This window comes from Myzus persicae, unplaced genomic scaffold, assembly GCF_001856785.1.
Source record: "Myzus persicae strain clone G006 unplaced genomic scaffold, MPER_G0061.0, whole genome shotgun sequence".
NCBI classification, from domain to species: Eukaryota; Metazoa; Arthropoda; class Insecta; order Hemiptera; family Aphididae; genus Myzus; species Myzus persicae.
The window spans coordinates 134,993-279,171 of NW_019103326.1; the positions used below are offsets into that span (position 1 = coordinate 134,993).

The 144,179-nt window shown below is 28.8% G+C and overlaps 6 protein-coding genes and 1 long non-coding RNA gene across 15 annotated transcripts; 4 read left to right on the forward strand and 3 right to left on the reverse strand.

The window, feature by feature from the left end:
• Positions 1 to 3,591: 3,591 nt before the first annotated feature.
• Positions 3,592 to 6,781, forward strand: LOC111034299. The gene is made up of 2 exons (XM_022315446.1): positions 3,592 to 5,071; positions 5,307 to 6,781. Exons 1-2 carry the CDS (start codon positions 4,631 to 4,633, stop codon positions 5,577 to 5,579), a joined length of 714 nt encoding a protein of 237 aa, XP_022171138.1. The 5' UTR covers positions 3,592 to 4,630; the 3' UTR covers positions 5,580 to 6,781.
• Positions 6,782 to 10,347: 3,566 nt separating this feature from the next.
• LOC111034297 lies at positions 10,348 to 13,957 on the reverse strand. 4 transcript variants are annotated; one of them, XR_002604513.1, is made up of 4 exons: positions 13,854 to 13,957; positions 11,790 to 11,872; positions 11,619 to 11,726; positions 10,348 to 10,722 (listed from the first exon to the last, which is right to left on the reverse strand). It is a non-coding gene; the product is annotated as an uncharacterized LOC111034297 (long non-coding RNA). The 4 variants fall into 4 exon arrangements; XR_002604512.1 differs by having other exon boundaries at positions 13,829 to 13,935; XR_002604515.1 differs by lacking the exon at positions 13,854 to 13,957 and adding an exon at positions 12,586 to 12,613.
• A 26-nt stretch (positions 13,958 to 13,983) lies between these two features.
• Positions 13,984 to 20,040, forward strand: LOC111034296. 3 transcript variants are annotated; one of them, XM_022315439.1, is made up of 4 exons: positions 13,984 to 14,277; positions 15,507 to 15,718; positions 17,853 to 18,741; positions 19,413 to 20,040. In XM_022315439.1, exons 2-4 carry the CDS (start codon positions 15,558 to 15,560, stop codon positions 19,959 to 19,961), a joined length of 1,599 nt encoding a protein of 532 aa, XP_022171131.1. In that variant the 5' UTR covers positions 13,984 to 14,277; positions 15,507 to 15,557; the 3' UTR covers positions 19,962 to 20,040. The 3 variants fall into 3 exon arrangements, with proteins under 3 accessions (XP_022171131.1, XP_022171130.1, XP_022171129.1); XM_022315438.1 differs by lacking the exon at positions 13,984 to 14,277 and adding an exon at positions 14,294 to 14,648; XM_022315437.1 differs by lacking the exon at positions 13,984 to 14,277 and adding an exon at positions 14,659 to 14,998.
• Positions 20,041 to 20,812: 772 nt separating this feature from the next.
• Positions 20,813 to 84,866, reverse strand: LOC111034303 (nose resistant to fluoxetine protein 6-like). Of its 2 annotated transcripts, none has more exons than XM_022315453.1 (13): positions 84,146 to 84,866; positions 50,012 to 50,170; positions 46,379 to 46,605; positions 39,816 to 40,027; positions 39,218 to 39,297; positions 38,934 to 39,127; positions 36,862 to 37,022; positions 34,773 to 34,941; positions 31,001 to 31,194; positions 30,437 to 30,566; positions 29,056 to 29,245; positions 25,656 to 25,798; positions 20,813 to 21,737 (listed from the first exon to the last, which is right to left on the reverse strand). In XM_022315453.1, exons 1-13 carry the CDS (start codon positions 84,411 to 84,413, stop codon positions 21,558 to 21,560), a joined length of 2,307 nt encoding a protein of 768 aa, XP_022171145.1. In that variant the 5' UTR covers positions 84,414 to 84,866; the 3' UTR covers positions 20,813 to 21,557. The 2 variants fall into 2 exon arrangements, with proteins under 2 accessions (XP_022171145.1, XP_022171146.1); XM_022315454.1 differs by lacking the exon at positions 84,146 to 84,866 and adding an exon at positions 62,647 to 62,834.
• Positions 84,867 to 89,502: 4,636 nt separating this feature from the next.
• Positions 89,503 to 114,959, forward strand: LOC111034293. The gene is made up of 3 exons (XM_022315433.1): positions 89,503 to 89,508; positions 89,660 to 89,859; positions 114,491 to 114,959. Exons 1-3 carry the CDS (start codon positions 89,503 to 89,505, stop codon positions 114,957 to 114,959), a joined length of 675 nt encoding a protein of 224 aa, XP_022171125.1.
• Positions 114,960 to 120,118: 5,159 nt separating this feature from the next.
• Positions 120,119 to 134,067, forward strand: LOC111034298 (piwi-like protein Ago3). Of its 3 annotated transcripts, none has more exons than XM_022315445.1 (18): positions 120,119 to 120,430; positions 124,167 to 124,384; positions 125,532 to 125,635; positions 126,071 to 126,235; positions 126,436 to 126,631; positions 126,696 to 126,892; positions 126,964 to 127,077; positions 127,896 to 128,067; positions 128,130 to 128,243; positions 128,305 to 128,464; positions 129,964 to 130,145; positions 130,285 to 130,575; positions 130,644 to 130,760; positions 131,022 to 131,219; positions 131,292 to 131,477; positions 132,591 to 132,698; positions 132,790 to 132,930; positions 133,705 to 133,791. In XM_022315445.1, exons 2-18 carry the CDS (start codon positions 124,169 to 124,171, stop codon positions 133,789 to 133,791), a joined length of 2,748 nt encoding a protein of 915 aa, XP_022171137.1. In that variant the 5' UTR covers positions 120,119 to 120,430; positions 124,167 to 124,168. The 3 variants fall into 3 exon arrangements, with proteins under 3 accessions (XP_022171137.1, XP_022171136.1, XP_022171132.1); XM_022315444.1 differs by lacking the exon at positions 120,119 to 120,430 and adding an exon at positions 123,535 to 123,832; XM_022315440.1 differs by lacking the exon at positions 120,119 to 120,430 and having other exon boundaries at positions 124,169 to 124,384; positions 133,705 to 134,067.
• Positions 134,068 to 136,584: 2,517 nt separating this feature from the next.
• Positions 136,585 to 140,190, reverse strand: LOC111034300 (pyruvate kinase-like). The gene is made up of 8 exons (XM_022315447.1): positions 140,062 to 140,190; positions 139,865 to 139,994; positions 139,377 to 139,793; positions 139,106 to 139,315; positions 138,767 to 138,948; positions 138,435 to 138,683; positions 137,694 to 137,925; positions 136,585 to 136,992 (listed from the first exon to the last, which is right to left on the reverse strand). The coding sequence occupies exons 1-8, from the start codon at positions 140,188 to 140,190 to the stop codon at positions 136,841 to 136,843; spliced, it is 1,701 nt and encodes a 566-aa protein (XP_022171139.1). The 3' UTR covers positions 136,585 to 136,840.
• Between the last annotated feature and the right edge of the window lie 3,989 nt (positions 140,191 to 144,179).

Below are 144,179 nucleotides of genomic sequence, written 5' to 3' on the forward strand. Positions count from 1 at the left end.
GTTGCCGGCAGTGGTTCATCGGACAGATCAGGTATATGATTGCATACAATTGAATTTTCGCACATTGCCTACCAAGCACCAAGGTGGGTGAGTTGCACTTATAGCTGCTCATCCGCGTGTCCGCAATCAAAATCAAAATAAAACATATTATTTATATAAAGTACTCGTCAAGCGGGGTCCGCAATCCACAGCAGGTAAGCATAATATACTGCTCGGATTATCACCATCGAGTCTCATATTATAGAGTTGGCATTTTTAACGGGCAACAAAGTGCCAGGGATCAGCTAGTTAGGTATATATAAATGCAAAAGTAACATAATATTATAAAAGTCATAATATAAAGTTAATTTTTTTATTGTTTAAGTGATTTTACTGCTTAGGTATTAAAAAATTATTGTTTATAACTTCTTTAATAATATGAGATATTTAGACTTTTAAGGTGTCTTGTTGTAATTTAAAAATATTATTCGTGAGTAAATGAAACTTTTAGAGTATATTATTATATTTTATATACACAATGACATTTGCAAACATATTTTTTCGGCAAAAATGAATTTAACCAAGGGCTTCAAAACGTTATATATAACATTATAATGGAAATTAATGAAAAAATTCGGGTAAGTGGATGTCGCTCTGCTGTACTAATAACAGTAGGTTACAAGTGCGTCACAGTAATGGTGTTAAAATGTTAAATTTGAATTCAATGATATAAAACGAAAAACGATTCTGAGCGAAGACGGTCTGTCAACCCATAATAATATTTAGTAATTTAATATATTTGATGATGCTATTGTGATTAAAGAAATTTATTACATTACTAAGCATTAGTATTACAGTAGGTTAAATTCATTTATGCGAAAAAATTACATTTAAAAAGTCATTTTGTATATAAAATATAATAGTACACTTTAAAAGTTTCAAGTACCCATAAATAATATTTTTAAGCTACAACAAAATAACTTAAATCATTATTCTTGGTTAATAAATATGTAATTTTGTCCACATTTAAACACAAAACTACTATAGAAAAAAACTGTGCTTATACATTTTTAGATTTTTTGGTTACAGAATAACCTACCTACGAGGAACATTATTTAAATGTTTAACCCTTCAACAACTAATCTTGTATGAAACTTTTAAATCTTAAAAAAGAAAAAAAAATGTATATGCATTTATAATTCAAAATAATTTTCTAATTGTCGTGATTTTTAATTATTTTTTCAAAATTCTAAATTTAAGCGCTCATAAAAAATTATTGTGGATTTACACTCAACTTTTTTTATAATTTCCACGAGCAAAAAAACTTATGTGAAACTTTGTATAACATTTTCAAGTTTTTTGGTTGAGTGAAGAATTTTTTATCGACATTAGTAAAAAAAAACAAATAGTAATAGAAAATTGCATATGCCTATAAATGGCTCAACATGAGTCAAAATATTTGAAAATGTTACCTAACCTTTGACAATTGTAAGTTATATAGAACATGCAGATACAAACGATCAGTGAAAATTTCATGTATCTTCGATATATTTTTTTAGAATTACATCAAAAACCAAAATTATTTTGGTCGAAAACCTAGTTTCCGTAAAAATTCCGGTTTTTTTCTTAATTTTTGGTTTGTTTTTCCTGCCGCTTTTGAAAACTATAGAGGATTTTTTACTTTATACCCTCCAAAGTACCAACTAGATTCTTTTTCCCTCCAGAAAAGATGCTGTTGAAGAAAATCGAAGCACTTTTAGTCCCAAAAGGTGATGACAGGCACAAAAAAAAATTGAAGGTAACCTAACCTCTGAGGCTCGTGGTTTTATGTCATTCAATTCAAATTTAACACATCCATTACAGTGACCTCTCTAGACATCTAATGTACAACCGAGCATTTCCCACTTGGCCTCATTTTTAGATTTTTTAGATGAATGATACTATAAATAAATATAAACAAAATACAATAAATTTAAGGTGAAATCAAAATTAAAACCGTATATCTATACTTGAGATAAGTAGTTTTCTGTCATAAACCATCGAAAATATGTTACAAACTGTGGACGACTTTTATGAATGTAGCCAATCGAGGTCCTAGAACAAAAGAAAATAAAACATAAATTAATAAATTATTTTATAACGAATAAAAATATATTAATAATTTTCTAAGCAAACAGTTTTACTTATTCACTATTGAGATTTATTTATATAAATGCATTTTAAATCACCCTTAGTATAGTATTTATTTTTTATGAATAATAAATTAATTTTTTTTATTAAACTTTTTGTTTCAGAATACTTTATCCAAGCTGTATAATATAATGTATCTATATTCTATACCCATTTCAACTAGGAAATTGTATATTTTTGTTACCTTCTGATACTTTTTTAACCTTTTATTTTATGTATTTCATACTTTTTAGTTTTTTACGTACAAAGAAATCTACCAACAAATAAATTAAAAACGGTAAAACGAAGATTTCATCCAATTGGAGTTTTGTTATTTTTTCGTTGTTCTAAAATGAACGATTCTTAAAAATCCTGCAAGTCACGCCTACAGCCTACTATGAAATTCACTAGGTTATTAACTGATTTTAATGGATATTTTATCAAATTATTATTTGCAATTTTGGGTGATTCATATTTTATAAACATTTTAGATTCGGAGATTTTTAAGTTTTAAACTAGCTAATTTTGGATTTTTTGACCTATATTCTAAAAAATATGAAATTGAAATTTTTTAATACTAAAAAAAATATTTTTTAACGTTAAGACTTAGAAACTATAGGTCAATATGCCTAGTATTTTAATCTACCTAATTAATGAAATGTATTTTATTTACTTTATTTACTAAAAAGTAAAATGTACTATCTTAATCTATATGACTATATGTAAATAAATTGATACACAATAATAAGTATCTAGATGCGACCTAAGTTATTCATTCTCAGCAGCCGTCAAACCAAATTCCTTCAGTTTTGTCTAACCATTTTGGTCAGAATGCCACTTTTTTGAATTGAATAAAAATGTATCTAATGTAATATCATTGCCAAAGTCTGCACCTACTTAAGTTAATTGACGATTAATTTAAATAACGACCGACCTAATGGGTGGTATTATGTGGGCTTTTATAATTCAGGAAATTTCTAGGAAGTATTGACCGAAAACGATTACAGATTACAGACTCACGCTCACTTATTTCGCTTAATGCCCTTAAAAGTCACTTTAATGTTATCATGTTAAATTGCCCATATTCATTTCCTTAAAACACGACCGACTCTAGCCCCCTTAATTTAAATTCTTACCTTGAATAATGGTTGATTTAGTTACCTAATAAGTAATAAATAATTATAAAATGTATCAACAGTTTTGAAACAAAGTAGAAAAAAATTGCCATTTACATGTTGCAGACTTATAAAAACTCTTTTTGTTTGTCGAAGGTGCAACATGTATGTTCCACTCACGTGTGTCATATTTATGTGTAACGCTTATTATAAATATTAAATATACATGATCAAAAAATGTAATTTACTTATAAGTTATAATGTAGGAGTTTCAAGTGCTTTAACATAAATAAATTAGGTCACATTAGATTGGTGGCCATGACCGTCATTTTGCAACGGATCCGACGACCAACGCTCATACGGTGGAGCTAAAGCTCAAAACAAATTCTAGTTGACGAAGAAATATTGTGATATGAATACAAAACGAACTTACATTTATGATAAAATTACAAGCGAGTACTACACAACTACAAAGTCAATCATTGGACCTTCGAAAGAGTAATATAATAATAATAGTAATGACAATGAAAATGAAAACTTATTCAAAAACGTGGGTTCTAGCTCACAGCTCAGGATCTAGTTTAAGCACAACAAAATCGTGAAAAAGATAGATATAATACTTCCAGAACAAAGAATTAAGTATAAAAGCCACCACCAATCACAGCCTATGGTGTTAATGATAGACAAAACTAAGTTTGCAATTTAACTCGTGACCATGAACCTTACTGAAAACTATCACTAATGCGGTGATATACAAATTCTCAAAAACAACCAAATTGACATTACATGTACACATGTACCAATTCAAAGCAGAAAAAAATGTCATGTCGTAATTCACGAATGGCATCCCGAAACTACAATAACTAGCTAAATTAAAAGAAACTTAGCTGACAATGGTCATTTCGCTTGTGACTCTTCAACCATCTAAATAGAAAAATTAATCAGATTCAAATGATTTAAAAGACAAAAAGATATGTCATTGTGTAAAAGCTGTAAGTCACTTTGGCATACTCAAAATCACTATTACAAAAATCTCTGTGTGAAATTTCATAAGACAAAAACTACCAAAATCCGAAAAAAATAAAAACCAAAATAATCAATAATTTTTCTGAGCCTATACCGCGTATTGAATTATGCTGTATACAGAAAACCATAGCAATAAGGATTTTATATAGGTACCTACGTGGCGTTTTTATCACTATGTGCGTTGCTATGCCATGCGCCCAAGTGCTTAAACGATGGAAATATTCCATTTTTACTTACCGAACGATTGTAATATAGACTAACTAAATAGTTATTTATGTCGTCGTGGATCGTCGTTTATAATTTTGTAATAGGTCGCAAAGAACGATATTATTCTTGTTATTATGCTGGTGGAAATATTATTGTTTATCATGGTGTTTTCCGGGATCTTAGTGCTATTCCTATTGAACGTGGATCCCGCCGAACGTGAAAGCGTTGGCGGAATTCGTCCGAAGATGAGGCCTACCGAACTCAGTACGCGATGGTCGAGACTGCAATTGTATAAGGACGAGGGGGACGCTGCGAAAAATTCAAAAATAGTGACCGTGTCCAAAGACACAATTTATGCCATGATGCAGAGGGGCGTTTACGCCCTAAACGCACAGGACGTCAAGAAGGACGACGAAGGCAACGCGATCGACGACGGCGAGGACGACAGGTGGGCCCGAGAGCTTATGGAACGCACTTGCGCCGAACTGGACTTACACCAACCGAATGTAATATCGTTGATCCGGCTCGTTAACGATTATTGTGATGAGTTGGAAAAGATGATGAACCAATTCGAAGTCAGTTCAGATTATTATTATTGTTATAATTAAATATTAATATACGTGGGAGAGTGTTATGCACCCTTTTGGCTTATTTTTGTCATAACGAATATATGAATAAGTTATGAATGTTATATATAATGTGGTTTGAGAATAATCAAAAATTCTTATTCCTCCCCCCCCCCCCCCTTCAAAAAAGCTGAGCTCGCCATTGTAGACAGCCTGTTAATTGTAATATCATTTCTGTATACAGGAGTCACTATGTTGTTACAATAACACTTTGGCTCAACTCGTCGAAAATCGTACGGCTGTTGAGGCAGAGATCAAAAAACAGTCTATCCAATGTAAGCAACCAAGCGCTGACGAGAGCGTTGTGGCTATGGCAAACGACGAAAGTAGTCATCGCCACTGGAAACCGCTTCCCTTGTCCATTAGAGACACAATCGTCGTGGCCAGCCGGGCCGATGACGACTTTCTAACAATAATCGAACAATTCGAAAAGGCGCTTGAGGAACATCATAAATAATGATGATTTAAAAATATTTATAAAATGTACACACCTAAATTTTAGTTATTTAAATAGATTTTAATACTATTTTGATCTATATTTTAATAATTTAGTTGAAATAAACGTTTACAAAAACTCTATAATCCTAATTACCATAGCCGGACAATTATTGGAAATGTATTTAATTTATCACTAAATTAATATTAGTCGAATTGTGACCCTTACGTACACATTTTATTTTTATCATCCACATTATTTTATCTTTATAATTTTTTTTGTAAAAAGTGTCGTACTTACCTAAAAATGTTAACGGAAATTCCGTTTCTCCCGTTCCTAACTCAACTACACAATTAAATCGTTCTCCACAAGGCAACAATACTTCGAAATGACATACCTATATTCCATAAATATTTCACCTTAATAGTATTACTGTATAGAAGTGTAAGCCGTAGTAAATAGTGGTGTATTATAGAAGTGCCACAATAGGTAATTGCGGTCTGCGTGCGACGACGATGACGTAGATTTCTTTAGCTGAAAGATCATGATTTTTTGCTTTCCATTTTCCACGTTTGTTTGTTCACTTTTAAGCACTAGTGTTAAACAAATTTTTTACATGAAAATAGATATTAAAGTTCAAGAATACAATTTCTTTTGTTTTTAGTTGAACTGAAATTTGAAACATTTAAAATTTGACTTTTTAAGATAGAGAGTTTAATACATTTTATTGGGTACAAATATATACTAGGTAGTGAATTATGACCTATTTCGAGTATTTCTCAATATTTGAAGAATTTAAAATGGTAAAATAGTTTAAATTCATTGCAAAATTTCAATAGTAGAATTCTTATAACCTACCTATAAATTGTAATAATAGTTTGACAATAGATGGGTAGATACTAGATATCCATAATTAAAAATGATTGTGTTAACCACTGTTAGGATTCGATATTTGTCAATTATGCCATTATTGGGTGATTTATTTTTAGTTAGGTACTTAGGTACACCCATAGTGAACTTAGAAATTCTACACTATACCTCTATTATTACATAATACATCTATTAAATATGAAAAATATCTTTTATTTATAAACTATATTACTTAGCTAGCAATAAAATAAATCGATGTGATACATTTGACTGGATATTTTGGTTGCTACTAAGTAACATTGATTGCAACTTATAATACATTTACCGAGATGTTTAATATGTAATTTAATCCAGGCAATATAATTATTATTATAAACAAAAATTTGTTTGAATTTAATGAAAATATGGTTTTAATCAAAACAATTATTATAAGAAATAATAATAGGTACCTATATAATTATTATTTTATTACTTGTTACAAGGACATATTCTTAGATAAGTTTCTAAATGTAAGTTGTAGCTTAACAATATATTACTGAACACTGAAGTTAATATTGTATTTTCAAATAAATCAAAAAAGTATTTATTGAAAATGTTGTTCAATTAACAATTTATTTACTGCTCTTTTTATTATAAAAACATATTTATAATATAAATATGTATTTAAGAAAAAATATTTTCTAAATGTGCACTTAATTTATACAACAGAAAATAGCTAAATACTTATTAGGTATAAGTTTATCAATATTCTTTGGTGAAATAGGTACCTGCATAGTACAGTTTTATATAAATGGTTTAATATTAGTTTTGCTATATATTTCTGTTAAAATTTTAATTTGAAGAAAAAAACCTATAATTTTAACATGCAATATTTTGCACACATACAAATAAAAGCTATTTGTTATATTTCTTCCTGTATAAGTGAAATATGTGTTGATGTGTTGTATTTTTAGAATTATTGTTCTTTACTATAAAATTGCATATTATAATTGCCTTATATTTATGATTGTGAATACAAATATTTATGGATACGGATCATTTATGGACATAAAGTCCCTAAAAGGGCATTTTATTTATATTTGCTTATGTTTAAGAATTATCTCACAATATACAATAATTTAAGCTAGGTCTTCTTATATTAAAATTGTTTGGAGGAAATAAGATATTAAAAGCAATAACTTATATTTTGATGATATCTTCTCAATTTAAAATAATATAAAAACATGTATAATTTTAATTAATAATAATTTATAAATATATTATAATTGAGTTGAATTAAATTCTTAATCAAACATATTTCCAAGCTCATATTAAAGAAAAAAAAACGAATAGTTTAGATACTAGTATTCCTATAACATGACTACAATAATTGTTTTTAATAAATAGCATAATATAGGGTGGACTATATGGCAAAATATATTAGATATGCATATGGCAATAAATAAAAAAATGTGAAACAAATATTTAGTAACTAATTTATTGCAATATTATTGTCTCTCATTATAACATTAAATATGTAATTACATATAATTATAAAATTTTTCCAAGACTATTCTGATGCTATTTTGGACGTTTCAGTTAAAAAAAATACCATTTAAACAAATACCCGATGAATGATGACGTATTGTGGTGAAGTCAGGTAGTTTGTATGCTATGAACTAGAGGGAATTTCGTCTTTAAATACATCCCTATTATTTTTTATTATTTGTGTTCAACCCACTGATGTTTTTATAAAATAAGAATAATAATACATATTTATATAGAATATACTATTACCACCCATCAATTGTTAAATTTTAGCATTGTCATTCTCTACTACCAGTGAGGTGTAGAATAATAAAAATTACATCAATGTTGTCTGATTTATTTTATCTACCCTTTATAAAAAATATGGTATTCTTTTTTTAAAAAGTTTCAGATTTTTACTATGTTAGGAATTTGCATAAACCATAATATTCATATAAAATTTACAATAAAATAATGAGCAAGTTATTTTTAATAGATTTAATTAATACTTTAAATATGAGGGTAACTAATATATTGTTTCTGAAGACTAAGCAAATCATGAATTTGAGATTTAATTTGGAATCAAATACACATTTTTCAAATTATTAATATTTATTTTTGCTAATAATTAATGTATTTATATTTTTGACTGTATACTTAGTATATTTTATGAATTTATGATTATTACATTTTATTTAGTATACACTAAAATACTTTATTTTCAGTAAAACATTTGGATTTAATTATTTGTTCTTTAAAATTAAATATTTGGTATTTGATGTTATTGCCCTGCTGTGTAGTTGTATTAGTGTGTTGTTATTGTCCATACACTTATCATGTTTAGCTTGTGATAGATGATGTATTTTAAGAAATATTTTAGGAAATTCTATACTTTATATCATAAGTAGGTTAATTATTATATCATTTGTATGTTGCTAGGTTTTGTCATTACATTACCTACTTAGTTCAAACCAATATAAAAAATTTAATTTAATACGATAAAAGGAATTTTAGTGAATTTTAGTTATTTTCAACAATGATACTGGAATTACATTTTTATATCAAAAATAATCTAATTCAAGTTAGTGAAATATGTGAAGATGGCCATACAATGTTTATTAAAGAACCGTGATGGTGGTGTCACAAAAGAAGTTCCCGTAAGAAAAAGGGTTCAAGAGTTAATAATTGGCTAACTTGTTCTAGACTACCAATACATACAATTGTTCATTTCATATACTAGTGGGTCTGATAAATGTCTTCTCAAAATATATTATTATAATACATTTTTTTAATTCAAGTTTTATATTTAAAATAATAAATAATGAAACATTTTTTTAAAATTTATAAGTACAATATATATATTTTTTTATTTTTTATCTATTTTATTATATATATTTTAATTAAGGAGGAGGAACAATAAAAAATTAGTACCAAATATTTTACAACGGTTTATAACAAATAGGCCTACTTTTAACTAGCTAGATCTTTGTTTATTTGACTATGGCATTTAAGTTACGACAATTTGATGTGATTTTTAAGATTTTTTCAGTTATAATGAACTTGTTTTGGCTGATTTTTATAGATACTTTAAGTTAATGATCCATTATTGTATTTAATTTAACAACATTGTCACAAAGACAAAATACTGGTTTATCGATAATTTGAGAAGTTAGTATTTTTTATAATACTAAAATACCTATTTTCCTACTCATTTTTTTTATAAACTTTAAATTATACAATATTAAATTACAATAGGTGCCTAAGAATTTATCAAACAAGTTATACCTTCAACGCCCAATAAATTGGTTAATACTTTAAAATAGCAAGCACTAACATATTTTAATAAACCAACTATAAGGGGACATTACACAGATATTTGTTGTCTCCGTCTTACAAGTGTGTAACATACCTATTTGTACTCTCAGAAGATCATGTTTAGTACTGTTAGTTTAACAATTGGAGTGAATTGAACTCTTACAAAATTAAAATGTAAGATTATTATCTACGGCATCTCATATGCTTTTTATTATATTTTAATTTTAAGGTGAGTTATAAGTAATTTAAAATTGTAAATTGTTTGTACTTTTTAAAATACTCATAACTCGCTTTAAAATTAAAATATAACAAAAAGCCTATGAGACTCCCTGAATAATAATATTACCAATTAATTTTATAAGTAGTCAATTCATTCTAATTTTCAAACTTACTAAGCTAAACATGATCTGCCGAGTGTAATAATTAATTTGTTAAGCATTTGGAAGACGAAGACAACAAATGTCTGTGTAACGTCCTCTTAAAAGAATGTTTCACATTCATTAATTTTTTATAAAAGCGGTATTAAGCATAATTTAGTGATAAAAAAGACCAATTTATATATAATATAGATGATGAATTACAAATTCTAAACACAATATTTAAATGGTCGTAGAGGTTTAATTTTTTTTATTATTACTAACACAAAAAATTAGTATCTTATAATCTGTAATTTTTATGTTTTCAAGGCTGAATTTTATACATATATGAACGTGATAGTTATTTTGAAAAACACATTAATGAACATTTGTCTTATGTTTAAATATACCTAAGAATAATTTTAGTTTGATTCTGTTAGGTTATACAAATCAGGAGTTATTATAAAAACATAACTAAAAATTATGAAATCAAAATAAACCAAATGAATTTTTGATTTTTGCTGAACTATATTAAACCTAAATTTGATTCTTCACTGATGTTGAAAGTAAGTGTAATCAGTTCATCATTTCATCTTCATCCATTTTGAGTAATGCATCTGAAAATAAAATTATTTTGAAATATTTCATAATGAATAAGTAATTAACATTTATAACCACACTAAATTATAATCAACAGTGCTTTAAACATAGTCTTGAATGTTGTTACTTTAGCATTTTTCATTTTTAAAAATGTAATGTTATCTGCTATTTAAATTATATTATGTTTACACACATGTAATAATAAATGTATTAAGATCAAACAGTAAAGAAATTATTTGTTATTTTCTTTACTTTTATTTTATATACAATTGCAATCAAAAATGTATTAGTTTTACAATGAACATATTTACTATTACTATAAATGTGTAAAAGAGCTCAAAAAGTTTCTAAGTGAGTTTTTAAAATAAGTAATATGTGGCTTAAATTTATCTCTATTCAGAATTGTTATACTATTTTTTAAGCATGATACATTTATTAAACATCTACATTGGAAATCTTTTAGAATTTAAATACCCCATCCATCTTGCGGTCAGTTATGTACAGATGGATAAACGTCCCAAACCAGGTGTATGTATGTATTTTGGCATTTTTTATATAGCATTTTTTAATAAGTTTTTTTCAAGGTACACCGAATCCAAAATTTAAATGATTGTGAAGTAAATAAAAACATTTAATTTATATTATTTTTTTAGTACTTGTTAGGTACTTGAGTTATGGTTATTTATATAATTTTTTTTTTTTTAAAGGTTTTATTTTTTAACACTATTATAATTCAGTTGTTTATAGTTTACATATCATTCTAATAACCTCAAAATATTAATTTCATATTAGTTCAACTTTGCAATTATTATGTATAATAGCATTCAAGTATTTCAGTATTAGTTACTACTCAATATTATATATTTATATGATCAGTTTATTGAGCAAATGTAAATTTAATTTAATTTAATACCTCTGTAGTTAAATTTGAAGTGTATTCATTGTTCATACTCAATACTCCTGAGAACCAACCGGCTGTATGTCTGTATCAATATTTAACTTGGGTCCTTGTAGCTTGGACCTATAATAGAAAAATACATTTTAACTATTTAAATAATTCATCAAAATGAAAAATATTATTTACTAAGATTATTGTATCAAAAAGCTTAGATTTCCACTGAACTCTTTCTATTATGTTCTTCATTTTTCTCTAAGACTTCAAAGTTTCTAAACAGAAAGTATAAATATTTGTTGTAAAATGTTATGAATATTCTCTTATCTGTTAGACTTATTTGTATAATACATATTTTTGTTATTTGTCAAGTTTGGTATTTATTTAAAGATCAAAGGTATATAGGTTTAGTAAGTGCATCGGAAAACGGTAACGCGGTGGTTACCTTACAAAGATAATATAATACTTATATGTGTAACATCATTGAATATTTTTTTTATATTGATATCATGCATAATATAATTTGACAAGCATTGTTATAAAAAAAAAATAATAATATATGTAAAACAGATAACACAAATGTCCATAATATATCCATATTGTGAATAATATTTTATTTTCTAGGACGCTTACAGCTTAATTTAAATAAAACAAGAGAAAGAAAAACTGTATATATTACCAAAATTGAAAACTTAAGTACTTACTACTTTACCATAATCAGAAAAAATATAATATAAGTTTTAAATTGTTTTAGTAGTATCTGATTAAGACCTGATCAAAGATTAAGATAGAAAAATTATAATTAAACTCTGCAGTAATTAATTGACTTATTTGAAATCAAGAGTTTGAATTAAAGTTTTAAAATAAATAGCATCAGAGAGAATTAAAGTAATTAAACAAATTAAAATATGCAGTCATGTAACTACAGATAAGTAAAAACAACATATTATGCCAATTTGTACTTTAGTGTATAGCAGTGGTTCCCAACCTTTTTGGTACTACGGACCAATATGAGAACTTTCAATACGTCACGGACCACCACAATTGTATACCTTATTTTTCTTACAAATAAGAATCAATTTTTTTTCACATATTTTAGAATTTTGATTATTATTACATGAATAAGAAGCTTTTAATAATATGGGTTTCACTATGTAATATAAATTTATAAATAAACGACGTACTATACACGATTGTCAATAATTAGTGTTATGCCTCTAAGGAAAATGAAACTATTAAAATATTTTTACATTTTGTAAGTATGGCTCGCGGACCACCTGAAAATGTCTCGCGGACCATAGGTTGGGAACCTATGGTGTATAGCATAAAAAGGCAAAATAGTTCTGAAATCTGTTTATGTACCATAGCAAATAATATAGATAAATTATACAAAAATTAAAATCATAATGAAGTTATTGACATTTATGCTATAATTACTATACACAATTATATTTAAAATAACACTTAATTAAATTTATCTTTAAATTGGTCAATTATTGGGACAATTTAATTAAATAAGTAATTAATAAAAAGTGAAATATTTGTTGATTAAAATTGTTTATATATATTTAACAATACCAAATAGGAAATTAATAATAACCATTTTTAGTATAATCCCAATAACCGATACAAAATTAAAAATGCAAGAACCGCATTTGTAAAATGAGAACTTGTCACAAATAGGTACGAGTGAAAGTTTATAAAAAAATTTAATGCTGACATATTGTATATTTTAACTAATCCTTAATAATTAAGAGGACGTTGTACCCGAAACGTGTTGTCTTACACACATACAACATTTATACAAATTTTGTGGGTGGGTTTCCTATCACCAGATGCTCAAATAACAGTCACCTAGCTTTGACCATCCAACTTCACACCCGTTAATATCCACATGAAAAACATGGCTAATACATAATAATTTTAATGTGAATGCTAGTCATAATAATTTGCCAGGGCCAGCTTAATGTTTAGCCAAGCTAGACACCGGCTTAGAGTGGCACTTAAGAAGGGAAGCAACATATAAAAAAAAAAACTTAAATATTATTTAAGAGGCAGCGACATTAGATTTAATGCACTATTTCCACTTGAGCCGGCCCTGCAATTTATACGAATCGCTAAGATCTGAATGTTATATTTATTTTGCAATGCATAATATAATTGGTCCAATAAATTTTAGTAAATTATTAATTAATTAAACTAATCATTTGTTTATGCAACCCAGTACCCACCATAAATATATTAACATTAACACACTATTCAATGGACGTCCGGTGGTCGGTCGTTCGGTTCGCCATGTCGTCGTCGTCGTCGTCGTCGTCGTTGTCCCGGAGTATGAAAAAGAAAAACATCATCGAAAACACGTAAATCGTTTATCATATTTTCGTAGCTGACCGTGTTTCGTGTTTTAGACTTAATCACAATATCACATTAATCGTTTATTTTGTTTTAGACGATTTCGTAAGCGCGTAAAAAACCAATCGAAGTCCCGATAACGTCGCGGCCCATACCCACCGGTAGCGCTTCCGTCGTACACGACCGAATGTCTACGTCGAAATTTCGATTGCGTGTGAAAATATCACATCGACGCAAACGTCACGCAACCCGTTTGTAATCCGCGTTGCTCCTCTGACAAATTAATGTTGTCGAATTCCACACCGCGACCGCGGCCCGATAACGTGTAATTTTTACATATTATTATTATTATTATTGCCCCTCTCCCACCACGATAATAACTTTTACCGTTCGTTGTCGTCGAGCGGAGTGAGTTCGTGCCAGTGTTGTCATTGTGTGTGTGTTGTTTATAACAACAATAATAACAATAATAATACGTGCTATTCTACTATTCTAGGTAGTGTTCGATTATATTCTTTTCTTCTCGGTCAGGCCACAAACACCACTCACAGCAATCGTCCTTATTATTATTACTATTATTATTATTTTTTTTTTTTTTTCGTTGTTCTGTCCGTCGTCGTTCGCGCTCAATCCGCAATCGCCGTCGTTGTTTGACCGCGATTACACTCTCGCACACATACACACGCACGCTCAGACGTAAGTACGTAACCTCGCGAGTCGCGACACAATCGTCGTACACACACCTATTGTCGTCGTCGCCGTCGCTGTCGCTGTTGTTGTTGTTATTGTTGTTGTTGTTGTTGTTGACTGTATATTTGTTGTCATTACTCATCGTTTATTATCATCATCGTCTCCGTACGCCGTTCAACAAGTCGTCGGACTTGTTATTAATCGTTTCGTCGAATTTTTTCTTATCGACCGCTGATGTAACACAATTATAGGTACCTATTGAGCCCGGTCGATACCCGTGTGCTCGATGTGCATAATATCATTCTGACGGTGATGTGTGACCGGATTGTGTTTTTTTATTTCTGTTAACACCTCAGGTAATATAATACGGTTCCGATCGATGTTGTCATAGGATTTTTGTTAGTTTTGCCCCGTAGGCGATACCGTGAACAACGTCGGAGCTCTGTCAAAAAGCTGCTGGCTTTGGACACGATGTTTTTGCAGATTGCCCTTCATTGATTTTTTCGATCGTAAATGCATAATAATGTCACATATACTTCTGATGTTATTTTAAAGTTTTTTTTTTTTTTTAACATATAGGTATTCTTTTTTGTCCACATTTATAATTCATAGTCTCTGCTAGTCTTGAATGTAGCAAAATTAATAAACCATTTAACATTTTTCCTTAAGAGTATTTTAAGTATTTGTGGAGCATTTCATCAAAACTTTTCTATGACTAATATTTTTGTGATTTTGCTTCAGTCTTATCCTATAAATTGTTCATTGTAATTAGATTTAATTTGATGGATTAACTATCAAATATTAATTATACCTAGCCATAAGGTATAAAAAATGAGTAACTCCTATTTCGTATTTTTTTTTCAGGTCTATTAATTTTATTCTAGATGTCAATGATTAAAAACATAATCAAACGATATGAATATTGATAGCGTTCCAAAAAAATTAGACAACATGAATATTGATTGTGGGAAAACCAAATCAGACAATATGAATATTGATTGTACAATAACTGAATCGGCCAATATGAATTTTTATGGTGTTGAAACAGAAAGCATGTCACCCAGTGAATTAAAGAAGTAAGTTGATTTTCCATTCATTAATAATTAATAATTACCTTCATATTTTCCATTAATTAGCTTTGTCAAATGAATATATTGTTTTTAATTTTTTGAATTGAATTAATTCCATATTACCTACTATAAGTTAATAGCTAGGTACCTATGTATTACTTAAAATCAATTTGATGAATGCAACAAAAAAATATGATTTTTAATTTACCATAGTTTTAAAATGTTTTATCAGAAATTATAGGTATCTATAGGTACTTCTTTATAAACACCAGAACATCATGGTTACTGACAGAATAATTTTAAAATTATTTATATAGAAACCTATACCTAAGATAATTATTTTTGAAATTTCTTTAATACATTTTTTTTTAATTTGATTTTAAATAAAAGTATTTCATACTAACTGGTTTTTGATTTGGCGTGGAATTAAATTCAAGAAATTATTTAAACTTTATTTTGTCTTACAACACTGAACAATTATTAATACTTAGTAGCCAGTTGTTGTGTAATGGTGGATATCCAGAATATATCCATTAATATGAAATTCTAAAATACTTATTAATATGAAGATACATTATACCTATATGATAGTATTGATGTTTGTTTTGTTTATTTTATAAGTCAATTTCTTAACAAACCGAAGTAGAAAAGTTGATTTAATGATATTTTTTAACTATTATGATAAAAATATTTTACTAATTATATATTATGGGTAAATATCCATCTGGTATGTTGATATATTTTAAATTATAATTTTTATCAATTACTTACCAACTGCACAAACCATATTATGGTTTAAAAAAGTAACTACTTGTATGTATAAACATTTTAATTTATTATACTTATATTTATTGAGATTTAAATGATGTATCAAATAAATTAATATTCTTGTGATGTCATCAAACAAAAAAAAAAATTTAAAAAAATACCTTTTCTTGGATACTATTAAATATATGGCAAACAAAAACAAATAGGTAGTTCTGAAAAATGTACTAAAAAGTGGTGTTAATATTGAAAATATAACCTAGTCTTTAAAATTTTTTGTTCAATTTCCTAATAGGAATTAATAAAAAAAAAACTTGAAGACTTCTACAGGTAATTATTCTAGTATCACTTTATTTATTTTATACTAAAATTTCAAGTTCTGTTAGAACAATAATTTTAAATTGCATTGTTAATTTGTGAATCACACAATCAATGTGGGGGGGAGCTCAACATTTTAAATATGGTGGAATATTTAGGTGTATCCATAACTAACAACTATACCTCTGACCTATGTCTTATTGTTTTCCATTAGATTTAAAATTATGTATAAATGTCATTAAAAATACTGCTTTACCTATATACCTAAAAATAATTTTTAGCCTCCCACATCGTGAGGCACTAAATGTAAGTCTTAATTGATTATTGATAATATATTAGGTGTTTTACAGTTCATATTTATTATTCATAAATTAGTTTGCTTAAAAGATGAATATAATATATACATTTCACAAGACTACTAATTTCACTGATATTTCAAACAAATTGAAGAATCTCACTAGATATCTTTGTTCTGTTTAAATGATGGCCGGCAAGGGTGTCTAGTAATATTACTTTACAGCAATTTCAGGGTTTTCTCTTACTTGCATGTATTTTTTATGCATGCAAGCTAATTCACAATTTTGTTGAGAAATTATTGACTCATCTTATTTAATTTCTACTGTAATCAGATGATTGTGTTTATACAGATAATTCTAGTACTAACTTGTCAAAAAATGAATAATTTCTTTAAAAATTAACTTGTTTATATTAAATTAGTGTAAATTCACTACTAAACATAATTACTTTCCCATATTTTTTCACACAATATTATAAACTTGTTTACCTATTAGGTAATTGAACACTTAACATACTCTAATGTTTAGTAATACTAGCAATATGAACACCTGTGGAAAAACTAATTTTAATGTTGTACCAGATTATTACGTCCATTTAGTAAATTAATTTAAAGTTCTTATTTAATAATAACAGTTAGGTAGATAGATCATATTTTTTATTATTGATAATACTGTGTCTATGTCTGATAATCCAAATAAACAATTATTATGCAACTACCTACTAATTGTATTAATAATGCAATAAAAAATTTTTTTTTTAGATCTGAACCGTATGATATTTTTAAACAACTACCACTTGAAATCATAAATAAAATTGTCTTACATTTGGACTTCAATGATGTTCTGAACTTGAAATTAGTTAATAAGATGTGGCGATGTGTATATGTAAACCAAAATGAGATATGGGCAAGGATTTGTGAAGATATGAATGTACGAGTCATTGATTATAGCCGGTGTATAAATGATAGGTCAAGACATGATTCAGAATGCATAGGATATGCTGATGTGGCTTCAGAAAAATTATTCGGGCCTTTATGTGATTATTGGCTAACTTTTAATCATTATATAATGATTGTAAAGAATATAAAAAACAACGACTTTCCAACCATTTATATACCTCGTCAGCGTGTAGAACAATCATATTGTACTGATGATTATATAGTCAATATAGATTGCCGCAACAAACAACCAATTCATATAATTATTTTAAATGGGGCAAACAGACCCATAAAAAAAAAATTTTTGCCGATATTTAATGAATTTGAAAAATTAATTAAATTAAGAAAATATCCACTCAAAGTAATTGGTAACAAAAGGTACTTGGTATTTGAAATTTGTTCAATTATATTTGTATATTCAATTTGGAAAACTGAATTTACCAAAAGATTTTTTAAAGTGATTCAGAAATCTGTTGATTATGGCTTGAATAAGGATGATTTCAACGAAGAGTTCTTAAATAATCATTGTGACACAAAAATTGATTTATATGATCATAAACTAGCAATAGTGCACCCAGCTATTAGTACAATATTTGTAACTGATTTAAGTACAGGAAAAATATATAAAGAACTGAAATTTAGTTCAAGAGGATGTATTGTTGATAGCATGAAGTGCTCTGATTATAGACTCATGATTGGAATTACAAAAACAGTAAATATAATACTTATATTATTTATTAGTAATAAAATATTAAACTTTTTCAAAATGCTGAATTCGACAATTGTACTATTTGTCTGCAAGTAATTTTTAAACTTAAAATTTAATAATATTTTTGCCGTCAAACTCATTACACAAAAATATGTTACCTAACTCTATACAAAATGTCTTGCATATAAAATCCATAACTAATTTCAATAAAAAATATTGTATTGGAGGAAATTTGCATGATTTAATTTAACTTTACAACTGTAAGTAACTTAAATGTATATTGTTGTAAGTGATAGTTTAGGTTGAAAACAGTATAAAAATTATTTACTATTTAAACACTAAAGTAAATACCAATTAGTAAAAATTACTCTATTATTTAAGCTAAATAAAAAGAATTTACAGTGTTCAAAGTGAAATGTAATTTAAATATGAATTTTTATTTTTTATCACAATATACTTTTCTATTTTTTTATTTATTTATTGTTAAATAACCATTTAAAATTATGTTAACATAAATCCGTTCTTATAAACGTTTTAGTATTTAAATTGAACTATTTCAGTGCTATTTTATGATTATAAATACTAGCTATTTGATTACTCCCTTATTTATTTTATCATATCCTATTTGGCTTCTAAAAGAAACAAATGTACATTTGGTATGTTTTAATTTTCAGAAAAAAAAAGACTTGAAAACAGAACATTTGGCAATTGTTTATCACATGAAAGGATGTACACAAAACAACAGATTAAAGATACCCTTGTTGGGGCCTGTTACTCAGTTCAAGGTGACTAGCAATTGTATTGGAGTAGAAAACACAGGTTCTGCAACTCCATTTATCACAAAGCAAAATAATTCATACTTAAACGTGTTTTGGCTTGAATGCGATACATTTTCATTTGACTGTACTAGAAAGTATATTTATTATAATGTTAATCAAAGTATATTTCAGTATGACCTCTTAAAGTCCATGTTGTCCAAATTTGAAGTGGTACAAAAAATAGCTATTGATGCTATATCAAATCTCTTACCTCTAACACCTATAAACGATAGATATTTGTTAGTTCGATCGACTTATCCAAATTCATATGACATATTTGATGTCAAAGAACACATTTGTGTTAGGTCTATACAATTAACTGCAGGGTATTCATTAGTTCATGTGGGTAAACTATCTATAATGTTCTCTAATTCCAGGGGATTTATGGTAATTGCATTTAATTAATTATGTAATTTTTTTGTACAACAGTTTTTATATATATATATATTATTATTTTAAACTCCATTACAATGCGATGTTTATTGCAAACAATTATTTGTTTATTAATTATGAATTTAAAAAAAAAAGTATTTTTGAAATTATAAACTAACTGAAGGCTATTTGTTAAGATAATTGGGTTAACTTACTATGATTGTGTTCAAGAGGATAATATATTCATTTGTAGCATAATATTTGTACAACATTTTTTTTATTATTTGATTTATTTTGATTTGATTTTTCTTATATTTTGTGTTAGATTTAGTATTACATTTTTAATTGGAATGTAATTTTTTTTCAATAATACTGCTTTTTTCATTTTTTCATTAGGAAAAAAATGCATTTTATTAACATTAAATTTACTCTACAAATTAATTAAAACAATTACCTACTGTTTGTCATAAAAAAAATGTATTTATTACAAAAATACTTAATTGTTGTCTAAGGTTTATTTGAAAATGATTGTTTGAATATATAATTTAAGTTTATATATATTTTAATAATTAGATATAATATTATATTAGTATAAAGTTGTTAAGTAATTAATTTAAACTTATCTTTAAATATGAATAAATGTTTTAATTTCTCATCTAATATCTTGATTATATTATTATTTTTGAATCATTTAACAAAGTCCTCGCATATTATTAAGTATTGCTGAAAAATATTATATTATGACATATAAATAATAGATATTGCTTTTGCGTTCAATATTTAACATGTAATCACTAGTTGTTATAAAATATCAAACTTGTTTCCAAGCGATTAAAAAATTAAAACAACTTAAAGTAAGAACCATACAATTGTTCAACGGTACATATTTTTAATTTTTTTTTTATTATTAAAAATTACAAACATAATATAATAATAATATAGTACATGATATATCAATAGGTTTAATGTATAATTGGTTTTATTTCTATAACACCCAAAATTAATATGACAAATAAATATGCATTTAGAACTTCATTGTTATGAGTTCATTAATTATTTAGTATGTTGATGACAATGATAATAATAATAATGATAAATAACTAATTCTATACTGAATTGTATGTACATGTAATAGTATAACCTATAAGTAGTACACCAGTTTGTTGAAATGGCAAGTACAATATTTAAAAAAAAATGATTGAGCTTAATTTTTTTGTACGTTTTATAAACTATACATCAATACTAAAATTGACTACGACGGCGCAGGGTAAGTCGATTGCATTGCGCATGATCTCAGTCTAATACGTTGAAACAATTGGCAAATTTGTGAATCGACGTGCAAGTGCGTCGATTGTTTATATGAGAATGTTGAAATGAAATAAAATGTATGAAAAAAATCTATAGATGCGTAGGTCTCTAAAAACACCTGTGTGAATTATGTCTTATCCATTACGGTAGCGGCCATGTAAAGTGAGAGTGAACCGATTTAAAACCTAAACTCTAAATGGAAATTTTGATCGTGACTGTGTGCGTGTGTGATGAACAATGTGATCGATGATCGAGATGACAGATAATAATGATTAATAATATAACATTGAGCCCTCGGGCACGTGAGTATGATGAAATCTCTCATCGGTTACGACGCGACTCAGTATCTCCTCCCACGCTTGGTACGGGGGTGGGCGCTTCCATCTCGCGTCTGGACGACTTCTTCACGAACGCCGTTTTGATGTTGTTGAATGGCATCTCAACGGCTACTGTCAGCAGCACGGACACCATGACGATGGCCAGCATCTCCTTGATGTTTATCTGCGGCAAAAACACACATAATATGGTGAATAAATATTATGATCGAACTATTCATCGAGATGCGTGAGTACACTTACTACGGCCTATTGGTGCCTATTTGGGGATTTTACGAGAAAGATCATACGCTGTAATAGCTTTTACTGGTCGATTTTATCAGTTGGGGGGAAAGGGACTAAAACAACAATATTTTGTAAAAGATTTAAAATAAAATAATTTAACTGACAATAAACGCGGTTAATAATAAGTAAAATTGAAACTAATATTGGTGATTTGTTGTTTCAATTTGTAAAAACAATATTCAACGATTTTCAACGTTATTATAATTTATAGTTACCTATATATTTATAAATATAACGATATCTATTGTTATATTATAAATTACCTATCAAATAGTATCAATATAGCCTGGAGGGAGGGGTGGTGTAATGTGTAAACAAGTCTGCTCTGCAGTTACAGTGATAATTAATAAACAAGTAAGTATTAGGCATGACTCGCACCTCTAAAATCACAATTATAATGTGTAGTTTTGAGAAAAAGAGATTTGAAGTTTAAAACTTAGCTTTCCTTACCTAAGAAACTAAAAACTTAAATACTCACAAACATACTTTATAATATGATTTCTTCCAATACATACTAAATGAAATACTCTCATAAACCCAAACAGTTGATCGTATGGTATTTTACAATGTTGTAGGTGAATGGAAGACTGCCATATTTTAAAATGTGGTAGTAAAACATTTTTATATTTTTATTTCTAAATACAAGATTGACGTATTTTATATTACGGCTGCAAATTGCTGTCACAGACTTCCTGTCCACTACCTCCACAACTCTAAATATTGCTGTTTTCAGTTCAACATATCAGTTAAAAATAAGTTTTTTTTAGCGAAAAATTGCTACAAATTTAAATAAGGCAATCTTGAATTTTAACTTTAATGATTAATTAGACACCTACATTAAAACTTATTTTTGACTGTAGTGTCATAAGTAAACATACTCCGAAAAATTGAAGAAGTCAATACTGGCACATCTTTTTGGTGTCAAAATGAAAAACTATAGGTATTAAACGTGATGTTCCTGCTTTAAAAAGTGATTGTTATTTTGTAGAAGTTGAACCAGTTAGTTTTATTATTTTTCTACTAATTTTAATATGCTATTAGTTTTGTAACATTATAAAATTATCATATTTTCCTAAACACCAAAGTCTAAACTCTAAAGTAAGTTTTTTTCTAAATGTTATCAACGAAACTATTTAAAAAAATAACCATAATTATGTGTCTGAAATTACATCACTCATACGACAAGAGTTACCTACCTAGGTACTTTGGATTATTTAGATCACAAAAGTTTCACTTTTTTTATTATAATATTAATATAACATATTACTATATGACTTTTTGCAGTTGTCTATCTAAGTACCAAATAGCATCGATGAAGTATATGATATAATATGTGATAATCTATTTAATCTATGTAAATAGGGGCTATAGGCAGTGGCAGTTTGATTACAAAATTTAAATTGTATTTGAAATTCAAATCCAAGGATTTTAAGACACACCTATATGAACTATGTTTTATTAGAAAAATAAACTCCTAGGTTAACACCTACCTAAAATTTAATAGCTATGTACAACATTTCTGAAATAGCGGTCTAAAGCCAATTTTTCTTCCTTGAATCCTTGACTACAAAGTTTACATTTCTACTGTGTGTAGGTACCTATGTTCTCCACCAAGTACCAACCGTTATGAGTAGGTATAAGTATTTAGGTAAATGTGTGCAAAGTGGTTGTAGCCATATGGCGTATAGACCAGCCAGGGGTATGCTCACGGGGGAGGAGGGGGAGTGTCATATCCCCTACCCCTTTGGCTTATTTTCGTCATTTAAAATGTATGATGAAGCAATGAATCATGAATGTGCATATAACGTGGTCTGAGAATAGGGCTTTCAATATGGTCTTTCAAAAAAGCTCAAAACGCCACTGATACGTATATCCAGTATGTACCTGCAAGTAGATTAGTAGACACGCCATACACTTATATGGAGATTTCAGGGACCTTGCGAATAAATTGTTATAACTTATTACTTCGTTCTAACCGATATTGGTATAAACGATTCTGTTACTGCATATAAATACATATACCTATGTAAATATTAGCATACCATATACATTATGGATATCACTAAATTTTACGAATAATAGGTACCCACCCATAACCATAAAGGTTTAACTGTGCCCGCAGGTCTGTACATTTTGATCGATTTTGCACAACGATTGACTTTATATTCAGAAATCATAATAATATAATTATAGTGTCCAGACGGCAATCTGACATTCAAGTCGCGCCCGTTATAAGACGTATAATATTATAAAATTATCTTTGCATATTATATCATGGAGTAGACGCCGCGCCACCGTTTCGCACAAAACTTTTATTATTATTATTATTATTATCATTGTTGTTTTTTGTTCTTTCCACAAATACATAAATATATAATGCCATTGTCAATGAAAATTTTGAAATAAATCACAAAATAATTTGTTCTTCCATTCAAAATTAAATTATTGATGTAGATATTAGGTGCCCATAATATTAAGAGCAATTTATGCGAATATATAATATTCTCGCAATGATCGAATATGCAAAATGAGTTATTGTCAATTTAAAATATTCAAGCTTGGCGGATCGAAATAGATGTCTGCAGGTTTAGTAGGTACGAATGTTGATATCGTAAAAAAACGAGCAAAGTCATGACCGTCAAATTCTACAACATGGGGTCGTTTTCAACTTGAAACTGTCATAACTTTTTAACTGCTTTACTGTTACAGATATACCTACAGATATGACTTAGATGTCACAAGTTAACTATCTAATCGTAATAAAATACCTAATATATTTAAAAATATTTCTGTTTTGCTTAAGTGACTTTATTATTTCTATTTTTCCCTAATTATAAAAGTTAAGTATAAAATACTTTAAAATATTTATTTTGTGATATTTTATTTTAAAATAGATAAGCTAAAGAAACGCCGAAATACCTATACTGGTTCTTTGATTCAACGGACATTTGTTGTTGTTAATTTGCATTAACTTTTTTATTTAAAAAAAATATTTTATTATGATAGGTGTATAAAATTATTTGTACCTACAATTATTGTCCCTAAACAAGGCTAAACCAAAAAATAACTTAAACAAATTCCAGCACGAAAAGCTTTGACCGATAAATAATTAGGTACCTATTCAAAAGTATTTGATGAATATTTTTATAGTGTGTTTAAATTTGTATTTACAAATTATTTTTTACTCGACTATGTGTAGACACGCCCAAAGCTATTGACTGTCTTAAATAAATGTTTAAAGCATTTTCAACAAGTATGAGTAGGAATAGTATGCTATCTTAATTTGTTGTAGTTGGAGTAATGGACTTATTTCTTTCTATTATTTTTGGCTAGCTTAAGATTTTGGAATAAATTAACAACATTTGACTACTTTTGGGGGATGAGATTATGTGATGTAGCTGATTCCACTACACGATTACCTCATACATTCAAATAATGTCCCTTTTTAGCTTGGCTTATATTTTTCAATTTACAATTTAATTAGGTACCTACGTAGAATAAAAATAGCTATTTAAAATTTATAATAGTCGAAAGCATATAATATTTTTATATAATATTTTAGTTTTTTATGTGACTTATACTCAACGAAAAATTCAAATATATTGAATTTACTATGTATTCAAATACTTACAAATTTTAAATAATTTTTAAATTAAGTTCCTGTATCTGTATATACTATACATAAATACTTTTAAAAAGTATATTTTATACGAGTGAGTGGGTTTAAATGTGTAGGATACGTCATTCGTATTAGGCTAGTAGGCTACACATAATAGGTAAACTATACATTTATACTTACAATCAATCCAAAACTGTATTCCAACGCAGATCTATGACTTCCCACGTTGTAGAAAAATACCGGAAATTGTGTCAAGTAGAACGTGTAAGACAGACGTGTGCACACGATAAATCCTTTCCAAGAAAACAACGACGATACGAATCCTAAAAAAAATAAACATTATAATAATGAAATATAAGTAAAATCCGATAAAATGATTATATATCTATTTACAAAATATGTAAACTAAACACCTAAACGTGTATCTATATGTACAGGAAAAAATTAAATACGAATCTGTGAATAAAATATAAGCTTAATAACAGGCTTTCGGGGGGTTTCATCGATTCCGCCAGACCATTTTATACTTGGGTATAAGGCTTATCGATTCCGCCAGCATCGATTCCCATAATGCAGATATAGTTTAAAAACGACCTATCGATTCCGCCAGGGAAAAAATAATTTTTTATTAATTTATATTAAAATTCAATATTGACTTATTTTGTAGATACCTATATTATTATTATTATACAATTTTATTTATTTAACTATATTTTATTATTTTATGTATATATTAATTCACATTGCATTAGTTTGGCATCCATCATACCATAAAAATATCATTGTATAACTTAAAACCATATTTGACTAATTTAATTGTATTATTATATATATATATTGTATTGTATTAATTATTAAACTGATTATTAATTTTATTTTTAATATTTAAATTAATTATTGAATTATTTTTTAGATATATTATTATTATTATAACAGAAATAGGTTGACAGCAGCAGTTGCCAGGTCGAGGTAGAAATTGGTAGGTGGCGGAATCGATAGGTTGTTTTTAGACTACCTGAACTGGCGGAGTCGATACTGGCGGAATCGATGCTAAATTGGCGGAATCGATAAGTCCCCGCTTTCGGACTGTACCACTACATGTGTAAATGCCAAACGTAAAATGCATAATAATTATTACTAACCATAACTATTACAATATAAATAAATACCTACTTTGGACACAAGTCCATCGGAGTAACCAGAGGGTCAGGGGTCTATGCGGTTCATTTAATTATTTTTAACTTGTATATTACATGGTTTCTCTTGTCCCTGTGACTATTTAACTCATCTGACACACCTACACTCATAATAGGGTCGTGCAACCCGCGGGTTCTTTTGAACCTTGGTCTCTTAGGATTCTACCATTCTAGCCACTAGTCGATGCGACTAGTCACAATTTTAGTTGATTTTATGTGGACGAATATTGAGATAAATGTTTTAGATAGACATCGTGCCTATTACTAATCAAGACAAACTCCTCGTCATATGCTGTAGGTCATTTATGTCAAGTTGTCACCATCAATTTCACATTGCAAAAGCATTTATTTTATGAGAAGAACATTTTTAACTGTTACTTCATTATAATTTATTAAGACGTATGATCACGTATTGTTCTATATTATATTTATTTATTTTATAGGTATGTACCTAACAAGTAACAGTTGGTAATCAGTATTTCAATATATTGTGATCTACATTGAAAAAATAAAACTATAGTATTCAGTATTAAAAGAAGATACAAGTAGGAAAGAGACAATCATAATTTATAAAATGATAACCATCTATTTTTTAATAAAAGTATTTACAACGTATAATATTATGCATATAAAAGCAGTTATTAATTATCAATTACAATAACAACAACAATTTTATCAATTTTATTTGTTTGTAGGGGTAACTTTAAGTTTTAATTCCAACTTCCAAGGTTAGGTACATACTTCAAAAACTCAAAGTAGTGTCTATTGTAATATTTGATAATGACATGGAGTAACAGGTCGATTTGTACAGGTTCACTGGTAAAATAATTGTACGTATTGGCCACTGTTCTCTGCATTCACGGAAAACGTCGAAAACTCATAAAAGTAAATATAGGTACCAAGTTGGAACGTATGCAGTATTTGAGTATTTTTATTGCTGTTAACTAACTACATATTGAATATATTTTTCAAACGGATCTTCCATGTAGGTACCTTCTAGGAATACAACAAACTATCATTGTCAACATTATATTCGCCAACCAAGACAATAAAATCCAAAAATGATTCATATATTCATGATATTATACTTAGGTAAATATGAAATGTGATAGGTATTAATATGGGTAAATAGGTTATTAAAACTATCATGGTATCACGCTAACTCGATATATTAAACAATCAAGGAAACCAAACCTAATATTTATTATGTTAATATTTTACTATCCAAGCAGAAATGTATAAATAAAGTTTTGCATAAAACTTATTAGTGCGTAAATTATTAGTACCATAAACACAGTATGGTGATTTCGTTAAAATGGAAATTATACTGTCGAAAAAAACGAATTCAATAGTACTAATTTGAAACGGAATTATAATGTACTAGGCCATTCTGGTAACGTATTTTTGTACACCCACAACCGAATCGAATTTAATACTTCGGTCGATTAAAACAAGTACAACATACGTGGAAAAAAATAGCACAAGGTAGTTCGGTTACGATTTACGAATATATTTTTTTTTATTACTCATTACGACCCACGGGATGTTATACAATCGAGCGCCGAGCAATAAGCATGATGCTCAAATAAAGACACATAAACGATCCATTTACACTGATCTATCTACATTAACTGTCCAAATCGACAAGTCGATATTCATTTTTTCAGAACATATAGTAAATAAATATAAATATATATATAATATTATGTTTATGCATTAAATAACTTGTCATTACTAACTGTTTCATCATCTTCTTGTCAGAACCTCTCTGAGTATAAAATTTGGACAGTAATTTTGTTTTATGATTTAGAGACCCACTAGGAAAGGATTTTCCAAAATTCGAATTTTAAAAAGGTCTACAGGAAGGTGGAAATCGACATTTTTTTCATTTATAAATGGTTGCCATCGGTTGCAGATTTAATAGTAATACTAGAATTTGTATATAAATGGTTGTCATTGATTACTCGGGCAGATGATGTAAAATCCGACGTCCTGCTTCATAACGTATTAGAAGAGTTACATAATATGTGAACTGTGATGTATTTTTAATTTCATAATCTGATTAAAATTATCATTTTGACGTATTTTTTAATTACACCTCATAATATTATAAATGATATAACTCTGAAGTATAGGTACCAATCAAAGCCACTCCAAGTATTATGGGTTTATTTGTTATATTAACAACTATATTATTTGTCTTACATGTTATGTTTCATTAACATTTCTGAAAGACTTGGGCGATTACACCTGGGGCCGATTTATAGACCCAGTCCACCTCTAGGTGGATAAAGGCTGGATAAGACAGGCTTCGCCATGCTTTACACCCAGTCGCAGTATCATAATATTTTTTTTATTTATGTAAACAAAAGTAACGTAGATACCTCCATTTCCCGTGTATGAGACGAAGATAATCCAACTGAAAAAAATGCACCAATAGATGGGAGCGAAAGCCGCATAGTTGGCTGCATCGCTGGCGTTGTACACATAATCGATGTCGCCCATTTTAGCAGGGTGTATAAAAGCTTCGTAAAAGAATGCAATTGCGACGATCCATCCCAACTTCAAGTGTACCTAAACGACATAACATTTATATTATTATTAATGGTGTTTTGTTACTAATAATAGGTAACAATAATCTTCTCAATCTCTGGGTTTCTAGAATGTGAACTACAAGTATGGGTAAATACACACCATATAAAGACTATAATATTTGAACTTTTAATAGTGACCAATATCTAAGTTCAATAAAAAAAAATATCTATGCATATGGTCGTTTAGACGTGGCAAAACGTTTATCTAAAATCTAATTGCAATTCGCTGTGTTCTGTAAGACTACATCTACTTGAGTAGAATATTTCGTATTAGATTTAGGTGATATATAAATATATAATGGTAATTAGAAGTATTCTATTATATAATTGAATGCAATTTTGCCGCACGTTCACATTCACACACATAAACACATTTTATCATTTATACACATCATTGTAATATACGAAATCAAAATCAAAAACAAAAATATAGTAATATCACCGATTTACTATGTCATTGCAATAGATTTATAGTACCGCCATAATTACAATAGTCATACGACTATACGAGTGTTACTTTGTTAGTCATTGCTAATTGTATCCAATAAAAATAATTACCATTTGTATAATGTCATACCATATGGACCTATATTTTTAATCATATTATACACATTGTCAAGAATAATACTATAATAGAAATTTGATTTATAAAATCGCAGTAAATACCGTAACGTCCGTAACACATCGATAAAAATAGTTTTCTTATACATTTAACGCGGATACCTATATTATTACAGAAACCATGGTTTTGGTACTTCGTCAATTTGTTATAGATACTTAAAATCACAGTCTTATTAAAGTTGTACATAATCTATTTCATTAGTTACTGGTCACTCAGAATCTATGAGTGGAATATTCTGTGTCTTTAGCTTCTCATATTTCAATACATTATACCCTAATGTCGAAACGTGTACGTTGGTAGGTAGGTACTATCGAAAGAATAATCGATTTGAATTTCAGTGCAAATTACAATTGCTATTTATTTCTACCTGATGTGATGAAAATTACAAATCTTTAGTTTGGTGCAAATTAAAAACGCAGCTTAAAAATTTTGGAGCAAATGGCACTTGGTGTATATTTAGGGTCGATTTAGGTGCAAGTTGAGTACCTCTCGCATCCATCGACATGAATATACATATTATAATTTATAAAAAATGATAAACAGACTTACGCTTTTCAATGGGTAGTTTCTTCCTACGTATCTCAGGCAATAACCCAGTAGAATACCCATAATGTACACGGTCAGCCTGTGAGTTGGCAAAATGTACGAATAATCTGCAGTGTCATACATTTGTGAAACCCTGTAGACGTGACAACAAAAAAGTAGCATAAATCACTAAAAGTTCCGTAATATGTATAACTACACTAAGCTGTAAAAAAATTATGAAAAAAAAATCGGGACAATCAATTTTCTGAGTTGAAAGATGTACACAGTTACAACGGTACCTCAGATGGTAATTAAGAATAATCAATTCAATAACTTTTTCTTAAATAAGTGATGTTAATATTTTTTTAACGTAAAGTTTTTATAGATAGTTGAATACATTAATTTTTAGCCTATTTATATAAAACCTAAACTTATCATAACGTTTATTATAGTTTTAGCTAACTAACTCAAGTTAATTTGATTTCATTAAATTTCCACCATCTTTTATGCCCGGAACTATACCTAATAGTATAATAATAGCGAGAACGTATACTATATCAATAAATAAGTATAAAACGTATGATTTACGAGCTTCCAAAATTGATGAACAAGTTCAATTTTTTCGTTAGCGTCACGCCGTATCTAAGTCCGGTCGATACGGCTGCCAGCCCCACGAGAGCTGCCATGCTCCTCCTAGGCCACTTCCACAAGGTCCACACGAGCAGCGGTGACACCATAAACAGCTGTGAGTCGATTCCGATGTGATGCGTATGTGACAAACACTGCAAAATACCAGTTAAATGTGTTACATTAGTATATACGCACATGTAAATATTGTAATTCGTATAATATTAATAATATTAGGCGTTTATTGCATCCTGCATCCTGCAGTACTACAAACACACATGGGGTGAGGGGGGTTGATCATACTCTAAAATTTGCACGAGTCCCTTCCCCCATACAAAAAAATTATAATCTTCCCATGATGACACTTGTATACAATATTATCTATATTCCGTGTTTGTGATGTGCTTCACCAAAATAAAATGTTCAACAAATATTTTTGGATTTTAATGTTGTTCTTTAGTCTTAATTATTTAAGTGTGGCATCGTGTATTTGGTTAGGTGTTGTGGGGTGTTGTGGTGGAAAATTGTTGAGAACTATGTCGGGTCCATAGTTCTCACACTAATAGACGGAGCATGTCTGGTCGGTGGGACAATCTTTGTAACATATGCGTATAAGATCCTATTATTAGTATGAGGTCTATGACTGGGTTTGACTATGTGATATTCCCTACTGTCGAAGTGGTTAACTTTTAATTTTTAACCACTACTGTCCCGCCAACTTTTTAGTTTATATTTTTTGTATCCTACCATTGATTTTTTATAACATTCATATCTAGTTGTAAGTACGAAACAAAACAATTTTCAGCGTATGTAATTACACATATAGCACTATAAATTATATTAGATAGGTATAGAAGTTTTGATAAACATGACATTTCGACCAAGCTGCTTCCAAGGGGCCACGTAAGGTTAATTTCCGCGGTACCCAGACTTTGAAATTGCATGATTATTTAAACGTCATATCGGGAGCTATATTAATATATTATTATAAACTTAACCACCTTAGGGTTTTAAAAAAAATTTGAACTTTCACGATTTTAAGTAAGTATACAAAATAAAAACAATAAAAACAAATACAATTAATTTAATGTAAGTATCACATAACAATGAGGTTTTTTTTAATGTTATTGGATGCATTTCAACCACTATCTAAAGTTATAGGTATAATTATATTATACCTATAATCTGATAAACTATAATCGTTCGCAATCGTGTCAATAAAAAGGTCGCCCCGATAAGAACCGTCCGCAGTCGTGTATCACCGATATTATAGACCATCTACACTGCAAACGATTATTGTTGTGTCGGACTCCAAGTGTCAAATGCAAAGTACAAACGTATAGAGATGACAGTTATTCGTAAATTACAATACGTTTGTGAATTTTGATGATAATATTATCGTGTACACATTTTCGATTAACAGTACACGTGCATATTTATATTGATTCAACAACATCTGGTATAAGAATAAAACATAAAATAAGTCTGATACTTGTAAATAATTAGAGCGCAGAAAAGCCATTGCGCTAAAATATAATTTAATTTGATTACGTCATTATTCATTATACAAAATATACTCAATTTGAGGTGCTCAAATTACAAGGAAAAAACATGAATTATTTATAACGTTTTATTTTTTAAAAAGTACCTACATAAATGAAATATTGTTTTCCAATATAAAATAAGCATATCAATTAGTTAATTATGAAACGTATTTAATTAATAGATTTATCATCTATGTACGTAAATAATATGTAATATATAACCATGTTATTTAATAACTAAATTCACCAAAATTAAAAAAATTAAAAAAACTAATGATTACCAAATTCTGCAACATAAAATTAACATTCTTTAATATTTACTATAATCTTTGCATAAATCTTATTATTTATTTTTATTTTTTAAAGACGTATTACGTTATTTTCGTAAGATTTTATTACACAATATAATATTTTCAATAAAATAATTTATTTTAGTCTAATGGTTAAATTAATAAAACTTTGTAGCTAATGTCAGGAATATAATATCATCAAAATGTTCTGAAAAATAGTTTAAATGGAAGAGTTATAATATACAGAGTAAGGTGTTTGAGTGTGTTTTTCTCTTATCATTTTTATCGACAATTTTGGTATGTTACTCCGAGCTTCTAAATCAAGTGACAAACACATAACTTATTATCTACTAGTTTGATGTTCAATTTTTAAGCAAAAATTTTTTTAAGAAAAATATTCTGCTCCAGAATACGAGAGGAAAAATGTATACTGTAATTTAAAAAGTAAAAATTTTTACAATGATAGAAATAAAAGATAGTGAAAAATAGATTAGAAACCTAGTAATAATTCCAAATATTAATAACATGTTTTCTGAGACAAAAACATTTGCTGAAGGAAGATGCTGTGAAAAAGTTAACATTTTTCCAAAAATAAAATAAAATGTTCAAACTGCAAAAAAAATAAATATAAAACTTTCATAAATATCAACATTATATATAGTAACTGATATGGTTTGTATCAATCAATAGTCATACATTTGGAAATGTTGCTGATACCAAATTTAAAATATCGCCGTTACTGTACTTCAAACATTTGATCATTTTAGTGTTCGATGCAGTTAAAAGAAGAACATAATGTTCTATGGACATGTCAGTAAATCAAAAGTTTCTCTGTGTTTAAAACCAAAAATAAAATTCAAAGTTTTGTTAAATCGTTTTATTTAATATTAAATTCACATTGATGTTTAGCCAGAAAGATAAACAACGATTACCATTAAGTAATTTAAAATTTAAAATCCATTATGAAACAAAAAAGTTGTTTATTACCAAACAAACATGTTCTCATAAGAAGTGTAAAGAAAAATTGGGTTGTACATAAATTGAAATAATATTTTACGAAAAAAAACATCTTCTTGGTACATATTACTACACATAACCGTGAACCAGATTCTACAATTGAATTTCAAACCGTAAGAAATATTATTAAACGAAAAATGTCTGAAAACCGCATTAATAATGAACTACCATGTAAAATAATATTTCGTAATAACTTTTAATTTACTATGTAGTTATAGGTAGGTACTTGCATTATGATCGTAAAATAAATTTTTACTACACATTACTAATCATTTCTTTCTTTTAAACAAATTGTCACGGATGCCCAGATTGTATAATATTATAATGTCTACCTATCAAAAATGATCGCAGCCAGTATAATGTACCATATCAGGTTTATCGCAGTTTGTATAACATTTTTTTTTTTTTTTGTCGCAGTTTACAGTTTCACACGTTGACTTTTAAAAAAAGTTTATTTTGTCACAACAAGAAGACATTTTTTCGATTAAATAAAGTTGATAATCATCATGTACTTATCTGACCTGCTTATATAACTATATGTAGGTACTGTGCAATCTATACGGTAAATACCTGAACAAATCATATTGACTTATTGTAATATAATGTATCCAAGGGAAGTTTGTAAAGTACCCAGTAATCTAAACGAATTATATTTTAATTCCCATGAAGTTACATCACCGAGAACATAAGATGTTTAACAAGTCAATGATATATTTTATGGTTGTACAAAATGGTCGCACTAATAATCATATCTACAAATCTACAAAATATAGTTATAATATGTATAATGTATATCATTATGAATTATATAATTCAATATCGATTTATTTAATGTACATAATATATTGCTATATTATATCCTCATTCCTCATTTAGTATTACCATATTTTTGAATCCAAAGTAATTGTGGATGAACAGGAAGTTTCTCCACCATGTCTTTTCACAAATGTCAGCGTGGTGTTTGACCACTAGATTCCATTGCGGACCGGAACCCAAATTCGGTAAAATCAGAGTGCAGAACAATATGATAGCGCCCATCGTCGGCACTAGTCTGCAATATTAATTAATTATAATTAATACAAAATTAATATATATTACCTAACGGTTTACATAAGATTCACGTTTTATTGTACAAGAGAAATAAATATTATTAGTAATACTAGTCAAACGCTTAGTGTTAGTGACGGCTCGCTGGAAGAGGCAAGTGATGCTGTGCGCCTCACCTCTGTAGAAAGTCAGGAAGAAAGAAAATTATAAATGTTTTTCATTTTAATACTTCTTTGCATTTGAATAATTATTTATTACTTAAAACTGTCTACAGATAATGAAATGTCTTAGTTTTTTTTTTTAAGTTTTTAATTATTCCAAAAAATTATAAACACGATGACTGCTGTTCACATCCCACCACTGTCCACTGTAGTGAGGGGAACAATTGCATTTTTCTCAACTTTTAATTGGTATAAATAAAAATACAATATAAAGGAGAGCCAAAAATATAAAATAAAATGAGAAAGAAAAAATACCATACTCTAAAATGTTCAATAATAATAATTATTATTATTGTTAGTAATTCTAAAATATGACAACATTTTACTTTAAAAAAATCGGTATAATGTAGCAATTTGAATAATTCTTATCACATTGATCTTTTTCATAATCGAAATGTAGTAATCTCAATGTATAATTAAAAAATTATGTAATTTAGTAGCACGATTAATGATTATAATAAATATAATATCTTCCTAGTATCTATACGTTCTTTATAATCGTGTATGCGTAGGTGATAGTTATGAGAACATAATTTTCTCCAAGGAATTTTGAAAATATCTGCCTTGCCACTTACGTTTTAAATTTACGAGCCACTGACAACGAATCAGTGTAGCTAGAGCTCGGAACTAAATGCTCTAAAAATCAATGGTATATGTAGTGTGAAATACATATGTATTTGTTTATAAAGTATGATGTATTTATAATTTATATTCAAAATCATTTTAAAGTAGAAAGTTGGTAAATATTTTTACATTTTATTCAGGAAAACCGTGGTGCAACTAGAGGTGAGCCCGGTTTTAGGATTTGTGACCCCCCCCCTCCCCTCGTTGTGACGTCGTTACGAATTCTACGTAACCTGACTATGCCTACGTTGTACGTAGTTGTATAATTTCTACGCACCAATTTTAAACATAATGTTGTAATATCATGACATCGTGTACGTATTGCTTTACTGGATAGACAAGTGAGAATATTATAATAATTATTAAACTTCTTATGAGTTATGAATAAAGTATATTGAAATATTTTATACGAGCCTAAATTGTTTTCCAACATGGATTATCTATATAGGTGTAGAAAATAACTTGACCTGACTGATTATCATTGCCCTGCAGACAGAACCACCGAACCTATGAATATGAAATTTGGTCAGTTGTTATGTTTTATGATGCAGTGACCGACTAAGAAAGAATTTTTCAAAATTTATATTTCAAAGAGGTAAAACTCAACAAGGGTTTTGATATTCACGGGTTAAATCGAAAGTTTTTTTTTATTAATGGTCATTATATAGCTTGTTATAATTATATTAAAAATCATTTTTTTTTTGTGCATATAAATTGTTTCCATTGGTTACTCCGCTGGCAGATGAGGTAAAAGCATGCATCAAACTGTCTCATTTACATAATAGCATCAATTGAAGAAACTATACCTTCAAATATGGCAAATAAGTTGTAGGTACCTAACTAACCCACAAATTTTTTTTTAATTACATCATAAAATTTTTTTTTAAACTTATAACATGCCTAAAATATATGATTAATTAATCTCAGTAACGATTATTCAGTTCAAAAAATTTGTTCGGTATAGACATAATATTATTGTTGATATAGTTACTTGTGAATTAATTATCTTCCTAATCAAATCAGGCGTTAATTATATGTGCTGTAACCTATACTTATTATACTGGTTATAGCGTACGTACCTGGCAAATCTAGAAATGAATTCTTTTGGCAAATCAATCCTGCCATTTCGATCTAAATGTCTCAAGAACGATATCGTAGTCAATAATCCACTCATGAATATGAAAGGATCCGTGTAGAGACTCGCAGCCCGAGCAATAACAGTCCACTGCTTTCCAAGATGCTAGAACATAATATTTCAGAAAATGGTATACTGGTGTCGGTATGAGACGAACTATGATTATTTTTTTTCCATTTTATATTGATCGGTATTATATTATTATATTACATGTAGGAAATAGATTATAGGCATATATATTGACAGTAAATTTTTATACCTACCAAAAAAATATTAACTCGACTTTTTTGTCAAGCCATGTCGGTATTAACGGTAGGTAATAGGTATAGTTAATGGTTTAGCGGTAAATCATCTCAAATTACACACTAGATTCTAGTTACTAGATGTATAGATCAATGATTCATTTTCCCCCTTTCCAAATTTCCTAATTTCCTCTTCAGATTTTCTATACGGAGAGTGATGAATGTATTGATTGATGATTTTACAATGATGTGTGTTTTGTTGTGTTTATCATCACGTTTTGGGACAGTAAAAGTGCTTCGATTTTCTTCAACAGCATTCTTTTCTGGTAAGAAAGTGAATTTTGTTGGTACCTCGAGGGGTAAAGGTAAAAAAAACCAATAGTTTTCAAAAACGGCAGGAAAAACAAACAAAAAATTAAAGGAAACGTACATTTTTACGCAAACCAGGTTTTTGACAACATCGATTTTGGTTTTTGGTGGAACTTAAAAAAAAATATCGTATAGATACATGACATTTTCACTGAATGTTTATATCCACGGTTTTTATACAATATTCAAAATATTTTGACTAGTGTTAAACAATTTATAATCACATGAAAATTTCGATTGTCTTTTCTAAACTAAAGTCGACAAAAATTTTTCGCTTGGTCGAAAAACTTGAAAATGTAATACAAGATTTTTGTAAGTTTTTGTTGGTGGATAATTTTTAAAAAAAAATGAGAGTAAATCCACAATAAATTGTTATGAGCTTTTGAATTTTGAATTTTGACAAAATCGTAAGAATCACGAAAATTTGCAAATTATTTTGAATTATAATGATATTTATAAAAATTTTGAAAATGTGAGAGAAATTGGTACATTCGGTTGAGGTCAATTTTATTTATTTATATAGTAATAATAATGACAAGATTCGAACCACAATAATTGTTTGGGGTTTTTCATTTTAAAAGTTAGGTGTAGGTACGCGTCAAACGACGCGAAACGCAGAACGACGGGCCAAGGTGAAATCGTCAAACCGTCGTGATCGCAATTAAAAAAAAAGCGTTTTTCCTGGTGATTCATTATTCCGATGCAAACATACATATAATATATTGAAGTGGAATTGTTTAGGTCACTTCCCGGTGCGTCGGTCTCACGTTTGAATTCGCAAACAACAGCATTAATGCACAGTCATCGCTGGCGGATGCTATTGGAAAATATCGTGACAATATAGAAATAAAGGCAAATACCTACGCAGAATAAGTATAAAATACACTATATTATTCGTGCGTATAGGTGTATTTTGTTTTGTTTTTTTTTTAATAATAATCAATAAATTGTTATCTATAAACCCGTCTCATCGCGGGGAAAAAACTATTTTTTTCGTTTACACAGTATTGAATAAGTTTACCAGTTTTTACTTTTAGGCTGTTATATAGACATATTTTGCTCAATTATTTTTAACTGCAGTATACTTAATATGTTTTATGCAAACTATTTCACTCACAATTGGCAGTAATTAATAAGTAGTTGTATTAAAATGCACAAAAATATTAAACAGTTGATAGGAAGTCGTCCAGACTCTGAATAGCTGCTCTTTCAAGTGTACAGTAAATGTTCACTTGAAAAATTGCAGTAGCAACCGAAAAAAAAATCGAAAAAATTGTTATCAGTAAATAACGAATAATCTCGCACTAAAAAATGATCGTCACTTACTCATCATTAATCATAATTTATAGTTTATAAATATTATATATTTATAATTTATTTATGCAATATAATACATAAGCGTTACCTCCGTCATGGCGGTCCTGTTCGAATAAGGGTTGAAAAACATCGCCATGGACTTATGAGAGGCCAGCAGCATGAGAGCGTTTAGGGCACGGATTCCGTGAACCGACCTGATGTCTTCAGGTGACTCATTAACGCTCAACAGCTGTCGAAAGTTCCTCTTCAACGAAAACGAGTAAAGTACCTTCGACACGGTGCCTGGAAAAATCGCATAAAAATCCAGTTGATATCAATATAAACGACAATAATCGTTTGTTACGTGGACCACATCATCCGTGGTGCACTCACTTTCCACACTCTGGAACATGTTGTACTTGTCCATAACGGTTGACAATATTATGACCAGGAACAGAATTCCAAAGACCGACCTGTAATTTAATAGATATATTATTATACATTGGCACACGTCCGTTGTTGTTAAATGGCTATGTCTACCCATAACACGTACATAGCCTAACCGAATTGGGTGCATGTTTTTAAAAGTAATGTTTTAAAATGCCAAGATTCAGAAAACTATAAAATTCGGAAAACATTTATATTTTAGAATGAGTACCTACAACATTTTTCGAAAATGAATGTTTTCGGATAAATATATAATACAGATCATTTTAGATCATTTGTATTTTGTCTTTTATAATCTACATAAATCACTCGATTATCAAAACTAGAAGTACGTAATAAATAAAATAGGTAATTATAATTAATTTGTATGGTTTGTTGAAAGTTTTTTTTGTATTCGTTTTTTTGTACTTAATAATTTGGACTAGGGAACAAAACGCTATGGTCACATCATCTGAGAACCACTATAGTTCATACTTTTATCCAGTGCATGATTATGTAGGTACCTAAGTTCGTCATATACGTGACTTTCATCTTTTGGACTTACACTGCGATCAACGAACCCGTTGTTGGCACGACAGAAGGCCTGTACGTTTGACACATGTCCGGATCAACTTTAAGACGCAAATTGATTTCAGTTGTGTCGACGTACTTTGACAGCAATAAATACATTTCATGTTCGATGTCGGCTGGAGAACAACTCGCCGGCGTGCAAACAGCCCAGTTCATGGTGGAAAACCTCGGGACGCGATGGCCGGGCTGAAAGACGAAATCATGTTCAACAGTTGCAGTAGGTACATTGAAAAATTAAAACAAATTATGTATTATCGATGCCCCTCCAGTGTAAAGACTGAGGCAAATGTACTTAGCTTTACAATATCCTCATAGATATATCGCTTATTAGTTATTATCAAATCATCAAGTGACAGAAATTTTACAGAGCAAGGGATTTGAGATCTCTATATATAATTTTCATAATTTCATTACTAATAACTAATAAGGAATCCATGTATACAAAATGTATTTCTAATTACAACAAATACTTGTTTTGATTACATTTAATGTATTTTTTGGAGTTTTTAAGGTCATAAACATCCGAACTCTAATAAATAATGATACACACATATTATATATTATGTTGATAAAATCAAAATTACCAACCTATAGCCTTGAGCACTAGCTATATGTATGTAATGTACTTCACGTGGAAAATTAAGAACTAATCCCCTGTAATGAGACCGGATACTGGAAAATGTGTAACTGATTTGAATTGCCTTGAGGTCGTTTTTATTTTTAAACAAAACTTCTATTAGAGTTCGAATCACAGGTAGTTAAATTGTAGGAAGTGACAGTGATAAATTGCTATTTGGCTAAAAGTGTTTTAACTTTCCGAAAAGGTTAGGTCATATCATTATATTATAATATATATACTTATTGTTAAGCAACAACAATAAAAACTTTTTCAAATAATACACGATGCTTGACCTCAAAAAATCTCAAATTAATTATAATTCCTCAATAGATTAAATTTTGTTTGGACGAAATCGTTAACTACATTATGAACTTATGATTAGGTATCCCTAAACTTCTTATTACTCAGCAGTTCTGAAGGTCATATAGTCTAATTTCTGGATTATAAATAATGCATCGAAATAATAGAGTACCACGATATTTGTGACGTATTTTATTTGCAGTCTTCAGAAAGCTAATAAGGCAGATAAATGCTTTTTTCTGAACATTTTTAGTTTTCAACAATTTTTTTTTCGCGCCTATCTAACATGCAATTTATTCAGGAAAGCTAAATTCAGACTCAAAACGCATTTTTTTGACATTTGAATATAATTAACTATTTTTTTTTTTAATAAATTGAAGTTATATTTAAAAAAGAAGGTATCTGATGTACCTAAGAAAAAAATACCTAAGAATTTTCAAACAATTTTAAGAGTTTTGGTCGAGTTATTATTGTTTTTCTTCATAATATTTATACTTACGAAGTGAGTCATAAAACAAAATTAATTTTTATTTCAAAAACGTATAAGATATAACAATTATTCAGTTGTTTTTTTCAAAACAGTATTTCAAAACTTTTTTCTTTATCTTTGCCGTATCAGTCATATTTATCTACTGGATTGATGCGTTTCTAGCTTCAAATTAATGTCATTGTTTACAATTTAATTTTATTATTAATAAATTGATCGTTTTCATGTGTAAGGCTGGAGTAACGTTGGGCCAGCCCCACACATTATTTTTTGATATTTTGGTAAATACGTTTTCTGAAAATTCTAAAATTACTGTTCAAATCAGAATACTTATACGGCATAACACGTATTGTTTTACTGGATAAATAAGTGAGAATATTATTATTATTACACTTTGACTTCTCATGAGTTACGAATGAAGTATATATTAAAATATTTAACATGAGCCTAAATTATTTTCCAACATGCATTTGCATTATCTATGTATGTAAAAGAACTTGTCCCGACTGATTCATCATCGCCTAGCCGGAATCGTCGAAGCTATGAGTATGAAATTTGAGCACTGGTCATGAACGTATCGATAAGTTTTGTTTAATAAACCAAACGCAAGCTATGGTCGGTGTGTTACGTCCGTAGTTCCGTGCTACATTCTGTGAAACAGTTTGCCATATCTTATAGGGCAAGAACTCAGTTCATTTTGGAGTACTCTGTAATTCGATGGAGGATGTTTCGGAGACGACAGAGTCGTGATCGAAAATAGTATTCCCGGCCCGAGCCGGAAGGCAATTTCGGTCTTGGGTGCAATGTATCCCTCGTCTGCGACTCGTGCGCACACGTCACCCGTGACTGAAATAGCTCACTTTCCGCCCTTGCCAAACAACATACTATTTCGGTAGAGCCCCCTCTCTCCCTTGTACTCCAGTTGGCACTTTGGCAGTTCCAATAAGGCGGCCGTCACTCGTATAGTCTATTCGACGTCCGCTTTAACCGTTAAATTACTATTAAAACCATAATGTTATTGTAGTAGGCATACCAATTAAAAATAACGGCCGTATTAGCATAAATAATATTAAGAATAAATTAATATGGCTGTTGTGGTAAAAGATTTTTATCTTTAAAAACGTGACAACGGCAGACAAACAAAGCTATACATCATACCGTGGTGACTTCATTATTTTTAAAATATTCAATTATGCTCGATAAACATCTGATATTGGCCATATTTCAGTATACGATGACAGTATCTGGTAAGTACGTCATGTTTGTCTAATATCACACTATGTTTTATTTTAGTGATATTTGTAAAAGACTATGATGTATTTACTATGTACTATATTATGGTATATACCTATACAAGTTAAATAACGTTTTATGATGGCAAGCGTTACTATATAGACATACAGTTCGGTATTATGTATTACACAATCATATCAAGATAAACGATTTTTTTTTTTATGGTAAATACGTTCCGCACAGACAAACGGCGTTTTTACAAAACAATAAAAGTACATAGACACAGGCAGTCGACTTCCTGGTGTCTGTAAAACACACGCTGCACACGTCATATGTACACATAAACTACGTAATTTATGTGTCTAAACTCTAAAACGCATTAAAATGACATATTGCCCAAACAAATGGAATACATTAGGTATTAAAATGTATAGATTATAGATACGTTCGAATCGCGTAGGAGCATACTACGGACATCGGAAACATTGTAAACACGTCAAAAAATAATAATAGAAAAACAAGTGATAAATAAATAAAGTACAATACCTACACACAAATGCGGATAGCCAGGTCGTACCTGTACACTTCGAATGCCTACTGATTACCTATTATAGAATACGAGGTGTTGAGTGATATTATATTGTATAATATGAAAAAATAATTTGACAATACGAAATACTAGTAAAATGGATAAAATAAGTTAAAAATTGTTAAAGGCTTGGGGGAGGTATACCAACTACAGAGAGACCAAATACGTCCAAATGCCGCCTATGTTTGGCTCATGGAAAAAATCCTGACTCTGTGCCTATGCGACTGTGCTTACAGTAAAAGTGTGCCAGCACCTAACGTTAAATATTAATCTGTTTTTAAGGTGGGTCAATGGGTCATACGTGATATATGACGTCTAAATTAAATGACATAAATTATACAATATACAGCCAATGCTATACGGGCTAAAAACAGCAATCCCTGTTGGGTATTTTTTTTTATCTTAAAATAAGTTGGCCGTACGGCAACCACTAAGCCGATCTCGTCTAATTTTAGAGTCTGAGCGGGGACCCAGTATTTATCATAATAACCAGGAAAACAAAAACAAAAATAACGAAAAATGTCAATTTTTAGCAGTTTTGAGCTAAAGAGATTTTGGTTTTTCTTGTAATTGGAAAGTATAGACTTGAAATTTTCAACAAATAATCTTCATATTTTTATTTAATATTAATGATATCAATTTCAAAATATTTCTCCTTTTTTGTGATGTTTATAGATATTTAAAATAATCTATTTTTTTAAATTTATATTTCTGTATGATAAAAATTATGTTTTCAGTGAAAAAGCTTGAAAGTTAAGTCTAAGCGTTTTAAGTTTAAATCTTACGAAATTCATCAAAATCATGAAAATTTGCAAATTATTTTGTAGTCAAACATTTATAAAATTTCAAATCTGAACACCTAATTAATCACCTACTCAATAGTCAATACACATTACACATCTTCGGTTTATTATAATTTATAAACAATTTAAATTTTAATAAACTGTCAAATATATAACATTTAGAATGACAAAAAAAATGTATATTTATTTCGATTTATAATATTAATTATACTTGTTAAACTTGTACCAAGTTGCAAGTGCGTAAGTACAGACAACAGACTGGCAGACGAAAGCTTTTTTTTCATAGATATAAACAAATAATAAGGTACTCAGTAGTCTGTAAGTTTAAAATTTTTAATTATAAAGTTAGATCAATGGTCTATCATCATCGGGGAAGACCGTGTGTAATGTCCCTGACCCGTATGATAATAAATTGTTCATATTTGAGAACAACACGATATGTTGGGAATTTATTTTTATAAACTAATGACAATAATAATAATAATAATAATAATATCAGGATAGGATTTGAAATAAAATAGTCTCTCGATAAATCTATGGGTAATATCGGCACAATCGCAATAACAGGTTTGACATTCATGGTACATTGACTTCTTATAATCATCAAACTTCGGACCTAATATCATTGTGCCTACAACGTATTATTTATAAGAACGTCCATAGGATATATTATTTTATTTTCGTATTGTTTTTCACGGTCGTTTGTCCATGTCGAACTGTTCGATGCTACGCGCGTTTACCTACGATTACGCAGGCATACTATATACGTACCTACCTATCCAGTACCCATCATAATGTTATTACAATTTACCATTATTGTTTAATCCGTATACTTGACACACTAAACTATGGTCGTGTTCATGAGCATATTTATGGCACTATATAGTATTATTCATTACGTATTAATTGTTTACAGTAACCGGAATACCGTGTGCACTATGTAGAGACGGTGACACGATGCTTGATGGATGTACAATATCTTGTTCTGACAGCGCCAAGCCACTTTTTCATTGTTGTAATAGGATAGTAGTGTGCTCTAAATAAACTTTCTGTCTTCATTTGCAATTACTCGCAAGTGCTCAAAAAAAAATACGCGTAGGACAAAACATTACACAGGTCTTAAAACGCTGAATATCACATTACCTCACACAAATGTAGTCGTATGTTTTTCACATGGAAAAAAAAAGTTTGGATACGGAGAGATTCTTTAAGACTAATAAAACTGTTGGACACTTTTTTTATGCTTAAGAAATAATCTTTCAATGGTACATTAACTACAAGTCTACAAAACTCTATCGATAACAGCCCGTCAATTTCTGGTAGGTACCTACAAGGTTTCAGCTGCCTCGGAAATTCTTATTTTTACTGTCTTTGATTCTCGGTCTTCTTTCTGAAAACCGGACATTTTAGTGACCGAAGATTACACAGGGGACAACGGAATAAAGACACAGAGGTACGAAAAACGGGACGTAAGATCGCCCCATTATATACATCTACTATAATAGCGTTATGGATGCTATTTTTAATTATTTTGATGTAACCCACACATTTTCGACTTTTTAACTTGGAGTGTGTTTTTTGATTTTATGGAATTTGAATTAAATTCTGCGTAATATTTGTATTGGTTTTAAATTTTTAGTACCTACATTTGTGAGGTATCGTTCTATTTTTATGAGCGACATTAGGCTATATATTTTTATAAATCTGTGCGGTATTGGGTCATGTTTGTGCGGTGATGGAAAGTACCGGGGGAAGGACTGCTTATCCCTAAAGCATGTAATGCTATAGTTAGATAAACCGGAAATAAATAAAATTATAAAACATACACATATTATGTAAGGACTAGGAACATAAGTAGTGCCAGTAGTGGTCTAATACAACCCAAAACAGAAAATGTACAAAAATCATCAATTTACGTTTTTCGTTACAAAAAATGAATATTTTTTTCTTTAATTTCTTTATACTATCGAACCACGTCGCCCGACAATAATATCTTTGTTTAAACTTTGTTTGATTTTACGGTGTAGGTAATAGACTAATAAAGGTATACCAGTTCGATAATTTAAAAACTAGTAGTCATTACGTTAAATTACTGGGTGGTATTAACAAATAATAATTAAATCACATCCGTTTCATATTATAATTGGCACAATCGTGTGAAAATAACAATAAAAATATAGGTACATATTTCTCATTATCGTTCGATAAAGTACCTTTACCATTAAGCATTAACGCTCGGAAGAACCCATTAAAAAATACGCTCAACAATTCGTACCATATTACGTAATGATAAATATAATAAAAACAATTTATACGAGCATAAATATTATCACGAGACTTTCAACTCGAATGTACAACTCGAATACCTATCATTAATAAATAATAATTACCTATGATATTATTATGAATAATGATCGATACTCGTACAGAAATATAAAAATATTGAACAGAGACCAAAATAATGAAATTTAATCACTGTACACAATAAACAATTATCTATACTTACGTCTTCCAACCGACTACGGAAGGCTGAGTGTGAATGCATGAGATCGATTATGTATTTTAATTTTTCGTTGGCATTTGATGGCAACGTCATTTCTGCGTATGTTAAACAATACTGTCCCTGAATGCCCAAGTTTTCATCGTTTACTCTTAGACACTGATCGAAGTCCCCAAACTGGTTTATATTTCCGTTCAGGATGCCCGATGGTATTTTTGCTGAAGAATCGTACACTGCAATCAAAATTAAGATATTAACACTCACTCAACTATCGAACGTGACAAATACAGCAACGCAATGTCTTGACAAAATGCCTTGGATGAAATTATTGGTCTGTGGTGCCGAGTGACATGTATAAGTGTATAAATTGTATGAGTTATGAGTAAAATGGTATTCAAATTGTAAATGATGGACTTAAAAAACTGTAGGAGGCAGTTGGTCAATAAATTAGTTAGAGATCCAAGATGAACAATATTAAAAATAAGATATAATATATTACTATCTTACATGGTGTAAAATAAAAAAAGAATTCAAGCAGAGGTGATATTTTAATACACTACTGAGTGTACACTAGAAGTTCCAGATCAATGGGTCATATAAACAATCTCGAGCACAATCTTTTCAACGTCGGCTTGACTTGTGGAGGACTCAAGGGGCCAACTCATTTTTCGAAATAGCGTAAACAATTTTTAGAGTAGTTGTACCTCTGACACTTTTTTTTGGTGGAAGACGAAGTAACTTAATATGGCCACCCTTATCATCGAATACCTACCACGGTATGTCAACACGTCATTGTTAAATCCGTTTCCATGCATAGTTTTTTATATTATTGACTAATGACTGCTGAATGTTAAATAATATGGCAGGAATTATCGTTTGACGTCAACATCTTCGATAAGAACGGAACATGATAGGCGATAACGTAAATCATGTTTAATAATACACATAACTATAATTTTAATTGCTAGGATCTATTTTTATTTTATTTTTTGTTCACTTCAGTGGAAAAATTATGCATAACAATATTTATAAATTATTATTGTATTAATAATCTTAGCATAATGTATGTTTTCAATGTATGAGACGATTATTATATAATTTTTAATTTATTTTTTTAAACCGTGACACGCGGGTAGTGTTCCATGGATACTATTCATAGATTATTATTTATTATAAAAAATTGGCAATTTTCATTTTTAATTATGCGTTTAGGTATAATAATAGTAATTTGTCCATGGTCCACCATATTAAGCGTAATTTTGCAAATGATAGGTGATTCATATAGTACGTCAATACGTCTCTTGCGCACATTGGAACATGAACTATACATTCGGTTAAAATCTGTGAACGAAACTATCGGCTTTATGAACAAAATATATAACTTAGGTATCGTATGATTATTGGGTTGGACAGGTTGGTCATTGTTTTGCATTATAAATGTTGAAATTACGTCAGTGTGCAGTATACCTTTATATCATATTAGGCATAATTTGCAAAACACTCAGAAAAAGCGTGAAGGTTTTTTTAATATTGTATATGCGGCGTACGTAAACATGCTACACCGCTTAACGTCAATTGAATATTAATAGCTGCCAGCTAGTCGGAACAGGTGGAACTATATAGGCAGGTACACGACGTATAATATGGACACAGGTGTGCATTGTACAAGGAGTATTGTGTGGTATTGTATTTGGTATATAGGTATTAAGCCGAACTTGAAAAATAACCTCCAGTATATTATAGAACGCACGTCGACACTCTCCAATATACCGAGTGGCGTCGCAAATTCCGTCCGATATAATATAATAAAAAAGTACCAGGACACAGCTTCTACAAATTGTAGTTAGCTGTGGGTACCTACTTATATCAAAATAATTTGCAAGACGACCACTCGACGTATTCCTAAAAGGAATATGCAAATGCGTGCATGCCGCATGCGTTTTTATTTTATGCACTTTTCGTCATCAACATAATGTTATCCAAATAACTCTAAACTAAAATGTTTCCGCCTACTTAAATTAAAAACAATTCTGTTTAAAAAATATTTAAGCAAAATTAACTAAACATAAGTATTTAAAAAATGTGCACTGTATTTTCACATTGAATTCCTACGATTCATAATATAAAACACCTTGGAAGTAGTGAATATTTTGGAATGTTATTGTAAATAAATTTTTTTGATTCACACGTCTTAAAAAATGGGTTGGAACAAAAATTAATTTTTTAAATAAACTTATTAAATATGTACTAGGTATTTATAATATTTTGTATTTGTTATCTCAGAGAGATTTTATTTTACAGTTGACAATTAATGGGCAGTTGGGTATAAAATGTTTTAAAAAAAACCCATTTTTTCAATGTATGGATTTTATTATCAAACAATGTAAATAATGTGTTATATGTTATAACTAAAATGTTACAATCATTGAAAAACATGAAAAATAGAATTTTGCAAATAGAATCAGAAGAATTGGAATAAAGTGTGTGGCTTATCTAGCTGCATTTTAAACTAATTATAAAATGCGAATGCATACGGTTCAAAAACCTTTTATTACGAGAATAATAAAGTTTTGATTATTTGATTATAATGAAAGACTAACAAAAAAAAGTGTATTTATTTTTTCTTATTTGCATGGATTTGCACGTGAATGTTATTTTCTTGATTTACAATATTTTTTTTATTCAACGATTCAGACATTATTTAGATTTTAAACTTACAAGGAACGACGAAACCATTTTGGTTCGAGTGTATTTGGTTGTAAAAACTAGTATTGTTATAATATGGTTATAGTCTATGCCCTACGGGTACATTCATAATATGCTATAAAGTTATTAGGCGTTTTAAAAAAATTCACATTCTAATCAGTAATCACGTTTAAGAGGAAAAAATTGTGAACACTTAAGTGTGTAGGACAATTTATTTATTTATAGTTTTTAAGCTATTAAAATATTTGTATGCTTAAAAATTATTCAAATACTTCTATTTCTATATGACTGCACAGAGTATCGTATACAAGTGTTAACTTTCAATGGCGCTCTAGAATTGGTTATGAAAATACAATTTATCTTATTTCTAGTGTTCCCATTTAACACTTTATAAAACTGTATTGATCGAGTTACAAAGCCTATATACGTAGGTACCTACTTACCTACGCTAAACTGAGATATTATAGTAATCGACGTGTTTAAAACAACAACCGCATTCGCAACAATAGAAAACGTGATTGTTCCTCGCCCCGTGCTGCGACGCTACATCAGTGAATTAATTACCTAACAAAACAACATTTAAATAATTTCGATCGTATCGTCGATATTTACTAAAATAACACAATACTGATTGTCCGAAAACACCACAAAATGATATTATCATAAAAATATCAAAGAAACCTAAAATTTGAATTATTTATATTCACTCATATGTATATTATTATGTAGGTGTTTCAAAAGTATTTTTCCAACACCCAGCACCGAATTCCTATTTCCTACAATATTATACCCATGTTAATGATTACCTAGATTCTAAATAAACATTATAATATATATTATATATACATTATAACTCGATTATTCAACCAACATTTTAGTTAAAATACTTTTCATCCGACAAACCATTTTTATTATAAAAACAATTTCATTTACTTCTTAATGCCCATATTGTTAATTTTTCTAATTCTCTTAAATAAATTTGACTGTGGTTCTTGCATAGTTCGTTTGAACTGCTTAACACAGCCATCGGAGGACTTGCGAAAAACAATCCTTGAATCGTGTTTGACAACAATATGTCGTTTTGTTTAACACCTAAAACACACAAGAAAAGAATAATTAAAATGTATTTAGGTAAACAGAAAATATAATTTTGTAATAATATGTATATAATATATAAAACACATATAACATTTCCAGAGTTTTTTTTTTTAGGACCATTTTTCATAAATTCTCATTCGTACACAATCTAAATGTAAAACGAAAACAAACCTAGTCCACGACAAATTTAATATTCATACCTATACTATACATTACAATTACATCTACGTTGCAATATGATAATAATAATAATAGTTTATAAAGGGGACGCAAGTTTGAAGTTAGCTATATAATTGTATTATTATGTGTGTTAGCATATCACTAACATATGTTTATATAACAATATTGTATTATTTGTATAGTCCTATTTATTTAAAACTGAATAGCTCACACCAGTACCTTACTACACGAGTACACGAAGATTTGTTTTCATTTTATTATCAAAACAATTTTATTATTGTATAATAAAATATTTTATACTGTACTCATACCTTTTCAATCGTTGTCCTTTGTACGACGAAGTCGTCGATACAATATACATATATTGTAAAATATGAGTGATAAGAACATACAATTAAATAGTATTTATGTATTGTATTAAAGTGTTCGAGAACCCAAATAATGTTATCATTTGATAATTTCAAACATTTTATTAAATCAAAGTAAAAACATATTTTGGTATAGGTAGTGCATTTGTATTCAACTCATATAATGTGATACAATACTTCATCTGATAATAGTGATAATACCTACCCCTTCTTTTTTTCCGATTGTCACATAACTGCCTGTCACTATGTTTGTACCCAACAATAATCGACTGAATTAAAGCATTCAAAAATATATGTAGCAATTCCAACTTAGTCTTGTTATCGTTCTTATGGTGTATTTGTGTGTAAAATACAATTTCACTCTGGAAATTGTTGGGATCGTTCGTATATAATGATCCAAAAATATTTATATTTCCTCCTAAAAAATTTACAATACTGGGAGAGGGGTTAATGTAAATTTAAAGTTGAGGAATATATAAAAAATATTTTTCTTTATTTAGGATTCGTTATTATATTAATATATAAGGTCAAGTAAATAAATGAGCCTACAAGGTTCATTAAAAATGATTAGAAATAATTGTTATTTACAATTATTGACCTATTGGCTATAGTGGCCCAATGAAATGGAGCAATTGTAAAGTCGTTAATAATTCACACTTGAAACTATTAACTTTATTAGGAATCGATTATATTTGATAGAATAATTAGAATATTCAAAATTTCTCCAGGTACAATTTTTGCATGCTATTTACAGGAACATATGACTCACAAACTACCTACCTCACCAAAATAATTTTCTATCGGTCAATTTTGTTGTAAACATTGAATTTTATTTTTGTATATTCGCTGTGAGTCGTTATTTTTGAAGGAGCCATTAATTGATTGCACAGAAACAAAATAAAGTAAAATAATACAGACAATATTCAATTACCTTTATGAATATTGCATTATCTATTTATAATTACCTCACTTCACCTTATGCTTCTGTGGTAAAAATATTTTGTTAATGAACAAACATAATTGTGAATTACACAAGATCGTATAAAAAGAGAAAATTGTGTGAACTTAATACCTATATCTATATTTTTTACCGTCAATAATCAGTACTGAGTAAGTGTATCTAAAGATAATTTGGAAAATAAACAACACAGACTGAAGTGATCCTTTCTGAACAGTCAAATTGTATTATAAAACGATAAAAATATTCCTATTGAGTATTAATATTAAGCTTTCGATAAATAAGAATCAACATCATCATTATTACAAAAATATTAACTAATTATTTATATAAAACTGTATTCATAAAATATTACAATATTATTTGTTGAGCTATAAACCAAAATGTAATAATTGATGAATAAAATGTTTGTTTTTCATATACAATAATTTAATACATAATTATATTTTGATTCAAATACAATTTGCTATAAATATTCTATTCATATAATAAATATTATTTTATAATATTAATATTTCGGGTCTTAATTTTTAAGTATAATTAGGTAGGCAAATAACTCAACTATTAACTAATCACTAATGATGTATACACTTAAATAAATATTTTAATTACTCTTATAACTATTGATAGTATAGACAGATTAGGTTAGGTTCAGGTTAGGAAATTTGGTAGAGGGAGGAGTCTTGCCTTCTTTATCTTTACCAATAAGATTAAAGATTGGTACCACTCACAAAAAATTAAAAAGAAAACAAAATTGTGTTTTATTAGGTAAAAAAAATAAAAAATTTTCCTGGTTAATTAAAAATTGTAATAATTTAAAATTTCCACTTGAGACAAAAAGTAAATGTGGCCCTGATAATGACCAATTATTTGTGCCGTGTACATTTCAGAGAAGTTTATCTGTCATGCGCCTTTTTAATTTTTCAATGACTCAACCCAAGTATATTTTACTTATATAGATAAGCAGTTATGTACTTATGTGTAAGTCTAAAATGTTAGTTTACGGTCAAATAGGCGAGCAATGAGTAAATCGATCAAATAGACATAAATGGAAATAAAATATTGTTCAGTGATTTGTGATGATCTGAAGGCTATGACATGAAAACACGAGAAGCAGAGTTATAAGTGTAACTGTTGTCCCGAAATTTGGAAAAAATTTACCACTGCTGTGATCGATTTTGTCACGTAATTTAACTATACAGAATGAGCCTGCACCTAGCAAGATTCTAGCTAGCTTCTTAATTAATTAATTTAGTTTCTGATTTTTGAAATGTTTATTTCACTTAAGGACCATAATATAATATAATATATTTAGATTCTTTTAACGACCTTTAGTAATAGACTTGAGTAACAAAAACACTTTTGTTGAAAAATCATCAATTAATTTTCAATGAAAACTAGTAAACAAGTATAATATACATCATATTCACAAGTAAACAATTTAGAACGTTTCGTCTACGGAGATACTATGGATACGTCATGCATTTATTATACCATTTGTTCTATTTTTATGTACCTAATTGTGTAGTCTAAGCTAAGGCCAAAGCTCGGATTACGTGCGTACAATATAATATGTCCAACATATTTTGGTTTAGTTTTTGGCTAGGAACAGAAAATACTAGTTTTACATGATGAAGTTAAGTGACATATTATATAGCAACGACGTTAATATTATACAATTTACAGTTACTTTTTTTTTTATTAGTTGTATAATACAGAAATCACATAACATATTTTTAATTGGATTCAAATTTAATAGTATAATATTATAAAATGTAATCTGTATACTGCGACAAGTTCTTGTCAAAACTCAAAATACAGCGACATCGCATAGGTAAACTCAGTAAAACCGAATAATATTTTTAGACTCGTTTGATCGTTTTCGAAGCGGGGGTCCCCTGCTAGCTGTAAATATTATTTCTGTACGGTCTTTTCTTTTCAAAAATTTTTTATCGCAAGAATCGAAAACTTAAACTTTTTCTCTGTGTCATAAAAGTGACAATTTCATTGTTGGTACTTCGAACCTAGTGTGTGGTATACAAGTATACAATATTCGTGTAGCTTCCACTGATCACACCTCTCCAGCTCGGACACATTTATGAGTGAATAATATTTGATATAATATTTGGGGCATTCGAGAGTAGTGGAGTGTGGACGTACAAGTTGAACTTGAAAATCGTTATGAAATCTGTTACATCACAGTCAAATTTAACTCAAACACAGAATACGATTAAAGTGTTAAAAGTCGTTTATCTGTAATTAGCATTTAGCACTTTTGATGGTTATGGCTATCACTAGTTAATTATTACTGTCACATAGTATGGGCGCATACGAAATACGAATAAAACAAAAATACTATACCTACACAAATGCAATAAATAAAATAACGATGGACAGTAAATAAACAAAATATTTAAATAGCCATCAGCCATATATAAAAAAGCAATAAAAATGTTTTGGATGCATTACCTAGTTGCAATGTTATTGCCTATTAGTAATAGGCTGTATTGCTATCATGCTCATGAATAATAAATTTGCTGAAAACAAATTGTTATAATCGTTGTTATAATAGCATATTAAGTTAATCATATTTCATAAAAATTAATTAATCGGGCCAAGGTTTTTAAGGCTATAATTATAGTTTTAATAAAAGTTAATAATTTATTGTTGGTTTATTTATTGCTGATATTTGTTTTCTTGTTAACACTAAAATGTATTTTATACAAGAGTATTATCATTACGTCATTCTAGTAATCCATCTACCCGTGTCTAGTATAACTTTATCTACCCATACGAGTTCTGATAGTAATAATTACACATACAATATCTTGTGTATAAAATTGAAAATATTTACACATTATTTATTTTAGAGTATCTTTTCCTAAATTATAAAATATTAGAATGTCAAGAAGGCACGACCCCCCCCCCTCTTTGCCACTAGTTTGGTCTATTTTTTTTATGAACCATGGAACCGATAGGGTAGTGACTTAGGTATTACCTATTTTCCATTAAATGTCCTCCTAAATTCTTCCATTATTATTAATTATTATTTATTAATTTTGAATTGATATTATACAAGTTCTAAGATTAATCTTGAGGACTCTAAGCTCCTAGCTCCTACCCCACAAGTTGCGCTTAAGAGTCTTACAGTCTCTTAATTCAGGTAAAAACACCTTCATATATCATATACCTATTATAAATGAAACAACCTATTAACCTTTATATTTGGTATACCCAATGTATAGATGTATGGATGAATAATATTTATTTTCGTAACACTAAATTATGTAACAGATGTATGAATAATAGTATAAGCTGTTGTCAAGCAAATTTTAAAGTAATATTAGATCATGTAGGTAGTTATCGTTGGAATAAGACTTTATTTCAAATTTAAACAAAACATTTTGACTTTTAAAGTATACTTCTAAAAGCTAAAATTATATGATATGAGTATATGACCATATTCTTACATACCTAACACCACTAAATGGTTATATCATTAAATCAGGGATACAACATATAGGATCACATACGCAAAAAAGTTAAGTACGTTTGTTTATACAAACCTTTAAAGTATAAAATAATTTTAGTTATAATTTATTGATTGGTCATTAAATATTTTTTTTATAAATAACGGCTTATTTACTTATTAGTTATTACTTACCTATTAGTTATTACGGTAAACACTAAACGCATAAATAATAATGGGTATCTGGTACGTAAGAAGGACATCTATAAAAATATAAAAACAAGTTAATCACGATTTATAATCGTGTAAAATAATAAAGATGTTTAACGGGCCTACCTAAGCGTTTTTATGGGAAACAATAGAACAGTATAACAGCAACAAGCAAAATTTTGTAATTTGTAAACTGTAAAACTGATATTACGTTTTACTTAGATATCTAAATAATAATAATGATATGTATTTCAGTGTTTGTAATTTAAATGTATAATATACGGTAGTATAATCAATATTTATTATTATTATTCAGAATAACAACAATAACAATATAGTAAAATGTTGATGTAATAACTCTAAAACATATTAAATATACAAACAATATTACGTACAAAGGTCTTAGATTTATAAAAGTATTTATAATAAAGTATACATGGGTTCAAGTAATTCTACGCATTCGAATATTCGACGATAATTTGTTATTTGAATTGAATTTTATGCGGACTATAATATTTTAATCGGCAAGTTTTTATGTAAATAATATAATACGCAAACGAATCGATACAATATTCTGAAGTACGTTTTTAATAGAATGGAAGTGTAGTGTGTCGGCACCCATAAAATATATCACCGCGGACAAATATTAATAGATATTACAGCTATAATTATGTTCTAGATGACTAATGTCGTTTATAGGTTTTTTCTCATAGAATTAATTAATGTTATCAGCATTGTTATATTTAGTATTAAACCATTTTTATCTACAACTGTATGTTGTTAATTGTTAGTTATTACGATGTTGCGTCTAAATTATTCACAATAATAAATAATAATCGTTTTAGAATAACATTATGACATTATAATATGATATTTTGTCCCATTGACGATGTGTGTCTATGCCAAATATAATATTTTTTTGGTGTAATCATATCAATATTATCGTTGTATACAGAACACACTATCCTCGGTGAACCTCGGTTAAAAATACAGAAAATATAAATGAAGAACAATTTGTGCATTATATTTCAATCCAAACTTATAACATTAACATAGATAGAAAAAAGAAGAACGACTACAGAGAGTAGATACCCTTGTAGATATCGCACACTCGTATTGAAGTATTCATTTTTTAATTCGTAAGCAATAATAGGTATTTTTTTTTATATAATAATTATGGATCATTGTTATTCGTTCGTATCATCCGAAAAAATAGTTCGCGGTATTCTACAGAACACTTTTAATTTACACTCGGAAATCGGAATACCTATCTACCTACGTAATCGAAGCTTTTAACTTTAAAAATGTAAAAATATTCGAATAGGTACTTGAAAAAGTATTAAAATATTGGTATAAGGCATAATAATATGATTTTTGAAACATTTGGAATGCGTTTGTCTTACGCATAACTGCATAACCGCACAAGTACATAACATAAAAAACATATTATGAAACAATATTATAATATAATGTACAACTGCTGAGCTGTATGCGTGTATGTATGAGTGGCTTGAGTTCTCAATTAATTGCGAACCCGAACCTTAACTGAATGTGTCACGAGGTCAACGCGATTGTTAACGATCCAGATCAATCGAGTCGTGTCGGCTGCGATGCTGCTCATATCGATATAATCAAAAGTAAGCATAGTCGGTCCTTAGTGATTATTATTGTCATCGGTAAGCTATAAATACATAATATAGTTTACATAGGCGTACTACTAGGCTATTAAATTAGGGGGAGGGGTGGCTGGAATTTTGATATTTGTATGGAAAAATAGGTAATTAATATGGTACGAGGCAACGAAGACAGACTCACCCTCATAAAGTGTCATGAGCTACAACACTATTCATCAGTACGAACTACATTAAATATTCGCAAAAAATTGCATTTGATGTGTATAATTAGAGGTGATTAGGTGAAATCTATAATATTATGGAGGAACCAATCCGACTAAACACACAATCACATACCATAAATTCAAATTATGTTATTATGACTAATAACTATTTTTGAGAGGTTTTTTTTCACGGACTCCGTGTTCTGTTCCGTAATGATTCTATTCGTGAAAAACCCGTTAATAAATATAAAATCTACCGAGAAAATCGACATGTTTTGCGAGACGTTTTTTGCAACGAGGACACACGTCTGTAAATTGCAGCCTACAACAGGTATCGAATAAAGCAATAAAATCGCAAATTGAGAAAATTATAATAATTTTATAATTATCTTTTTATTATAGGTATGGAAATGTTAAATAGCCAATAAAATATTAATTCTATTAAATCTTCTTCTATGCTAAAACTATTACAATTGAAAATCATATAATTACATTTTTGCATTATGCACAATATTGGTACCTACTACTTGTTTTTATTCGTCATGAAGAAAAAAACGATCATCAATAATTACAATGACGTGTTGCTGTAAATTATGATAATTTTTAAATTTGTTGTGATTATAGGCATTATAGTTGCCTATTGTTTTGGATTCCACGCACGATTCTAAAAATATGATCCTGTCTTAGGATTTACTTTTATATCATAGTTTACAGCCAAGGCTGTTACATTCGACCAATTTTTTTCTTAGAAGATTAAAGTTTGATTTATAATTGAAATATTACATTGATAACAATTATATTATGAACAATAAAAAAACGCATCTAGTGCAGATATGGCATACACCTAACTTAACCTTCACTGTGCTCCTCTTTGTTACAAGGTATAGGATGTAGGTATTCATAAGCGGTTAGAAGATAGTAGCTAATATTAAAAACTTTTTTTATTGTTATTAATTTCATTAGTTTTTCAACTATTTAATTAATGGTTATAATTATTTGCATGATAATAACGATACAAATAATATTTACATATTTTATTAAATCTTACTTCGAACATCGAGTTCGAACACACACTCTCTTTTTTACCTATTTTGAACACCAAATGTGGTGCAACAATTTAAGCTATTCAGTTTTATTCCATTTCAGGGTACGGTTTATTTTGTCCGTTTTAAGCTCCACACACTATCTGTGTATATTGTCCGAACTATATACACCGATCATTGTTCACGGATAAATAAAACCGTAGTGTGTGATAAAGCCAAGAACCGAAATTGTGTTAATTTTACGATAGTAAGATACCACAATCGCTATCGCACACACCAAGTTATAAATACAATTGAAACATTTAGGAAGACATTCAGGACATTTATCACTGCTTAGGGATAAAATTCACTTGCAGAAAATATCATTTTTCCGTGTACATAATTAGACACAAATTAATTAAATTCTCTATTTTGTATTATCAAATAATTGCATTTAGTATTTTAAATTATGCTTTATGAACTAACTACTTACGTCTTACATAATATTATATTTTATTAATAATAATAGCTGTATAATATTATGTTATTTTGTTTTATAACGCTGGAAGTAGGCCTACACGGATATTATGAAAAAGAAACGCATTTTTATTTTTATCAATGAAATGCATGCACTATGCAGGTGGCAGTAGTATTTTAGTTATTTTTAAATTTAGGTTCGCACGGTTTTCGGTGTTAACGTTGTTGCCATCGTGCTCGTGGTGCTTACGAACTTGAACAAAGAAAATTGAAAAACGAACATAATATTATGATACGTACAGCACAATACTGTTTGTGTAATCGACTGTGAAACGGCTTGGGCCAGCTTATGTTTAATAAATTAATTTAATTTAGAACCAAAAAAAAAAGTGCCTGTTAAGATAACAAGTTTCACGGGAGAATATTTATCGATTTTCATTAACATTTTTCATGTGAAGCATTTTTTATACATCATGTTCGTGAATTTCTCGTAAGTTTTTACGAAATGTTATTGCTTCATTCGCCTATAATTATTTAAAAGAAGGCCTTGATCGAGCGGTTATTATGATAAATTGGTTATAGAATAGTTTTGAACATTTCTGATTGTGATAACGTCATAATATGGTGATATAATTATTATTACATAAATAATAACTTGAAAATTGTGATCTGATATCTGAACTCGTTGTATACAAGAACATGATATTATAATATGTAGGTATACAAAGACTTTTTGTGTTAGTTTATATTTACGTCAGTCGAGGGTATTGTTCATAATATTAACATTTTAATGATATCGTTAGTTCACGGTATTTTATATGTTTTTTTTCCATTCATTTGCCTCGCTCTATAACTGTGCAATATAATATAATATAATGTTTTGATTTTTAAACATATCAAGAGAGTGTCTCTGCAGGTTTGTCCTAGCACTAGCTAAAGCTACGGCCCACAGGTTATAGCTTGTTGGCAACTATACTATTTTAGGTTTACGTATGACTTCTTCTGTATGTCTGCCTCCCGTAACTTTTTAGTTTACATTTTTAAACTACCTATTAAATGAATTTAAAAATTCTACTCAAAAATCAAAATCTTATCACCGATGAAAAAAAATCATACAGATTTAGAAAAAAAAATAGATTAATGATAAATGATAATAACTCACGCTATAATGGCTTTATATTATTATTAAAAACGTTATAATAAAAATACTTTTTTAGGATAAATTTAGACTATAAATTTAACTTTAAAATCTCAATGTTATTCATGTATTCAGTGCATCAAATGTTTGTTTTATATAATTGACCTTTTTATTAAAAAATTTAAATGACGTAAAAATGATTGATAATAATAGTACCTATCGAAATATTTCTTATGACTTTAAACTGTGTTATTTTTGTTTAGAAAATGAGTTATAATAATTATTGTTTTCAGGAACAATTCATTTTTAATATTCCAAAAATATCAATGAAACTATTTTATAGTCTTTTCTTTGTTTGCATAATAAAAATTAATTTTCGAGAAAACTATTGGTACATAAATGTTTAAAAAAAGGTGACTGAAACAATGCACAAAAGAACTATGCAAACTTTATTACCTATCCATTTTGGATCATTTTTTGTCAGCATTTAATTCGAGCAGGGCTCACCATTATTACAATTTGAGATGAAATCAATGAGCACCCAATAAATAAATAAAAATCCTATTTTAGGTGTATTTACACATTCGTCTAAACTCTAAAGAATATACTGAATATAGTATATAAATAAACACGAAATATACAAAAATATATACTATCGTTACAACAAACCAAGTTGAATCGGGGTCGGTTCGTCGCCGATCGTGTCAAAAGCGCATTTACCTAAATTTTTTTGCAAGTTAGTGCCAGGTAACAGTTAATATTTTATGATATTATATAATAATATTATGTTGAAATTTGATCAATAAAGATAACAAATTTTTATAATTAAGGGAACGTCGATTTTCATAATATGTTGGTGCGATATCGATCGATACGTCATCGTCTTGAGAAAAACAACTACAGCAGGAACTATAAGAACTATCTGAACAAGCTTGGCCGAGAGACGATCACTCTTCATACAGTTTGGGCGCAAGACTTTCGCTCTTAGTACACGAGACATACGTGATCTATAGTAAAATTGACGATAATAATATTAATTCGGATAGCGGCGGTTGTGCCATAATGAACAGGGTATCAACAAGGGCAAGGCACCCATCAATCAGAACCAGAAGGGTGGATATATCATAAAAAATAAACTAAGAACCAAAAAAACCAATAAAATTTCTTTTATTAAATGACAGAAAATAGATATACAACATAGACTGTGTAAACTACATAAACTAAGTACCTATGTAATAATATGTCTTGTAGTATAATGTCATCATTAAAAATAATTTATTATTTTATATGTGTTGATAAAATTACTATCATTTCACATTTGTCTAGGTGGGTGATATTTCGTCCTCTTGCCCCCAACCCCCCTAATGGGCACCCTTGCCAGGGTAAGCGCGTTGGTATAATAACCTAGGCACTATTATTTATTTTATTTTCGTTTAAATTTACGTTTCTGCACAACTATACTAGTACAGCAGCTATAGTGATCCGCGGTGTATTATATTATTTAAGTTCAACGGTCAGAAATAAGGATATAAAAAGTTATTTAACTGTGTACGTGTTTTACAGAGCCGTTGCTGTGTCCTTGGCGTCGTTGTGAATTTGTGATGTAACGTTTGTAGTTTTGTACAACCAGACAAAGCTGAACGTCGAAGTAACGAACCAACAAAAAATATCAAACGATTTTTTTGAGCCCATGTCGTCCTACGATCATTGTGGTGGGAGGGGTTATTCGGGTTATACCCCCCCCCCCCCCAACAATAGACACCCTACTGACGGCCAAATGTCTCCGAATGCTTCTCTCTCACTCTCTCGCTCTATCTCTTTCTCTCTGAACCCGCTGACTCGAGTCGGGATTTTTAATTGTATCTACTGTGTTGTAATGTTAATACGGATTTAAGCCGACTTAAAATCGTCATATATGAGTATATATATATATAGGTGGTAGTAAACGATTAAATATTTATACTTTTTATTCAAACAGTTAATCACGGTCCAAAATGACATATTATATTTTTATTATTCTACATATTATTATAATAGATAATTTGATAAAATATTAAATTAATTATTTGTAAGATATTAAAGCATCGTATAGTTCAGTTTATAATTGCATTAGTGTTATTAAATTCAAAACATTATACGTTGTACTGTTGTAGGAAGCTCATAAATCATAATTCATAACCAATATACTATTATATATTAATCTGGCCCTCGTTGTCTGTGACGTTTTTTCGTTGCCCAACTACGATAATTAATGTATAAATTGCTTCATTATCCACATCGTTCTGCCATTGAAAAATAATTATTAATTAATCAAAATAAATCATAATTTTGTTATTTATAAAGAAGTTGATTTTTTGCTTAGGGTTACCCTCCACCTTTTATAACTGTATTTTTTGGTCGGATATTTTATTTGTATTGATTAAAAAGAATTGAAAAAAATTCTAGAGGTCAACCGTTGCATGGCGGTGAGGTTTAACGTGTAGATTGTGGCTACCTATTGCCAATATAGACATCACTAATTCCGAAATAGCTCTCTTAGAAAAACAGAGATATGACATTATCGAAGTACATAATAATAATGAAAAAAAAAAAAAACGTAAGAAAAACCAGATATATTTTTGACCGAGTTACGTAATTGAAACTACGACCGAGTCCATTCGATTAGCAGTTAGCATTTGAGGAGTGTGCTACGATAAGGTAAAATGCGCGTGGCATGATGAGAATCCAACTGTCGATGTATCGTTAATTGCTATTAATTATAGAGGAACATAATATTATGAATGTTGTTTTCATTTTAAGGGGATGTCTTACCCGAAAGACGTGTTGTCTCAGTTTTAAAACCATTCTACATGGCCAATTTGAAGCATAACCAATTTTGTGTTCTTCGGTTTTAACTACAGTATTGCAGCGAATTGACATTTAACCACATATTATTTATCAAACTTAAACAGTTAAACGTAACAATATTGTCTGTGTTCTTCGTCGGTTACGCACGATGTTTTAACATTTTAACGAATTATAAGTAATAAGTACCTATTTTTTAAATTTCAATATTTTACATACTCATAACTCGTTCAAAAAATGTAAATATCGTAAAAGCTGACTTACAAACCACAGATAATGTTTTTGAAATTAATACTTCATAGGTGATAGCGGGTGATTTAACACTTTAAAAAGTTCAACGTCAATAAATTAATTTAAAACAGTACTATTATTTTTGTTTATACTAGATTTATACATATCAAACATACGAACATTTACCTACTGGCTATTACCCTATACATTCTTATTATTTATTATTTAAGTAAAATATTTTAATTTCAATAAAAGTTAAATATTAATTTAAGCATTTACTTCTGTCGTGAGTACTAACACACACACGTGAGTGTTTTTTATCTTAAGTTTAATAGTAGGTCCACTGACTGTCCGACTCTATTATTGTTAAAGCTATGACAACAACAAATTGGTACTTTAAAACAATTTAATACGTTTGTACAGACGGAGACAACACTCACGGAATGTTGATCTGACGTCCTCTAATAATATATTGTAGGCAATTTTAATTTTAATGAAAATTCAAAGTAATTCAATTTTCAAGGGCTCTATCGTGCTCATTGCCGTTATGTTGATTGTTGCGTAAGTATACAGTTATAGACAATTCATTAACAAGAGTTAACTAACGAGTAGATGGCAAAATGCCTTTTACGACCACTTCTACTACGATTTTGGATCTAAAACAATTGTCTCAAAGTCGAAAGAGTAATTTTTAGTAATACTGCCTAAGTATAGGTACAATAAGTGTACAACTGGGTATTGTAATAAAAATATAACTCATAATATTATCAGTTTTCCAACAAATTATTTTAGGAGGTGTACAAATGTCAGTTATAAAAAAATCATTTTTTTTTTCATTTCCAAACAGCTGTACAATAGTTGTCATGCACTATTTCGGAAAATGGATGTCTTCGTATCCAAAATATTGTTTGCTTTAAATGTGGTGGATTTTCACCTTAAATAACATCAAAACGAATATGTCACGTGTAATCACTGTTATACACAATATATTGCATTCATTGTTTGTACATGTATACTAAAAATAGTGAGGTACATAAGACACATTAGTGTACCTATACTGTAGAACGTTCTCCCAAAAATTTAAGAAGACGTTAGGAACTTGTAAACAATTCATATTTATCGAATTCGATTTAAATAATTTCACGCAACGATTACGTCGATTTTATTTATTATTGCGTACCGTACCGTTATTATTTATTATCGAATTGCACGCCAGTCGGCCAATGGAGTTATCTATAATCCGACGACGGTTTGTTTTCACACGCCCGGCCGACCTTGAACCCGTTGGAGCTACGCAAAATATAATATAAACACGTAATCCGTCATCTGTGCACACAATTTTATCGAATACCTACAACCTACGCTAAACAATATAATATTACTGACGCTGTTCGATTGCTTTCGAAATTTTTCAGAAAAAACACATTTCATACTATGAGCGCGATTTTATTATATTAAACATTTTTTTACTCTACGAAACCATTATGATGAGACGTTGTTATGATTAGTGTTATATTTTATTATAATGAGAAACAAAAAACTGTAAATAATGTAATCGTACAAAATCTCGACATTTTCCTAGAATGACATTATCGCAGTATGGGAAAATGTTCAAAACCCAGAAATGCAGAAAAATGTACAGTGATTTGCGTTTTTTATACATCGGTTGAAATTCCGTCTTCGTTATATTTCACCGCTTCCACGTACAATAATTTTATATACTTCAGCTGTAATAGCGTAATAATAATATAATAGCGTAATATATTATGTATTATATGATATTATGCAGTATATACAGTAAATTTAATATTAGATTGCTTAGAAGTTGTTTTTTTTCTAACGAACAATGAAAATGTACAGTCGGTATAATCAAATACAATAAGTAATATGCAGGGTGATTATTCATTAAAAATTTACTAATCTCGACGACTTGAGTGAAGTAACGTTACTTCAACGGTATTTTAAGCCTTAATAGTGATTAAACAGTAGTAGCAGTCGAAATATTATACATTAGACATTTAAGTAAACATATCATTTTATTAAATTATTAAATTTTATTATTTTCATAATATTGTACCAAAGCGTCCCCAAGTACAATAAGTGGAAATTGCTCTGTTAAAACATGTTTAGCAATTCTATTGGAAGATAAAATAGTATCTTGAAAAAATCAAGTACCTCCCCAGGGCGACAATTGAGTACGTAATTATATTTCAAAAAACGTTTACCATTAAACCGAATCAATATTATAAAAATGAATGGTTTACAAATTAAAATACATAAAACCAAAATGTATTAATTTCCAGCACAATTTCGAACGATCGTCGTCGTTGCCTATTCATATTGCGGTATTAGTGCTTTCGTATTTCAATGCCGTTATCTTTTTTAAACTGGTTCAATCTAAATATACATTTTTCACACACAGATATCATGCTTCTATGAGTAACATAATAGTTTATGACAGCGTGGAGCAAATTATTATTTATTATTCATACTCTTTTTCTTTCATAACATTTCTTTCAGAATTTTGCCGCCGCCGTGACGGTTCTCCAATCTTCCCGATTCTGGACTCTATCTTCCCAATTCGTCACTTCCAGTGTTTCCAGATCCTTCTTCACTCCATGTATCCATCGATTTCTTAGTCTCTCTCTGGGTCTTTTACCCGTCGGTTACCATTCAGTTGCTGCTCTCAACTAGAATTTTCAGCTGTTCTCATCTCGTGACCGAACCATTGTAGTCTAATGTATACGTCATGTACTCTTGGCTTTTAATGTAGCTCGTTAGAAACGGTACCAACTTTGGTGGTATCTCTTAACTCTGCTTTTTTTTCTTCTCCGCCATAAGATAAGTTTACCTTTAAAGACACGAACACGAACCCTATACAGACGTTTTTTTTCCAGTTGTATAGTTGTGGGCTAAACCTCATATCAATAACCTACCAGGGGTCTTATTATAGTCATGTATAATCTAAATTATTAACCTAGGGAACAGTTTTGACTTGAAATATTTATGTAGAGTCAAATATATACCTTCTCCGCCCTTATGTATGTGACTCATCATTTCAAAACTCCAGACTTTTATTATTCATATATGAATATTTAATATCGGATGATGTTATATTTCTATGATGACCGAAAATAAACATTTAACTTGTATAGAATTGTTGTCAATGTGGCCATCAACAAAATACCAACCTTAGTAGAATTTCATATCGGCATATTATATTATAGGTACGTACATTATTCTAAGTCATATTTGGACATGTTTGCAATCATCAATATTCTGCAAATCGTAAATAAATACATTTAACGAATTTGGTAGAAAACCATAAGAAAAACAATTTTAATTAAAAACAATTTAAACTTTAAAATACAGAAATAGAATGAATGTAATATTTAAATTTTGTCCCCAATTATTCATTTCGTTGGAGCCGATGAAAAATTGCGCAACCGTATTTTAAAGAAAGGTCGATCGCGTGCAATCTCATTTCACCGATTTACATAAATTATATAGATACTTGTGTTTAAATAATGATATATTAAACACTTTCAATTGATTAAAAACCTTCAAATAAGTAAAATAATTTAATGAAAAATCATTATTTTTCTTATAATTATCCAATTACTTCAAAGTTTGATTTTCAAACGGCCCCAAAAAATGTTATGTGAGCTAAACTTTTTTTGATACTGGTAAGGAAAACTTATTGATAACCTTATATTCAATCTTCGTACCTTATGAGTATCTTATTCACAAATGTTAGAAATTTTGAGGAATCTTAATAAAATTTGAACTTCAAAAACTCATAAAAAAAATTGTAAAACTGCGTTTTAACAGCTATAAGAACAATCAGAGTGGGCCACTGGGCCTTGTATTACATTGTCAAGTTTATTTTTACTAATAAACTTCATGCATTTTATTTACATATAAATACCACAAAGAGAGTTTAGCGACATTGAAATAATAATTTAAATGTTGGTGATAGTAATGTGAAGTTTTTATAATCATTACTTTTTGAATAGAAATAAAAAAACAAAATTGATTTTTTCAAAAACTGGTGCTTCAAAAATATTTTCTTTTTTCGTTAGCAGTTTTTTGACTACAAAATAAATTTAAAAAAAAAACACCCATCATTAGAACCAATACTCTCCTTTCAGAAAAGACAATTTAAATAACAAAAGTACAAACGAATAGTATGTACACAAAAGTTGAGTAAATAATTACTCCTGCAGACCTACAGGCTTCAATATTGAATAATAGTCTCAACAAGTCTTAAAGTGTTTTTGGGTAGTTTTTGATTCTCTGATAAATATAAAATATATAAAAGTTTAATTGTTAATATAAAAATAACAAATATTATTTTTCCAATGACTTCATCCATAATTAATATTTAATTGTGTGTATTATTTTAACAAATTGTAAATATATTTCAAAAAAAATTCGAGTTCGACACACATGAAGGATATTATAATGATAATAATAATAATAATAATATAATAATAATTATAATAATATGTAATAAATCATTTGGTACCGATGGAATATGCGCAGCGGTAGAAAATGAAAGCCGTTCAAGGAAATCCAGCCTATATCATATTTGTATATTCATATCGGTGGCAATAAACATAATATTATAAACATTACCAGAACTGAAATAGCAAAATTTATTTTTATCGAGACAGCGACGTCATCGCATCGTCTCGGGCCAGTATCTCTCGTATTAAATTATGTTATTCTGATAAAGTATGATAAAAGATAAATGAGAAAAAAATAATCGAAACCGCACGTGCATTAATGAACGGTGACATAATTAAATCAAGGTTATCGCTTTCACGTCGAGGCGAAAAAATCGCAATTGTAGGCGTCTGTACAGTGTACATTATAGTAATTTCAGGACTCAAGAGTTGGGTATGGGTAGCTCTTATAGTCATCATAAACAACCCCAAGTAACCTATAATAGTAAAATTATTTTTTTCATAAATATTTTATTTATTTGACAATACTTTAGAAATTAGAAACAGATATGAAGCAAATCATAAATGATGGTTAGTCAATATCCAATATGTATTGATAATTTTAAATAATTAAAATCGTTAAATATTTTAAACAGCCTAAAACCAATTAAGTAGATTCTGAGTAGAATGATAAATGTATTGATTTTAAAATGATGTGTATTTGTTTTTGTGTGTCCCCATTAGGAGCAATAAAAGTGCTTGGATTTTTAACTTTAAAATTTTTTTTAGTAGAAAAACAAATCTTTATGGTTCTTTGAGAAGTCAAAATTAAACAATTCCAAGTACTTAATAATTGTAAAAAAAAAAAATTATGGAAAAAACGAATTTTTAAGCATAACCGTTTTTTGACAAAATCGATTTTTTTATTTGATTGTAATTTAAAAACAAATAACAGTAAATATTTTAAACCCTTACTAAATATTATCATACCTACAAATTGTATACTTTTCTAATAATTATTTTATCTCTTTTTACGAAATTCATATAGATATTTGACGTCATCGATTTATTTTAGTATTTTGTTCCACAATTATCAATGCAAACTGAATACAAACAATTTCTCAAAAGTTATTACTGCAACTATTCACAAATACTAAAAGTAATAATATATATTTTGTAGGAACGTTTTTTTTTATAAGCATTCTGCATTTGAAGTTAATAGTTTCCAATTGATATTCTTAAAACTCCTTTCATCATTATTTATCTTCATAGTTCATAATAATAATATTATATCAATATAACTGCAGCTTAAGTCGTTGTGATGTTGGTAAAATTGCATGAACAGGAAATGTGTGAAACAACAATCTAATTTGATGACAATATTATTATGATAATAAATTGTTATTTAAGGCCTATAATTGGGCACAGACGGTGGACGACACGATGACTGGGCTGAAATCAGATCGGCAAGGTGTGCAGTGTTAAAGAGTGTGGAAAAAGTAAAATCGAAACAAAACAAAATTACATAACGTTTGCAGGTCATACTCCGCGTGGGTAGGACAAGAACGTTGTTATTATTGTTTTGCTTCTATTTTTTTCTCGGTCGCCAGAAATTGAAGACGACTGCGGTTTTGCATATCATTATTATTTTTATTACTATTATAACATCATTACACATTTACGCGCAATCCGTATTCCGTATAGGTATACCTATTATGTTATATTATTATATGTTGGGTCTGAATAAAATTGACGCAAGTCACGGTGCGCGAGAAAGTAATTAGGCCACTGCAGTACGGTATAATATTATAACCTATTACGATTTACATAATATACAGCGTGATTATTTTATCGCGCAAAACAGTCGTTTTTTGAGTGCAACATTTTTAGCATAATATTATATTAGTACATTTATTATAATATATCTACTCCGACAATTTTCCGTTCGATATTCCATTGTTATAAAAACGAATTCTCAGAAAAATATTCTGCTTCTGAATAATATCAAATAAAAAACGTAGTATTGTGTTGTTAGTTAAAAAAAAAATCAAGAAACTTATAAAATTTAAATGATAAAATATTGAAGAATTTTTCGATAAAAGTATGTTCTGAAAAATACATAAACTTACAGTTATTTTGATAAAATAATCACCCTGTACACATTTATTATAATGCACACGACTAGTATCGCGTAATGAGATGTTACCATAATATATTATGGGCAAACGTCAGACAGAGATTTAAGCAACTTTGTGGAAAAAAAAAATCACAACGGCCGATTACGCGATAATTCATAAAGATCAAAGCCTAATTATTATAAACGGTGCGAGAGTGTGTTTTGAATTTGATGGACTGCAATTATTCTAATTATATATTTATATGACTCAAGTCTGGTACACACGAGGTAGATAAATACTTACAAGTCACAATGTCATATGCAGTTTGTTACGTAGGTACGTATTACGGTTTGGCGAACCGTCGTCTTTGCGAAATCCTCATGTCATTGCTTCGACATATTGTACAGTGTAGGCATTATTATACGTACAAGTTATTATTTATTACGATGTACGAGTACAACGATACGATAAGGCGCTGCCTTCAGAAAAAGCGTCGTCGAGGGGATCGATGAACACATTTTTTTTATATAATAGGAATTGCAAAGTCCACAGAATGGCCAATCCTGCAGTGGACGTCATATTATCGGCATGTGTATACAGCCACATTCAACAGGTCAATTATTTGTTGAGTGTGGAACAACGTGACAGATGAACTTACTGCTCGAATGAAGACACGATCGTCGGTGATCAGTCGGTTAATATTGACAATATTTCTATTGGCTTGTAAAAGTTCTCGGATTTTATAATAATTTGAATGTCACACTCAAAAGTCGTGACTTGTGAACACGGGCTCATATACACATAAGTAACTTTCCACGTTAAACCTAGCCTATGAAATGTTGGTAAAGTTATTGATGGCCGTATCTATAATTGACGATAATATACCATATAGGCAGGTACCGGCTATATTTTGTTTGCAATTTTAACGGTAATTTAATTAGACATTTTACAGGTAATAAGATACTTTTTTTGATGGATAGAATTTCTTAATTAACCGAAAAATGTGTAAATACATCATACTTTTTCCAATAATTACTGTTTTATTATCGCTTAAACTGCTTAAAGCTTTCAAAATAGGCAATAGCGATTTAAACTAATTTATAGAATATTATACGATCATGGAACGAGTTTGCCTCGTATATATTCCTTTCATTCGCAAGGAGTGCGAAATTATTTTTTCGCAAATTGTATATTATTATATTGTAAAATTATTATAGCTGTAGTCTGCGGGTGATCAAACGTTTATTTTCTCTCGAATCGTATATTGAAACAAACTGTTGGTATGGTAGGTACTATAATACACGAGTAGGCAGTATAGCTGTACCTACAGTATACCCATTACATATGAATGGTATAATATGCATGCACTTAAAAGTTACAACGTGACATGTTATTTAATTTCGAAAGTCGACCCGTTTAAAATCGGACAGTCTATTGGCAAAGACTTCGTGTTCAGGGGTTGAAAAAAAACTGAAAGCTTACACCTTAATAATAACATAAACAAGATATCAAAAATTGTATTATTGTACCTCGAGTCAGTCAAACATTCAAATATTACTTTACCTAGTTAACAATATAATACCTATAGCTAGTTAAGTAATATTCGACGGATATAGTTCAGCAGTTATGAATAAAATGGTTTTTTTACAAGCACCCTAAAACATGATTTCTAGTTTTTTCGAATAATTTTTGGGGGAAATAGATCTCAGGGAACTACATAATAAATAACTATAAGGTAACTATATAATATACCCTGCGGCAAACGATATCTTTGCCAGGCAATATAATATAGTACAATTTAAATACCAAATTTAGTGTTGACGATCGAAATGACAATAATATTATAAATAAGTAAAATCACTTGAATCCGTCAATAGGATGACTGTTAAATTTCATTACTTTTTCAAACAAGTGTATAGTCGTGTATAGACACCCATCGTCGAAGTTCTAAATTATCACCTCTGATTTCTCCTTTTCCGAATTTGTATACATTATACAAGGTGATTCTCCAAGCATGTTCATTTCTTTTTTGTTCTTTGATAATGCATTTTTTCAATGAGAACTAAACTCTTTTGCTGTAAATTGTTAAATATTTGATTTTATTGAACATTTTGGTGAACATATCTAAATCAAAATCCAAACGAGGATAGTTTCTGAGTTATTAAAATGTATATACTAAGAATAATAATACTTAAAAATGGTTTTACAAAAATATAAACAATACGATAATATATTTAATAAACATATATAATTATTTATTACAATAATTAATAATTTACAAATCATCATAATATTTAGACCCCATGGTCCCATATTTTTTAAATCTATTACCATGGGGCATGAATATATTATTCTAAGTACAAAAAGTTATAAACTAACTAGTTGTTTGAACTTCGATTTCGATGCACCAAGATTTTTAAAAAGGTCATCTAATCGACAACTAGAAAGAAAAAAGCGTTAGTATCATTTGAAAAATAAGTTGTTATCGCCTTAGGACACTCCTTAAAAGCTTAAATGGTCCAAAAAAATCGAAGTAATAATGAATGTACACTTAAAATGCCTATATGATTATCGGGATATAAGTCTATGTATGATTGGTATCAAATTAGAATTTTAATAAATTCATTATTTAAGGCAAAGTGGAGGTGAGAATACTTGGTAAATTACCCTTCAGTTCTTAACTCCTCTCCAAAACTATTTACTTTATAGTCCAAAAAATGGAGACGTTGTAAATATTTTGGTGTCATTTTAGACGGAAAATTAATCTTTGGGGATCCTTATGTATTAAAATACATCCTCAAATCTATAACATACTTTGTTATCAAACATTAAAACCTATATATCCTTTCTATAAATAGAAAAACATTCCTTAGTTAGAACATGATCTTTACTGCGTACAAGCAAGTTCATTGCTCTCTACAATTTGTATGTTTCAGCCTCAGGCTATTTCTGTCTGGAGAAACTGTGTAAAAACGTACAAAAACTGAGTATAGACTATTCAACCCAAAGTTTTAAAAATAATTTCAAATGCACCAAGGTTCGTATGACACAGAGTTCCCTGTGTGGACTTCAAAATATTCATATTTTATTTCAGACGCTAACACAATCTTTTTACTACCTACCGTCTTTAAAATTCATGCGGAGAACTATATACAATAGAATAAATTTAATAAACGTGAGATGCCTCAAACATGGACGTCCTTGAGACCATCGCTAGGGAAAAATATAATAAATAATTTTTAAGTTTAATTTAGATGTAAGCCTTCTCACTATCATGGTACATGATTCTTTTTATTTTTTTTTTTTTGTATACCTATTTCATAATTTTAAATTTATTCGAAATTTAATTTTTATCTATTCCTACATAAACATTACAAATGTAATATTTGTAAGACTTGAGTTTAGATCAATTGTCAGTAAAGCTCAATTAAATAATATATAAAAAAACATGTACTGCTGAACAGCAACTAGTATTGACTATTAAACTTATTATTATTATTCAGTCTGATTTATCAGATTCCGGATTGCTATCTTGTCGTTTTCAGATGGTGACTTTTTTTAACGTTGAAGTTCTCAGTTGAAATAATCCAGTTGAATTACTTAAATACCTATTCATTTTTTAATTTATTAAAATGAAATGACTAGCAAATGTTTTAATTATTTTTAAAAAACGTGTTGCTAAAGGTATACCAATTAAAGAAGAGATTTAGGTAATTTCGTAATCACGAGTAGAGGAGGAGCTAGGAGGAACAATCTACCCATAACATTATTTAGCCCCCCCCCTAAAAATCAATCAGATATATGGACCCAAATAAATATACCATGAGAAAAATATTTTTCGTTTATTTCATCAAAATAACCTAGCGTCTTAGCCACAAAATGTTGAACCCATTTGCTTTTATGGTTAATTTGTAAACTGTATACCTACTAGGCGGTTACGAATATTAACATACATTTTTATTATTTTATTTACCTATTCGTGTTTGTGATTGGAAGAAACTAAGAAGGAGTAGCTATTAGTAAGTGTGTAAGACTACAAAAATTAGAACTCTAGTTCCACTAATTAAATTCGATACCCTCTCCAATAAAAAAAATGAATTTCTCGGTGCACGAAGGTAAGAAAGAGAAAGAAAATGAGAGGGAGAGAGAGACATATATAGATATATAAATAATAATAACAACAACAAAAACAAAAAAAATACATACGCACTATACGTGTAAGTCTAATATGTGCGAATGTGTGTGTGTGTGTGTTTAAAATAATATTATGCAACTTTTTAGTAGGAGTCGTTGCATAATATTATTATAACCGATGTATAGGTATACGACCGCGGCAGCAGAGGTTTAAAGTGCATCGGAACTGGATGACCTTGCGTAGGTATGCCTTATATTATAATACACGTATAATAATATATTTTTTATATTAATAAGAGTGTACAACCTGTGTATCATTATTAATGTACGCAGATGACCGCCTGTGCGCTTGACCAGACGAGTTTTGTGTAGAAAGCACGCCGCGCCTAAAGTGAAAATATTTTAGGCTTACCTTCTTGAGGGTCATTGTCGATTTAAATAAAAAATGCTTTAAACGTTTTTGCTTTTTAGTAGTTTTTACCATCATACCAACCTGTCGTTTTCGAAAAAAAAAATCGAGTTCACTGCACCAACTGCAGAGATTCTCCACGAGCATATCGCCATTCCCTGACGGTATAGCTAGGTGCTAGGAGCATACGTATGTAAGAATTTGTCACTAATGACAAGACATTACTCACAACCAGAAGGTACGACTATTGTTACGATTGAATTAACAGCGACATTTTTAGTTAGCTCTACTTTTTCCAGTTTTACCGAGAATAGCGACGAACGTTATTTGAGAGTCTTGCAATATACGTATATTTGTGCAAATAAATTATTTATGTTTAAGAATAATATAACAATCGGTGCAAATAGCCCAAATTATTTCGGAGGACTTAGTTAAAACACTTAACTTATACCTACCTATAAAATGTTCACATCTCATGGAATTTTCAGATCATTTTTGGTTTATTTTCATATTAGAAAGTGAAAGACTTCTTACATTTAAGATTTTGGTGAACACGAAACTGCTGAATAGCAAAGAAAGACATTTAAACTATACATTATTGAGATGATGAGATGTAGATGTAGCATATACATTTTAAGTAACAAATTAATTTGGCTCTATACCTATATAGCGTACCTATACTTAGGTCCTAGGTGCACCGAATGATGCAATTACTCTAATTGATGAGTTCTACAGCTATTCACTGCAGGGAGTCGCCACTCGTCGGTAGCAGTTTTTATTTTTTTAATTTGTCATTAGTTTCATTAGTCTTGTTATCGTAAGTCATAATTTATGGTTTCTAGTTTCTATACGTCTTAAACAGAAAATGGAAAAAGCTGCGATCATGGGTACCTATATGACGCGACATATTATGTTTTATTACTGTCTCTCGGCAAACGACAAACGTTTATGTTTAGACAAAAAACAACTGTTTAATTACGCGGCAGTCTTACTTATGTATAATATGATAATATGATAATGTCGTCGGATTTCGAGTATTCTTTAAAACATTGTCGCTTAGATGCATTTATGAGTCAATACGAATGTGCGCATTATGCACTATGCATCATTAGTCCCTAGATACGCATATTTATATATTTATTATGACTTATGAGATTTCCACATACGGTACACGGATCTGTACTCGAGTACGTGTCAATAACGAGTACGTATAGGTTATAGGTACATCTGTAGTATTATGAATGTGAGTGGCGTGCGTAGTTATGACAGATGAGTGATGACCAGCGAACACGTCGTTATATTATTATTGTATGACGTAGGTGGTAGGCCACAGTGGCGGATCGCGCAACAGGTATTATTATATTATTGTTATTGCGGTGATGGAAATATGCAACTTAAAAATATATCGTATGAGAGCCCTCCACCCCTCCGCTCACCCAAAAATCGAATTGCGGTTATAACATAATACGTAGATAATATGTAGATTGTAGACAATTATCGCGGTGGCACAAGTGCAGTGTATTACCTGCTTAAAATAAATAAAATAATTAAAAAACTGAAATATTGAATTGAGCTGTCACTTTTCTTTATTATACAAAAATATGTAGCCTAGATATTATTTTTAATTCACATTTTGAGTTACTAAATTTTATGTTTAGTGCATTTAACATCATTAAATATGAACACAGAATATTTAAATTACAAATGTAGTGCAACATCTCATATTTGAGCCTTTGGCAATATTTGCTTACTGCACTTTGCCACTTGTAGTATGATAGTGTTTTTAATAATATTAATATTTTAATACATTTTATAATGTAAAAAAAAAATAATAATAATTTAATTTAAAATATTTTAAGGTAAGTCGTTATAGTCCTCTCACCGCCTATATTAAAAACGAAAATATTATAATATTCAATAAATAATATATGCATTTATGAGGTCGGTAAAGTTGTTTCTTTTAGATAGTTTTTAAAAGATGGTTACGAATATTATAATGTAATATCATTAAAAAAAAAGTGATTTTATCATAAATCTGATCAAACGGCATTCATCAGTTGTAAATTTATATGAATTATTATTTTTCTTTGTTCACCATAATGATTTAATTAAATCAAATTCAACTCGGGTATCGCAAATTCCCATTATTGAATAATATTATATTCATTGGACATTCTTCAAATGATATTACGACACCGTACAATCGCAGTAAAGGTATATAAAGTGCATCTATACAAATTACAATAATTATGTGATCCAAACGAAAGTTAATTTATGTTAAAGATTGTAATTATATTCGGTTAGTTGTTATTTATTTTTTTATTTTTTTTTGAACATTCGATCGATTAAACTTTACGAAACAGAAACATGAGATTTAGTAATTACCTTTCTCTAGTGAGATAATTTAAACTGTTTCTATACAGTAAGTAAACCGACTACCTACTGACTAATAAATGTAATATTTTTTTATTTGTCACAATCAATGATGCATCGTTCAAAACAATTCGTTAAATATACGTTTTATACGTGAATACGTGATGTAGGCAGGTATATTATGTCGTAATATTTTATTATTACTCAGGGCATATACCATATACGTACGATATTCAATGTCAGTGACGCTTTTAATTATATTGTTTTCGAGTAGGCAAACATTTTCGAAAATGACGCTTATACGCTATGGAATCGATTGTAATAATATTTACACTCGCGGGATATTATTTAACTGCTTTAGGTACAACGAATGTCGAATACAGTTTTGATAATGAAATTATTACCGACCGCATTATTACGACCGTTTCCAGTGAATAATTTATTAATAACTAATAAACATTCACTACATAAAGCACAATGAGTTTGTTGTACAATAATATTAACTGCATAATTGGGTTAGGTATGCGTTATGCTCGTCCGTCGCACCTAACTCGTGTTATGTTATACTCTGACTCGAGTGTTTACTGATTGTAATATATGCACCAGTCACCTGTGTGATTTTTAATTATAATATAAAAAAAAAAAATTACGTCGTCGTCATATATGCGATATGGACGTAATTATATTGAGTGACACGCGTGGCAATGACCAAGCGTTTAATGCCTATGCCTATTAACCTATTACTAGCTAAATATGGGCTGTTGGGCATACGTTTATTATCAAGTTGTAACAGACAGCAAGTGTACATAATGTAATGATATATCTTGCACAGCGTGGACCACAATATTATGAACATTATCTTTCACCCACTGACCGCTAGAATAAGTTTTCATATGATTGGGTGAACCAATAATTTACCCACTTAACATATTATTTACTAACAATTTGAAATATTGGAAAATACCTTCTAGGAAACAGCTAGGAACACAATATCAAATTTATCAATGTTTTTACAACAGACTTTAAAAAATATACTTTAAATAAATACCAGTGATAAAAAAAAGTAAAAACCCATTTTTTAATGTAGATATACCAAACATAATTGTTTTATCAGTAATGCAAACAATTGTAAGTATCTATGTGGCTATGTGTTTTTTTCGAATATTTTACCTTTTTTTTTGGTACCTACATATTTCAATAGGTATTTATTGTTCTTATAATTTGTTAGCTTTTCACGCATCATCTATTGTGTAGATAGGCGTACTACCAAAAATGCCATTAAAACATTCCCGAGCTTTAGGACTTACGTAGGAATTACAGACATTATTACAGCTACCTATACTGGCTACCTACTTTGACACTCGATGAAATTAAGTTGTTTTAATTATATTGGAGTTCAGGTGAATCGAAAAATACCATATAAATAATGTATAATAATCGTGGCTCACCAATAATAAAAATAATATATAAGTACAAGCAGTTGGTAATTGTCCTAAATCATATTTCAAAAAGTTATTGACTTGTTATAAACGCAGCCAGCCACGCGTATATATTTGCATAACTGCAGATATGATGAGTATTAAAATTCTCGACGGAATAATATTTGCTGTTGTATAATAAAGGGTTATGTCAACGGTGTAAATAACCGTGTAACTCTTGACACTAAACCTGTAATACGCCTATCAAATGAACGCTAATAAAACATTAGTTTGTTTTTGATTGTCAGCTGCTTTGGTAAATATTGTACGCTGACCGCACTTGGTCTGTTTTTTAACCAAAAAATGAAAAATAAAAAATGGATCCAAGAGCTAGCTTTAAATAATTTTACTTGTTGTGTTATAATTTATAATACAGTGTGATTCACCAAGCATATCAACCCCAATTTTTCATTTAGTAATTTATTTATAATATTATAATCCTGAATTCTGAATTTTGGAACATAGAAATATACTTAACGGCCATATTTTTAAAATTTTGAGATTTTTTTACCTTAATTCTTAAGGATAGTGTCCTGTGTCAATACAAACTTCTGTTTTCAAATAGGAGACTTCTTTTTCTATTGTAAATTATCAAGTGGATAATTTTTTTTTAAATTTGCATGTGCATAATTCAAATTTGAACGAGTAATTTTCCAAACATTAAAATGTTTATATTAAGGACAGTGGCCTTAAAAATAGTTTTACAACAATTTGAAATAGACATGATATTGGATCTAGGATTTATTATACGTCATGGACCATTTTTATAAATTTTAAATATTGATAGTTTATTATTAATTACTAAAATGTTCAAGTCACCATAGTATTAAGTACCTATTTGTTTTGCAAGTATCCAAACATATTTTATGGACCGTCTCCATAATATAAGCACTAAGCAGCACACTGAAGTGCCTATATTATTCCACTTCCGCATAGGTAGGTACAACATATTTTATTCAAATCTACAAAATAATATTATTTGATTCCAATAATTTTTCTCACGATAGACTGGTAGATACTATATATATTTGCTAACGATAAGAAATAAAAAAATCATTAACATTACAATTTGGCTATTTTTTCTTATTCCTTTCTTATCACTTCACACGCTAGTTCATAAGAAATAATTAATTATATGACTTTAAGAAGTAGTATACCCATATATTTATAATATATATATACCTACCTTTATTATATTATACAAATAAATGTCCGTTGCACTGTATACAACTGTAGCTGTTTAAGACAACAACATCTGAATTTTAGCTTACTTAATTATTTTATATACATAGGTAGTTTAAAACTTTAAAAATATTTAATAACACGTTTGTCGCATTATCGCGTTCAGTTATTGTACTCAATGACATATTTTATGAATTTTTAATAAGTTTAAATAATAATAAAAAATTGTCTACCTACTAATTTAAGCGACTTAAAGAAAATTAATCGGCACATAGGTAGGTATAATATATTATGGTATTTCGTTGATTGTGGAATTATTGGACTGATAAAGAAGTGAAAAAAAAATGATAAGTGCACGTCATATATATACACATAATATATGCACTGCAGACCATATTGCACGATATATCACGAATTTAATATACATATAACAAAAATAAATTGCAAAATTGTACGATGAACGTCCAATTATATTGTCATTTAAACAATACAGACCTACTGAATCGCAGCTTATACTACACGGAAAGTCGCCAGATAAAGCCAATATGTTAGGTTCTTGAACAGATCCACACTAAAGGCATGTCTTCCTTTTTAATCATTCAGGTACCTTTACATTTATTTAAAAGTTAGTGTCCAGAACAGGTAACTATAATGTTTACAAAAATACAATTTGCTAACATAGTAAAATGTAGCACTTAAAGATAAAAAAAATCAATCTACTAAATTTGAATAGTATATTACGTTAGATAATTTTTCGAAATAATTATTAAATTAAATTTTGTCTTGAAAAACGTAATTTGGTTTATTTATTATCATTGATGAACTAATAGTGCATATACAAGAATGTCTTCACGCTGCACCCAGGCAAGATACGATTTATGATTTTCCATCCATCACAATATTAATATGCACAAATGCACAATGCAGGACGTACCTAGGTACCAACCATAGGTGACCGTGCAGCTGCAGTAATGGTTATGATTACAATGTTTAATTCTGAATCCAAAGTAAGTAACTACACACAAGTATTGATTATATTTAATTTCGAATATTACACCTGCGTACACGCAATAGCTAATTGATCTGAGAGAAGTGAAAATATATATTATTATTTATGCATTATAACGGACTTCTTGCCTTGGTTTGTTTTAAGAGTTAAATGTTAAGTAGGTATAACATTATTTGTTGGAGTAAGGTACATACATTTTTGTTACAACACGTTTAATAAGACCGATGAAATATTAAGTTATTTTTACACAACTTATGTAAATGGAGCTTGTAATTTATAGCTACTAATACGAAATTAATTCATGTTTGCCGAGACGTCTTCTGGTTTTAGGCCAACATTAGTTTAATCCCTTTTTTAAATTCGATATAACATATATTATGGTAACGGTAAGACCAATAACATAATAATTATTACTTATCGGGTATGTCGCAGGTGTGGAGGCTTGATAGTAAGTTCCAAATTATTCTCCATTTAAAAATCTCAATATATGTATTTGTGTAGGTATTCAAAGTATTCAAATTTATGCGACAAATGATAACACTTTAACAATTCAATTTCAAAAAAAATTTCAACAATCATATTTTAAAATATTCTTTGAGATTTGAAGAGAAGTAAACCTTGGCGATACAGCTTATTTTTTTAATGGACTAGAGTTTTTACTGTTAATTGTTAAGCAGATGATTTTTTTTGAAAACGTTAAGAAAAATAAATCTAAATAACAGTTCTCTGAGTTATTAAAATGTATAAACACTAAGGTCGAAGGACTTTATAGTCTTAGAAAATACGAGGGAATCTATTATTACAAAATTGTAGTTGTTAATATTTTAAAGCTATTATAATTTTATAAATTAAAAAATTGTCTGAGTCTTAAGTGTAGGTACATATTATGGCTAAATATTTACAAGTATATTTTATGTCTTAAGCATAACTATAAATCAGAATAAATCCCAATAATGGTTAAAATGCATGATTAGCGAATAACAAGTACCTATACCAAGTTTGTAATAATATAATATTAATATCACGGTTATGGACAGTTTGTAGAAACTATAAAAGATGTTGGCGTAATATTTGTAATCCGTGAATATAGATTTATATATAGATACGCAACATCGTTGTTTTACTAGGTAAAAAATAATTTCTACAATTTTTGATTATACGTTCCATACTCGCCTAATACCATAATACATGTTATTAGCTATTACCTAATAAAAGTAATTTATGCACAATAACTTAAATTTGCGAGGACAAATATTTCACTCGGCAAACTATCTTGCGCTGTAAAATGTTTATGTCTCGGGTTACATAATAATGTCATTACGAGCATGAATTACCTATAAAATATTTTCAGAATTTTTGAACCTAAACTTTACATTAAAATATAATTATACAAATGATTTTACCTAAGTGTTCGTACTACAACACAATAAATATTTCAAAAGGAAGCCGTTAAGAAAATTGTACCTACTCATGCCTATACTAAATAGGTACAGTGTGTGTAATTACTTCGACAGTTCAACAATATTCTCTTTGTTTATAGATGTAAGAAAGAGAACGGCACCTAATCAAAAATATAGGTAATTACGGTACATAATTTCGATAGATTAACCCGAAATTATACTAAAAGCCGTTTAAATAAAACGGTACCTATTCATTTAAAAACATGATAGGTAGGTGTATAATTTATTTAAGTGTTTTAATTTGTTATTTAAATTTTGTAACTATGGCATTCTTAACTTAGCAGTTAGCACAATACAAATTTCTATAAAATTGCATGGGTAAGATAATTATTAGATTTAAATAGATAATTACGTCTGCGTTAACAAAGATAGAATTATGTAGGTATCATTTATCTATTGATTATATCTTGTCCTGTATTTTTGGTTAACTTATTCAATTATTCATAAATCAAATTAATTTAACAACCATATCCATATACAGCATATATTATAGCTTATATTATATTTATGTTCTTACGACTTACTTAGATTAATTTAATTATTTAATCATTATTATTTAAGTTCTATCTTACTTAGAATAGATATTTACATTTTGAATTTAATTATGCCAAATATTTGTGTATAAAATAAGTAAATGATGCCCATATTATATATCACTACAGCAAATATTCAAATAAGTATAATTTTCAGGTACGATAAACTCGAAAAATATGATTAAGACGATGTTCAAACCATTATGAGTGTTCTATACAAGTTTAAGGTATTTTAACAATTATTAATACTTAATAGGTTTATGCAACCAACAAAAAATATTTTATATATTTATTGACTTTATATTTTCAAAAAGTAACCAATATTTGCTATTTAACATCTATATAAGAACAATGTGATCTATATTGGCTTAAAATAAAAATTGATAAAAGTAATTAGCCGATGGACTTGAAGAGCAAAAATAAAGTGTAACATACGGTAGGAAGAAGGTAAGTACTAAAATACTGTTTTATTAAAATAAAATAATAAATAATAAATAAAAAAAAAAAATTTGACTAAACTAGAAATGTAATAAATAAAAACGTCATAATATTATTTTATCATATAAATTTGTTTCATAAACGTATGTACACAAAATGTCCATATCATGATTCTAAGACTTATTGGATAAACTATGGGTATAGCAACTCAATTTTGAAAATGCCTGGAGGCGAACACCGTAGTACATATACATATCATATGGTAGGTACTGGGCAGTAGGCACGTTAGGTTTTTTAAATTAATGTATGTTTTAATAAAATTATAAAATTTGGTCATTACCAGTTATAATTTTTTGAAATTAATCTAATAAAAAATTACAGTTTAAATAGTTTAATGACCTGATTATTGAACATCTATATTATAATCATCACATAATTTTGAATTTTTGAAAACATTCTATTTTATGAATCGGGTAAACCTGACTGACGGAATTGTTGATGAAAATGATAGTGTATGATCGTTGCAAAATAAGCTCACAGTATACAATCCATGTGAGCGTTTTGAATTAATTGCCGGAGGTTTTTTTTCGCGGGTTAAACTGGTCAGCGGTTTCGTTTCGTCGTTCGGAGGTTGTTGTCGCTATCGTATTTCACAAATTCACGATTTATTTCACAACACGATGTTGAGCATTGCTAGGTACCTACTATTAGTATGGTCATTAAATTGTTATAATTATTTAAGAAAGTACCTAACAAACACAGAAAACCTTAATTAATATGTATGTTTTATAATAATTATAATACTATTTGAGACCATAATATGTTTTGTTCGCTTTTGAAACATAATACGTCATTGCATCTCAAGAAATGTCCACTAAACAGGTTCGATTGTGAATTTCAGACTTTTGGTATATTATTATAAAAAATGATTTTCCAACTCTTGTACACGCAAATAGACGCATAGTAGTTGCACTCATGTAAATGACTATATTATCCATGCGGTGAGCTACGCGTAACCAAAATCCAACGATATTCTAGCAAGCATGAAACCTGTTTTATTACCGTTTTCGTGCTATACTATCGTATGCGAGATCATCTTGTACCATGTATGTAAATGTAAAACCACGATTGATCACTCACGCTGACACTGCACGACTATATGGAATTTCCACCCTGAATTGGTGCCTAAACTTAAATAATTATTTACTCGACAATATCACCAGGTATATACCAGGTCTATATTGGCGAGTATATTTTATCCATTCAGGAATACAATATTTTATGGTTGAAGGGAAATCTAAGATTTTTTATAAGCTTCTTTAGTCATTACCTACTCTAAAATATTTTCAACATTGATCAACCTACTTATTATTAAATATCATGGTGTTCACGAGTTCTCTAGAAAAATGTGAATCATAGACAATTCGAATTGAATGTGTTACCGGTAGGTATCTATCAAATTGGTCAAAATATTATTTTTTGAGTAAATTTAATTGTAAAAAAAAAATAAACAACCGTACAAGTCCCTACCTAACGCAGAAAAAACTCTGGACACAAGAAGTACCTATACGTCTTATAAACAGGACAACGATGACGATGATCATCGATCGTCTTAAACATTATATATAGTTATATCCTATACACTATTACTCACCGCTGTACATGTCTTTTTGAACTAGAAACGAAACGTTCTTGTTGTCGTCGGTCGACAAAAAAGCGTAACGCCGCTGGTGCTCCGGCTGTCCCGTGGGCGACGAGTCGTTCTGATTGCTACACTCGTTGAATCCGCTTCCGTTTAGGGGTGCGAAGTGTCTGGATTCGCACTTCCGGTGCGCCAGGACTTGTTGCGGCCCGATCGCGACGAAAGCGACTACACACTGCAGGACGGCCAGCAGTGGCCATCGTCGAAATGACACGGACATGATGGTCGGATGTGTCCGAAAACCGTTCGACTTGTGTGCGGATCCAAAGGCGACGACGTGCCCAAAGGCGACGGTCCCAAAACCTACACGGGCGTCGGCTCTGGCGGTCGGGCGAGTGTACCTGCGGACGTGTATTCGGGTATATCACACGATATCAGCACTGCGCGAATGACATGTAATGGTACGTGTCCTAGGTGAATTATGATCGTCGACTGCGGTCGCCTATCTCGCGGCTGACGGTTTTATTAAATTATTATTTTTATAAGTGTTGTGTCTTGCCGTATCGCAGAGAACAATAATTTAGCAGAGAGATTAATGTTATTATGATTTTTTTGTTTTTTTTTAATCGCAATTTATTATCGGGCTTGATATATCATTTATATTATTCGCCGGTCGTACATAGCCGGCCATCGACTGACGTTCGTCAGTTATCGCGGCGATATATTATTATTATTTAGGCGGCGGCGGCTGTGTCTGTCCACGTGCCCCTCTATAATAGTAAACACGCATCTCTTTCACTTTCTTCGGTTCTTCCAAGGTGGACGACGATGCCGCCGCCGCCGCCGACTGCACGTCATCGTCTCATTCGTCGTACACTGCTGCACAGGGCCCCTGTGCCCCAGTATAATACAATATTATATTAAAATAAACATTATTCCGTGACGATTGGCGTTAGTACTTTAGATCGTGGACTCGGACCTTGCGAAACGAGTCCAGCAGCCGCAAGCTAATCTACCTTCGAAAAACGATGGCAAAAAAATATTTTTTATTCGAGAGGAAAAACACATTTTGTTAATAACGTCGGAATGGCGGTGGAGGATACCTAACAACTCCCACCTCCCACGTCGTAAGATTGGCTTCGCCGAGTCCAGGATTTTCGATATTTACACAGACCATATTGTAATATGAGTAACTACGTCACATATCGATGCATACACATGATATGATTGTAGTATTATGTCACGATGTAGGTGTTTGAACAATTCATGATCTGCAACAGGCGTGGATCTAGAAATCTGAATTGATGATCAGAAAATATAATTTTAGTACACAATAGAATATATAGAATATAGATAGTATTATATAGATGAGATTTTAAACAATACATTAAACATTTTAATAGTATTTTATACTTATCGATTTTAAGACAAAAATGCATTACTTATAGCTATTATAAATTAAATGACCTAAATGTCCTACACGAGTAAGTTGTGCTCATAACATGTATAATTAAAATACAGCGAGGACTACGTTTTCGAGCATAATGTACTAAACTGTATCGTACCTAAAGATAGTTCAATCCTTGGAAATTGGTATTACTTAGACATTAGAGACATTTATCATTGAGTCAATTGTTGGTTAAAATGTTAAAATTTTAAGATTCTACAATTTTCTATAAATAAGCTGGTTTTCTAATTTTTGAGGTTTTTCTTAATTTTTTTCTTCAATTTTAACTCAAATTTATGTAATCGTGTTATCTTCACATTATCAAGAAACAAACATTTTATACTTGTCAGTTATTTTATAGTATATTTTGTTTTCGAATTAATATTTCCAAAAACAAATAGGTACTGAGATTGAGATAGTAAAAAATTAATATTAACTCCTTGGCATAGATACCATGACCAATATAGAGCATATTTAAAAGAGAATTCTAAATTACTACTTAACCTTTTTTTAATATGATAGACAAATAACAATGATGTGAAAATATTTTAATTGATTGTAAACTATTAACGTATTATACAATAAGTGAGAACTTCTCGCTGAGAAATAATAAGTACCTAAATATCTTATTGTTCCTATAATATAATTTATTTTTTAATACTACAAATTATATTAGGTATGTTATTACAATGGAAAAGAAACAAATTGATTATTACAATATTACGTCTTAATTTCGTAGGTCAAACTTGGGAATTGAGATGAAAAACGTATACGAATGCGATCTCAGTATAAAACTAATTTTTTTTTATGTTTTGGTATATTCAAGTACAGAAGGGTCATAAAAGCGTTAAGCGTAAAACAAGTGTATAACGCATTAATTTATAGTAATATTATAAGTCAGCATTTATAGATATTTTACTAACACAATAATGTGACCCAAACAATTACGTAATTTGTCCTGCTTTAGGTACCAGTATAATAACATTAAGTTGATAACATTAGTACTTAATTTAGTTCAGAGCACGGTTCGCCGTGTTCTATACTCTTCCATGTGACGAGTTGGGTACTGCTTCTCAAATTCCTTTTATATAATATTCCACTAACCATAGATACAAATATATGATGGTCGCAATTAATTCAATACCTAATGACTACTTATAACATAAACGGAGACTTAAATGCTAAATCCCATCTCCATTAATGGCTCTTGATTCTATCACTCCAGACGAAAATTTACTTGATTCAAGTTCCTTTTCACTCCTTATACCTACTTACGCCCACATAAATATTGTAACTGGTAATAATAATAATTCTATAAAAACCGGCCAAGTGCGAGTCGGACTCGCGCGCGAAGGGTTCCGTACCATTATCTATAAGAACGACAGCAAAATCACGTTTGTTGTATGGGAGCCACCCTAAATATTTATTTTATTTTATTATTAGTATTTGTTGTTGTAGTGGCAATAGAAATACGTCATCTGTAGAAATTTAAACCGTCTAAGTATCACGGTTCATGAGATACAGCCTGGTGACGGACGGACGGACAGCGAAGTCTAAGTAATAGGGTCCCGTTTTATCCTTTGGGTACGGAATCCTAAAAAAGATCCAGGGAGACTTACTAAATTTAAGAATTTAGTCAAAAACAAAAATATTCCACAGAAAATTATACAAACCGATAGAAAGGGCCTAACAGAAAATTAACTTTAATGATTATTTTGTCGGAAAAATTAGTTGTCTGACTAATACCAATGTAATTTTGACAAAAAAACCTTGAATAATTTTGATTATCAAAGGTACAGTATATTATCATTATTTACTATAATTACTATAATTTATGATCCAAAGTCAGATGGTTGTAATACATAACAAGACATTATTATAATTGACAACAGAGTACTTAACAAAGTTGTTAAATGGTAATACAAGTTACAAAAGATCCCGACTCCCGAGTGATGAGTCAAATAGTCAAAATAGTAACTTGTGTGTTGTAGGTATCTTATTCTAGATTTTACTTTGTGCACTTAGTCGTTGTCCAAATCTTGAAGTAGATCTTTTTTTGTTATATGGCTGGAGCTGATGTTATCTCCTCAAATAAAAACAAACAAAAATTATTTACAAACAGACATTGTAAGACTCATGTACATAACTACATGTTAAAACACGATATAAATAAAAAACATGTTCGTTGGCGTTGTTGGAAACAATTGTAAAAACTTTATACTATAACTTTGAAAATCAGTAATAAACGTAATGGTAGTTGTCAGAGTATTGTAAATTAAAGCACAGAGGTGCTTTTATAATTGTTGTTAAAGTCACACGAGAAAGTCTATTGCTTATAAATGCTGTTGTATTTTAGATAGATTAGCTATTAAGACTTCGAATAATATTTTAAGTATGTTCGAAATTAGATTTCCTTAGAAATATTATTCTAAACGGAGCAAAAGAGTTAGAAATTATTTCTATACATTATGCAAAGTGTAACTGAAAATAATAAATACTGATACCACTGCACAATATACTAATAGACGAATTCCTGCTCTATTTCCATACACAACGTAGTATTAAAATATGGCGACTGTAAAAGCAACCAAAAGAAACCAAACAAAACGCGAAGGTTAAGAGGATGTTATACCTACATGTGTTGTCTCTGTCTTACGAGTGCGTAACATGCCAAATTTTAAGCTCAGCAGATCACGTTTAGCTCAGTTAGTTTAAAAATTAGAGTGAATTGACCTCTTATTAAAAATAAATGTAAGATTATAACGGGAGGCTTCTCTTGAGCTTTTTAGTATATTTCAATTTTAAAGAGAGTTATGAGTATTTTAAGTAGTACAAAAAATTTACAATTTTTAAGCTAAATGAGCTAAACGTGATCTGCTGAGCTTAAAATTTGGTATGATACGCACTTGTAAGACGGAGACAACACATGCGGGTATAACGTCCTCTTAAAACTATAGGTTTTTTAGTTTTTGAAATTAGTCAGTTTCTGATATTTACAGTCTGTGCTCTTAATAAAAATGCATTTGGACGTTGGAGTAAACGAACATAAAATGGTGCAAAGGGACATTAGAGCACCTCCCCCTTAAAAAATGAAAAATATATACGCTAATAATAGATATGTATAAATAATTTATATTTGTATGAATAATGTAAATGTTTAGCTTTAGTTAATTATTAACAACAAAAATGTGTGTACTGAAAATCGAAGACATTTTAGAAATTATTATTTAAATGCAATATAATGTAGGTACCTGTACCTGTAATATCTATTTTAAAATATTTATATAATACTTTAGGTACATACTTAAAAACATGTATATAGGTATACTTACCTATATTTATTTTACTTTGATTTTATTATGTAATATATTTCGTTACCTATTTTATTTCAATTGTTATTTATTCCAAGTTACTTATTTAAAGGACAATGCATATTTTTCTTTTGGACTTATATTCCATGGCCTATTTTTATTTGACTCTTTTCTCGGAGCTTTTCCGGGGTCTTGACATAGCTTATTTCATAAATATGTGTATTATAATTCATCATACGCTTCACATATAGAACGCTCCGCCGCTTAAATGACAAGAAACGCTCTAATATTACATATGTATACTAGCTGACCCCGCAAACGTTGTTTTGCTATATAAATGAATTCTAATGAATATTTTGGTAGTCAAATAAAAAATAACTAAATTATTGTAAGTGTGTGGGGATGTGGTAAGCTGGTATTTAACTGAAAGAGGAATCGAGCACTGTGAACGATGACGACCTATTTAAATAACAAAACCGATAAGTAAACTTTCAATTTCCGGTAGTTGCACTTTTCCTGGCGTTCAACACATACCGGCCACCTCATTTTTGAATTTAAGCGCATTACAATGCGGACATTCCTCGTCCATAGCACCAAATCTCTACTTTAAAATGAGGGTAATATCGGGCCTATTACGCGAATGCTAGACGAAGGAATGAATTGGATGTAAATGCTCGATGTACTTGTTGGAGTTGTCGGTTATTTGCTCTGTGTGTGTGTCAAATACGAATCGACTCACTTGTAATTGTCTTTTTAAATTTGTTTCAGCTCATGCCTCACGCAATCGCACCATGTTCACACTCATATTTTCATTATCCTGTTGGATTTGTTCGTCTGTTCTTTGTGCTGCTCTTTCGCATGGTTGTACTTTTAGTCGTTCGATGGGCCAAATCAGACCCTTTGCGTCTTGCTGGAATCATACAAAACATAGAAATCGATCCGATTGAAGTACTTAATGCAGGAAAACAGTATACTGATAATACAATTATTTTATTAACCTTTCACATATAAGTGATTATTGACCTTTCTAATATATAAGAGAAGAAACTTGTTGTGTTCGACCGGCCTATTCAACGGCCGAGTCGTTTCTAATGAATACGTTAAATGCCATAAATATACAGTCAAAAATATTATATCTACATGCCGATAAAAACGGACAAAGAGGTCAGGTAGCAGGTTGGTGGAAACCCGAGGGTCGTCGCCTATATATAGGTATACAATTTACACATTAAATATTAAAAAATATTTGTGGTGAGCCACCTTTTACTCTTAGGGGCATGAAAAATAGTTAACATCACTCTCTGAAACCTACTGAAAATACACACAAAATGTCATGAAAATCAGTCTAGCCGTTTCGGAGGAGTTTGGCAACATACATTTTTCATATTGTGACACGAGATTTTTATATATTACATATTGTTTAAGGTAAGTGTCACAATATCAACACAGTTTTCATTGCTATATTAGTTTAGGACGTTAACGCGTTTTCTAACGATTATATTAATTAGATGTATTTAAAAAACAAATATTGGAAAATATTAGATACATGCACAGTGAACACAAATAGTAATAAAAAATTTGAAATAATAATTATCTTACAAGGGCAACACTTTTGATTATTGAATGACCTGATATTATAATGAGGTGTGCAACAACTTATAGTTGTACTTGGAATCTACACACCACATGGAGAAGATAATATAGCTTTTTTAGGTAAAATATAAAAACATATTATAGTTATGTGCAATTTCAAATTTTTCTTGGGGGGGGGGGGGGGGCTGAACAAATTTATGCCAAACAGACTAGCTGGTGGAAAATCCTCATTCCTCTCATACATCGGGATAGTTTACCTTAAATTTTTTTTTATTATTTTAAGATTTTGACGACACATTTTATTGATAAGTTGTCATTTGTTATTATTACTCAGGCCTGTCCTGAGAGGGGGTGTAGGGTTTGTCACTCCCACACAAATCTACGCGACAATCAACAATATAAACTTAGAATACAGAATAAAATAACCAATAACATAAATAGTATTTGATTTTTTAAGCAATTATTTTTATTTTTATAATTATATATGCTGATCCCGTGCACTTCGTTGCCCGTTAAAAATGCCATCCCTACATAAGAGACTTGATTGTGATAATACGAGCAGTATAATATCAGGTAGGCAGTTTACCTGTGGTAAATGTTGTTTAGCCATATAAATTATTTCGAATGAATATTTTTGTAAAATAACTTAAAAATCCAAAATTATTGTGGGTGTGTGGGCCGTGGGGACGTTGTATACATGTATATGATTGAAAGAGATATGGAGCACTGTGAACGATGACGGCCTATAAAAATAACAAAATAACTAAATATTCATTTTTTTTCTAGTCCTCGCCGCCTATAAATTAAATTTGTAAAAATGAATGTGGTTCGTTTGGAATCGATTAGGTTGCCCTCAATCCCACTTTGTGTTAAACTTGGACTTTGATTATGACTGTTGTATTAAATTGCTGATATATCATTTGCTTAAATGATGACACCTTAACCCATTCGGCCACCACTGCTGTTGGAATTATGGGAGCGCAATAAGATTGTTAGCCCATGTAGTAAACCCACGTTAACATTTTAATTATTTTTTAATTTTTTATTTTTATGTCAGCAATATTATACATGGATGGATGGATAATTTTTAATTTGTTTTTTTACTATGACAACAAAAAATTTAAACAATATTGGCATTTACTTTTTCTAATAATGATTAGATTAATTAAACATTCATGTTATAAGAAATGCAGCTATTAAATAAATTATTGCTAATTAGTAAAATAAAATAAAATTGTACACACGCAGTTCTTCTGGTAACGCCAGCAACGGAAAATTTCATATAGATAAAACCTAAATTTTATCTCTACTATCGACTATTGCGTTCTGTGTATAGAGAGGGTATTTAAGGCTATAAATAAAATCAAACGGAACAAAAACGATACGAAAATTATCACTTTACAAAATTTAAACTTTACTTTATATAGTGAAACATAATATTCATACCTTATATTCAATACATTACATAATTCTCCATGTTGATCAATTTTTTTGGTGTTGGCCCGGAGCCCCATTTTAACGGTTAATGATGTCATATGGACAATTGTATGAGCTAAAGCTTGCTGTAGCTTTTTCAATTCGAAAAAACATTCCGGAACTCAAAAAATAAATCATCAAAAAAATTTTAAAGGATTTTTCCAAAATTTTTTTTTTGTAAAAACCTCTCCTGACAATTAAGAACAATTAAAAAAATTGGAGCCAAATCGGCCCAGCCGTTCGCAATTGATGAGTTGTTATACATTTTTGGCTCCATTTATATATATTTATATAATATATAGATATATAAGTTAAAATGTAATTCTATGGAACTTATATAAAGAAAAATTAGTTAATTTAGTTTCAAAATAAATTAACTCGTAAGTTAGAAGTTACTTTAAAAAAAAAAACAAACTCATTAAGTAAGAAGTTACTTATGGAAATAAAAGTAACTCGTTAAGTAACTTAGTTAAAATTAACTTAACTTTTTAACTTAACTTTACATTTTCAACTCTTTAATGCCCAGCTTTGCAAATCGCAATAGTTTTAAAGAATTATTTCAGGATCTTTAAAAAAAAAACTTGTCAATCTTATAACTGCAGATTCCAAATACGTTATAGGTAGTAAGTATTTTTTGTAGGTTCATAATCTCGTATGATAGGTTTATCGTATATGTAACAATATAGTATGTTTAAAATTGGAATTGAAAATACTGTATGTACTTACAATAGAATGAAGATTAGAATCATTCTACAATGACAAAATAGTAGGAACTTAATAATCAATTTTGTTAAATGTTCAGCCAGCCACTAATCTAAAGGGGGAGGGAGGGAGCTAAGTGAAAATTGTGTATACTATGTATACATTTATACAATAAATAGTTCATATATATGTACGTCTTAAATTCTACAAATTTAAAATATAAATAAAAATGTTAATATTGCTATCTAATATTATCTATAATGTCACGTTATATAATCTATTATGTACTAAAATTGTAATTAAATATTTTCTGGAAAAAAATGTAGCTCCCCTCCCTCCGACTATGTATGCCAACCCATTCCAGATTGCTTGATCTGTGCCAGTGTTCAACGGTCCCTAGGTCCACATACATTGCGATACAGATCTGCAGCACCTTAGCATAACCAGATAACCTTAAGAGTCAGCTCTTGCAATAGAAAATATGATAAGTAAATATAAATCAATTTTCATGTTAACAATAAATAACAATACCTAGTCAAATAGATCGTTAAATAGATTCGTTAACAATCGAATTATATCATACTTTCAACATTCACTGTGATATTAAAATGTTCAAGTCTCAAGGTTTAAGTATTGATATTTATCTTGTCACATATAAATCGTCATCTTATATTAATATATACAATTATACTGTCTATCAACAATAAAATATGTCTATGCCAATGTTATAATGTTTACAAACAAAATAAAGTTATCAATGTTTATGTTATAAGGCATAATAATTTTTTTTTTATATTGGACATTGGTATAATATTTGAATAATACAATTTACATTTGATACTATGAAACAGAATTTTATATTACTATTTACTAATCGTTTGAACCTTTATTTCGATTTTTAATACTTATGTTTATTTTTTCTATGGATTGTATATTTGTTGTTTTTAATTCGATAATATTGATCACGCCAAAGTTTCTAGGTTGATCGACAAGTTACTAAGATTACAGGTAAAACTTTTGTTTAATTTAAGAAAAAAAATAAAATTCGCTTACGGTGTACCTAATTCAAAAAATATTTGAACTCAAAACATCGATAACACCTTCGTCCATATTCAAACTTATAGAAGAAAAGTAATCATCATAATGTCTTAATCTCTATTAAATAAATTTCTTTGAAATTGCATTCATCTTTGAGATACATTTCCCGAGTCGAGTACCGAGGTACTTACCGAGACGCTTCGTCATTCATTTTTTGGGCTGTTGCACAAGTTTAGCTTGTAATCAAATTTCAAAGCTTATACTGTTTATATTAGGTATCAATTTATAATGTTCGTGTGTAATCTATTTTCGAGCAATTTATAGCTGAAATAGGTAGGCATCTATGATATACACGCATAGCACCGTTTCTACCCACGTGTCATATTATGCAAGCCACTAAATAATATCAAGTATACTCGTACATTTTGGGAGCATCGATTATTTAATATTATGTTATGCGTATCAAAATATAACATTAATATGGTAAATTTATTTGTTTCCAGTTTTAACCAATCGACCGGTTACAGCTGACACTGCATCCAACTGTTTATGCGAGTTCGACGCTGCATGATTGAAGGATGAAAAAAATATTTTGAAAATTTGAACTACACATGACCGTAAATTGGCAAATCGAACACATGTGACACGCGTTCACCTTTATTGTATATATACGTTGCAATATATTATCGGCATAGTACAATTATGTCTATAGATACTTAACGTTGCATACCTGTGTCGTTAAAAATAAAATACGATTTCATCTGATGGCCTTGCCGAATATATTTTGTATAATTTTCCCAAATATTATAATATAATATATATACATATATATATATATATATGCGCTGCAGTCGCTAGTCTTCAGATTGTGAGCACAGACATCGGCGGTTAGGTGGGTAGGTATGTATCGTATTGATTAGACTGCACATTATGTACAAAAAGTTAAGCACCTGAGCTATAAGGTGCCTTCGGAGATCGGAAGGTCGGTGAATCGAGACGTGGTTGAAGGACCCGTTCTCCTTGGGCTTGACTTGGTAAAGCATCCGACATCAAATCTATGTCATACAGACATAACACGTTTTCTTAAACAACTGACACGGTTCGAGTGCATCGTGGTTTACTTATATGCTATCGGGACAACATATTGGGCAATACATAGTAAAATAAATAATTAAAAACAAAAAAAATAAAAAACCACTACCTACTTGGTTTAGGTATAGACATTTTGTGTGTTTTTATTGATCTATGACTAATGATTATAATATAATCCTATAAAACGATTTGGCCAACAAGCAAAAGTCCGATACTTACCCCTCCCCACAAAACCACTCTCTTTTATCGACTTGTAGGTACTCGTATTCGACAAAGTGCCATCGGTAAGGTTTGGAAGTAAGAAATGTTAAATTTAAATATTAAACTAAATATGCTTAACCTGCTAAGGAAATTTTATGTTCATCGGATTATATTTCACATTGATGGAGAATTTATGATTTATATGGAATGATGGGAAAACAAAATATTATATAGGTTAAATTATATCGTAGTAATAAATTACACAATGAATCAAATTTATAAGTAATTATTTAACATTCAGTCGATTTCATCGAGACCGTATAAAAAAATTACATATTTCAACATAATATCGATTGGTTGCTTACAAACACTGTAAATCATTTCATTTATTTTTTAGTAAATCAACATTTTTTTATATATCCATTTTTAAGATATTCGACTACCAAACTAGTTTGAAAAATTCCGGTTCCATCATCCTGTGTTGTAATCCGATGATTAACTCCTCTTCCCAATGTACCTAATACCTAGGTAATGTATATCTATAGGTAACCCCTTAATATTGACAATTTAATAGCTTATAATATAATAAGTTCAAAAAAAAAGTAAATACACATTCCTACGTATAGGACGTACCTTGGTCTACCTAATACGGCTTTCCGTTTTATCGTAGGTATATATTTATTAACCAACACGAATATGATATTAATATAAATAGGTTAAATACAATTTTAACAATTTTCGTATAAGGTTCGTATTTTTTGTTATCGAACGAAATATTTTCACTTTTCTAACGATTGTGATGAAGGTTTAAACAATGCCAAAATAATATACATTTATGGCTAATCGTATGGTGATTACTAATTTTTCTGCTGTTGAATTTGTTTCCATTCAATCAGCAGATATAAAATATTTATATAATAAAAACAAAATCTACCTCGACAAATTCTTTTCTTGAAGATCATTCATAGCCAATTGTAAATTTCTCAACAGAATTTGTATTTATTTATGTATTGAAATATGCTTACTGAAAAATTAATTTCTATACATATAGTTTAGTATTTAAAGGTATTTAGGTATTATAAGTACAGATCAATTTAAAATAGGTATATTTTTAAAATACCTTTAATTGTCTATTATTGCAATGCAACTATTGAATACCGTACTATTATCAATTATCATATATTGTTTATGCACTTTAATTTATAATATCTAATATTAATAAATTATTATTATCTAATATTTATTTATAATATCTAATATCTAATATTTGTAATATCTGTATGCGTTTCAAGCTATTGAGATTTACAACCTAGGATACAGTCGGATTGCAGTATTTTGAGATTTATACTGTCATCGATTATTATCTAACGAGACTAATATTTTCAAAAGATGATTCATAAAATACGTTGTTCAATAGTGTCATGTGACTCTGTTATTGATCGATATTCTATTGAATATCTGAAGTACAGTGATCACTCGATAATTCAAAATTCAGCGGACTGAGCTAAAAATTCGATTTATAGAGGTCTTCGATTTACTGAGTGCTTAAATAATCGAGGAAAAAAATTAATTCGATTTATAGAGAGGTGAAAAATTGTAGACTAAAGTCTAGATTTGGTAGGTAAGGAACGATATCTAATATTTATAAAGTACGATAAAACTTGTAGTTATTAATTTCATTACGAGTATGTCAAATAGATTGTTCATAATCTTTATACATCTGAATATCCATCTAATCGCGTTTAAGGAAATTCAAATTTCTATAATTCGAATTTCCTTAAAGGCTACCTAAAACCTCTATGGTTCTGGGAAAAAAATTCGAATTGTAGATATTTCGAATTATCGAGGGGACCGAAATACATTATTTTCTTTTAATTATATACCTAGAGGTTTTCTCAGAGGACTAAGTGTTTATTTCGATTTATAGAGTATTTCGAATTATCGAGGTTTGAATTATCGAGTGAATACCGTATAAACTTAGTTAGTAATTTGAAGATTTAATCTATCGACAAAATAAGGTATACCATATACACAGTACACATATAGTACGCACAGGTATTTAATTGTTCAATTGCATGACTAGTAGATGCTATAGATCAGCGGCTCCCAACCGGGGGGGGGGGGATTTAAAGTCTGCTCTGGGGGAATATAGTGATGATGAAATTACGAGAATAATTATGTTATTTTAAAATGTGTAAAATTGACATCACTATATTAGTTTTCAGATTATTGGGCATCGATAACAATTATATATTAGGTATAACGATAGAGTCGATAGACCGAGATATTATTTATGCGTTAAGTTAATATTTTTGTTTTTGTACTCAATATTTTTTTTCTTATATTGAATATTATAACTACGCAAGTTGATTTATAATACATTTTTAAAATTATGAAAATAATAAAAGTAAGTAGTTGTATATTATTATAATATATAGTTTTTTTGAATTTTTTATTTGTGGGGCTCACAACAAAAAAAAAATTCGCCTAAACTCTAATTTAAGGGGAATGGGGAATGAGATTTTAGTACATTTACAAGGGGAGCGTAGAATGAAAAAGGTTGGGAACCGCTGATATAGATACTACAATGAATCTGGGTAACCTAGATCATTGACACCTAATTTATTGATATTATTATCTGATTCATAAGTTTCATCTAAAAAAAACAAACAGTATACAGAATATGCTTAAAGTGTTTCTGAACCTATTGATTAATAAAAAAAGTAAAAATAGTAAATTTTTATATTTTTTTGTTATATTAAATATTAACTTACCAGAATTTAGTTTAGATCGTTTTGACATAAAAAAAATCATGCAAAGTTTTCAAATTTTTACATTTGTTTGTAGTCACAACCTATTGGTATATTATGTATTTGGGTTGTATTAAATGTATATAAATACCACACTACTACAGAGTAATACAGAACATATTATAAAAGTATAAAACCCAAACGCTTAACAATTAGAATAATCAACTAAATAAAGTTTATTGTAAACATTTAATAATATTATAGCGAAAATCAGCTTATCAGGATTGAGTTGCTATTGAAATCACAGAATATTTTGTGGAACATTTTGTATGTGTCTTAATATCATCATTCTATGATAAATGATTAATAATTATTTTATATTTACATTTTTAGTATGGTTTTGAACACAATACATTTCTTATTGTAAAAGTTCTTATTTTTTAGGGAAAGTTAAGAAACCAAGATTCGAGAAACTAATACACGTTTGGCACAGGCCTTAAGGCCGTACGCTTGCGCACGGATACAATTCATACAGTATACTATATTTGTGTATAGATTATAGAATAAATACATAAAAATAATAAAACGTGCAATAGAAACATCAAAAGCCAGTAATAATCATATCATGTATTATTATTATGTATTATTCTCGTGCCTCGGTGCCCACCTATGCACTATTTCACTTATAACGTCTAAAATATTTAACATATACAATTTCTTAATAACCATATATTACGCTTGTGAGCTAACGTCTTGGATCAGTTGTATTAGATTTGCATCTCACTAATTACGAATTTAAACAAAAAAAATATGATATAATGATTATTAAATTCACAGTATAGTCGTATTCATTTTCGTGTCTGATTGAAAAATGTTGGTATTACAATAATTTAAATACACAATGATATCTTTTTCTTCTACATTTTGTTTTTGTTATCTTTTCATGGGAACAGATATGGTTATGGATAAAAAGAGATGTACTCAAAAACAAATAGGTAATTTCAAAAAAAAAAAGAAATCAGAAATCAATGGTCATTTGCCAAGTAATACCAATTGTAGAGAGATCATTTTTTGATTTTCTCGATAGTTTCTAATAATTCATAACCAAATAGTCCAAATCGTGAACATATAACCAACAAATGGTGCATTTTCGAAAATGTCGATAAAAGTTACTATGGAAGGCTTTATGTGTAACGTCTGAAAGCTGCAATATTGAGCCAATATCATCCGATCGATCTCCACTTTAAGAAATTTGTCAATTGAGACGATTTATCATTCGTTTGAAATTTAATATCATAAAAAAAAGCAACCTAACCTTGTGTCGAACTGAAACGAACAGAGCACATCCTATTTTTATTTTATTTTTTAATTGCCTCTTTGAAGTTCTGTTTTTCACCAATAATTGAGTTGAAATAATTCGTTAACTTATACAGCCTTGATAATTATTAATTATAAATACAAGTGTCAAGCACCTATATACATTATTAAACATTCTTTTTAAGAACCATTAAAGAATCGTAATTGTAAATGTATATGGAATACAAATTTATAAGTATTACATAGATTGCTCAATAGGAGATGTACCTACGTCATAAACGTTGTTATAATATTCTTTCAATGCACATAATATGTACTTATAAATACGTATAATATTCGTTTTAAAAAAATGAAATGTAATTTTATATTAAAAGGTCACATAAAAAAGGGGAAAACTAACGGCCTAGTAAGTAGTAGCTTAAATTTAATTAGATCAATACAAAAAAGTAATGACTTATGGCTGATAAACATTATATTGAGAAAATAAAACTTTTAAAAATATCAATCGTTTACTAGTACGATTATACGAAAACCATACTTTATAGCTTATGAATACATAATTTGTAATTTTAATTAATTTTTTCAATTTATCGTGGTCTCATTTCCCATAAGTAATTGTTAACAAATTATCAATTATTGTGGCGTTGGTAGGCTCTTACAAATATTATAATTATTAAAACTTTAATGAACTTAACAAACTTTTTAACTTTTAAAAATAGGTATAGGTATATTATTGTTTATTTGTTTTTAAGATACTAAATTAGTTTAACTTTATTACTAAGAATTTGCTAAAGTCAAATTTCTATTTTTTCCACCACTATAGCTAAGCCAACTTTTACCCAATTCATGTTTAAGTTGTAACACGTTCACAGTCAGTTACTGTTACCTAATTTGTTAAAATTATTACTTCTAATTTATTACATGACAATATCAACAAAACTTAGTAATTACCTTCCTTTAAGATTTCAGACAAAAAATTATAATTGTTCTTATCATTTATGATAGTTGATAATTGATGACAAATATAATAAAAAATAAAAATGTTATTAATTTCCTAACCCTGATTCCTTAGTATTGTATGCTATAGTAGTATAATACCTGCCACTTAGACGGCTAGACCCACTGACCACGATAATAGTTCAAATCTCCTACTCAAAAAAATAATCATGTGTGCGCATACTCTTACTGAATATTTTATTAATTATTTATTTATGACAGTAGTAATGCCTATTGAATGACGTAATAGTTACTGATAATTAATCAGTAAATGTATAATGAATATAATATGGTACAGCTGTATACATATATTATTATGTGTATATTTTGAAGTTACGCAAAATAATTAGTATGATTGAGACGACGAATACAGAGAAGTGTGAATTGTTTGAATTTGTTGTCAAAGTAATTCTGTGTACATACCTAGGTAAAAAGTACAAATCAATTTCCTTTTTTTAGAAATATCCTGAATTTTTTTTTAATATACCAATTTTACTGTAGATTATTATACATTCTCATCTCACCACTTCATATTATCACGTCCATATTAGATATCTTTAAAAATTATTTAATTTCTGAACTTAAATCCTAATATTATACTAGACACCTTCATATCTTAGTATAGGTACATTCATTTTTTCTTATCATTAATGATATGAGTCATTTTTATTACATTGTGCAATTTACACATAACTAGCTAAACAAAATAGGTTTATATTTTCTCATTCATATTATAACTCATCTTGAATCATGCTATAATTATAAGGGGTTAATGTAATAACTGTAATTATTGAAAAAAATACAATTACCTCAGTGAATACTGTTTTCACAATGTTATTATTGAAAAATAAATAATTACAGAAATATTATGACATCTATTCAATATTATTTAAATATAATGCAAGGAAAAGTATCTTACCCATTAGTAATAAAATTGCTTAAATGAATATATTTTTTTAAATTTTCCATCTTAGCCCTTAGGTACCAATACTTGAATACAAAAACATTAAGGTATGGTAAATCCAAAAAAAAAAAACGTAATTGAATCACATTTGTGTTGTAGCCATTCTATAACAGATTTACAAATAATACAAATTTAATTAGTAAAATTAAGTAGGTAAGTAATACAACTATAGACTATACATAATCTTACAAATGATACGTACCTACATAAAATGTGGATGGGTAGGTAACATGTATGTCAAAGGAAACAATCAACTTGAGGCTCAAGTTGGTTAACTAGTCAATGTGAAGAACGTTAAGTCTTAAACTAATAAATAATATATGATATAAGTTTTTAAGTCATTCTAAAATTAATAATACCTATGTATAAAAGTATTACCTTTTCTCGGTAAGAAAATGTAGATTAATTCATTTTAAATAACTTTAAATAAGACTAGGTAAAGAAAAAAGAAAAAAACATCTAATTCATTTTTATTATTAAGCAAAATTGTATTAACATGATTAAACCCTTGTATTTCTTTTAGACAACTTGGAAAAACGAAAAAAACTAAATTGTTACAATTTAGAGGGGCCACTCATACTATAACTAAATTATGGTACCCACCTAAGTCTAAGTGTACCAGAAAAATTAGTCAACTAGTTGAAAAGTTTTAAAAAAGTTATAATCTTCGCACAAAACTGTGTTTTTTTGTATGTTGTGTATTCCACACTAGTTATACCTACATAATTCTACATTTGTAACATATTGGATTGTTTTTTATCTCTCATTCATTCCAATTTTAAATCTAAAAATATGTTGGTGTTATTGTTGATTTTTATTTTTTCATCGTTGCACACTTATTGGGTCAATCACAGTTAGATTATTGCTTGGACGTAATTTAAATGTTTACAACTTTATTTAACTCGGTACTACGAACACCTATGATCTACCCTATGTATAGCATATATAGCTTATACATAAGATGTTTTTATGTTCCTTTACATTCTACACTAAACTGTATTCCATCAAACTCACCTGTTTCGTGTTTGATTAATTAGTTTATGTATAGGTACCTAGTTGCAGTTATTTTTTCACACCTAAGAAGTTATTTAATCTACATCCACAATATATACACGAACAAAACCATTACACGTTTTCAAGGGTAAAAAAGAATGTAAAATTATATTTATCTTACTAGTATCTATACAAATAGTCAACCATCTTAGTTGTAGGTCACCTATAACTTTGGAAATTTCGTATAGGTACATACTTTTTTTTATTAGATATTAATGATAAAATGTGTTATTGGATTTTTTTTAAGAGTTTCGAGAGTACCTAATTACTCTTCAAATTTTGATCACTATATTATATTATAATTTATAAGAACCTTCGAAGTAATGACAAAATATAAGTAACCGACAGTATACGACCTGTTGATATTAGGTACGCATTAAGATGATTAGGTTAGTGTTTATATTTATTTAAGACAGTAGTAGTATAAATAGTATAAATATTGTACAAATTATGATTAATATTTAATATAGATGTGCCGAATGTATAAATATATTATGAACTAATATTAAAAATTCAACTTGCTTATTAGTTTTTCCGGTTGAAAAAGTTAAAAGTGAAAGTCATCGTAGAAAAATCTGTGCACACAGGTATGATGGATTTAATAATGTACCTACGTTATGAATAGTATACAATTTAAAGGTATGAACCATCACGAGTTACGTCAATTTTCATGGCAAATTTGTATTGTTAGGCGGCGGCGTTGTTGATAATAACAATAGCTAATGCATTATAATATTATTACTTGACGTGTTGTTGCTAGCAGCACAGTGATTATAATTAAACGCCTATAAATACAAAGTCAAAGTATTACAATATTTTTGTTGACTTCCGCTACATGTATTTAATAGGTACCGAACGCAATATAACACATTATTGTTTACTCCACACCCACGCGTTTCAACTGACTTTGTAAAGCAAAACAGACCCTTACTTGTTTTGAAATGTCATCTCGTCATCTTGAGTTTTGTTTTAAAAATAATGACCAAGGATAATATGGATTTTCATAACGATCAACATTCACCATTATCAGCAGCGGTCGAATGTGATTGGGTTAGGTCGAGTGTGTGCAGGACACAGGTGACTTGGAGATGACATCGCAATCATAACCCTTTTCGTCGTCCACCTAGTATTTCATTTCTCAATATAACCTATATTAAACTAAATTTCTTTGAAAAATGCTTGTCCAACTATCTATATAAATTATTATATGTGCTCGTGGCTTCGGCGGGGTTCCCAACAAATCAGATTTTGTTTTTTTTTTTCATAGTTAGTACTGAAAACTCAATGAGGATATTTTCTGAACATGTCACATTGACCTAATCTTAGTCTAAAATGTTCCACACTATAAAAAAGTGTTTATTTTATAGATGGGTACCTAAAACCATATCATATGACTTATATGTCTGGTATATAATTTTTACGGGCTGTGATTCTGTATTCAAAAATAAATTCCAAAATAGCCCAGCACTTTTATAAATAATAGATAAATTAATATAAGCTGTCATGCAAATAAAATAAAAATACGGGACACTTCAAAAAACAAAATAAATTTGATGTATAATTGTTTTTAAATACATATAATATATAGGTAGGTACCTGGTACACAAAATCAATTTAAATTTTTGTACTGATCACTGATGGTTGATTTATTAATATTATGCTTGTATTCATAATTTATGAGTTATCTAATTAAAGATTATATAATAGTACAAATTAAATGCAGCTGATAATGCCAATAAATGTTTTTTCATTCTACATAATATTTTATAGTATTTATGCTGTGTTCTATCTGCCATTTTGTCACCATGTTGTATAAAAAATACTGATTTACATATTGCACAAAACACTTTTACAACTTCATCAGCATCTCTTAATGAAGAAAATTCTGATTTTAATTTTGGAGTGAAAACGATCCTTCTTTTTAGTGTTTTGAAAACCAATACGCAGATACTTTACCGAATCGTTCTGTTTATTTATACCATCCCACTACGATTACGCCATTAGTCACTGCTGACTAAAGTGAGTGACCATACCTAGTACCTACAGAGTACAGATTCAATAGGTATCTGTCTTGTCCAAGTATTAATGACAAATAACATTTAAAATATTTTACATAGATATAATAGTATGGGTGTTTTAGAATATAAACAGATATTAATATATCATAGTCCGTAACAGTGTAACGAGCTAACATTTGACAACAAAGTGGTTGGTGGGATTGTGTTATTAATATAAAAATCATAGACATATTAATGATTTCTATGGTTAATATGTGTATTATCAAAATAAACGAAAATATAATATTTTTAGGTATGTTTGTTTGATTTTTTATTATTCTCAGAGGTTCTCAACCTTTTTTGGTTCACGACACACTGTTATACATCACAAGTTTTCACGGTACACTCACGCACTTGACAACCACAACAACGTTGGAAACTTCGCCGAAGGCAATAGTTATCGCCACGCGCCTATACATGTATGACATTTCTCGTGGCACATCGGTTGAGAACCCCTGCTCTAAGATTTGTTGCAATTATATATATTATTCTCACGCATTATCATAATAAATAAATTTAAATGGAACAGACTAATGAATAACGGCCAGACTGTAGCACACAGAATAAAATTATAAAACCACTGTCGTCAACAAAAAGAGACGATCTGTAATTCTACTGTGTCTTTTTTATATGCTGCCAGACACAAGGACGGTCAAAAAAGGTCGGCGCCGCCGAGGAGAAATCTAATTCACACGAATTCCCTTTAAATCCGCTCTTGACCGAAACCTTTTGTTCCAGCCGCCTTCCTCTCTCTGGTCAGCATAACCGTATCGTCCCTTTAGTCAGTGCATGTGTACCACCCTACATACCAACAACCTCTCAGAACGGAATCTTGCGAGCGATAGTACTGTATCTCTTTTAATAAACAGTTATAAGTGTGTTTTATTATTTCGCGTATTTTGAGTGTGCCTAATTACTTTTTGTTACTTAATACTGTTAAACAGTATAGTTACAGCTGCGACATTTGCGAGTCCGGTAAGGCATTTAATATATAACATATAAATTATTTTATAATTATATTATGCTCATTTCACATAAAATTGTGCAGTATAGTGTAATTGATCAAACAACAATAAAACCATCTGTATTTTAGATTCTGAGAGAAGCAATGAATGTTTCGATTAGGCATTTGATTTTGCAATGATGTGTGTGTGTGTGTGTGTCGTGTCTGTAATCACGTATTCACGTTTTGAGCTGTAAACATGCTTCGGGTTCCTTTATCAGCATTTTTTTTCTGGTAGGAAAGTAGTTAATACTTTGGGGAGGGGCGTCAAAAGTAAAACATTCTTAATCGTTTTTAAAGGCGTCAGAAAAAAACAAAATAAAAATTATGAAAAATTCTAGATTTTTACGCAGCCAGTTTTTGACAAATTCGATTTTTGATTTTTTCCAAAAAAAAATAACCGTAGATACATGAAAATTGTACTGTATGTTTATAATAGCAATTTCTATACATCGTAATATTTTCAAAGTATTTTGACTCATTTTAAACTAGGTATTCAGACGTTTAAGAAAATTGCGAGTTTTATTTGTTTTTTTTTTTTGTAATTATTACCGATAAAAAATCTTTTGCTCTGTAAAGAAACTTAACGTTCCTCATAAGTTGTTGATACTTAAAATTAAGTTATGCAAATTAAATACATTTTATTAAATAAATAAGGTTGAAATAAAGTATTAAATACAGTTGAGAGTAAATCTACGATATTTTTTTTTTGAGCGTCTGAACTTGGTTTGACAAAATCCAATAAAATCATGAAAATCGGCAAATTATTACAAGTTTGAACAAAATTTTTACATTTAACTTAGAATAATTTAGTTATTTTATTGTAATTTAGTAATTTAAAAATATTATTCATGGGAACTTAAGACTAAAAGTCTTAACACCTAAAAGGAACATTAGTATTTATATACAGCTTACACACAATAACATTTTAAAATATATTTTTTTTTGCCAAAATTAAATTTAACCTAGGTAGTAGGTACTGTAGTAGTACTAATGTCTAATAAATTACTTTAATTATCATAATATCATACAATTTACTTAGGCATATTACAGGCTGACAGCCCGTCTTTGCTTAAAATTGTTTTTCGTATACAATAATTATTGAATTAAATGTTTTACAACAATTACTGTAACTCTCAGAGACACCTATAATGTACAGTAGAGCTTTACCCACTTACCCTATTTTTATCTTATGTTTAAGGTTACCTGTTTAAATGTGACACTATTAATTTTATATTTAATTCCCACTTACTTCAAAAAGTCAAAATAAGAATCAAAAAAAGTACTAATAGATTCTAATATTCTATTGAATAATGTAATATGAACAGATCGAAAATTAAACGATTTTGTAAAAAAATAAATCTCAAAAGTTTTAAATTAATAGTTATAGGAAAAAAACGAGATTTTTATGGGATAGACTTGAAAAGTGGGACAAAATGTGTCCCGTTTAACTTTCGTCGGGACAACAGGACACAAAGTTGAAATATGAGACAATAACATCTTACATGAATACCTAACTATATATAAAGATATTCTGATTTGAGCATAGTAGTTCATATTTTTACGTTAAGTTTTCTCTTTAGTTAGTATTATCAAACTATTGTTGTCGTCCATAGTCAAGTACACAATACGAATATAATATTATTAGGTAGGTATGTGGAATGTAGATACGTATATACCATAATATACAAGCTTGTAATGGCACATTAAAGATTTACACGCCTTCGGGATATATTTTACTAAAGCTCCGAGTGTGTATCGTGCATTTATATATTCACGATTGTGAAGTAAGAAATACCTTTTTTTTAATCATCGATAACTGCGGCGGGAAAAAAGTTGAAAAACACAACACTTATAACACTGAGCATTCAACGAAACCTCGACGGCTATAATATTATTCCGTCGTAACTTCCAATATTTACCTATGCAGTCTAATATGTTTTGAATTTCATCGGAGCTCGAGTAAAATAAATAAAATAATAATTATTCAAGGTGTAAATATAATATTAATATAAAATGATTCATGATATTATTACAATCGGTGGAGGCCTCAGAAGTTTTTTATTGCACAACAATTTTGAAGCCTTTTATGCAGTTTTAATTATTTGCAGCTATATTATATAAGTACCTAAATATTATAAAAGAAAATATTTTGAAACACTCATTTTATAACTGATCAAAATCAAAATTATAGTTTGTAAAGGTCAAATAAAACATCCATACAAAATATATGTTGGTAATTGGTATAGGTATATTGTTATATTGTTATACCCACTATTATATTGTATAACAGTGTCGAGACCATCCATTTAATAATTAGTAGAATATGATCTAATTAAATTCTGCAGTAGTGCTATTATATAAGCATCTATTACCGTGTGCATTAATTCAGACACCAAATTTAAAAATCTAAAACATTTTCATACTTAGGTACACGCGTATAATGTGTAAACGTCTAAACACAGCCACGAAGTAGCAGTCGGCAACTCAAAACACAATGACAATATTTTTATGTTCACCACACACGATTGTTCTACGAAAACAACATCGATAATATTTATTATCACATTGTGCATTATACGCACCTAAGTCCTGTAAACGATTAATTTATACCATAGAAGATTAAAGGTATAATATTATATTATATAAAAGATAAAACAACACAAGAGTGTACTTAAATATATATAATATTTATTTATTATACATGTACAAATAGGTCACCGCGTATATAGGTAGGTACATAAAATAATAATAAAAAAAGGTGAGCTTTTTCCCAGTTACGGATTTTTAAACGAGCGTAGACCAAGGTATTATACAGGTTGATTCATTCATGTCGCCGAGCACTCGATATTCTCTTATACATATATGATACCTAGGTACACATCTGCAGCTTGGTTAGTTTTAGGTAGGTGTGGAATTCGTAGGGTTTTAAGATCTTTAGATGTGCATTGTAAATTAAACGGGTAGATACTAGGCAAGGGTTAGACGTACCAGTGGAACATCAAGTGTCTTGCGATTAGAAAATCACTCCGTATAAAGGTGTTTTATTTATACAAGTTACCTATATGCCATGTATAATTTTATTGTTTTCTTTTCGTCGTGTGGCTTTCTCTTCGGGGGCATGCGTTTAATGGCTTTTGATAATTTTTATGCTTATTTAATGAATGTTTTGTGTATTATATATTTATATTACTTTCCACGTGGTTTTGTAATATTGTTGTTGAATGGTCTAATATGTGACATTACAATAGCATAATATTATAATATCATCTGCGTAATGTGTTTTATAATGTGTCTGGTGCTTACATATTATATACTAACATCTTACACCGCAGTTAATGGCAGTTACTGCACTATTATTAGTAAAAACATGCTAATTATTAGCTTATATATATTTTATAATATATATGTACAACAGAAGTGTGAAAAAATTAATATCTTTATTCTAATGAGAACACGTAAACGAAAATCTAATAATGAGTCATGATGACTGACGAGATATTATAAAATGGTTGAATTATATAACGCGAGAATCGCTTCAAATGTATATCGAATATTATAATGACTAAACACCGTAAACAATTACGTAAAGAATCTGCATAATATTTTACGATGTTATCTAAAATATTGGTCAATTGGTGTGGTTTTTTGTAATAAAATAGATATATTTTAGTGTTTTTCAGGTCGAGTATAATGTTCCGATATATTATAATAATTAATATTTAATACTGTACGCACAATTAAAACATAGTTAACTCAGGGTATAACTAATTTCAAGGGACCGAGAAATAAATTCGATACATCACAATTTATTATATCAAGACCATAAACAAACAAATGTAATGATATGTTCACACATGACACATCATTATAACAAATAAAATAAAATGTAACAGACTAATAATAAATAACGGCCAGACTGTCGCACGTAGAAATCGGACATCTTCAATAACACCATAGTCACATACAAAAATAGTTGATCTATATTATACTTGCAACGTTAAAGCCACGGACTAAGATATATATATAGTATGTATATCTTAGCCCGTGGTTAAAGCGTGGGGCGTGGGGCTTTGGAAAAGGTAAAAGAGGTCTTAGTCGCCGAAGAGGAATCTAGTTCCCCGAAGCGTAAAAACTTTTTGATAAAGCCTACCTCTCGGGTCAGCATATCCGTGTCACCCCTACAGCCAGTGCATGCGCAATGCGCATCACCCAACACAGCAACAACCACGGACTAAGATATAATTATATCTATTACATCTATTATAATTATATCTTAGTCCGTGGCAACAACCTCTCTAAACAGAATCCTGCTAGTGTCACTGGACTCCTTGTGACGAAAAAAAATCAGTGTATACTCATTATTTCGATTCACGTGATAACGAGATTTTTGACGTAATTGATTTTATTGTGAAAAATGATTAATATTACCTATTTAATATTTTCAAAATGATATTTTTGCATTTTATACACATGATACATGTTTCAAAATATTTTGGCTCTTTATGAACTATTTATAGATGATTTACACTATTTTTTCAATATATGCGTTGAAATATTTTTTCTTAGTAAACAATTTAAAAAATCATACTATTTTGACGTATTACTGTCTTATGTCTGAGGGACAAAAACAATTTGTGCATCGAAAAAAATTCAACGTTTTTGATGCATTTTCCGTGATGCTAGAAACTTCAAATTCGTGCCATAGCTTCCGTATCTTTTGCCATGACCCCGTTATTTTCGCAGTTCAATACCTTCTGATTGTTCAATATTCATTTGCTGTGGATAATTTATATCTTCAATGATAATTGATTATCAACAGTGAACCATGTACACGCGGTAAAAGTTGAGACCAAAATGTTCAACAATATATAGTTACTATACAGGTCTGTATTCAAAAACCTTAGACGATGATCATTTTTGGTGAATCACTCTGGAAAAAATTACGAAAACAAAGTCTGATGTTTTCAATTTTTCGAAATAATGAGCTTCCACGGAATAGTGAATAGCGTCTAGTTATACTCTTATGTTTATTGCAGGTATTGGTTTAAAACTGTTCCAAATCGAATTAAATACGACTTTTTAATAATGTATTTTCTTTTATATTTTGTCTAACTGCTCATAAAAATCAACCAACTTATTGACAACGCCAAAATAACGCAGTGATAGGATTCCATTCTCAGTTTCAAATATTATTAGTAGAACATCGTTTCTATATATTTTGGTGATTTATTCAGCATCTTCAAAACCAGTAAAAAGATACTGAAGTTTTTATCAAGCACCCACTAAGTCAAGAAAATCAGAATTGGATAATTATTACAAATTTTGAAACGTAGAAAAATAAAAACCATATTCCATATAACAAGACAATATTAATATATTAAATTTATATTTGGACCCCGTGGTAATGATAATATATAAATAATTTATCAGAAATTTTTCATTTTTTAAACACAAATATAAATATGTTTTTGAGCCGAGTAGGTACAGCCGTACAGGTATAATTTCGATTTGACTGATTTTGAGTAATGTGTTCGTTGCCATAATTCTTTTTAACAAAAACATATATTCATGTTTCATAGCTTTTCCTACCAGAGGAAAAATATCGATTAGCGTTCTATGGTTTTTTTTTTCATTGGAAGTCAAAAATATAATACTTTATTGAACTTATAGTTGAGTATTGAACATAATCAAATTGTGTACCTTATCATATTTTAAACCTTTTAATATTATGGATATTATCTTTTATAATCTAGTCTTTATCGTCCTCTTTGCTGCCGTATTCCGAGTACTCGTCCGCTTCACTTGTACAAATGCTTTCTGATGACAATCCCTAACCTAACCGACTACCACTGAACGGTCCATGATCTCTATGACCGTCTCCTCCTCCAGTGGGTATTGGAACTGGGGCTCGATTGGCGAATGTGTCTCATTCCGAAGATAGCACCACCGGCCTATACCAAAAGACAAAGCTGATGGATAGCCGATAAAGTTGGGCGTCGGTTGGACTGTCTAAGGCGTCTCAAGATCGTCTTCAACCGATTTTTCATCATATTTTAAAATGTAAAGCTAACAATACGATTGAGCATAACAACTGATTAATTGTAAAAAAACAAAATAATTTTCCTTCTCAAACAAATGACAGTCAAATTCTACGATTAAAAAACAACTTCAGATACATATGAATATCAACCTAACACGGTTGTAATGTTTTACTTAAGGCTAGCAACACTAAAATTACCTTAAAAAGTCTACTTGAAATATAACATGTTTATTGCTGGCAACTTTTCGATTCAGCCAACAAGGCAACAACATTATTATAGGTACATATTTTTAACTATTTATTATCATATTGTTATAAACTTTCTTTATGTGTGCTTTATTCTTTTAAATTTTGTTCTACTTCAAGACCTACTCAAGTTGATATTACATAACAGGAATTTTTAAGCAAAAACGACAGATTTCTTTACCGGGTTTTAACATTAAAACTGAAAAGTTTCCTCGAAATTCTGATTTTACTTACTGCCGCTTATTGTGTTAGGTCCACAATCCACCGCAGGATGGATATACTGTTCGTATATTATCTTCGATCCAGTGTGGTGGCATAGCTAAGTAGCTTAGTTGCATGATAAATCGATTTTCATTTTAGGTGAGTGCAGTGATATTGACAGACATTCAAATATGGTTTTCGACTTCAACCCTTTTTACCTACAAAAAAGCACTTGTCGAACGATGTTACAAAGTATACACTATCTGCCTTAGGGTTAGAGTGGAATCTTATCTTATAATATTTTTATGGACACATTTAGATGCCGAAGAGAGCGATGAATGTATTAATTTTACAATGGTGTGTGTTTATTTATTTATTTATTTTTTGTGTCTGTCGTCACGTTTTGGGACAGTAAAAGTTCTTTGATTTTCTTTAACGGCATCTTTTATGATAGGAAACCTGATATATATTTACATTATCAGTTGAAAAGTATTAAAAATACATAGGGATGAATTTTTTTTATAATCATTTAAAGTTCAATTCTTGACAAAATTCAAAACAAAGTTAAACCCTAGTAGTGCGTATTCTGTAACCAAATAATATAAAAGCACAGTTTTTTTTAGTTTTTTATGATTGAATGTGGACGAAATTACATATTTATATTATGATTTATGTTATTTTGTTGTAAATTAAAAATATTATTCGAGGGCACTTGAAACCCTTAAAGTATATAATTATATTTCATATACAAACAATGACTTTCGAGTGTATTTTTTTGTTATAAATGAATTTAATCTGCTGCTAAGTACTAATGCTTACAATAGTAAAATAAATTACTTTAATCACAATAATATCATCAAATATACTAAATTACTAAATAATTTTGTTTACCTTTTTAAATATTATGTCTTATATAATCTTGTAAGCTTATAAAAAATGTATCAAATATAATTTGAATTCCTTACTTTTTGACATTAAACATTTTCTTGATTTTTATTTTTGAGAAAAATTATAACCCGATTTCCAATTTACCAAGATATTTATGATAAAATGATGTAATACATTTCAATAGTGACATGTGGACACTATATTGAACACAAATATTTTCCTTCACGTTCAACGCTTTTTCAGATTTATGGATAGCTTTTGTATAATTTTGTGATAACACAATAAATCTGCTCTGCACTTATCATGAGAATAACTTTTTATACGCACTTAAATATATATTTTAAATTGTAAAATTTTCCCTTATTGTTCTATTTAATTGCCTATTCAAAACCCCTTAATTTGAGAACAATAATAAGTGTTTTTAATATGTATATTTATTAAATATTGTAAAACCAATAGCTGACACTCGGTTCTGTTGCTTAAATATAATCTTCTAATTAATATATATAATATTATTAGTGATAATAGTGATGAACTTAAAAATAAAATGCACATTTTACCATTTTTGTTTCATTTAAACCAGGGGTGTTCAACCCGCGGCTCGAGGTAGATTTTGATGCGGCCCTCACTACAATTTAAGAACCATGAATTAATTGTATATAATATATTAATATTAACGAGAACAAATTTATTTTAAGAATATAAAACATCAAATAAACTGTAAGGGCCGATGCACACGTCTGTGTTTTTACCGTTGCTTAAGGATTGCCACAACTTCGATCGATCCAGATATTGATTCATTACTTATACAAAAAAAGCCATTAATTTCACATTAAATAAAACTAATGGCTTTTAACTTTTTTGAACAAAAACTTTTTTTTTTATTATAAATAAATATTTTTTCCTGTGTACTTATCATTAAATATTAATACTTGTAAAAATATTTCTGTTTATCACTCTCTATTGTAAAATTATAAAAAATGTATTGTTGTATTATAGAATATATTTTAATCATTAAATTTGAATGTATTATTATTATTAAAAAAAGTATGTGGCCCACAACAACTTCTACATAATATGATGTCTTCACAAAAGGTTGGACCCCCTGATTTAAACCCTAGTAGTAATTATTACCAAAAGTATTACTTTCGATTGTTTATATCATGGGGATTGGAAACGGTCAAGTATTTTAACTAACATTTCGTTAAACTTATACCTATTTTTTAGTATTGACTAGTATGAATCTATAATGAATTTGTCGTATTTTGATATTTTTTAATACTGGTTAGTATGCATTTAATTCGAATAAACCCATTTTAAAAACTTCAACTATAGTAATTATGGATAATAGATATATTTACATAAGTATATAATAATATACAATAATCGTAACTATTTACTGATAACTGACGAACGGATATGAAGGGGATATACGATGTTCTAAACTTATGTTTAGAAACCTAATAGCTAAATGCCAATATGTACCAAAATTGAAATGTTATTTATCAAATTCTTTTTAAATTATACCTATAGTGTAAATTTTATTACGTTTTCTGTATAATATCTTATTAATGAAGTATCAGCTACCTATGGTATTTATTTTTATTTTCTATGATAAGAGTTAATTATTTAGCTATTTGAAGAAAAAAATATTGTTGTTTGATAGTTAGCTTACTATAATATACATAATCTATTTCTATAGTTATCAATCTACAGTTTTGAATCATTTTGTAATAGCTCGGCTATTGTGTTTTATGTTCTAATAATTACTTTAATAATTATTTTAGGTAATGTGAATCTCCACAAAATGCTTTAACAGTAAAAGACTTGTCATTTGAAAGAGTTCGAAACTTTAAGTACTTAGGAGTAGATATAAACTCGCAGGGGGACAGCCACGAAGAAATCCACAGAAGAATCGCAGCCGGAAACAAATGTTATTTTTCACTAGTCCAATTATTTAAATCTAAATTATTATCAAGAAAAACAAAAATCCGATTATATAAGACCCTTGTTAGACCAATTGTACTGTATGCCTGTGGGGCATGGGCGTCTACCAAGTCTGACGAAAACAAATTAAGGATTTTCGAAAGGAAAGTCCTGCGAAGAATATTTGGGCCGAAAAGAAATGACGAAGGTAACTATGAGATAAGGTCAAACAGAGAACTCAATGCTCTATATAACGAGTCCAATATAGTTTCCACACTCAAGAGCCAGAGAATTAGGTGGGCCGGTCACGTCTGGAGAGCAGAGGACAGACTTATATCGACCATCACGAAATGGAAGCCAGATAAAAGTCGACCGAGAGGAAGGCCTAGACAACGATGGGAGGACCGAGTTAAGGAAGACCTCAAAATGCTAGGAGTACGGAATGGAGAAGAACAGGCAGCACACAGAGAAACATGGAAGGAGATAGCGGAAGCGGCAATGGGCCTAAATGGCCTGGATTAAGCCTTAAAAAAAAAAAAAAAANTATAATTATCTGTATCTATTCTATTTATTTGTACCTGCCAACGTATATGTATAAATATATGCACCAAGGTTTTTTCTGGTGTCTTTAGTTTTTATTATAATTATCAGATTTTATGCGATGATACCTTTCATCTTTAATACAATATGTCATTTTACAGAAACATGTTATCGAAACTTTAGTTGACTAAACGCATGTAGGTACCAGCTACATGTTGTAGGCTTGTATCTATAGATAATACAGTTTTATTGTAACCAGTCAGGGATTCTCTCATATTATTAAATTTATTGAGTAGACTGATTAATTGCTACATTGTCAACTATAAAAAAACAGTTAAGTGGATGTCAAAATTCGAACTTTAAATACTCATAAAAAAAGACATGACTATGTATTTTTCATATTTTTCAACTGCTATTGTAACAAATTAACAAGAGTCTTGTATTTATTTTTCATGCTTTTTTACCCAACCTATAAAATTGTATTGATATTCATAGAAAAAAATAAAAATTGAAAATATCCGTCAACAGCTTAAAACAAGTTAAAATATTTTGAAAATGTTATCAATAGGGCTGGGATTTTAATGCACTAAAAAAACCAGAAAAATGTCCTAAAAAAAATGCTTTTATGACCTAAAAACCCCCGAAAATGCCCTAAAAAAAATGCTTTTATGATCTACAAATTTTTTTATTTTTAATAATTTTAGTATAAATTACAATAAAAAGTTTTAAAAAATGCATTATAAAAATCTATTACAAGTGTAAATTGTAAATACATAGTTTTAGTATAAATCTAAAAAAAAAGTTGATTGTCCAATAATATAATACGAATTACGAGTACCTACTTATAATCTGTTATTTTTATTTAAAAACCATGCTGGTGTAAAAATCTTAAAATCTTCAAATAAAATTTCAAATTCATACACTTGGTTTCCAAAAACTCAAAAAATGCTCCAAAAATTCTAAAATGCCCTAAAAAATTAAGAAAATGACCTAAAAACTAAAAAATGCCAAAAAATGCAAAATAAACTTTCTTATTCTCATTCAAGTGTACATAAAACAAATTTGTGACAAGACGAGCATTGCACAGTAAGCTTTGAAAAACAATGCAAAGTGCATCGAAATCCCAGCCCTAGTTATCAAGTATATGAATTTATAAAATAAACATTTGGTGTACATTTAAAATGTCTACAGTAATTTGTTTTTGAATTACAACAAAATAAGAAAATCACTACAAGACAAATCGAATATCCAATGGTGTAAAAATTTAAACTTCTAACGCTCACAAAAATTTAATTTGACTTTTCGGTGGAAATTTTTATTTTGATAAAGGTAGACAAACTCGTAAGGAATCTTGTGTTAAGTTCTTAAATTTTAGATTTAAATAGAAAATGTTTTATGAATTTCAACTAAATATAGTTTGTTTATTTTCGTGATTTTTACAAATTTTGTCCAAATTTTAAGTTTAAACACTCATAAAAAGTTATTGTGGATTTACGCTCAACTTTTTTTAAATTTCCATTAACAAGAACTTACGAGGAATCTTATATTACATTTACAATTCAAGCGAAAACATTTTTATTGACTTGGATTTAAAAAACAAATAATAATCGAAAATTTAATTTGCCTATAAATAGTTCAACACAAATCAAAATATTTTGAAAATGTTATGGTGTATAGAAAATGCTTACATAAATATTCAGTGAAAATTTCATGTATCTAAGGTCATTTTTGTTAGAGTTACACTAAAAACCAAAATCGATTTTTTCGAAAAATGTTTTTGCGTACAAATTCCTGTTTTTCTTTTTTTCTTTTGAAAACTATTGGGAATTTTAAATTTTGACCTCCCGAATGCACCAACTAGATTCACTTTCTTACCAAAAACACTGCTATTTAAGAAAATCGAAGAACTTTTACTGTAAGAAAAAATACAAAAAAATAAAAATAAATGAATATAAAAACACACATCGTTGTAAAATCAATATACATTCATCGCTCTGCTCAGAATTTAAAATGCATTTTTCAACTATACTAATTATTTTATATTTAGTCACATTATATTTGTAAATATCGTTTATTAGTCTATGGCAAAGGAAGTGAGAGTAAATTGATAAGAATGATCTAACATATTAATATATTATTTAGATAAATGTCCTTCATTTTCCTCGCCACGCAATATTGTTTGTTACATTAAGTTGAAGATACATCGACAAAGGTGATAATTGTTTTGTAACGACTTCAATGTTCAACCATTTTGATTGTTCTCTTATGGGATGTTGTTCAAACTAAATAGTATAGGTATTTTATTCCACTTTCCATCTTAGTGGTACCTAATTAGGACCAAACCGCTCACCTTAATAATCATTCAAAAACTGAAGAAAATCTTTAAAAACTTTACCACCCAAATAGCGCGTGAACAGCACAATACATTTTGCTAAACAAATGTATTTTTTATTTTATTATTTTTATCTACTTCAATAATAGTCGCTGTTCAGTGTTCAGAGACATTTTGTTTTCATACATTCAAGCAGTATAAAAAATTATTTTCGTTCTAGCCAATTAACTATTTACTATCTAGTATCCATAGGTATATAATAAAATATAATCGGACATGTCCTGACTGAAAAATGTAGAGCCTAAACTATGAGATGGATACTTAACATTTTCAAGGTGCATTCTTACCACTTGTCATGGATGTCTAAGTAAGGTTTTATAAAATTCTCGTTTTAAAAATGTTGGGATTTTTAGATTTAGTATGGATATTTACATTTCTTTTTTTAAATTGTTACCAAATTGATTACAAACTATAATAGAAATACTAGCTTATATCATATTAGTTCTTTGTCCGACTATTAATATTCTGAGAATTTTAACACCTTAAAATATTTTTCAAAGTTTAATTAAATCATTAGCTATGCATACTAAATTAGACAAACATTAGTACTTACTACAGTAGTACACTTTGATGATAACTATATTTTATTTTTCAACATACTTGTAATGCTATGAACTCTGACTATCCCTAATTGAATTAATTTATCAAAATTATTTTCATACAGGCACAATAAATAAAATATTACAGTCGAGGCTCACTGACAATATTGTTTATGTACACTGTGATGAGTGAATCTATTTTTAAATAATCTCACCTTTAACCATATTCATAAAAATACAATCTCTTTTTGTTATAAAATTAACCACTATTGACTATTATTATTCAATCATAAAATACAATAATTAAATTCATATAATTTTGCTAATTATGAATATTATATAGGTAACAGTAAATTAATTAGATTAATAATTATCAAGGCTGGGCAAGTTGATGATTTTTTTAACTCAGTTAAGTTAATATTCATCTATAAGAAAAAATTGAAAGTTAATACACATGTTTTCAATCATTTAATTAAGCTAAAAAAAGTTTATTTTTATGAATTTTTATTTTACCAACACAAAAATACATTTTAGGCATTATACACCCTATACTTTATACAGTATTTCCATTTAGCATGTATTTCATTGAAGTTTTTTGTTTCTAAAAAAAAGAACAATAGTAACTTATCTAATAAATTAGATTGGAAAAATATGAAATTTTTAACTTTACACAATTCATGGTACAGATTTTTCGACATAAAATAGTGAAATGTAATAAAATTAAAAACAAAATAAATCAACTTAACTTACTTCTTAAAATGAAAAATAAATTTAGGAAGTTAATAGTTAAGTAAATGAAAATCCAAGAGTAACTAGTTAAGTTAAAAAGTTGAAATTAAATTAACTTGTTAATGCCCAGCTTTTGTGATTATGTGGTAGTAGTCTTATAATTGTATCAAATACCTAGGTACCTAATTATTAAATATTTTTAGAAAGTGTCTTCTTTTAGCCTGATAAAATGTTGTCCATATATTATACTTTTTTGTTATTATATCTTGATTCTAGTATTTCTGTCTATATTCTACCAAACTACCGGGTAGGTAGGTATAATTTTTTTTTTTAAATTACTTATTCTTTCTCCACCCATTTCTTGCTTAGGGGGAGCAAGGGTTGTATATCTGCATGTTCTACACTTACAATTTATTAAGTACAAAATTGACAATCATCATTTATACTCTCTCCTATTACACAATTCAGATGTTAGCAATACACCCACATTTTATTTTAAAACAATAGCAACTGGCAATAGGCTTTTAATTCCACTGCAGTGTTGACGGGATAAATTTCAAAACAAAAGTAGTGAAAGGTAATTTTTTCTTAGAAACAAACAGCAAACCCATACGAACAGCTTGCATGGTTATTACATTTTAAATATCTAAATATTATAGCACTAATGCACTATTATAATACCACTATGTATGAAATGCAGCTAAGTCAGTTAGCCGGCTAGTCTAATGACATCATCTTTGGTAAGTTTTATTGGACACCATTGAAGAAAATATTTGTAGCAGTCGCTCTCAATTCTCGACAACATCGGAAAGTGAACAGCCAGAAACAACGATTGTCGAGCGAGTAGTATTAACAAACGCTATAAACGATCGTAGGATAATTATCTCCGTGCTAATGAGTAATGATTAATGAAACAGTAATGAGCACAATAAGCATAGTAAAATTAATATTACAATATATATATTATTATCATTTTAGTATTTTACTATAAAAACGAGTATATACATTTTAAAATAATATATTATAATAATATTGCGTTAAGCCGATAACAGATATAAATTGTTGTCGTTATTTTATTTTTAATACCGTCCGACCAAAATATAATTATCGTGGGTAAATATTATTTTTATTGTTATAGTTATAGCCGTGATTATTTTTATATCATATAAATTATTCTTATACACATTATACATGTTATCATCTATGTAGGCGCACGGCGCATTGATACGACGCGTTCAGGTCTAACGTCCGCCGGTCGCAATTGGCATTTCATAGCACGCAGGACAGGTTCCGGATTTCGGGAAAACTTCAACGGTAAAAAAGAAGAGTTGCCAACCTTTGTCACCGGAAACCGTATCCTCCCGGACCACGGTAGCAAATTGGAAAACTTTGGTTTACGGTAGTGCGGGACGGGTGGGGTTGGCTGTCAGGTGTACAACAACCGCCATGTCGCCATTTACCAGCGGAGGAAAGTACCAACTCACTGGTTTCTGCCGTCTAGATCAGTAGAAACACATTTCTGTCGTTCCGATTCCGTTTCGTTCTCGACTCTCCCCGCGCACTCACTCCAATCGTGCCGCGGTCGCTCTGGAGGTTGACCCGAGATTTTTTGTTTCCCGTTTTTGACGATTTACTATTTTCTTGCGACCAAATTGTTTCCGCAGTTCAAACCGGTGTGTATGGTGTACGTCATCGTGTCCGTTAGGTACATCGCCAGCTGACAAGTACACGCCATTACACGTGCCCTTTTCCGAATTCATTCGTCCGTCAATCCCTGTGAATACGCATACGCGGTAAGTTGAGACTTTTTTATATCACTGGATTCATCCGGACCGGACGCGAAGCACAACTCGGAAGTCCGGTCTGTCGCCCTTACGGTCGTAGACGAATGGCAGCGCGTCTCACTCGGGCCGTTGTGCAAACGTGCGACGATGGCGGCCGTTTTGTGTAGACCAATTTTTCCGACGTGAGGGTTCGTCGTGATATCGTAAAGATTCATTTAACGCTTAATGATGTACACGGTTGTTTTATTATTATTATTCTCGTCTATTCGTCAATTTATTATTGAACGTGTGTCGTTCAGCTATTCGAGTCTGAAAGCGCTTGGCAAAAAACCCATTTGAACTTTATTGTTTTTTGTCATTATTTGGTTGTTATAGTAAAAATATCTAAAATGTTCGACTGGTGTGCAACAATAACTATAATATTTGATTTGAATTCAGTACATTATGTTAATCAACAACTATACTCCATCCACCTTATGAAGAAATCTTGATAATCTGTCATCACTCATTGAAAATATTCAGTTAACCAATGATGGCTTGAATGTGCTGTACTTTACCCAAAAATCTTATAGCTATTAAATTGTATATTGGTTGTGTAAATTAATGAAGAAATGTATCAATTTGAATGATATATTAATAGTTTATTATATTATATTAATACTATATGCATACAGACATGGTTTTATAGTCAATGTACTTTAATTTTTAATACAGTTATCAATGACATTTATAGTTTATTTATAAACATTTATAGTAAGTTGTAAATATTCTCTCTACCATCGTTGCATTCCTTACAGATGTGTTTAAATTTATTTTTTCTACTTCAATTTTTTTCTGTGGTCGATGGTGGTCAACTCACATTGTGCTGTTTTTGTTGTGTCAACTGCATTTTTGTAATTAATGTCCATATTTTTGAATGTCTATGATTTATTGAATACTTTTATTTAATAATACTTTTTCTAAGTTTTAAAATCAATTGTTCTATTAGTATCAAAATATGCAAAAAATAACAGAAATTGAAAATCTTCATATTATCATAAAACACATTTGCATCGTATTAGATTTTAAATTTGCCATTTTCTTCTTTTAAAGATGGATTGCGTTAAGAGGACGCCACGTCGGCATGTGTTTTTGTCTTACAAACGTAGAACATAGCAAAAACTGTTTTGCGTAGACTAAAACTTCTCAAGCTGTTGTCCAAGCTAAGCAACAAGTAAATACTCTGCAACACTTTTAAAATTTTTTTTGTGATAAATACAAGAAAAGTTTTTATTGTTTAGAAATTTGTTTTATCAAACTTGAATAATTTTTTTTGTATTAATGATATCGAAAAAATAAAAACGATGTTGCACAGTAGGTAAATGTTCTCTCCTTAATAATATGAAAATTTGGTTGCTTAGCTTAGACTATAGCTTGAGTGGTTCTATTTTGCGTAAAACAGTTTTTGCTATGTTGTACATTTGTAAGACAATACATGCAGGTGTGGCCTCTTCTCAATTTCTGAGCCCTGGACTAGTTACTATTTCTATACACTGTGAGCTAACCTAATCTTGATTGTATTATATGATTATTAATAACTTATAAATCAATAGTCTAGGCTAGCAGTTCTCAAACTGTAGTACTCTGGAGGCCGCATGGTAGTAGAACGGAAAATTAAAATTAAATATTCGATTGATAATTAGATGTTATTTAATTATTTTCTTAATTCTTAAACACTAATAAATTTGTATTAATACATAAATAATAATATATTGTAGTATTTTACTCCATTTTTATTAAAAATAAATGTATTTAACTGTGTAAAGTTTGTATCGTTTTATTTTTAATCATCAGTGGTACGCGACTGATTGATAATATACTTAAGTGTTAATCGAAAAAAAAGTTTGAGAACTGCTGGTCTAGTCTATTCCAACATCACATTGTTGGTAGAAAAAATTATTTTGTTTTGGATATTTCAACATATACTAATACTACTATCCTAATATTTATACTGACTATGTATCTTTACAATTTCAGCATTTAAATTAACTTACAGTTGGCATATTTTATTCATTTTTAATGATTTTTTTTTAAATTAAAAATTTTGGTTAGGTACCTATGTTAAATATGAGATTAAATATATAAAAAAAAAGTAAAAATATTATTGAACGATATCATACTGTGATACATTTATGAGGGATGGAATAAGGTATAGTATTACCCTAGACCTTATAAGTACTATTGCATAATTTTTAATACATCTTAATTTTCCTTAAGTGTTGTTGAATCGAGATAGCTGTTAATTGTATTTGAGTGAAGAATAGGTTTTTAGTCATGTTTGTGGAGAGAGGTAGGGATTGATACATTTATATAAATTAAAATAATAAGTCTAATGTTCTTATTAGAACTATGTTCATAATATATGACAATTATAAAAATTGTAAATATACCCAATATAATTCTGGCAAAATAACAGCTTACCTATTTTGTTTTTCACTTTCACGAGCTAGGACATTTGTAATCGCAATTCATAAATTCATAATAATACATTAATACAGCATCATATAACTCGTGTTGTATATTTTACTACTTTTATGACGACATATTATACATAATAATATAATATAGACATTTAGTAATATTTATATGACTATATATCAATAGAAAATAATAATTGATCCCTAACTAATAATTCTACATTTTCTATGTATTATTCATAAACATTTTTTTGAACTATGATACCTATTTAATATTTCATAAAACAAAAAAATTATGAGTAAATAGTTATTGGTTAATATACAATTATAAATTTAACTTTTAAATACATTTGTACAAAGTAAATTTGAAGTTAACACATTAAATATGTTAAAAATATAACTTATTATGTTGAAATGTTGGTTTTTATTAAATATTTTAATATTTTTTTTGATTTCTACCATTTTATAATATTATATTGTACCTAATATAAATAAAATACTAATTAAATGTATTTAAGGCAGATCATAAATAGTAACTATACTTGCATACCTAGCTGCATGAAAAAAAACCAAATTTTACCAAGTATAATAAGTGATAATATTGTTGTCTGATAACAATAATTGTGACCTATTATCAATTATTATATTGTAACACTAAAAAGCTAATGATGCAGTGTGAACTTCATCATACTTAAATTAGGGCCAGTTGTACAGTCTGTGATTAAAGTTAATTACACTTTAACCGGCCGAATTTGGCCGGTTAAATATCTGTTATCAGCTGATTAAGCGTAATCGGAGTTTAATAACAGACTGTACAACTGGCCCTTAGTTGGCTTAGTACAGAGTGGGGGTAGTGAGTCCTGATAAATTTTAATTGTAGTTTATACATAAATTGTTTCACCGTGTACATTGGAGTAGAATATGGTGTATAATTGTACTTGTGACCACCACAATTGTAAGTATTCATAATGTATCTTAAATACTTCAAAATTGTGATTTCACTACTATGATCATGTGTTAATTAGAAAATAATCATAATTTTTTAAAAGTGTGTTGGAGATAATATGTATATTTTAGGTTTTCTGGTGGTGCAGAGTGATAATTTTGCACCATCGGATATTTTATGAGGTTGTGTATGTGAAACATTTGTACCGTACAATTTATGCCACTGTTGTGGCAATAAGACTATTAGCCTTATTAATTCAAAAGCATGAACAACTTGATTATAGACTTAAATTTGTGTTTTAATGGCACTCCAAAGTGTAATCAATTCTAAAATCATTTTCTAGGAATGGCGGGAAGAGGTTTTTTAAAGAGCCGTTTGGCTCAGGTCGCTCCTATAGAACCCCAGGAACCACCTAAACCCCATGGACATCCTAATCCTGAGGAACCTCCAAAATTAGCGGCACCACAAGTACCACACACCGATGTACCGACAATTCCAATTGCTGGTCTAAATACTCAATTCCTAGTTGCTGGTAATCAACAAGTTGCTCGCGGAAGAAGGGTAATTATTGTTGTAGTTGTTTTACTTGTAAAAATTAATTATTTATATTATTATGTTTACATTATTACATTAATATTTCAGTAGTGTATAGTATTACACAATATTAAAGACTACATAATATTATACAATTATGTTTAAACTACCTATATTTATATTAATATAATTTTACATTAGTAATATTAAATTATTGTATGTTCTAAGTGGGTTGATATTTATAATAATATACATTTAAGTAGCTGGTTAATTACTAATTTTAGTACAACTAAAGTATAAATAAACTTTTTAAAATGTTAAATATCATTTATTATTTTTTAATTGGGCTAAATTACTGAATTAAAAATTGAAGTAAAATAATTTCTAATATGAAAATATGTAAAAAAAATTGTATAATTTAATAGGTTCAAATTTATCCATATCTTTGCTTTAAATAGTGTTGGGGAGTAACTTAACTTAAGTTACAAGTTACTGTAACAAAATTACTTTTTTTGTTATATTATTACATTTTATTGTAAGTAATTTATATGTAATTCTAGTTACTTTTTGTAGTTAAATTACTAAATTACTACATTCCTCTTTATTTTTAGAATGGAATTCTTATCTGTACTGTTTAAAATAAATTTGGAAAATAAAAATTAATATGTGGCAAAATGTGTATCTGTTAATAGTTTCATATTGTTGATTGTTTTTATTTAGTTAATGTATTGTCATATTCAGAACATAGTTGCTTAAGTTCCAGTAATATTTTTGAAAAAAAAGTAACTTCTATTGTAATTGAGTTACTTTTTAAACTCAGCAGTAATGTAACTTGACCAAATAAAAAAAAAGTAGCTTAAAAATAATTTAGTTACAATTTTGATATTGAATTAGTAAAGTAATTTAATTACCAAAAAAAAGTAACTTCCTCAACACTGAATCTTAAGCCCAAATTTTATGTAGCCTATAATGTACATGTTGTTATATGGTTTAACATGTATATAAGTTTCTTTTTCGTGATGTTATACAACATACTGTTGACATATTATGTAATTACTTAGCGTGCAATAAGAAATAAAATGGAAAATTATTCAAGTTTTAATATTAATTTTTATTGTATAATTTTCTATGTATATAAATATTGTTTAATTTATTTAAAATTCTTTGTTTGCAGGCTATGCTAGCTAATATGGCTCAAGGAACTGGCTCTCCGAATTTGTGTGACAACATTTCAGCAAAATTCTCAAATATCGATCTAGGGAATTTAAAAGATATTGTGTTAGTATTATCGTATTTTCATAATTTATAAAAGATGTACTTATCAATGATTATTTAATTTAATATACCTAAAAATAAATTTTTGTATGTAAGTTTCTAAACTGAATATCATTTTCTTATTAATTCTACTGATTATTTTATTATATTTGCCTATATTAAAATTTTAGATATAATCTGTCCAGCGAGAAAACTATTATTTTGTGCATCCCTATGGGGCACCTTATCATCAAGACTGGGTAGGATCAAAACCAGTTCTTCTCTTGTTGGACAGTATAAAATTTGTGGTTTTTAGTCTCATATTATTTGTGAGCTCGATTGATAAATTACTTCATTTATTATTGTTAAGATGATTAATAATTTGTTTTTATAATACATTTATGTATATTTCTATATTTATTTAAAATAAATTGACAAAACAATTGCTTGTTTTTTCAGGCGACCAACCATAAGCCCAGAGCATAAAAAAACAGAGGTACCTAAATTACTTACACCTCCAAAGCAAGAACAAACACAAATTGTAGATATTCCAGCAGCAAAGGAAGAAAAGTCTCCAGTTATATGTAGAGTCTTAAAAAAGTCTGAAAAAGATGCTTACCAAATGTATGATAAATACACCCGTTTTGCTTATTGATAATCATTTTTAAGATTTAAGTAGAAGAATGTATTACGATGAATTGTTCACTAAAAAATATTTTTAATATACCTAATATTTATTTTTTTATAACTACATGTTCTAAAATATTTTTAATTATAAATTTTGTGGTCTCCTATTTTTGTTTTAAATTAAATTTTTTTTTTAGGACTCAATTATCATCGAATTACATTAGAATTAAATTAGAAGAAGACAAAGGAATATATGAATATAGAGTCGATTTTAATCCTCCAGTTGATGCCAAATCTGCCAGGTTTTTTTTGGTGAATGAACACAGAGATTTATTTCCTGTAAAAACATTTGATGGAACATTACTTTATGTGCCAAAAATGCTACCACAAAATGTAATTATTAAATAAAAATTTAAAAAAACAAATTTTAATAACAAATGTTGAAATTTTTTACTAGGTAACAACATTAGTGGGAACATTAAGAGATGACTCTAAAGTGACTTTAACAATAACCTTTAAACGTAAAAATTCTTTGCGTGAATGTATTCATTTTTATAATGTTTTCCTACGCACAATAATGAAGATCCTTGGTTTAGTAGAATTTGGTAGAAGTTGTTACGATCAAAATAAAAGAATACTCATTCCTGAATTCAAGTAGACAAATCTGCTTTTAAATACTTGTGGTATTGACATTAATTGAATAATTTTTTGAATATTTATTTTAGACTTGAAGTTTGGCCAGGGTACATAACTACTATTGACGAATTTGAAAATGGTCTTTATATGTGTGCTGAGGTATCACACAGAGTTTTACGCGTACAAACAGTTCTTCAAATAATGTAAGCATATTAATTATTTTTTTAAATGTATATAAGCCTTTTAACTATTACGGTTATTGGTGTTTTTAACATATTCATTAGATTTAATATTTATAAGCTTATTAATATTTTTCGATAATATGAATTAGATTTTTTTTTACCTATTTAATATATTGTGTAATATACTAATATGATATAATAAAGTTGCGCTTTATGGTTGCTCATTTTAAAATTCTAAACAATGTCTTAGTAGCTAAAACAGACATTGATTGTAAAACAAAAAGTACACCTTAATAATTAAATTTTTATTTTATAAAGTTTCAGCAATTCTTAGGAAACTGAAACTTACCTTTAAATGGTAAACATTGATTTTTTGTTTAATACATAGTTTCTCTAAAATACAATTCATATATTATTTGTGAACTAACTAGATTTTATCCAACTAATGTCAAATAAATTAAACATATTATTTTTGTTTTGGCCTTGCTTGTTTCAAATTTTTTTTTAAATATTTTCTAATGTAAAAAAAAAGTGTAAATATTTTTTTATGTGTGATACTTCAATTTTATTATAAAATAAAGCCACATATGGAAAAGCTCCTTTTAGATATTATATAATTGTTTTGTTATAATAATAGCTCTTATTTAATATAATACTGTTAACCGATAAAATTAATAATTCTCAAGTTATTTTGTTTGTCGGGTATTATATTAATATATTTATAGTTAAAATGTGAATATAATTATTCTGTTATTTAACGTATACTTGAAATTTTATAACTAAGAAGCTATGTACTAGCAAGATTTTATTTTAAAAACCTTATTTGTATATTTTCATAGGACGGACATTATGATGAATTCGAAAAACAACAATACAGATAGTAAGCAAGAAATAATGGCTGCATTGTGTGGTGCTACAGTAATTACACATTATAACCGTAAAACATACAGAGTTGATGATGTAGACTTTACAATGAATCCTTTATCAACTTTTGACCAACATGGTGTTCAAGTAAGTAATATTCATTTCAACTTGTTCCTTCATGTTACTTCATTTTTTATTTCTCTGTTTAGGTCTCATATAAAGATTATTATAAGAAAATGTACGACATTGAAATTAAAAATCTTCAACAGCCTATGATGATAACAAAAGCCAAAAAAAAAGATATAAATAATAAAAATGATAATGTTGGTAATTAAAGAGACAAATTAAAATCATTTTATCATCAATATTATTTTAAATTTTCAGGAAGGTATTTGTTGCTTGGTCCCTGAACTTTGTAATTTAACTGGGCTTACTGAAGCAATGAAAACCGATTTTAAATTGATGAAGGCTCTTCAAAACCATACTTTGGTTACACCAGAAGTGCGACAAAAGGCTATAGTTGAATTTGTGAATCGTATAAATGGTATAACGTTTATTTTATGCCTACTTAAACTTTATTAAATTCTTTAATATAATATGTTTCAAAAAATATTATCATTATTATTATTTACTATTCATTTAATTTGTCGACAAATATTGCAGTTTGTATTATATTATATTAAAGTGTAATAAATAAAAATTAAAGAGCGGATTATTAGGTTCCTTAAAGTTTAAAATATGATTCTAATATACCCTATAAAAAACCTTAAAATATTCTCTTAATAATCCACAAAATGGTTGCAATAGAAACATATTATGTAATGCATATAGTATAAATTTACTTAATCCGAATAAATTTATAATATTTACATTTGTCATCCATTTATTGCACACCGTGTAATAATTATAACATACGTTTTCTTTGCAAATTATTTAAATTAAGTCATACTTGATTTCAATAAAAAACATTCTATAGAACAATTTTTATTATTTGTCATTATTAAATTTTTTTCATATGACGAAATATTTCAATTCAAGAAATGAACATTTATGACTTATGAACAAACAATACAATATATTCTTAAATGTGAAATACAAACTGAATAATTTTTTTACCTTAAAAATATGCTGTTATACGTCAAAATAATTTTTTCTTATTAATTCTGTACTGAATAAGTTGTCCTGGTTGTTTGCTTATGTTGAGCTGCCATGAACTTAGTTCGCAGAGTATGTGGCTGATAAAATGTGCCTCTCCCCCTCACAGATATAAATGTCTCTAAAATTAATGTGCATGATATTGTATTATAAACTTATGGTTACTGCTTGTTTCTACTTTATATTAGAAAAAAATAGGTTTTTCATATTTTATTGACTATAATTCAAGCCTCCTCTTCAATGGGAAGTATACTCAATTTGATTATAAAGATATTTTTCAATTTATCAGTGTCACTTCATGCCGAACCACCGGCAAAATGAAAATAAATCGATCAGCTGTTTGACTGTCACTCCTTTAATATTCTATGGTATTAACTACTCAACTATAATAAACATAATATATTATATTATATTTGTATTGTATTAATCATCAGTATTTAACATGGTTAAAGATACACTCAGATATATTTAAGGTATATCTCATATTGTGGTATTTAGACATTGTTAAGTTAAATAATAGATGTCATGATAGAAATAACCATTGTCATTTCTAGGAAAATATAAATAGTAAATACATACCTACACTAAAAATAAAACCCATATTTCCTTAAATTATTGAGAACCGTCCAAAATTAATTTAAAAACACGCCCATACTCCATATCGATATCGCATTACCATTTTATAACCCAGTCAAAATTATGAACTGAGACATTGTTCATCTGCCCCCAATATGCATACCCTGCATACCCCGTGGGCACGCCTATGCAGAGCTGCATAAAGTCCAAAATTATTTGTAAAGACCTAAAAATTCGCTCTAGTGACAATCAACACATTTTACCCTAAAATTATGTTCAATAAAAACATTTTATTTTTAATCAATTTTTTAGCTCATGAAGGAGCTAGTAAGAAACTTAAAGATTGGGGTCTTATGATGCGGCCAGTCCCAGTGAAAATGGAAGGTCCTGTTTATAAAAGAGAAACTATATTACTGGGGAATAGTATCAGAAAACAAGTTGGAATGAATATGGACTGGGGAATGGATGTAGCAAAAAATGCAATGTTTGTGGCTGTAAGTATTTAAAAATATGTAAGAGATAAATCTTGCAGTTTGTAGTTAATTCGTAATCTTTAAACTTTAACCTCTAAAAAATAATAAAAATAATTTAGTTCTAAATATTACTTTTTTATAAAATGTTATTATTTTACAGGTAAATATGTTAAATTGGGCCATTATGTATAATCCAAAAGATGAGCCAACGGCTAAATCATTTTGCAAACAATTGGCTGCATGCGGCCGTCCACTTGGTATGGAAATTAATCCTCCAAAGCCAATTAAAATTCAGGGGACAACTCCAGAGTCTTTCGTTAGCACCATAAACAATACAATAAAAAATAATTCAGAAATACAATTAGTTGTTATTATATTTCCCAATCAAAGAGAAGACCGATATAATGCTGTCAAACGGATTTGTTGTTCAGAAATTGGAATTCCATCTCAAGTAATAATATGATTTACAATTTAACTTATAATTATCATTACTATATTTTACTGTATTTTATATTTTAGGTAATAATCTCAAGGACATTATCTAAGCCAGAGCGATTGCAATCAATTACTCAGAAGATTGCTTTACAAATTAATTGTAAATTAGGAGGTGCTTGTTGGGCTATTGACATTCCATTGGTAAGGTTTTCCTAGATTAAATTGTTCTCTAAATAAATATTATGATGTTCATTTTTAACTATTGATAATCATTTATTTTAATTGTGAAATATTTTATTAACTTAAGATGGTCAATAGCGAAATTAAATATCTGTCTTACCTTCATATTATACTAAACTATGTATCCCAAAGCAAAATTAAAAGTAACTGTCTAAGTTGTCAATACTATAAATAGATAAAATGTCATATTTTGTTGCTAAATTTTTTCTTTTATTTTTTTAGAAAAATACTATGATAGTAGGAATTGATGTTTACCATGAAAAAGGTAAACAAACAAGTAGTGTTGTTGGTTTTGTAGCTTCAATGGATAAGACATTTACTGAATGGTATTCTGTAGCTGCAATGCAAAGGAGTACTCATCAAGAACTTATGAAATCTGTGCAAGATGCGTTTCATAAAGTCGTGGTCCAATTTAAAGCAGTTAGTTTTTTTTCATTGTTATAATTTATGTTGTAATATTTATTTATAATTAATTACAATTCTTTATTCTAGAAAAATGGGTTGTTGCCTGAAAAAATAATTATATATAGAGATGGTGTATCTGATGGGGATTTAAAACAAGTAGAAGAAATTGAACTATCAGATTTAATTGAATCTTTCAAAAGTTACCCAGGAAATTATAATCCTATGGTTTCTTTAATAATTGTTCAGAAACGTATTAACACTAGAGTTTTCCAGGTAATTTATCAAATCACAACATTGAATTATTAACACACTTAAAATAACCTATTATTTTGATTACAAATATTAGGAAAAAAAAAATATGACAGTGTGTGAGAAAAAAATGTCTTTGTTATTGATTTGGGTTAGAGGATGCTACACCTGCGTGTGTGGTTTTACTAACGTTTAACAGCAAATTGTATGATAATCTATTTTACTTGTTATTTTTAAATCAGAGTGAATTGACCGATCGTAGGGTTTTATTGAAATTATTACATTTATGTTACATATGATAATTTTAAAATGTAAAAAAATGTATAGTTTCTTAAAGGTCATAACTTTTTGTAATAATAAAAATATCAATTGAAGCTTCTGAGATGCCCTAGCCCTAGATCAAGAGTTTTCAACCTTTTACAACAAGTGAGTGAGGGTACATGAAAAATTAAAAATAAAGAGTATTTAGTGTTTGTCTATTATTTGTTTAGGTTATATTATTACATGCAGCATAAATAATAATAAATTGTATAATATCCAATATTATTTTGTTATTTTTACCAACCGAAAAATGGTATGTTTTTCATCGCTAATAAATACTCAACTCTGTGTATAATGTGCAAACCTGTATTTAAGATTACGTACATTATTAACTGATATTGGGATAATATATGATTGACTAGTTGACAATGGACCTTGATCTTACCTTCGAATGTTATATTATTTCAATTCACTCTAATTTTAAAATTTACCGTTTAAAATATATCATTGTGGATGTGCAATTTGCTACATTTACTTATGTAAGACTGACATAACGTGTAGATGTGGCATCCTCTTTAAGCATTCTTCTAATATAACGAGTATTATATTATTGAAGAAAATTCTTTCTTTACATTTAACGATATCATTGTTAGCTATCAATTATTTTATAATTTGATATAATTGATCAGTTATAAATAAATAATAAGTTATTTCATAATCAACATGGAAATGCATTATGCTTATAATATTATTTTGATTTGGTCTGCTTATTAAATTACCAAAATTGCATATGGTTAGTTAATTTATGTAAATACGAACATGTCTTTTTTATGAAATATTTAATTTGTACAACCTTAACATTTTTGTTATGTCTAGTATGTAAATGAAAAGTATTCAAATCCAAGTTCTGGAACTGTTATTGATAATACTGTAACCAGAAGAAATCATTTTGATTTTTTCTTGGTTTCTCAACATGTTCGTCAGGTAAAGTATAATTCTTTTCAAAAATACTGTTCTTCTAATTTATTTGTTTATTTTTTTATGATTAGTTATTAAAATGTTTTTTTATATGCAGGGCACTGTTAACCCTACTCATTACATTGTTCTAAAAAATGGATGTAATCTTAGTGTAGAAAATGTCCAGCGATTATCCTACAAGTTGTGTCACTTGTATTATAATTGGTGTGGTACTGTGAAAGTTCCCGCTCCTGTTCAAGTAAATATAATGAATATTCAATTATTTAGATATGAATACAACATATTTTGTTGAAACTTTGATCATGAATTCTAAAATGGATTTAGTTATATAAGTACAGTGAAACATGTTAAAAGACAAAATTGTCCAATGCATGATTGTGACAAGGTGTATATTATCATAATAGTCTGTATTGAAAGCAAGCAAATAAAAGTCATACATCTATCAATGTGTATTACTGATAACATGTCACACCATGTTGTGGCTCAGTTAGATGTTTATGAACATTTATTCTTAAATGCATTAGTATTTTATTATATTGGCTTCATCAATATTTATGATCTGAATATTTAACAGGTTTTTTTTTTAATCATTATTCATATCCTATTTAAGCATTTCAAGTATACAAAAGTTTCTTTTTATTTCTTTTAGTGTAAACTTCGGGGGTTCTATTCTTTAATAACATTGATTTCTGCATAAATAAAATAAAATTTATTTAAAATGCTAGAAGTAGTACTTGTATTGTTACCAAAGTATTTTAAGTGTCTAAAAAAAACAAAAAAAAAAAAAACAATTAATAATACATTGGTAACATAATTTAGTCATTATATACAAATGTGAAGCTATAATAAATTCATAAAATAGTTTCTTTTGAGAACAAATTTCACTGTAATAATATATGATAATATTTTACATAGTATATTATACTATATTCATTATTTAAGCATGTGTTATTTTCTTATTGATTAAATATTATTAGTATTATTTTTAATTTTAATATTTTTTTTTTTTTAGTATGCACATAAACTAGCATACCTTATAGGGCAAAATGTTAGACAAATGCCAAGTGAAGGTTTGTGCAACTCCTTATTTTTCCTATAACGAACATGTACAAATTTCAGCGACCAGGAAGGTCTTTTCAGTTTATATTTACATTAACATATTTACACTATTAACTATTTTTGATCATCAAGACTATTACTGCAATGGAATACAATTGTAAACAATTATTACTTTTCTATTTTTTTCTCAGTGATAATTTTCACTGATTTTGTAAATGTATAAAATATTCAAATGACTTACATGAAAAACCTTTGTTCCAAATGTTATGTACTTTGGTTTAAGAAGTAAATTACCTTTTTTTAATGCTGCAAAAAACTTGTTTTATTTTTTCAATATTATTTGTTATAATGTGTGACTCACGAGTTATGAATCAGCTACATATTTTATGGTAAATAACAGAAGTGAAATGCTACTGATTAGGAATAAAGAACAAGTCTAAAAGAAAAAAAATTATTGTGCTCAAACAAAAACAAAAAATGATAAATCCTAATTATTAAATAAAAAGTAAGTTATAAATAAGTTAGTTTCATATTTAGTACAAAAACATTATTGCAGAACCTGTTTTCTTTCGATCTTCTAAGCATCACTTTTGAGTTGTGTGTAAAAATCTAGCTTACATCATGTCTCTCTAGAGTTTTTTGTGTTATTTAGAATTAGATGATTGATCTCATATCAAATATAATATTTTATTCAACTTAAATGTATCAACCTACTTCATTTTTTATATTTTTTTATGGTCTGAATTTTACACGGACAGCTTGACCATAACTAATTAGTGCTACATGAATTGCATTTATTATAATTACACATTATTATATTAATATTGTTGAGAATTGTATTAAATTGATTATTTTAGGGATTGGGACCTAAACATTTTACTATTTAATAATTTTTTTTAATTTGCTATATGCGGGTGTTCTTTGGTTTGTCTATATTAATTTAAGACATATTCGATTGTTATTAAGGTTGACATTAAGGGAATTCAAGAATTCATATTAGATCTAGCCAGATTAATTTGTAATTTTTTTTATGTTAACCTTGGGTTTCATTTTCACCTTAATACTATGAACATTCCATCATACCCACCAATTGCCAAATTTTAATATTTCTTTTTGCTGTCAGTATTTTCATTGTCATGTTAATAACACAGTTTAACTTATTTATTAATTTAATAATTATCCATTTTAATTTTGGTTTCACTTTTCACACTTAATTCTTTTTAGATCCTAAATTGAGCTCTGAATATTCTGATTTTATAATGATTTGTTTTAAAAAAAATTGTTTTGGGTATATATACAGTGTACTCTCGATTATTCGCGAGCGGACTATTCGCGTTGCGTATTATCCGCCGTCTTCCGCGGAATCATCTACATACGACATACATACTACATAGTTTTTCGTGGTTTCAACTTTTGCGCGATCGCGCACCGCGCAATCACGCACGCGTGATTGTAGGAAACCACGGCTTAAATGTATACAAAGAATATAATATATACATTCATATATTTACATTATAAATCATTATCGGTTTAATCGGGTGATAATTTGTGAAAGCCGATTACTCGATAACGACGTAAAATACATTACGCTTGTTTAATGTTTACGGGGGAAAAAAAATTTCAATTTCCAATTTTTTTTTTATTATTTTTTTAATTTTGAGGATTGTCCGCGGAATTCGTTTATCCGTAGACGCCCTGCCACCCTATTCCGCGGATAATCGAGAGTACACTGTACACAATACATGTCGAAAAATGGTTCAATGTTCAACTTCAGTATATTATCTGGTAGAAAGTGAATCTAGTTGGTAGGTAATTTAAGAGTACTAAATTGAATATTCACTGTAGTTTTTGATAAACCAAAAAAAAATACAATTAAGGAAAATTGGTTTTTTTTTTGTAAAATCAGTTTACAACAAAACTGATACTATCTTTTTTGCATTTCATAACACTTTCCATTTTCAAGAAATGTTTATACTAGTATTTTCTGTACCTCATAATAGTTTAAAACAAGATAGTCTCTCCAGCTTTTTCAGTATAGATATTCGTGCTTAATAACTCCTAAATATTAGGGATGGGCCGATACTATATATCGCCATATCGGCCGATATCGGTGATATCGGTTTTATCGGTATCGGTTTTTTTTCAAAACCGATATTTCAACCGATACCAAAAACAAAAACCTATCGATCAGCATAGTATTGATAGTATCGTAATTCACAAATGCACAGGTTAGGTTATCAATAATCAAATACTATAGATTATTTTATAATAATCAATGTTTTCACTTTTCTAGGTAATATTTGTGTTATCAGGTATCGGTTTTGTTATATATCGATTTTATGGCGGTATCGGCTCATGTTTTTTCTGTCAAAAATGTTGTTTAAACATTTCCATATATTATCGGGTATCGGTTTTATATCGGCAGCATATATCGGAATATCGGATATCGGTAATAAGTGGTATCGGCCCATCCCTACTAAATATCTTAACTAGTTTCTTAACAGCGATTTGTTGGTTGCCATCAAAAACTTAGTCTTCCCAATCTGATATTTTAACGTATAGCAAAACTTTGGTTGCATCTTTTAACCTAACCTAACCTAGCAAATAAAGAAAATATAATAACGCCTTGACGTTCCTGTTATCTTTAAACATTATTTACCTATATAATAACATCGAATAGTAGTTACACATTATTTACTTATCAAATTGAATTTAGTAATTTATGTTTATTTTGCATTTAAGTAATTTATTCGAGCACAATGTAATAGGTAATATATACAAATATTATGAACTATTAATAGCTACACTTAAAATCATATTATCATAAAAAATTCAATTTTATTGGTACATAGTAAATACCTACCTACCGATTTCTGATGTAGCCTATACGATTTTGAATGCATCTGATTGTGTTATGTATATCTGGAGAAACTGTCAAAGGTCCCTTTTCAATGTAATGTGTTCGTCATGTCAGGAAACAAAACCTGTTATGAGGCGAAAGTATTTTTTGATAGTACGATCTTAATTGTTGTAAGTGTTTCGTATAAAAGTAATTTGATGATATTTTGACTATGATATTAGAGCAGTGATCACAGAATACAGAATGAAGAGACTGCTTCTTTACTAACTGATACAATAGAATCTCTAGATTTCATTATTCCTAGAGATTGGCCAATTTGTACAGCATATTTCTGATGTTTGTCACAGTTTTTTAAGAAATCTACATTGCATTCATTGATTTCTGAAAAAAATATACATACAATTAGAAATTAGAATTTGCTTTTGCATTACCTATTTAATCAAAGAAAGATTGTTTTTAAATGGATGTCAAAAATGGTTATTTTCTTTAAAATAAAATAAATATTAACTTTCACTGTAAACTAAATATGCAGAGAAGGAGTATATTGTATACAGTGTATAATGTCTTAACGAACGCTTCCCAATATCGGACATTTCCTTAGGAACCAATTACAAACTATTTCTACAATCTGAATCCTCTGAGTAGCGGATAACTCCGAATATAGGACAATATTTCAGCGACCTAGGGTGTCCAGTATTTAGAGGTTTCACTGAGTATAAAATATAAATAAAATATAAATCTATATACCTCCTACACGGCTACACATAAATGCCTATATTTACATATTACTTAACAGTTAACGATATCTTACTAATTTTATTAACAAATGGGGAACCCGTTCGATCAAACCTTAAAATAAAAAAACTCACATCTTGAGACCTCTACATAATATATTTTATCTGTTTACAAACGGGTTTTATCTAGATGTTTGTATATCAAATAATATGGAAAACATTGTACCTACATAACAACATTATTAGAATTAAATTGCTCGTGGTGATATTATAATGTACCGATGTCCTACAATGCGAGAATGCAACCAATAAAATAATATAAATCGTTGGTAATTGAAAACATCGTACCGGGAGAGGAAAATACTGGAAAAATTCCTCGGTGTAAGTGACATTGCCGAGCCACCCTTTGATTATCGGTTACGGCGAGAATGATGCTTCGTGGTCTGTACATTGCAACTGCGTGTGCTATACAACCGGACTGGTCAATTACAATAATAGCTGCTGCGCTCTGATTGTCGGCCAACGTTACGGCTTCCAAGGCTAGCATAATATTTGTAGCGTCTTTAGAAGTTCTTTTGGCCTATACAATTGCAGCAGGTCAGATTTAAAGTGAATACATATTTATAAAGTCAAACGATAAACGCACAAAAACACAATTTAATACCATATAATACCCACTTCAAGTATATAATATATTGGGTTGTACCTACGCACAACATTTAATTACTATTCCAGTTACAATTATATAATATGGTTAGTGTGTCTCTTACAACTTTCAAATATTTACAATAATTTTAAAACCCTTTTGCTGTTTAAAAAAATAAAATGTGCTCTTTTATTATAGTCATTATTTTGGCAGCCCTTATTAATTTAGAAAAACTATATTATTATAACTTAATACCCCCCCCCCCTCTTTAGAGTATTAAACAATACTATATTTCTTAATAGGACAGAGTCTAAGAAATCATTAATGCCCACACATCGAGCCATCGAATAATGAAATACTTTTTAGGGAGAATTTACTATATTAAATGCATGCATTTACGATGTACCTACCTATAACAAATTACATTTATACAAAATACTTACTAGACTTAAAACCATATCATGATAAAACTCCTTTCGCCACATAGCAGATTCGGCTTCCCGACATAATTTGTCCATTGTTCGAACACATTCAATTGGAAACTGACCTTTGGCTGTTTCTCCTGATAACATAACACAGTCTGCCCCGTCCAAAATCGCGTTGGCTACGTCAGAACATTCAGCCCTCGTCGCTCGTGGTTTTTTGGTCATTGAGTCCAACATTTGTGTTGCACAAATTCCTGGCTTCCCGGCCTTAAATTATATACTATATAATGCCTATACTATAATTTTGAACGTCAAATTAACAAGGATCGACTTATATACTTTATACTTACAATATTACACTGTGCCAAAATAGATTTTTGAGCTAAAAATACTTTTTCTGGAGGAATCTCGATACCCAGGTCACCTCTTGCTACCATAATACCGTCAGATATTTCGATTATAGATGGTAAATTTTGTACACCTTGGTGGCTCTCAATTTTTGAAACGATTAATATGTGCTTATTGCGTTCACCTAAAATTTAGTACTACTTAGTGACACAGTTAAATAGTGTTAACTGGTAACTGCCCTTTTTTTTTCCTGTTTGAACCGACGGCGCCGCGGGAACTGCGTTCGCATTACTGCCGCGACGCCGAACTGGTAACTGCCCTACCCTAACCTATACACGTACCCAAAATGTTACGTATTTCGTTTACCGCCGATCTATCTCTGATGAACGATGCAAATATCATATCTAGATCATTGTCTCCCGCAAATTGTATATCACATTTATCTTTTTCTGATATAGCTGGTAAATCTACATCCAAGCCTGGTAGATTAATTCCTTTACGGCTACCCAAAATGCCTTCGTTCTCAACCATACAATCAACATAGTTTTTACCTATATAGCGTAAAATGTTATTTCAGTCTAGTCGATAATAAAGTAAACTTTACTTGCTCACCAATTTTCTTAGCTGTCATTAAAATCAAACCATCGTCCACGTATAGTCTATCGTTTTCTTTCAAGATTTTAGTTATATTTTTGTAATCAACATACACTAGTTTATTTGAACATTTATTTTCAAATTGTTTATCCGTCGATAAGCGAATTGTATCGCCTTTATTCAACTTGATCTCTTTAGATGCCCCATTTTTCCCGTCAAACACACCTGTCCGAATCTCCGGACCTTTGGTGTCTAAAGCAATAGCTAATGGATAGTCCATACATATTTTTTCACTATAGCTTTTTACTGCTTTTCTTAGGTTTTCTACAGTCTTTAAATGATAATCGTGAGATCCATGTGAAAAATTCAACCGAGCTATGTTCATTCCAGCATCCATCAGCTTCTCTAATATTTTCACATCTGCTGAAGCAGGTCCTATTGTTTATTTTACATACAGTTAGTAAAAATTCCTTTAAAGTTTAATTTACAACAAAACTTTTACAAACCTATAGTACAAATGATACTCGAATGACGTAATGAATGAGTCTTACTGTTGATGTTTAATGAACACTTGTATTGTAGTGAAGTATCGGAATCATTACCACACAGATATGTTTTATCTAACTGTAGCTTTCCCTTAATGTTACAAATATATATTTTATTTTATATTATTATATTCTTTGAATCAATTTGATTGGCTTACTTTAATTGGATCATTAATGAATGGTTGTTTCCAAGTAAATTTAGACACACTTTTATGAAATATTTTTTTGAATATATAATTTTGAAACACAATTGGTTTTACAAATTTTGTACATTTATTCAAAAACATAATTTTGATAAATAATTTATTTTAAGAATAAATCTTTGTTTACATCTTTATACATTTAATATTCAATATTTATACTGAGTAAATAGTTTTCAGGTCAACGTTACCACACATTATGAATAATTATAGTGGTCAGATGTACTTTTTTATTGCTTTCTCTTATAATTGTTTTACTAGTGTTCAATTATTGTGTTAAGTAGTAAGTAGTAAGAACAAATAACTGTACTCTTATTTTGATAATATCTTATCCCAATATTATTTTTCATCATTTAACTATTCATCTATATTTTATGGTTTGAAATATAATGAAATTACGCTTATTATTAGAATACCTCAAACATTTTTTTATTAATAAAACATTTTAAAAACTTTTTTCCCCATTGCAATTTCTAAAAATACATTCTTAATTTTTAGAATAATTAATTAAAACTGACTTGAAGGATCCAAAAATGAAATTGGTTTTCAAAATATTATTAGAGGACTAAAACTCAAGTCAACACGTTGGAAGTTGTGTTTATTTTTCTGCAAAAAAATGGTAATCATATTATATTTGTGTGGAATCCCCTTAATAATGAATTTATTCGAAATGTGATTTTTAAAATATTAAAATATACTTAAAGATCATTTAATTTCTTGACATTTTTTTCATAATATTTTGAGTATTTTGTGGAAAAACAAACTTCAGTTTTTCAAATAAGAACTTTTTTACTGTAAATTATTTATTAGTGGATCTTTTTTTTTGAAAAATTTGATGTACCTGCTTCGAAATTCAAACGAGTACCTTATTAGTTGTTGATAGGGCTGAATATATTTTTACTGCTATTAAATAATTTAATTTGGGCTATTCAATTCAAATGATTTGTAATAAAATGAGCCATACTTGATGAGAATATTAAAAAAAATATATTTCTCAATAGTTCCATTTTTTCCTACATATTAACACTTTTTAATAATATACGATTGTATTTGTCAATTGTATAAATTATAAACTAGTCGTAATTTTTTGATAATTTCATGTTTCCAAAAGTATTCGTACATAATAATATCAGTCTTGAAATCTAATTTATAGTCGATATCAATTTTGGAATTTTTAAGGATACAATAAAGTAACTAGAACTACAACATATTATCTTAGATGAAAGTTTAAGACTCAGAGAAGAAGCGATAAATATATAAAACAAATACAAAGGTCATTGAGAGTATAGCAGCAAAAGAAAAAATCCTGGCATAAACTGCCTAAAATTAATCAGTGATATCCATTTCCGAATCAATGGGGTATCATTGCAGGCTGCGCTCACTCCTTTAGACATTGAAAATATGAAATGTACCAATTAAATCTATCGAAGTCAATCGTTCTTTTAGTCTGTATAAATCTGTAACAAAACCATTGAGCACTGAACTTTGAACATTTGAGAATAAATATTGTACATACTATATGGCATCTCTTTGCAATAAAGATCCAGTTGATATTAAATTATGTACAAAATATAATTTTTTGTATATTTTTTACACATACCTACCTAATTATATATTTACATATTTTGTTTTATCATCCGAAGTTCTGGAATGAGCCACAAGGATTAAGTACATGGTGCTATTTATAATTCATTTAAAAGTAGTATAGGCTCAGCCCAATATGGTAAGATGGATTTAACCTATTATGATGAGTTGTTGATTGATTTATTGAACCATATTGCAATAGTGGTAAATTAATGGAAAATATAATAACACAAGTTAAGTTAAATGAACTGAACACAAGATATAAATATCATTTTTAGACATTAACAAATAATACATTTAACACAATAAGGCGTTTAATACTAATTTGAAAAAATTATTAACCTAACCCAGTAAAAGTTAATCTTCCTTTTTAATTAACTATTAAATGGATCACAAAAATATTATAAAGAGTCAGTCTTGAAAAGAATACTTTAATTTTGTATTAGGAATACGTATTTAAATGAAAAAGTAGGTATTTAAGTATTCCGAATACATTTAAAAATATGTTTTCTGAATACATATTTGAATATACTTTTTTTTCCTAGCAAATTTCTACAATAAATTAAAATACCTAGTTAGTTAAGTTTATAAGAAAATGTACTGAATAATTAACTTAAAAAGTTTAAGAAAATTATTTTTTTTAACTTAAAGTTTTGTTATATGAATGATAAAATTCTTAATAAGGTGCTAGTTAATCTTTTTGATATAGTATATACGGACATAATATAATATCGTCAAAGTCCGGTGTCTCGGTAAAAATGCATACCTATTACCTATACAAACATGAAACAACATAAAGCTTACATAATATGTTTACAGTATTACATCCATTTTAGGTAGAATCGAAAAAACAACAAAATATAAACAAAAAACTATTGACCGATTCATATTTTCGAAACCGGTACTTGCTTCGAAAACAAGTGAAAACGAGTAATCATTAAGTATTGTAAAAACCATTGGTATACTCGTATTTTTTTTTTTACTTTTTCCCGTAGGTGAAGACGTAGCTACGTAGGTAAGTAGTTATTCAGGGAACAACCCTAAACAATTTTCGTAAACAAAATCGCTTCAGCGTTATTCAGGTCATGGATGTTTATATACTGCAGCCATGCGTAAATCGCGATGTTGGTCTTCAATTCACCATAACAATAACTATGGTTTTTAAATTTTTGTATTTATTTAGATGCCTACTTATACTTAATTTACCAGCGTTTATAAATCGGTGTAAGGTTGTATTGGATAATTAATATTGAACGATGTTTCAAATAATAATCGCTTAATAATCGCATAATCGTTTACTTAAAATTGTCAAAATGAATGAATAAGCTTACTGTCTTAGATCTATGGCATGATCATCGAATAAATTATGTTATATTTAAATACTAGATGTATATAATATCAAACTGAATCTGACTGTGATCATAAAAATATGATAAGGATGGTATTATATCTAAGTATAATAGTTATGTATTTATGTGTAAAAATGGAAAATGCAAATAACAAATAATCATGATCCCATAAAAATGTAAATACTTATATGTACCTACCTATTTTAAAATTATTTCCTAGGATCGTTTCCTGATGGTAACGATGGTAAATATTTGAACTTAAGTTAATACTACCAGAATTACCTTATTTTTCAGTTGTATATATAATTAATATGGTTTAAATAATAATAATCTATTCTTTTTAGGGATCTTTTAATGCGTTCAGTGTTGTTTCCCTTAGATGTTGTATATTTTTGATACATAAAATTCTCATAAAATACACAAATTATTTTCTACGTTTCCTGCTAGAATTCTGGATGGTCAGGAAAGGTTTAAGGGGAGGGGTAATGGATTTAGAACCTTCTTTATAGTATAATTAGTAACTAAATAAAATAAAACACACATTTTAACTGAAATAACTAGAGATTTTCTGATTATGTAATTTAAAAATAATAATACTGAGCAGTTAAGATAATATACCCTCAGTGTGATCCCGGATAGTGTGGAATGTGGGTCCTATGAATAGCTAAGGAATACAGATTAAAAAAATTTAAATATATATACTATGTGTCTTTGAATATTATTTAGAAATATTTAATGAAAATTTGAAATATAATTCAAAATGTAAAATTGAACATTTTAGGTTACTACTGATAAATATTTAAATTTATAGTTCTTGGGGTTGTTTATTGTATGCAAATTATTAGTCTGTATGTGTAATACATTGTTAGATAATGTGCTTGTAATGTATAGTAAATACGTTCTACTGGACTATACTGTGCTTTATGACATTTAAAATGTTTATGAAATATACAAACTAATTGCTCACATCAAAATCACGTACATATTATATTATGTGTTATCTAAGATCATTATCATAGATAATGTGTAATACGATGAATATTAATTTATGTATAACTGTGTGAAATTGAGGAGAATTATGATGTTATCTCATAGAAAATATCGATTACAGTTATTTTATTAGACACTAATGATCAAATCACC

Excerpts from the sequence above, each read along its gene's own strand:
- LOC111034303 (XM_022315453.1), bottom strand. The coding sequence starts at position 84,413 with ATGTCCGTGTCATTTCGACGATGGCCACTGCTGGCCGTCCTGCAGTGT. Across the intron at positions 40,028-46,378 it reads TCCGTAGTCGGTTGGAAGAC|CCCGGCCATCGCGTCCCGAG; the intron begins GTAAGTATAGAT and ends TTCGTCTTTCAG. Across the intron at positions 31,195-34,772 it reads ACTTTGGATTCAAAAATATG|TGTTTGTCACATACGCATCA; the intron begins GTAATACTAAAT and ends GGTATTTTGCAG.
- LOC111034293 (XM_022315433.1), top strand. Across the intron at positions 89,860-114,490 it reads GTACTTAATGCAGGAAAACA|AAAAACAAAAATCCGATTAT; the intron begins GTATACTGATAA and ends ATTATTATCAAG.
- LOC111034296 (XM_022315439.1), top strand. The coding sequence starts at position 15,558 with ATGAATATTGATAGCGTTCCAAAAAAATTAGACAACATGAATATTGAT. Across the intron at positions 15,719-17,852 it reads TCACCCAGTGAATTAAAGAA|ATCTGAACCGTATGATATTT; the intron begins GTAAGTTGATTT and ends TTTTTTTTTTAG. Across the intron at positions 18,742-19,412 it reads TGATTGGAATTACAAAAACA|AAAAAAAAAGACTTGAAAAC; the intron begins GTAAATATAATA and ends TTTAATTTTCAG.
- LOC111034300 (XM_022315447.1), bottom strand. The coding sequence starts at position 140,190 with ATGTTTTTGAATAAATGTACAAAATTTGTAAAACCAATTGTGTTTCAA. Across the intron at positions 139,995-140,061 it reads TCATTAATGATCCAATTAAA|GGAAAGCTACAGTTAGATAA; the intron begins GTAAGCCAATCA and ends TGTAACATTAAG. Across the intron at positions 137,926-138,434 it reads ATGATATGGTTTTAAGTCTA|GCCAAAAGAACTTCTAAAGA; the intron begins GTAAGTATTTTG and ends GCAATTGTATAG.
- LOC111034299 (XM_022315446.1), top strand. The coding sequence starts at position 4,631 with ATGCTGGTGGAAATATTATTGTTTATCATGGTGTTTTCCGGGATCTTA. Across the intron at positions 5,072-5,306 it reads AGATGATGAACCAATTCGAA|GAGTCACTATGTTGTTACAA; the intron begins GTCAGTTCAGAT and ends TTCTGTATACAG.
- LOC111034298 (XM_022315445.1), top strand. The coding sequence starts at position 124,169 with ATGGCGGGAAGAGGTTTTTTAAAGAGCCGTTTGGCTCAGGTCGCTCCT. Across the intron at positions 124,385-125,531 it reads AAGTTGCTCGCGGAAGAAGG|GCTATGCTAGCTAATATGGC; the intron begins GTAATTATTGTT and ends CTTTGTTTGCAG. Across the intron at positions 126,236-126,435 it reads GAAAAAGATGCTTACCAAAT|GACTCAATTATCATCGAATT; the intron begins GTATGATAAATA and ends TTTTTTTTTTAG.